Source organism: Oncorhynchus kisutch, linkage group LG17 (genome assembly GCF_002021735.2).
Source record: "Oncorhynchus kisutch isolate 150728-3 linkage group LG17, Okis_V2, whole genome shotgun sequence".
Classification (NCBI taxonomy): Eukaryota; Metazoa; Chordata; class Actinopteri; order Salmoniformes; family Salmonidae; genus Oncorhynchus; species Oncorhynchus kisutch.
In genome coordinates, this window is record NC_034190.2 from 16,400,247 (window position 1) to 16,544,425 (window position 144,179).

The 144,179-nt window shown below is 43.6% G+C and overlaps 5 protein-coding genes across 10 annotated transcripts in view; 3 read left to right on the forward strand and 2 right to left on the reverse strand.

Moving 5' to 3' along the window:
• Positions 1-6,535: 6,535 nt before the first annotated feature.
• LOC109907243 (TBC1 domain family member 5-like) lies at positions 6,536-34,131 on the forward strand. 3 transcript variants are annotated; one of them, XM_020505104.2, is made up of 23 exons: positions 6,536-6,646; positions 13,526-13,584; positions 15,648-15,769; positions 16,476-16,539; positions 16,716-16,824; positions 17,495-17,584; positions 17,656-17,730; positions 19,648-19,715; positions 19,897-19,999; positions 20,336-20,424; positions 20,543-20,593; positions 20,730-20,799; positions 20,964-21,136; positions 21,219-21,361; positions 21,929-22,035; positions 22,565-22,650; positions 22,772-23,055; positions 23,245-23,301; positions 25,171-25,382; positions 25,495-25,594; positions 30,746-30,825; positions 32,283-32,534; positions 32,776-34,131. In XM_020505104.2, the coding sequence occupies exons 3-23, from the start codon at positions 15,667-15,669 to the stop codon at positions 33,055-33,057; spliced, it is 2,598 nt and encodes an 865-aa protein (XP_020360693.1). In that variant the 5' UTR covers positions 6,536-6,646; positions 13,526-13,584; positions 15,648-15,666; the 3' UTR covers positions 33,058-34,131. The 3 variants fall into 3 exon arrangements, with proteins under 3 accessions (XP_020360693.1, XP_020360694.1, XP_031651072.1); XM_020505105.2 differs by having other exon boundaries at positions 6,576-6,646; positions 13,530-13,584; XM_031795212.1 differs by having other exon boundaries at positions 6,617-6,885.
• A 330-nt stretch (positions 34,132-34,461) lies between these two features.
• On the reverse strand, positions 34,462-79,718 carry LOC109907244 (inactive phospholipase C-like protein 2). The gene is made up of 12 exons (XM_031795211.1): positions 78,996-79,718; positions 63,054-63,155; positions 62,676-62,825; positions 62,174-62,334; positions 61,232-61,871; positions 56,822-58,036; positions 56,313-56,562; positions 55,730-56,016; positions 52,817-53,020; positions 48,994-49,069; positions 39,439-39,548; positions 34,462-39,288 (listed from the first exon to the last, which is right to left on the reverse strand). The coding sequence occupies exons 1-12, from the start codon at positions 79,191-79,193 to the stop codon at positions 39,106-39,108; spliced, it is 3,576 nt and encodes a 1,191-aa protein (XP_031651071.1). The 5' UTR covers positions 79,194-79,718; the 3' UTR covers positions 34,462-39,105.
• Positions 79,719-94,247: 14,529 nt separating this feature from the next.
• On the reverse strand, positions 94,248-116,563 carry LOC109907245 (butyrophilin subfamily 3 member A2). Of its 2 annotated transcripts, XM_020505109.2 has the most exons (13): positions 116,278-116,563; positions 103,616-103,981; positions 103,105-103,386; positions 102,581-102,700; positions 100,439-100,480; positions 100,280-100,300; positions 100,160-100,192; positions 99,915-99,947; positions 99,800-99,820; positions 99,574-99,608; positions 99,183-99,200; positions 98,782-98,805; positions 94,248-98,620 (listed from the first exon to the last, which is right to left on the reverse strand). In XM_020505109.2, exons 1-13 carry the CDS (start codon positions 116,336-116,338, stop codon positions 98,516-98,518), a joined length of 1,161 nt encoding a protein of 386 aa, XP_020360698.1. In that variant the 5' UTR covers positions 116,339-116,563; the 3' UTR covers positions 94,248-98,515. The 2 variants fall into 2 exon arrangements, with proteins under 2 accessions (XP_020360698.1, XP_020360697.1); XM_020505108.2 differs by having other exon boundaries at positions 98,320-98,805.
• A 7,174-nt stretch (positions 116,564-123,737) lies between these two features.
• Positions 123,738-131,522, forward strand: LOC109907145 (low affinity immunoglobulin gamma Fc region receptor II-like). Its single transcript, XM_031794969.1, has 5 exons — positions 123,738-123,741; positions 123,934-124,194; positions 130,658-130,915; positions 131,018-131,176; positions 131,349-131,522. Exons 1-5 carry the CDS (start codon positions 123,738-123,740, stop codon positions 131,390-131,392), a joined length of 726 nt encoding a protein of 241 aa, XP_031650829.1. The 3' UTR covers positions 131,393-131,522.
• Positions 131,523-140,712: 9,190 nt separating this feature from the next.
• Positions 140,713-144,179, forward strand: part of dazl (deleted in azoospermia-like) — a 16,022-nt gene continuing 12,555 nt past the window's right edge. For 2 of the 3 annotated variants that reach the window (XR_002257508.2, XM_020505110.2), the window contains exons 1-6: positions 140,713-140,840; positions 141,715-141,837; positions 142,305-142,396; positions 142,488-142,539; positions 142,654-142,720; positions 142,998-143,131. Coding sequence is in view for 2 of the 3 variants with exons in the window: in XM_020505110.2 (XP_020360699.1) it covers positions 140,838-140,840; positions 141,715-141,837; positions 142,305-142,396; positions 142,488-142,539; positions 142,654-142,720; positions 142,998-143,131 (471 nt within the window). In the remaining variant the exon portion in view is untranslated. Of the gene's footprint in view, positions 141,072-141,714; positions 141,838-142,304; positions 142,397-142,487; positions 142,540-142,653; positions 142,721-142,997; positions 143,132-144,179 lie in introns of all 3 variants that reach the window. The other variant, XM_031795213.1, reaches the window with a different exon arrangement.

Here is a 144,179-nt window from a genome sequence, read left to right on the forward strand (position 1 = left end):
ATTTCACAGTATTATTTCAACCTCATAGTTTGGAAATGAATATACAACGGTTGGAAAATCATGTTTTGACTGCACTGGGCCTTTAATGCAGGACAGGTTGATGACCCCTTATTCCCCCACTCTCTCCCCCCTCCCCTCTTTCCACCCTCTCTCCCATCAGACATTACTGAGGTTCTAAAAGGGGCTGTAGACTTGTTGCCTTTTACTGTGATGACCTTCCTGGCTGTGACCAAGAAGTCAACTCTGAGAAGTATGAGGCACTATGAGCATTGAAGTATCATCAACACTGGTCAAAAGCAATCTTAAAAAGCGACCCCAGTACAGATGGTTTCTCTCTTGCACACTCACACACACACACACCTTTTCTCATATAAACTTCCGTCGTACTTTGTACTTTATATACAGTGGGGAGAACAAGAATTTGATACACTGCCGATTTTGCAGGTTTTCCTACTTACAAAGCATGTGGAGGTCTGTAATTTTTATCATAGGTACACTTCAACTGTGAGAGACGGAATCTAAAACAAAATCCAGAAAATCACATTGTATGATTTTTAAGTCATTAATTTGCATTTTATTGCATGACATAAGTATTTGATACATCAGAAAAAACTTTATATTTGGTACAGAAATCTTTGTTTGCAATTACAGAGATCATACGTTTCCTGTAGTTCTTGACCAGGTTTGCACACACTGCAGCAGGGATTTTGGCCCACTCCTCCACACAGACCTTCTCCAGAACCTTCAGGTTTCGGGGCTGTCGCTGGGCAATACGGACTTTCAGCTCCCTCCAAATATTTTCTATTGGGTTCAGGTCTGGAGACTGGTTAGGCCACTCCAGGACCTTGAGATGCTTCTTATGGAGCTACTCCTTAGTTGCCCTGGCTGTGTGTTTCGGGTCGTTGTCATGCTGGAAGACCCAGCCATGACCCATCTTCAATGCTCTTACTAAGGGAAGGAGGTTGTTGGCCAAGATCTCGCGATACATGGCCCCATCCATCCTGCCCTCAATACGGTGCAGTCGTCCTGTCCCCTTTGCAGAAAAGCATCCCCAAAGAATGATGTTTCCACCTCCATGCTTCACGGTTGGGATGGTGTTCTTGGGGTTGTACTCATCCTTCTTCTTCCTCCAAACACAGCGAGTGGAGTTTAGACCAAAAAGCTCTATTTTTGTCTCGTCAGACCACATGACTGTAACGACGTTCGTCTGTTGAAAGAGAAGCGGACCAAAATGCAGCGTGGTGGTTACTCATGTTCCTTAATGAAAATGAACAAACATGATATAACTTAAGTATACAAAACAACAAACGGAACGTGAAAACCTATACAGCCTATCTTGTGACAACAAACACAGAGACAGGAACAATCACCCACGAAACACTCAAAGAATATGGCTGCCTAAATATGGTTCCCAATCAGAGACAACGAGAATCACCTGCCTCTGATTGAGAACCGCCTCAGGCAACCATAGACTTTGCTAGAACACTCCACTAAGCCACAATCCCAAAACCTACGAAAAAAACCATACATAAACACAACACAAAATAAACCCATGTCACACCCTGGCCTGACCAAATAAATATAGAAAACACAAAATACTAAGACCAGGGCGTGACAGAACCCCCCCCCAAGGTCCGGACTCCCGGCCGCACACCTAAACCCATAGGGGAGGGTCCGGGTGGGCGTCTGTCCACGGTGGCGGCTCCGGCTCGGGACGTGGACCCCACTCCAACCAAGTCTTAGTCCCCCTGTAACGCGGATCCTGGCTGACTGGTGGATCTGGCTGCTCCATGCAGACTGGCAGCTCTGGCTGCTCCATGCAGGCTGGCAGCTCTGGCTGCTCCATGCAGGCTGGCAGCTCAGGCTGCTCCATGCAGGCTGGCAGCTCTGGCTGCGCTGAACAGGCAGGAGACTCCAGCAGCGCTGTAGAGGAGGAAGGCTCTGGCAGCGCTAAACAGGCGGGAGACTCCGGACGCGCAGGAGAGGAGGAAGGCTCCGGCAGTGCTGAACAGGCGGGAGACTCCGGCAGCGCAGGAGAGGAGGAAGGCTCTGACAGCGCTAAACAGGCGAGGCGCACTGAAGGCCTGGTGCGTGGTGCTGGCACTGGTGGTACTGGACCGAGGACACGCACAGGAAGCCTGGTGCGGGGAGCTGCCACCGGAGGACTGGTGTGTGGAGGTGGCACTGGATAGACCGGACCGTGCAGGCGCACTGGAGCTCTTGAGCACCGAGCCTGCCCAACCTTACCTGGCTCGATGCCCATTCTAGCCCGGCCAATATGAAGAGCTGGTATGTACCGCACCGGGCTATGCACCCGCACTGGAGACACCGTGCGCTCCACAGCATAACATGGTGCCTGCCCGGTCTCTTTAGCCCCCCGGTAAGCACAGGAAGTTTGCGCAGGTCTCCTACCTGGCGTAGCCATACTCCCTGTGAGCCCCCCCAATACATTTTTGGGGCTGACTCTCGGGCTTCCATCATCGTCGCAGTGCTGCCTCTTCATACCAGCGCCTCCTCCGCTTTCTCCGCCTCCAGTTCTTCTTTGGGGCGTCGATATTCACCAGGCTGTGCCCAGGGTCCTTTTCCGTCCAATATCTCCTCCCAAGTCCAGAAGTCCTGTGATCGCTGCTCCTCACGATAAACAGGGGGAGTTGGCTCAGGTCTGAACCCTGTCTCTGCCACACTCTCCGTGACAATGACCTTCTCCCATTCCTCCTCTGGATCATCCAGATAGTCATTGGCAAACTTCAGACGGGCCTGGACATGCGCTGGCTTGAGCAGGGGGACCTTGCGTGCGCTGCAGGATTTTAATCCATGATGGCGTAGTGTGTTACTAATGGCTTTATTTGAGACTGTGGTCCCAGCTCTCTTCAGGTCATTGACCAGGTCCTGCTGTGTAGTTCTGGGCTGATCCCTCACCTTTCTCAGGATCTTTGATGCCCCACGAGGTGAGATCTTGCATGGAGCCCCAGACCGAGGGTGACTGACCGTCATCTTGAACTTCTTCCATTTTCGAATAATTGCGCCAACAGTTGTTGCCTTCTCACCAAGCTGCTTGCCTATTGTCCTGTAGCCCATCCCAGCCTTGTGCAGGTCTACAATTTTATCCCTGATGTCCTTACACAGCTCTCTGGTCTTGGCCATTGTGGAGAGGTTGGAGTCTGTTTTATTGAGTGTGTGGACAGGTGTCTTTTATTCAGGTAACGAGTTCAAACAGGTGCAGTTATACAGGTAATGAGTGGAGAACAGGAGGGATTCTTATAGAAAAACGAAAAGGTCTGTGAGAGCCGGAATTCTTACTGGTTGGTAGATGATCAAATACTTATGTCATGCAATAAAATGCAAATTAAGGACTTAAAAATGATACGTGATTTTCTGGATTTTTGTTTTAGATTCCGTCTCTCACAGTTGAAGTGTACCTATGATAAAAAATGACAGACCTCTACATGCTTTGTAAGTAGGAAAACCTGCAAAATCGGCAGTGTATCAAATACTTGTTCTCCCCACTGTATATTCTCTTAGTGACTTCTCCAACAATTATCATCAATTGTCTCTAATTATCTCGTTAACTTTATCTTAATCAGCACTAATGAGTTTGATTGTTCTGAGAACCGCCTCGCTGCTCTTAATAATCAGTGTCTCTTCTCTATCAGTGTTTCAGGTGCTCACCAGAACCCTACAAGGCTCTTAGCGACGTAGATTTATGTATACTTTACCTACCAACAATATATATAGGTCATAACTCAGTTATTACCCAATAATACTATAAATTGTGCCTTCCTGTATTATACTTATGCTAAAATCTTTATTGTATTCTATTGCCATTTACTTTATGTTCGTATTCTTATTTTAGTGCTATTTCTTATTGTTGTTGCATTGTTGAGAAGGAACCTGCAAGTAGGCATTTCGTTTGATGATATACAGTATAAGGGAACTAACAAGACTGCCGCGGTAGAGCTCCTAATCGACAGGTGTACTTGTCGCATTGAGTTGGGTGGAAGCTCTCCAGCACTCTAATAATAAACAATGATTCATTTAAGATTGACTCTGAGTGTCCCGTGGTAAGATTTTAGATAACAGTGGCAGCATCATGCTGTGGGGATGTTTTTCAGCGGCAGGGACTGGGAGACTAGTCAGGATTGAGGGAAAAATGAATGGAGCAAAGTACAGAGAGGTCCTTGATTAAAACCTGCTCCAGAGCACTCGGGACCTGGGGCAAAGGTTCATCTTCCAACAGGGCAGTGACGCTAAGCACACAGCCAAGACAACGCAGGAGTGGCTTCAGGAAAAGTCTCTGAATGTGCTTGAGTGGCCCAGCCAGAGCCCGGACGTGAACCCGATCGAACCCGATCTCTGGAGAGACCTGAAAATAGCTGTGCATCGACGCTCCCTATCTAAACTGACCGAGCTTGAGAGGATCTGCAGAGAAGAATGGGAGAAACTCCCCAAATACAGGTGTTCCAAGCTTGTAGCGTCATACCCAAGAAGACTCGAGGCTGTAATCTCTGCCAAAGGTGCTTCAACAAAGTGCTGAGTAAATGGTCTGAATGCCTTTTTTAAATTAATTTTTTACATTTGCAAACATTTCTAAAAACCTTGCTTTGTCATTATGGGGTATTGTGTGTAGATTGATGAGGAAATTAAACAATTTTGGAATAAAGCTAACATAGCAAAATGTGAAAAACGTCAAGGGGTCTGAATACTTCCTGAATGAGCTGTATATCATGCATATCCTGTGCATACAACTAATACACAAATAGTTTTTCTCAATCCACTTGTCTGTCTGTTCTCTGTATCTCTCTATCTCAATCAACCTTAGCCTCCCTCAGTCTCTTGTCTCCTCTCTTTATCTCTTACCTCTTTCTCTACTTCAATAAACCTATGTCTAATGCTCTAATCCGTCTACTTCTTCTCTCTCTTTGCCATTACTTCCCTTCTCCTCCCTCATTATGAGAGGAAGTCCTGTGTAAGCTCAGTTGGTATAGCATGGCGCTTGCAATGCCAAGGTTGTGGGCTTGATTCCCCTGGGGGACCAGTATGAAAGAAAATATATACTTTTTTTTTTTTTTTTTTTCACCTTTATTTAACCAGGTAGGCTAGTTGAGAACAAGTTCTCATTTACAACTGTGACCTGGCCAAGATAAAGCATAGCAGTGTGAGCAGACAACAACAGAGTTACACATGGAGTAAACAATAAACAAGTCAATAACAAAATATGATCATATTACTCCAGCGCTAGCCTCTTTACACTGTTTTCCTGTTAAGGCTAGGGCTGATTTCAAGGTTTTACTGCTAACATACAAAGCATGACATGGGTTTGCTCCTACCTACAGTATCTCTCCGATTTGCACAAGACGCAGGCCTCTTTATTGTCCCTAGAATTTCTAAGCAAACATCTGGAGGCAGGGCTTTCTCCTATAGAGCTCCATTTTTATGGAGTGGTCTGCTAATCCATGTGAGAGACGCAGACACGGTCTCTACCTACAAGACTTTACTGAAGAATCATCTCTTCAGTAGGTCCTATGATTGAGTGTTGTCTGGCCCAGGGGTGTAAATTGGTGGTCTGTTGATATCCCTCTAGTGGTGTGGGGTCTGTGCTTTGGCAAAGTGGGTCGAGTTTTATCCTGCCTAGTTGGCCCTGTCCGACCCCCTCCTTTCTCAGCCTCCAGTATTTATGCTGCAATAGTTTATGTGTCTGGGGGCTAGGGTTAGTCTTTTATATCTGGTGTAATTCTCCTGTCTTATTTGTTGTCCTGTTTGAATTTAAGTATGCTCCCTCTGATTCTCTCTCTCCCCCTCCCCTCCCGGAGGATATGAGCCCTAGGACCATGCCTCAGGACTACCTGGCCTGATGACTCCTGGCTGTCTCCAATCCAACTGGTCGTGCTGCTGCTCCAGTTTCAACTGCATGCTAACTTGACCCAGACCTGCTGTTTCCAACTCTCTCTCTCTACCACACCTGCTGTCTTGACCTCTGAATGCTCGGCTATGAAAAGCCAACTGACATTTACTCTGCTGGTCTTCTATGAACGTTTGAACATCTTGAAGAACAATCTGACATTAATGGCTATATACTCTCATAATCTCCACCCGGGACAGCCAGAGAGAACTGGCCACCCCTCCGAGCCTGGTTCCTCGCTAGGTTTCTTCCTATGTTCCTGCCTTTCTAAGGAGTTTTTCCTAGCCACTGTGCTTCTAGTCTGCATTGCTTGCTGTTTGGGGTTTTAGGCTGGCTTTCTGTATAGCACTTTGTGACATCTGCTGATGTAAAAAGGGCTTTATAAATACATTGGATTGATTCATTCATTAGTTCACCACCACACACTCATCATCATCTTCATCATCATGGGCCTATTCATTACATGACAGGAAATACAGTGAAATCCATTTCATGCATGCTATGTTTTGATGTAGGATACGTTAGACTATATAAATAAAACATATCACAAGGTTACTATTTTGCAAGCCCGTTCTGTCTTTTTTATGATGTATTATTTCAGGGATTATTATGCATCTCGCGCACGCGCTGAAATCACGTAATCTCCCAAGTCACATGTTCTATCAGCTGTGCCTCAACACACTTGACTCGCGACTGTTTACTATCAGAAGACAGCACAGAATGGGGAGCCCCGCATGAGCAGAACAGGTCAAATGCACACTCACATTAAACGACGGAATATGCAATGGCATTTTTAATAACTGGAAATAACCCGTGTGCCTGTATGAAGTTGCTATATTGATTTGTCTTTAGCCACAGAGCTGTATGTCGGAAGTGTAGCGCTAGGCCTGTGTGCAAGCTCGTGCAGCTAGCCTGAACGCTAACCCGAAAAAGACTTGCAAGACAGTTTGACGAATAGATTATATAGCTAACTAAACGTCAGCTACGTAAGTATTTTCTAGCGATTGTAAATATGCATGGCGTTGCTACCTAGTTAAAGACATGTTTGTTTTTCTACCACCATGCTGGACATCTAACTAGTAGAGCTAGTTGCTAGCTATATCATGCCAGTATATTGCACATCGACAGTCATTGCGGTGGAAATTGGTCTGATCACCCTTTCTATAAAGAAAACCGTGCAGGTTGATTCAGGCGTTTATTTTATAGCGATGATCAAATTTCACTTTACGCCTGGTAAATCTGGTTCATAGAGATTGTAAATATGCCTTTGTTGACAGATCGTTTTTTTTTGTGTGTAGCCGGCTATTTTTTTGGTTGGGGATATTTTCCTTCTCCAACCACCAGAACGATTCACAAATCAGGGAGTCCAAACAATAGACTCCCGATGTTGTCCCAAAGCTGTTTGCTAGCTGTGTTTCTTCTTATTTTAAACAATGGCAAGCACTAGGTAGCCTATGTCTACCTGTTTTTATTATGTCCAAGTTACAGGTGCCAACAACACTATCGTGACCCAGCATAGTCCAGTGACAGTACCAAAGATAGGTTGTATAAGAGTTGTTTTGGCCAGAGGCCGCCCAGACAGGAGAGGTCTTTACCATAAGGGAAACGTTCTGTCAGTATCGAACCTTTGCTCTCTGAGCGAGGTGCACTGACTGCAGAGACTGAAATGAGCAGCCAGCCAGCCAGCACATAGCCTACTCAAACGAAACGATCTGTGTATTGTGAGGTAAACTACTAATGAGAAACTGCAATAATATAAGGCCAACCGCCTTGATTCGGTCTTATGTAGCAACATTTGAAATAGTTTTTTTTTTTTACATTGGATAAAAGCAGAGACTCAGAGCTACAAAATGGTATATCATACACTGCATTTGAGGAACAATGAAAAAGTCATTCTGCTTTGAAAGTTGATAAACTTAGAACCTCACTTTTGAGAAAATGGCCTTGGAATGTTTTGGTACCTACTGTAGAGCTCCTCTTTGTCTACACCCATTCAGCATCATTCACACCCTCTTAAGCTTTAGCCCCCACCAAAACTCTGACCATTTTACTTGGCCTAGCAGATTTGGTTAGGCTGTTTTCATGTTATCCAGAGCGTTAGTGACTAAGTATGCTGCTGGCAAAATTTTAGTTAAGCTTTTTTGCTGATGTTTACTGACAGTGGTCATATTCAATGGGTGTTGAGTGTTCGTAAATTCATTAGTTATTCTGCGCTCTGGCACACTCAGACGAGAGTGCTCTGAAATCAGAGTAGCTGGTCAGACTGAATTTACGAACACACCAGAAATGATTATTTGAATAGTGGAGTCTTTTGTTAAGACATTTGGCTAGCTAGCTAAACAATGAGCCATAATCCCAACTCATGACGTTACTATCCTGCAGGTAGCTATCCAACCAGGTTAAATGTTAGCTAGCTAACATTAGGCTTTAACTAGCCAAGCAAATGGCTCTGAGATTCAAATAATAAGATCATATATGTAACGTTAGCTAGCTAACAGTACGCTTTACCTTGAAATGAAACGACTTTCTGTCCAAATTCGAAACGTGTAATATCTGAAAATGTAGACTAGCTAACTATCTTACCCGTATACATCATAGATGGACGTGTTACCATAAATTTGAAGATGTAATCCAGAGACCAGTGTTTTCTCCATCTCCTTAGCTATTTATACTCGAATTCCACCGATTTCAAAACTTGATTCTCCAGAAAGTGGAGAACAACTCTTATGCAGTTTTACTGTGAGATACACGCATTTTGATTTAAAAAAAAGTTTACGTTCAAACGGCTCTTCTGTGATGTAGTGACCCGTGACATACGCCTATTTTCCTGAAACGGGTGACGTGTGTCATGTTGTTTTGTGGTTCAATGTTAGTTAGCTAACATTAGGCTTTAACTAGTAATGCAAAGTGATTTCTGATTTTAATAATATTATTACACAGATCATACACGTAACCTTAGCTAGCATGCCAACATTCGCTAACTAGCTAACAGTACGCTTTAACTTGGAAAGAAAGTTTAAAATTTAGTTTAAAAAGTGATATCTTTGAAAATGTAGCTAGACTCTTACCAGCATACATGGATGAACGCTTCATGGCAGACTGGAACCATTTAACTATTTTTGTTTGTAGGTACATCTTGTTTGGCCAGCGTTAAGTCACTCCGGTTCACACTGACTGTGGAGAAAGTGTGCAGAAAGTGTTGTTGTTGAGAAAAGTAGCAAAACTTTTGTTATTCTCGATAGCTAACATTATATCTTTCAAAAACGGTGCAGTAAAAAGGGCTGCCAATACATGCTGAACAGCTCATGTTATAGACAGAAGCATGGCAGACCAATCCAAACTCATCTCCCAGCATGTCCAGCCCATCCATAATCTCAGCCAATAATGGCTAGCTGGAATGTTCCTGTCTTTTCCCCTTGCTAAACCAACTAGGCTTGTAATTTGACAATTTTATTTGTATTTACGTATGGAATACAAGTTTGTGCACAGGAATGCACAGGAAATGCACAGGAAAGTTCAATTTCTGGAGTCCTCTTGATAGCAATCTGTATAGTGTACTACATCCACTAAAATGGACCCTCAGTCACATGAAAGACGTCAGGCTCGTCCTCTCTACTGGCACTGAATTACCCTTCTCTGTTTCTGGTTTTCCCTCCGTATATTCTGCTGTACTGCTGTTGTCTCCAGTGTTGTCAGAACTCAGAATGCCCAGGGCCTCTCAGCTGATCTGCTGTTCTAAAACACCATAATCAAAGCCTCACAGAAAGCAGAAGAGCTTTATGGCTCTGGGCAGAGGCTACGCAGCCTCTATGTCTAGCTCAGTTTATACCCAATTGGTTTTCAACCGTTTTGGGCCTTCCGAGTCCTACGTCTCGCTCTCTCTCTCACACACACACACACACAAAAACTAACTTCACCTCTTCACAGCAAGTGATGTTCTCAATCTGTTTATAGTAAAGAGGAAGTGAATGATAATGGTGCTCTATTAATATCCCTGATGGTATGAAGGTGTAGCTATATGTATTTCACTTGCATTTCTCATATTTTCTAAGGTGTTTGTCTAATTTAGCCTTCTGTTTCTTTAATGTGTTCTCATCGTACCTTCTTCAATCAACTAGGATAATGTTTCTAGGCTACTGGCTGAGGTCATGTACAGGTCAGGGCAGGAGGACTCAAATGTGTCATGATGATTTCTATTAATGGCTTACAGACTATCTTCATTCTTCAAATGCCAGGGTTGTGTTCATTATTGCACACGTAGCAAAATGTTTTGCAAATGAATATGAAAACAAGCTTTTCTTATTGGACAAGTTAAGGTAGGTCCCTCCCTGTTTTGTTCCGTTTGGTCCCAGTGGACCCTCTTTTTTTTTTCACGCAGAGGTGGGATTCAGTGGACCTTGTTACAGTAGGCTAAATCACAGGCAAGTACACTACATGACCAAAAGTATGTGGAGATTAGTTTGTTGGACTGCCAGATGGTGAAGCGTTATGCCAAAGAACGCTTTTCCGCTGCTCCAGAGTCAAATGGCAGTGAGCTTTACACCACTCCAGCTGGCGCTTGGCATTGCGCATGGTGATCTTAGGCTTGTGTGCAGCTGCTCGTCCCCGGGACAAACAGTTATTGTGCAACTCGGTAGTGAGTGTTGCAACCGAGGAAAGACGATTTTTACCCGCTCCTGCTTCAGCACTCTGCGGTCGTGTTCTGTGACCTTGTGTGGCATACCACTTCGCGGCTGAGCCTTTGTTGCTCCTAGAAAAATGGAATTGTTGGAAAGGGGGCAATCTGTGACAGTGCCACTTTAAAAGTCACTGAGCACTTTCGTAAGGCCATTCTAGTGCCAATCTTTGTCTATGGAGATTGTATGGCTGTGTGCTCAATTTTTATACACCTGTCAGCAACGGGTGTGGCTGAAATGGCCAAATCCACTTATTTGGAGGGATGTCCACATACTATATATATACACAAAGTATCTTCTCATCCCAATGTAAGTTTCTAGATAGCAGTGCAAGCAATTTACCTATTGGTTTATTAATGCCTTCCATTATGTATTTATTTGATTACATCATAAAAAATGAATTCAGTGAATTATTGACGTATGTCCTGGTGATATGTAGTACATTATGCAGTACCTAATGTGTTATTTGCGCTGAGAAGTTTGCCGTTGTTGCAGAGCAGAAGATTACTCTCTGGAGGATAACTTTTAGAATGGAAGTGAAACCTTCCACCAGACATGGCCGTGAACATGCAACACACAACACGTCTCAGTAGTACAGTCCGTCTGTTACATTCCCTTACATAGCCTGACTAGTGAGTGATTTTATATGAGGATCTCAACATCCTGTTCAGAATTACAAGATTGAGTGATTTAATCAGTTATTCCTTAAGTTTCCTCTTACTGGAATTCAGAATGTTGGAAGAGCCTCTGGATTCTGGGAGTAATTAAACTATTAAACTACGGCAAAGAAGAGCTCCTCTAAGGATCCTCAACTATAGTTCTGAGTTTGAAGCCCTTCGGACACTTCTGAAACATGCCTAACTCTGAGAAGAGTTCTTCTATAAGGATCCTCAACTATAGTTCTGAGTTTGGAGCCCTTCGGACACTTCTGAAACATGCCTAACTCTGAGAAGAATCTGTTCAACTTCATCATGATGAAATGTAGTGCATTATTATTGACCTATTCACAGCATGTCTCTAGCTATTGTTGGAGATTAGTTTTAATTATTTAATGGGATATTGTCTTTTAAAAGGGGGAAAAACTCATAACTTGAAGGCATTAGTCTTTGTGAGGAACAGATGTTGCAGAGCCAAACAGGAACATAGAGTACGCATATAAAATGATTTATATTTTGATAGTGTGCGCGGTTGATTTATCAAAGCCGGGTTCCATGCGCCTTGTTAATGGGTTTAAGGAGATGCTTTTGTTGGGTGATTTCCATAATTAATAAAGGAACATGCATAATGCTCTCGTTGCTGCAGTGGAAGGAATTGTGTGTTATGTAGGCTAAGCCTATGTGTACGCACTAGGGTTGTCACGATACCAGCATTGCAATACTCCGAGGAATCATGGCAAGGAATTGTCTTTGCTTTCCTTTTTGCCATGGAAAATCAGGTATTGTAGTATTATGATAACCCAAGTACGTACACACACACACACACACACACACGCATACATAACCATGGAAGATGCCCATCCAGGATAAATAATGGAGAGGTGGCGGGGTTTAACATACATATATTTTTTTGTTAGTTTTATTTTGAGAGGTACTTTTTACCCCTCTTTTTTGCTGCCCAATTTGTCATACCCAATTTGTCATACCCAATTTGGTATTTACAGTGTTGTCCCATCCCTGCTACTCCCGTACGGACTCTGGAGAGGTGAAGGTCGGGAGCCATGTGTCCCCCGCCCAGCCGCACTGTTTCATGACACACTGCTCGCTTAACCCGGAAGACAACCGCACCAATGTGTCGGAGGAAACACTGTACAGCTGGCTACCGAAGTCGCTAGAGTGTGACGGGACAAGGACGTCTGGCCAAACCCTCCCCTAACCCGGCGACGCTGGGACAATTGTGCACGGCCTCATGCCTCTCCTGGTCGCGGCCGGCTACAACACAGCCTGGGATCGAACCCGGGTCTCTAGTGACTCCTCTAGCACTGCGATGCAGTTGTTTAGACCGCTATGTCCCTCGGGTGGCCCATGGGTTTAACCTTAATTAAATCAACATGGTTTGAGGACAATTTTAAGACATTGGCGTCTTTTGATGAACGTCACGTCGTCGACTAGTTCAGTTCCTGTTCAATGTCCCTGTCATTGTACTGTTATGTGAAACGTCTTGATTGGTCATTTCTTTTCTTTTGGTAGGAGCACGTAGTGTCAATGTTTTGTCTTTATTTTGTCACAGATCTCCCACAGAGCTGTCAGTCTGAAATGCCATAGTGAATTCCCTGGGCTATCCCTGCTCTGTGCTCATCCTCCATGGAAGTGGTTGTTTTGATGCACAAGCCACTTGACTGTCTCTGTATGTGATTAGAATGTTTTCCTTTGTAAATTGAGACGTGTTATTTTTCAAATCAAATCTTGTCCATTCTGTCTTATTAAATCAGTGTATCCTATGTCAGTGATGTTCCAAAGCCACTCAACAGACATTTTGAGTAGCCTACATTAGGGTTGGCCGGTACCCACACTTTCATACCGTTCCTGTACCAGAAGGAGGTATTCGGTATTACTGGCAATGCACACAAGGGGCACTATTACTTTCCAAACATACATTTGATGCACAAAACCCATTTAGGCAGCAGGGATCTTGATCCAGGAAGGAATTAATCGTATCTGCCGTAACCAAGAAGCTTGATCTGGCAAGCTAGCCATTTGGTTAGCAAACCATGTGGATAGTTGGAGACCTGAGATGGAGCAGTTTATTTGGCATATCTTTGATAGTTAACTTGTATGAGTAGTTGTGTACGGTATACCGCACAAGCCTAGCCTATACTGCATAGCCTTATGTTGTCTTGTGTTGAATTCCCCCAAGTGATCCTATTTATATCCAGGGACAGAGCAAAAATGCCAAGCCTTTGCCTTTTTCGTTTCTCTTTTTGTCCTGAATGTCTCTTTTGTGTTTCTCTCAGATAGCCTAAACCCTCATCTTTCCTGAGTCTCGGCTGAGGAGGAACACAACGTTGTGACTGTAAGTACTGACATGGAACAAAGACAGACAAAAAGCATAGGCCTGGAGCTGAACTGGATAATATTAGTAAATCTTACTTTATTTATACAGCACATTTCAGACAGGGAATGGAACTTTATTTATACAGCACATTTCAGACAGGGAATGGAACTTTATTTATACAGCACATTTCAGACAGGGAATGGAACTTTATTTATACAGCACATTTCAGACAGGGAATGGAACTTTATTTATACAGCACATTTCAGACAGGGAATGGAACTTTATTTATACAGCACATTTCAGACAGGGAATGGAACTTTATTTATACAGCACATTTCAGACAGGGAATGGAACTTTATTTATACAGCACATTTCAGACAGGGAATGGAACTTTATTTATACAGCACATTTCAGACAGGGAATGGAACTTTATTTATACAGCACATTTCAGACAGGGAATGGAACTTTATTTATACAGCACATTTCAGACAGGGAATGGAACTTTATTTATACAGCACATTTCAGACAGGGAATGGAACTTTATTTATACAGCACATTTCAGACAGGGAATGGAACTTTATTTATACAGCACATTTCAGACAGGGAATGGAACTCAATGTGCTTCACAGAAAAAAAACGAATGAAAATAAAAACTGCACAAAACGCTTAAGAGGATAAAAAAACAAAAAATAACAATAAAAACTAACGACTAAAAAGCACACTAAGGAAAAGCAAAGCTAAAAAAATGTCCACAGTTTAGGCCCCTTCAGGTTCTCTGGCAGGCTATTCCAGAGGCTGGGGCAAAATAACTAGAGGCTGTCTCTCCATGCCTCTTGGTCCTAGGCTTTGGGATAGTTAAAAGGCTGCCTCTCCATGCCTCTTGGTCCAAGGCTTTGGGATACTTAAAAGGTTGTCTCTCCATGCCTCTTGGTCCTAGGCTTTGGGATAGTTAAAAGGCTGCCTCTCCATGCCTCTTGGTCCTAGGCTTTGGGATAGTTAAAAGGCTGCCTCTCCATGCCTCTTGGTCCAAGGCTTTGGGATAGTTAAAAGGTTGTCTCTCCATGCCTCTTGGTCCTAGGCTTTGGGATAGTTAAAAGGCTGCCTCTCCATGCCTCTTGGTCCTAGGCTTTGGGATAGTTAAAAGGCTGCCTCCATGTCTCTTGGTTCTAGGCTTTGGGATAGTTAAAAGGTTGTCTCTCCATGCCTCTTGTTTCTAGGCTTTGGGATAGTTAAAAGGCTGCCTCTCCATGCCTCTTGTTTCTAGGCTTTGGGATAGTTAAAAGGCTGCCTCTCCATGCATCTTGGTCCAAGGCTTTGGGATAGTTAAAAGGCCAGTGCCAGAGGACCTGAGCGACCTACTGGGTACATAACGTGTATATTTGTTCTGTTTTTAATTGCTCTACTAAACTTAGTCCCAGTGGTGTAAAATACTTAAAGTACTTTAAAATACTGCTTAAGTAGTTTTTTGGGGGGTATCTGTACTTTACAATTCATGTTTGACCATTTTTACTTCACTACATTAAGAAAAAAGTATTTGGACTTTTTACTCCAAACGTTTTCCTTGACACCCAAAAGTACTCGTTACATTTGGAATGTTTAGCAGGACAGGAAAATGGTCCACTTCACACATCCACAGAACATCCCTGGTCATCTCTACGGCCTCTGATCTGGCGGACTCAATGAACATGCATGCTTCGTTTGTAAATGATGTCAGAATGTTGGAGTGTGCCTCTGAGTATCTGTACATTTTAAAAACAAGAATGTTGCTGTCTGGTTTGCTTAATATAATTTATTTGAACTTTCTTTCGATACTTAAGTATATTTTAGTAGTTACATTTGATACTTGAGTAAAAGTTTTTGGTTTAAAATATACTTAAGTAGAATTTTACTGGGTGATTTTTACTTGAGTAATTTGATAAAAGAGATAAAGATAAAAGAGTCCTCTTGCTCTGTGGTGTTCTGTTTTGTTCTTACTCTATGGTGTCTACTGCTGCAGTCATCCTACTCTTGTTCTGTGTTGTGTTCATTCTTGTTCTGTGGTGGTACACAGGTAGTTTTAACCCCTCCTGTTCTCATCCCAGGTTCTGTTGTGTGGTGGTCATGCAGCACCCTAACTTCGAGACCCAACACCCTCTCCAGCCTGATGGAGAGCAGGAGCCTGGCTTCGACCCTCTCCACAACTTCAACAAGAACCACAGCCGTGGTGGGTCAACATGTTCATAAAAGCTATATTTACATGTTAACCCTTTATGGCAACCATTTGAGGCTTAATTAAGCAGTTATTAACACTTCATATTCATAACCAAACACCATTTGATGACGAGCGAAGGAGAGTCGGGGGGGGGGGGGGGGGGGTGCGAGGTAGTTGAATGTGGGGATAACGAAAGACTGTGACAAAGGAAATATTGATGGAGAAATGTATGGAGTATGTAGTGGATTGTATAACGATGAGTTATGAACACAGCTGATGACGCCTGCGGACGAAAGATGGGTTAGCGTGTTTAGCTAATGAATTTTCATAGTGAGTGTCCCCAGAGCAACGTCACATGATACACTTCTGTAACTAATGTTGATTGACAGCTCCCAGGAGTGTGTGTGTGTGTGTTAACCTGCAGGGCAAATGAGTTATTATTTATGATGATGATTTTAGGTTTGTGACATCCCTGCGTCTTACTCACGCTTGAGAAATACCCTGAGACATACCGCTGTCCTTTTCCCCGTGACATGATTTCATTGGTAAATGTAATGTGGTAGAAACCATGCTACTGAACATGCCTATTGAAATCTGTCAGAGAAAAGGATGCCTTTAAACATCCATTACTTTGAAGATGAGCCTCGCTGATCATGTAATTGGTGTCAATGCCGCCTTCTAGTGGCTGCATGTGTGAACTGCTTTGTTTGTTTTACAGGAGGATCTCTGGATAGTAGCAGGTTGTCTTACTCAGAGTCTGATTCCACCTTCCTTTCCTACAGGTAAGAACTCATGTTGCTGTGCTGTGTGTGTTCATGCTTAATGTGTCCGTGTGATTTACATTTTGGTCCATGTCACATGCAGATCTAATTCTCTGTGTATTGCACATTAGATTAAATCAAATTGCACAAACTCACCAAAACTTCTCATCTCTCCCGTTACCCACCTCCCTCCGAAGGAAAGAATGGGATGACTTGTTCCTGAACAGTAATTATCTGGCCAGGATTCGGCAGGCAGGCATCAGCGGCCGATTGCGGAGCAGCCGATTCCGCAGTGTGTGCTGGAAGGTAAACCACTCACAAAGATGTCTCTCAGGTTTCTCTCTTCAGAATACTCTGTGTATGGATGTCTTATTTAATTATCTAGGTAATGGGATTGAACGGTTTCAATAAAAAACATGTAGAACCCCTTTTTCTCCCTGATTTGTCATATCCAATTGGTAGTTAATCTATTATCATCGTTGCAACTCCCGTACGGACAAAGGAGAGGTGACGATCGAGAGCTGTGCGTCCTCCGAAACAAAACCCTGCCAAGCCGCACTGCTTCTTGACACAATGCACGCTTAACATGGAAGCCAGCCGCACCAATGTGTCGGAGAAAACACTGTACAGCTGGTGACAAGGTCAGCATGAATGTGCCGTGCCTGCCACAGTAGTCACTAGTGTTACGGGACAAGGACATCCTGGCCGGCCAAAACCTCCCCTAACCCGGATGACGCTTGGCCAATTGTGCGTCGCCTCATCGGTCTCCCGGTCGCGGCAGGCTGCGACATAGCCCGGTATCGAACCAGGATCTTTAGTAACACGCTGCGCCACTCAGGAGGAACAATGGATTAAAAGTTAACACTGATATGACTGTTGTGTGAAAGGTGTTTTATCTATAGTGTTTAATGTTTTATTTGCTACTGTGCGGTCGACGGTATCTGAAGGAAGTTCTAGCATGTCTGTTGTCTTCTAGTTGTACCTGGAGGTCCTTCCTGAAGATAAGAGCCAATGGCTCAACAAGACCAAGGAGCTGCGAGCCCAGTATGAGAAGATCAAAGAGACTGTGAGTTATTGTGTGTGTGTCTCTGTGTTTGTGTGTGTGCCAGTCACTGACTCTCTCCCCTCTCGTCTCAGCACATCACCAACCCCCGTAAAGCTGCAGGCCAGCAGGACCTGGTGGTCAACAATCCACTCTCACAAGACGAGGGGGTAAGTGTAGTGAAGCCTGAGTGTCTCTGAATACACCTCCTTATCCATAATGGGGTATATGGATGTCCTAAATATCCCTCTGTCACAGGACTAAGGGGGTAAGTGTAGTGAAGCCTGAGTGTCTCTGAATACACCTCCTTATCCATAATGGGGTATATGGATGTCCTAAATATCCCTCTGTCACAGGACTAAGGGGGTAAGTGTAGTGAAGCCTGAGTGTCTCTGAATACACCTCCTTATCCATAATGGGGTATATGGATGTCCTAAATACCCCTCTGTCACAGGACTAAGGGGGTAAGTGTAGTGAAGCCTGAGTGTCTCTGAATACACCTCCTTATCCATAATGGGGTATATGGATGTCCTAAATACCCCTCTGTCACAGGACTAAGGGGGTAAGTGTAGTGAAGCCTGAGTGTCTCTGAATACACCTCCTTATCCATAATGGGGTATATGGATGTCCTAAATATCCCTCTGTCACAGGACTAAGGGGGTAAGTGTAGTGAAGCCTGAGTGTCTCTGAATACACCTCCTTATCCATAATGGGGTATATGGATGTCCTAAATACCCCTCTGTCACAGGACTAAGGGGGTAAGTGTAGTGAAGCCTGAGTGTCTCTGAATACACCTCCTTATCCATAATGGGGTATATGGATGTCCTAAATATCCCTCTGTCACAGGACTAAGGGGGTAAGTGTAGTGAAGCCTGAGTGTCTCTGAATACACCTCCTTATCCATAATGGGGTATATGGATGTCCTAAATATCCCTCTGTCACAGGACTAAGGGGGTAAGTGTAGTGAAGCCTGAGTGTCTCTGAATACACCTCCTTATCCATAATGGGGTATATGGATGTCCTAAATACCCCTCTGTCACAGGACTAAGGGGGTAAGTGTAGTGAAGCCTGAGTGTCTCTGAATACACCTCCTTATCCATAATGGGGTATATGGATGTCCTAAATATCCCTCTGTCACAGGACTAAGGGGGTAAGTGTAGTGAAGCCTGAGTGTCTCTGAATACACCTCCTTATCCATAATGGGGTATATGGATGTCCTAAATACCCCTCTGTCACAGGACTAAGGGGGTAAGTGTAGTGAAGCCTGAGTGTCTCTGAATACACCTCCTTATCCATAATGGGGTATATGGATGTCCTAAATATCCCTCTGTCACAGGACTAAGGGGGTAAGTGTAGTGAAGCCTGAGTGTCTCTGAATACACCTCCTTATCCATAATGGGGTATATGGATGTCCTAAATATCCCTCTGTCACAGGACTAAGGGGGTATCCCTGTTGTAAATGTATATCATACCTTTATTATGATGTACAGCTAACTGCCAAAATAAAGGAAACACCAACATAGGGCCTTAATAGGGCGTTGGGCCACCACGAGCCAGAACAGCTTCAACGCACCTTGACATAGATTCGACACCTTCTTCCACAAGAAATTCCATAATTTAGTGTTTTGTTGGTGGTTGAAAACGCTGTCTTAGGCACCGTCTCCAGAATCTCCCATAGGTGTTTAATTGAGTTGAGATCTGGTGAATGAGTGGGCCATAGCATGTGGTTTACATCATTTTCATGCTCATCAAACCATTCAGTAAACACTCGTGCCCTGTGGATTGGGCATTGTCATCCTATGAGGGCATAGCTATGGTAGCCAAAATAGTGGCCTACCCAACATTTTTATTCATGATCCTAATCATGATGTGATGTTAACTGCTTAATTAACTCTGGATCCCAACCTGTGTGGAAGCACCTGCTTTCAATATACTTTGTTTCCCTGTAGTGTTTCCATTATTTTGGCAGTTACCTGTATGTCCCTATATTGTGTTATAATGTATTGTAACATAGAAGTATGGTGAATGGGTTTATGGTGTATTTCCTGGTTCATATGTCCCTGTGCTCTCCTCTCCCTCCTGTCCAGAGCCTGTGGAACAAGTTCTTCCAGGACAAAGAGCTGAGAGGGATGATCAAACAGGACGTGATGAGAACGTGAGTCTGCTACACTTTTAAATACAGCTCTGGTTATCAAATAATGTCACTAAAGTCCTTCTCCGGTCTACTGTATGCCTCTCATATAAACACCATCTTACCTTTCCCATCACTTCTCTCTCCTCTCCCCTCTTTTTAAATGTTTTCTCTTCTCTCCCTCTATCGTCTCTTCTGTCTGTAGCTTTCCTGAGATGCGTTACTTCCAAGACGAGGCTGTCAGGACCAAGCTGACAGACATCTTGTTCTGTTACGCCCGAGAGAACGAACTGCTACTGTACAAACAGGTACCACTACACCATTAGTTACAAGTTGAAAAGTCACACAATGTTACATTTGCACACCATGACAGGGCCACCAGGCATGCTGTTGTAACTCCTAGACTAGACCGTATACTGTCCACATTGTGCTACACAGGGAGAGCATGGATGCCCAGTCAATGTCCTAACAGGAAGTGACATACGGCTGGCCACTGGTTAATTAAGTTTAATGATGCTCTGTCAAAACTGATAACACAACTCGTGCATCACGCTGAGAGAAACACAGGCCATGCTGAATCATGTTCTCTTTCTGTCTCTCTCGGTATCTGTGACCTCGCTGACTCTGACTCTCTCTGTCTGCAGGGAATGCATGAGTTGTTGGCTCCTATCGTGTTTGTCCTGCACTGTGACCATCAGGCCTTTCAGCACGCCAGCGAGACCGCGTACCCCAGGTCAGTCACACCGGCACCCCTACTTCACATCTATCTCCTACCCTTCAGTTACACCCTATGCTGTCCATTCCTCCAAATTGGTTTGTGTTGATCTAATGCTGTTGTCTTTGGTCCACAGTGAGGAGATGCTGTCTCTACTGAATCCTATGTTCCATGAGCATGATGCCTAGTGAGTGAAATATGCATTTGACATTCTTCTACATTCTAAACGTGGAAATCATATGGACAGGTCAGACTTCTAACATGTTCTTGTTGAGACCCAGTCCATATTACTCCGTTCTCCTCTGTGTGTCTGTGTTCTGCAGTGCCATGTTCTCCCAGCTGATGGAGACAGCAGAACCCTGGTTCTCCAGCTTGGAGAGAGAAGTCAGAAGGGTCAGTGCTCTTGTTAAAGTTGTAGCACTCACCGGCTACTGAAGCTCCATTGTAGCTGCTGCTTCTGCTATTCTAACGTATATCAGCGTTGTATTTTATTTTCATGTTATTCCACTGTTGACATCATCTGAACACTGTTGATGTTGTCTGAACGTTCTCCTCAGGGGAAGGACGAGATGCTGACCAGCATGCCGTTCGCCCGTCCGCAGGACTCGGGGCCGTCTGTTGCCATAGTGACCAAAGTGAACCGCATCCAGGACCAGCTGGTGAAGAAGCACGACGTGGAGCTGCACATGCACGTCAACCGCCTGGAGATCGCCCCGCAGATATACGGCATGTGAGTACTGCCACCTGTCTGTGTATTGTCTCTCTAGTGTGTGTCTGCCTGCGTCTCTTTAAACGTGTGTTTGCGTCTCTAGTCGCTGGGTGCGTCTGCTGTTTGGCCGTGAGTTCCCCCTGCAGGACCTGTTGGTGGTGTGGGATGCCCTGTTCGCTGACAGCATCACTCTAGACCTGGTGGACTATGTCTTCGTAGCCATGCTGCTCTACATCAGAGATGCCTGTAAGGACCTCCCTTACTGACCATCAATACATGTCAGTCACATAGATGGTTGGTTGCCAGTCATAGTCAGCTATTCAGCCAGTCGTATTCAGCCGCCCTTAGTCAGCTATTCAGCCAGCCATTATCTGCCGGCCGGCCATTCATTTGGCCATTCAGCCATTGTCAGCAAGACATTCACCCATTGCCAGCCAGCCAGCCAGCCGTTGCCAGCCAGCCAGCCGTTGTCTGTCTGCATGTCAGCCAGCCAGCCGTTGTCTGTCTGTCAGTGAGCCAGCCAGCCGTTGTCTGTCTGTCTTTCAGCCAGCCAGCCAGCCGTTGTCTGTCTGCATGTCAGCCAGCCAGCCGTTGTCTGTCTGTCTGTCTGTCAGCCAGCCAGCCGCAGGTGGTGGCGGTGGTCGTCCAGCCAGCCGTTGTCTGACATAGTCAGCCGTAGACTGTCAGCCATTCAGACAGTCAGCCATAGTCAACCAGCTATTCAGCCAGCCTGCCTGATAGCCTAGCCGTCTGTCTGCTAGCTAGTGTCTGTCACGGAGCCTTGCTAACTCTTTGTTTTTTCCTGTGTCTCAGTGATAGCGAGTAACTTCCAGACCTGTCTTGGCCTTCTAATGCACTACCCACCTATAGGAGACATCCACACCCTACTACACAAGGCTCTGTTCCTCAGAGATCCCAAGGTAAGAACACACACAAGCTGTCCTGGCTCCAGCACACATTCTGTCCTGTCCACTCATCCTTTTGACCACTGACCCGTGTAAACTGTGACTGCTTGGTCCCATCACGGTGTGGTGTTCCTGACAGACGTGCAGGTCTGATCCGGTGTGACACAACCGCCCCGGGTCGGACTGCATTGTCCAGACGCGTCCCCATCTCCCCCTGGGGTGGTACAGCGGGAGATGGGATGGATTGATGCAGATGGGTGACATTTGAGGCGGAAGAGATGAGGGTTAGGGAAAAGAGGGGTGGAGAGGAGAAGGGAAGGATGGAAAAGTGGCTGAATCACGTGTTTTTATGATATCTATCAATTTAAGGCGGTTGGGACATGACCATGATAGTCAGAGTAGTTGGCTAAAGCACAGATCTGGGACTAGGCTATGTGGTGGAGCCCCCACCCAACAGTATTTTTCACACCGTCTCTATTTCATCACTTTGTATTGATTTGATCACTATTTAATGAGCTGTATTCACTGATGCCTTTTCCTTTAGAACAATCCTCGGCCAGCCAACTACCAGTTTCAACAGAATCTGGACTATTACAAGACCAGAGGAGCGGACCTGGTCAACAACACCCGGTAAGCAGACACACACAGTACAGCATGAGGAACAGTCATGGTAACAAACACACACACACACACACTGTTGTTTCACAATATTCTGCTAAACTAAGCCTTTCTCTCTTTTCTCCTCTCTCAGTGCCAGTGGCAAGATGGCTCCTCTCAACATCAACAAGGTCTCCAGCAGTCTGCTCAGCTTCGGTAGGAAGCTCATCGCCCCTGCTCTGTCAGGGGGTGGCTCCAGCGGCATCTCTCCAATTAATAGCGAGGTCCTGTCTGCCCCCTCCCCCGTCACTGTGGGTCCTCACCCCCAGGCCGAGCCCTTGTTGTCTGGCCATGCACCCCTGCAGACGCAGACACCCCCCCATTCCCAGCACCACCGCTTACTCAAGTCTGAGAGTATGCCTGTCCACCTGAGCAAAGGTGAGGGTTGGAAACACACACACTTTTACGCTGAACAGGTACACTGAAGTTCGCATGTCCATACATACAAGTGCTTAGTTACGTCATGAGAAGGTTTACTCAATAAGCACATGATAGCAGTACTGGACTCTGGACTGTGTGTGTCCACGAGTGACACGATAGCCTTACTCTCCTGTCTGTTCAATGTAGTTTCAGGAGGAGTCTCTCAGGTTCCTGTCCCAGCCCACATTTTCTCTGACACAAAAGGTAACTGCTACCACAGCACCTACTTGCTTGTGTGTGTGTGTGTGTGATGTGCTGGCATGTTTTTGCATTCCCTTTGACCAGTTCGTTTCAACCCTGACCTCTGACCTCTGACTGTCACAGTACTGCTGGCTTTCTGTACTCTTTTCCTCCTGGTTACTTCATCAACCAATAAATAGCATTATTGATCAGCCGTATTGTTCAAACACCATTTCACCCTTGTCTTAATCAATCACTGAACGCTACAAGGCAGCAGTACTATGGCAGTCCAGAGTTTTGGATTTATGGATCCCCATTAGTTCCTGCCAAGGCAGCAGTACTGTGGCAGTCCAGAGTTTTGGATTTATGGATCCCCATTAGTTCCTGCCAAGGCAGCAGTACAATGGCAGTCCAGAGTTTTGGATTTATGGATCCCCATTAGTTCCTGCCAAGGCAGCAGTACTATGGCAGTCCAGAGTTTTGGATTTAGGGATCCCCATTAGTTCCTGCCAAGGCAGCAGTACTGTGGCAGTCCAGAGTTTTGGATTTATGGATCCCCATTAGTTCCTGCCAAGGCAGCAGTACTGTGGCAGTCCAGAGTTTTGGATTTATCGATCCCCATTAGTTCCTGCCAAGGCAGCAGTACTATGGCAGTCCAGAGTTTTGGATTTATGGATCCCCATTAGTTCCTGCCAAGGCAGCAGTACTGTGGCAGTCCAGAGTTTTGGATTTATGGATCCCCATTAGTTCCTGCCAAGGCAGCAGTACTATGGCAGTCCAGAGTTTTGGATTTATGGATCCCCATTAGTTCCTGCCAAGGCAGCAGTACTGTGGCAGTCCAGAGTTTTGGATTTATGGATCCCCATTAGTTCCTGCCAAGGCAGCAGCTACTCTTCCTGGGGTCCAGCAAAATTAAGGAAATGTATCAAATGTAAAAAAACATGACAATAATTCCCAGATTTCACAACATATGGTGTTCTCAGGCCCCTACTCCACCACTACAACACATCTACAGTACTACATCCATGTGTGTGTATAGTGCATATGTTATCGTGTGTGTTTGTTGCTTCACAGTCCTCGCTGTTCCATAAGGTGTATTTTCATCTTTAAAAAAATGTATTTTACTGCATCAGTTACTTGATGAGTTCCATGTACTGGCTCTGTGTAGTACTGTGTACCTCCCATAGTCTGTTCTGGACTTGGGGATTGTGAAGAGACCTCTGGTGGCATGTCTTGTGGGGTAGGCATCGGTGTCTGAGCTGTGTGCTAGTCGTTTAAACAGACAGCTCGGTGCTGTCAACATGCCAATACCTTTCATAAATACAAGTAGTGATGAAGTCAATCTCTCTTCCACTTTGAGCCAGGAGAGATTGACATGCATATTATTAATATTAGCCCTCTGTGTACTTCCAAGGGCCAGCCGTGCTGCCCTGTTCTGACCCAATTGCAATTTTACTAAGTCCCTTTTTGTGGCACACCACTGAACAGTTTTCCAGATGTGACAAACCTTGTTGATGGTGTTAAGAAGGTAGACCAGCGCTTTATTATGGACAGACTTCTACCCATCTTAACTACTGTTGTATCAACATGTTTTGACCATGACAGTTTTACAATCCAGGGTTACTCCAAGCAGTTTAGTCACCTCTACTTGGTTAATTTCCACATGATTTAGTTGAGGTTTAGGATTTAGTGAATAATTTGTCCCAAACACAAGGTTTTTAGTTTAAATATTTACCTTATTCATTGCCACGCACTCTGCATGTTGTATCTACCTGGAAGTTCTCCCTGGTACAGGCTCTCCAGGACCAAGGTTGTCAACAACTGGACTGGTCCATCTGTTCTTCTCCTCTCTCTCTCTGCTACTCACAGCCCACATGTCTTTCTCTCTTTCAGGCCAAATCTCCAGGACAGCTAGCTCCTCCCCCAGCATAGAGAGCCTCTCTGGAGGGCGGGGTCACACCACTGCATCCCCACCCCTTCCTGTCACCAGGGAAAGTGACACCAGCACGTCGTCTTCGCCCCTCTCGGCCACCAGGAAGGATTCCTTCTTCAACATCACTCGCTCCCGCTCCCACAGCAAGACCATGATGGGCAAGAAAGAGGCTGTGAGTTCACTAGCTCTGTCTCTCTGTCTCTCACCTATCTCTTATTTCTCTCCTCGATCTCCCTCTAAGGATCCACACTCTCTCTAACGCTGTCCCCTCTGTGTTGTGTCAGGAGGAGGAGTTGGAGGCCCAGGTGTCCTTCCTGCAGGGTCAGATCAATGACCTGGAGGCCATGAGCAAGTACTGTGCCAAGATGATGAACACACATATTGGTAAGTCTACCTACTACCAATACAATAGTGGAGAAATCTGCAGTTCTGCCCTTTAGCAGTTAACCCCCAACAAACAGGGGCGGCAGGTAGCCTAGTGGTTAGACCGTTGGGCCAGTAACTGAAAGGTTGTTGGATCAAATCCCTGAGCTGACAAGGTAAAAATCTATTGTTCGGCTCTGAACAGGGCAGTTAACCCACTGGCTTGCCGAGTTAAATAATAACGGTTAACTAATAAAACCCAGCAACTGCTCCCCGGGCGCCGATGACATGGACGGTGATTTAAGGCAGATACCCACACCTCTGATTCAGAGGGTTATTTGAAATTCTTCAAAGTAGCCACCCTTTGCCTTGACAGCATTGCACACAATCAACCAAATCTGCCAAATAGTGCTTCTAATAACTCTATTGTAAATACTGTGAAAATAAATAGTTCAGAGGTTAAGTTGTTTAAAAATATTAGGTCCATTATCATTTCTACACACATACACCTCAACACTTGGGCCGACAAATAAGATTGTTGACCAATCAGGACCTGAATATGACTGCACGTCACATAATTTAATACGTTCATACCTTCTTTTTTTTTAACATAGTTATTAAACATTGATTGCACTCACTCGTATTTTATAGCCATTCACCGATACTTATGCTATGATGCTGGTCAAGTTTGGTGTCGCACACCTGACGCTGCCGCATGAGGCAGACACACCTCCCCAAGCTCTGGGACAGTGCTGGTCAGAAACAAAGAAAGCTTGCAGATGGATGCAAACAATGTTCTCCACAAAAAACACAGCAAAACGACAATCTGTTTCAGTAGCTATAGTTAGCTATCTACCTAGGTTTCATAATTTAAAATACCCATCATTTGGCCTCCTAAGTGGTGCTTGAGGTGTCACTACAGACCCGGGTTCGATCCCAGGCTGTGTCACAACCAGCCGTGACCGGGGGTCCCATAGGGCGGCGCACAATTGGCCCAGCGTCGTCTGGATTAGGGGAGGGTTTGGCTAGGTTTGCTTTACTTGGCTCATCACGCTCTAGTGACTCCTTGTGGCGGGCTGGTAGCCTGCAGGCTGACTTTGGTCGTCAGGTAGACCGTGTTTCCTCCGACACATTGGTGTGGCTGACTTCCGGATTAAGTGGGCGGGTGTTAAGAAGAGTGGTTTGGCGGGTCATGTTTCGGACACGTGACTCAACCTTTACCTCTCCCGAAGCCCTTTAGGGAGTTGCAGCAATGAGACAAGATTGCAGTTGGATATCACAAAATTGGGGACAAGGGGGTAACATCCTTTTATTTACTTATACCCATAATTTGCAAGACCGTTTTAGTATTTGGTTGATGATGGTCGGACCCACCTATGTGAAGCTTGCGGTTTGCCTTCAAAATAAAAGTCCCTCATTGAAAGTGATGCAAATAGAGAATCATGCCATAGTTGGTGCTTAACAAGGTTGGAGTGTTATATAAATGCAACAAAAGCCAATTAGTTAATTTGACAAATCAGTTCAAATCACTCTGGATATATTAGACTTTAGAATTGCATTGGGGGCATACTGTAATCTTAGGTAAGGCTGTACAGTTCAATAGGAATGTCAATACCCACAATAGGCAGACTGGGGAGGTGATTTCCCATAGTCAGTCCTGCAAGAGCTACGTTGCAAAAATGTGTGGACTCTACAGTTGTGTTCTGTGGGTGTCACTGAGTAGACTGATACCCAATTTCATTGATCCACAATCCATAGGTAGGCTTTACAGTGAAATACAAGTAAGCCCCAATGCATACTGAAGTCTAATATATCAACGGTGCGATTTCAACACATTTGTTTTGTCAAATTAACTAATTGTCGTTTGTTGAATTTACATAACATTTCAACCTTGTTCAGTATTATCTAGTCCAAATATTGCGTAATTCCACGATTTGCATCCATTTGCATTACTTTCAAAGAGGGACATTTTTTATTTAGAAAGCGAATTGCAAATTCCACTTGACTAATCCTTATTGTGGCTAGCTTCACATAAGTGTCGGGTCCAGTCTTATTACATTAGTTTGGGGGTAACAGGGCTAGGTAGCTGGCTAGCTTGTTTATTTACTTATCTATCTAGCTAGTTATTTTAATGAACAGAAGTTCGATTTAGAATAGGAGAACAAGTGGCTGCCTGGGTAATACTTAGTCACATGGATTCCTAAAACATTGTTAAGAATATTGAAAATGGTTGCAGTTTCTGGTCAATATTTTCAGGGTGGTTGCATTGGTGCTAGCGAGATACCAAGCTAAAGCTAGCTAGCAATCCCAGAAGTTGCTAATCAAATCTGTATCAAAGATATGAGTGACTTTATCATACTGCAAACCAAAGTCAACATAGTAGGGTGACAGCCTGGCTCCAATTTCCAAACTGTTATCAATGTTGACAAAATGCGTCATTATTATTCTGTATTTAATTTTGACTAGCTAGGTTGAATCAAGTGCAATTGTTTGGGATGTGGCTGGCAGGCAGAAGTGGTAGGGACTCGAAGCAGCAGGATCCTCATCCGTTCCCCCCCAGCCTCTGGGATTGTTGCACGTCTGGGAGAATGTTGGACTACCTTGCTTACATTGTTTTATCCTGCTTGTTGATCCTGCATGTTATTTCAGATGTTTACAGACGTTTTCCCATTCGGTCGAACAAATAAATGTCTTATTACCAAAGTGCTATTGAAAACACATCGTGGCCGGTGTGTGCTTGTTTGTAGAGGTCTTCATTTCTTCAGCTTTAACAGTGCTGCTGATCGTAGTGGTGGTGCTTGTTTGTAGAGGTCTTCATTTCTTCAGCTTTAACAGTGCTGCTGATCGTGGTGGTGGTGCTTGTTTGTAGAGGTCTTCATTTCTTCAGCTTTAACAGTGCTGCTGATCGTAGTGGTGGTGCTTGTTTGTAGAGGTCTTCATTTCTTCAGCTTTAACAGTGCTGCTGATCGTGGTGGTGCTTTGTTTGTAGAGGTCTTCATTTCTTCAGCTTTAACAGTGCTGCTGATCGTGGTGGTGCTTGTTTGTAGAGGTCTTCATTTCTTCAGCTTTAACAGTGCTGCTGATCGTGGTGGTGCTTGTTTGTAGAGGTCTTCATTTCTTCAGCTTTAACAGTGCTGCTGATCGTGGTGGTGCTTGTTTGTAGAGGTCTTCATTTCTTCAGCTTTAACAGTGCTGCTGATCGTAGTGGTGGTGCTTGTTTGTAGAGGTCTTCATTTCTTCAGCTTTAACAGTGCTGCTGATCGTAGTGGTGGTGCTTGTTTGTAGAGGTCTTCATTTCTTCAGCTTTAACAGTGCTGCTGATCGTAGTGGTGGTGCTTGTTTGTAGAGGTCTTAATTTCTTCAGCTTTAACAGTGCTGCTGATCGTAGTGGTGGTGCTTGTTTGTAGAGGTCTTCATTTCTTCAGCTTTAACAGTGCTGCTGATCGTAGTGGTGGTGCTTGTTTGTAGAGGTCTTCATTTCTTCAGCTTTAACAGTGCTGCTGATCGTGGTGGTGGTGCTTGTTTGTAGAGGTCTTCATTTCTTCAGCTTTAACAGTGCTGCTGATCGTAGTGGTGGTGCTTGTTTGTAGAGGTCTTCATTTCTTCAGCTTTAACAGTGCTGCTGATCGTGGTGGTGCTTTGTTTGTAGAGGTCTTCATTTCTTCAGCTTTAACAGTGCTGCTGATCGTGGTGGTGCTTGTTTGTAGAGGTCTTCATTTCTTCAGCTTTAACAGTGCTGCTGATCGTGGTGGTGCTTGTTTGTAGAGGTCTTCATTTCTTCAGCTTTAACAGTGCTGCTGATCGTAGTGGTGGTGCTTGTTTGTAGAGGTCTTCATTTCTTCAGCTTTAACAGTGCTGCTGATCGTAGTGGTGGTGCTTGTTTGTAGAGGTCTTCATTTCTTCAGCTTTAACAGTGCTGCTGATCGTGGTGGTGCTTGTTTGTAGAGGTCTTCATTTCTTCAGCTTTAACAGTGCTGCTGATCGTAGTGGTGGTGCTTGTTTGTAGAGGTCTTCATTTCTTCAGCTTTAACAGTGCTGCTGATCGTAGTGGTGGTGCTTGTTTGTAGAGGTCTTCATTTCTTCAGCTTTAACAGTGCTGCTGATCGTAGTGGTGGTGCTTGTTTGTAGAGGTCTTCATTTCTTCAGCTTTAACAGTGCTGCTGATCGTAGTGGTGGTGCTTGTTTGTAGAGGTCTTCATTTCTTCAGCTTTAACAGTGCTGCTGATCGTAGTGGTGGTGCTTGGTTTGTAGAGGTCTTCATTTCTTCAGCTTTAACAGTGCTGCTGATCGTAGTGGTGGTGCTTGGTTTGTAGAGGTCTTCATTTCTTCAGCTTTAACAGTGCTGCTGATCGTAGTGGTGGTGCTTGGTTTGTAGAGGTCTTCATTTCTTCAGCTTTAACAGTGCTGCTGATCGTAGTGGTGGTGCTTGGTTTGTAGAGGTCTTCATTTCTTCAGCTTTAACAGTGCTGCTGATCGTAGTGGTGGTGCTTGTTTGTAGAGGTCTTCATTTCTTCAGCTTTAACAGTGCTGCTGATCGTAGTGGTGGTGCTTGGTTTGTAGAGGTCTTCATTTCTTCAGCTTTAACAGTGCTGCTGATCGTAGTGGTGGTGCTTGGTTTGTAGAGGTCTTCATTTCTTCAGCTTTAACAGTGCTGCTGATCGTAGTGGTGGTGCTTGGTTTGTAGAGGTCTTCATTTCTTCAGCTTTAACAGTGCTGCTGATCGTAGTGGTGGTGCTTGGTTTGTAGAGGTCTTCATTTCTTCAGCTTTAACAGTGCTGCTGATCGTAGTGGTGGTGCTTGGTTTGCACATGCAAATTCAGCGAGCGCAACGTTCTATAATATAGTTGTTATTTGACGGATCAAATTAAAAGCTTATTTCACATTTTGACACGCAAAGACCCAAACGGCATTCCATATCTACATAGTTTTAGTTGATTTATGTTAAGACTGGAGTTTTTTTCTTTTCAGAGAAACATTGCGTAAAAACAGACGGTCGTGACCCACCAGTTGAGAATCGCTGAGTTAAGCTTTAACCACAGTGATGTTTTGAGCAATCTAGTGATTTTAAATCCGTATACACATGTACTCAGTTGTGTAGTTAAAACAGGCTTTATTTGGTTAACTGGTTGGCTGTGTGTTACTGCTATATCTGTGATCTGATGTCTGTCTCAGGTAAGATCCAGGAGGTGATCCTACAGGAGCACCTGGAGAAAGAAGACGAGGTGTTGGTGTCACTGGCTGGACTCAAACAGGTGTGTGTATATGCATTTGTGCATGACAAATCACATTTTACAGTGAAATGCTTACTTACAAGCCCTTAACCAACAATGCAGTTAAGAAAAACGAGTGAGTAAAAAATACAAATAAATAATTAACGCGCAGCAGTAAAATAACAGTAGCGGGGCTATATACAGGGGGTACCGGTACAGAGTCACTGCGGGGGCACAGGTTAGTCTAGGTAATGTGTAGTAATACGCAGGGAGTAGCAGCAGCGTAAAATAGGAGGGGGGGGGGGACACACGACACGACACAGTCTGGGTAGCTATTTGACTAGATGTTCAGGACTCTTATGGCTTGGTGTTAGAAGCTGTTTAGAAGCCTCTTGGACCTAGACTTGGCACTCTGGTACAGCTTGCCCTGCAGTAGCAGAGAGAACAGTCTATGACCAGGGTGGCTGGAGTCTGACATATTTTTTAGTGCCTTCCTCTGACACCGCCTGGTATAGAGGTCCTGGATGGCAGGAAGCTTGGCCCTGGTGATGTACTGGGCCGTACGCACTACCCTCTTTAGTGCTTTGTGGTCAGAGGCTGAGCAGTTGCCATAACAGGCAGTGATGCAACCAGTCAGGATGCTCTCGATTGTGCAGCTGTAGAACCTTTTGAACATCTGAGGACCCATGCCAAATCTTTTCAGTCTCCCGAGGGGGAATAGGTTTTGTCGTGCCCTCTTCACGACTATCTTGGTGTGTTTGACCATGTTAGTCAACCATGTTAGGGGACTGAGCACGCACCCGAGGAGCCCCCGTGTTGAGGATCAGCGTGGCAGATGTGTTGCTACCTGGGGGTGGCCTGTGGAAGTCCAGGATCCAGTTGCAGAGGGAGGTGTTTAGTCCCAGCGTCTTTAGCTTAATGATGAGTTTTGAGGGCACTATGGTGTTGAACGCTGAGCTGTAGTCAATGAACAGCATTCTCACATACGTGTTCCTTTTGTCCAGGTGGGAAAGGGCAGTAGAGAGTGCATCATCTGTGGATCTGTTGGGGCGGAATGCAAATTGGAGTGTGTCTAGGGTTTCTGGGATAATGGTGTTGTGAGCCATGACCAGCCTTTCAAAGCACTTCATGGCTACAGACATGAGTGCTACGGGTCGGAATCATTTAGGCATGTTACCTTGGTGTTATTGGGCACAGGGACTACGGTGGTCTGCTTATTCTTCCAGAACGAGGTGAGTAATCGCTGTCCTGATATCTACAAGCTCTTTTTGGTCATAAGAGACAGTGGCAGAAACATTATGTACAAAATAAGTTACAATTAACGCAAAAAACACAGTAGCATAATTGGTTAGGAGACCGTAAAACGGCAGCCATTTCCTCCGGCGCATGTAAATATTGGCATTTAACCATATGTGTTGTCAGTTCGTGTGTTCTTTGTACTCTCTGTGTGTGTGTGTGTTCATCATGACTTGCTCTGTGTATTTGAATGAATCCTTCAGATCAAGGACATCCTGAAGGGAGCGCTGCGTTTCAACCAGAGCCTGCTGGAGGCTGAGGAGAACGAGGAGATCACCATCGCTGACGACCACTATGACATCACCTCCAATGCCGCTGCAGCCATCGTAGAACAGCTCGCCAACTGTCACCATGACAAACACCCCTTCCAGGCCACACCGCAGCGTGGCGACGGTGATGGAGAACAGAAGGACCGAGAGGAGGAAGAGCATGAGCACACAGAGTCAGAGCAACAGGTGAACACACACATGGTTATATTCATACATACTCTTTGCAGTGTACCCTTGCATACTTTGGTACTTGCAAATAGAGACCATTCACACCCGTTCCGATATCACACCACTTCGTATACATCCCCTATACATCAAATGTTTTGATGCATTGTGGGTAAATGGTGACTTTATTTGTGATACAAGGTGTTTTGTAGATCAGCCTGTCAGCAGCATTGTTGAACAAGCCCATTGTCTCCCCATGCAGGTGTCTCCCCCAGAGTCATCTCTGTCTGTGGGTTCGGAGGGGAAGAACTGGGGCGACTACATCCTGGTCTCGCAGGACGGAGAGCTGCAGCCCACCGAGGGAGGGGCCGAGAGGACCCCTCCAATCAGACTGCTCCGTGGCTCGCTCAGGGTGGAGCCGGAGGGCGTGGGGGTGTTCCAGGACCCCCTAATGGGTGCAGCGTCTGGCTCCTCCAGCCCAGACGAGGGCAGCACTCACAGTAAAGACTATGACTTCACCATCGTCAACCCCCAGGACCTGTGAGGGACTATACTGTACTGATTTGGGTGGGAGTTACCCCTAACCAGAGATGTAGGATCAGTTTATATATCCCCACCTTAACCATTAGGGGGAGAAATGCAAACTGACCGTAGATCAGTCTTTAGGGGGTTACTTCATCCCAAACTGGAGGATATGCTGTTTCACAGGGGCAAACCAATGTGCCACTGCTGGATGAAACTTGCACATGGGACTGGGCTATGACAGCCAACCTACTGTCAGGCAGTCGCCAATACTTTATCATTTCCTCTGTCTGTCCTCATGTCTGACACATTACCCTCTCTAACCTGATCTGTGTCCTTGAATACTATAGATCTCTCCTATGCCTATTGCCTGCCCTCCTGTATGCTTGGGTCTTAGCAGTTATCCAACCCCACCTCTGACTTCAAGACAAGTGACTTTAATAGTAATACCCATTTTGCCACAAGATGGCACCACGAGACAGTTCACTACAGGCTACCCTCAGGAGCTGGAATTCATACTGCATTTATCAGTGTGGGGAATCCTTTCCCTTCTCTCTGTATGTAGCAGTAATTGAAGGGTAGGGTAGTACCCTGTTTCTCCAGGTAGGGGAGCTGTCTGTCCATCCTAATGCCTTTGTCTAAAGATGACTTGTCTTACCGCCATTCATCTCTTCTTTGATTGGTCTTTAACTGTTCAAGAGAAGTTGCTCCTAACAGATCTAGGATCAGACTCCCAATTGCTAGTCCTTCACCTACCATTAGGGGGATTTTAAAATATCTGATTCTGTATCGGTTGTTCGGGACAACTTCTAACCAGTGCCTGTAAATCATTGGCAGATTACCTGACTCCCTCTTTCTCCTTGACGTTGTTAGAAGCTATTTTAACCTGCACTGCATTACAAGGTGAAAGTTTTTGTTTTTTTAAGAAATTAATTCAAATGTATCTATGGAATAATAACATAGGTTTCATTATTTCCGGTGTCCCTGTATTTAGTTCTCTTGCTTCCTGTGGTAGCCAAGTAAAGCATTGCACATAAGGGATGTCCCTATAACCCAGATTAACTCGACCAATAAAAGCATTGCTCTTGCTAAAGTATGCCTGTGTCGGTGTGGCTTTGTACTGCTTTTCAACAGGACATTGTAGTCTGTAGCAACATGCTGAATTGTGAGTACAACTTAACTCTTCAGCCGTACAAATTGAATAGAGCCTGACCCCTTAGTGTGTTTGGTGAGTATTGTCGGTCAGTGATCACCAGACTGATGTGTGTGTGACATTTGAAAATGCCAGTTCAATACTTTGTGGCTTCTCTTTGATGTCAGGCCCTAGTTGTGTCTCTCTGATTGCATGTGTGGCTATCAAGAGTCCAGGGGCAAAGCTGTGTGCTTTTTGAAAGCTCTGTTTTATGGTAATAAAGACACAGCCAGATTATAAATTAGCTGGTTTATTTGCATATAGTTTTTTTTATCCAGGTAGGCCAGTTGAGAACAAGTTCTCATTTACAACTGCGACCTAGTTTGGGTGTAGTAACACATCTAATGGATATGGTTTGGAGGAGATATTGATGTCAATTTATTAAGAGACAACTTGTCTTATAACATCAGGTGAATAACAAAGGTTTTCAAGACGCCAACCATTGTCTTCCGACAGGTGGCATCTAGGCAACGCTCATCCCTCAGTGCAGGCAGATTTGTCACACTGACTTAAGACAAAAGGCCAATGATTGAAAATGACCATTTTGTAAAAATGCAGTAATATTTTACTCAATGAGGATAAAACCAGATATTAAAATAGCGTAATGTGACAACACCATAACAAAACAGTGGTCTAAGTGACATGGAAGGAGAACTTGAAATACTGTTACACTGTTTCTGATGGTTGAATCATTAACACTGTCTGGTTGAGTTAAATGAACCCTATGCCACCAATAGACATCCATAGAATTAGGATGAGTAGAACATTTGTGGACCTTCTGACCATAGCTTAATCTCATGCCGTTTCTAACCAGCATCCCATTGACAGCCCAACTAGTCCAAATCTGAAACTGACCCTAACCAATTCAGAAATGAAATATGGGTTTAACACATCTCAGTTGGTAGACTGCTGGCGTTTGCAACTTCAGTATCGTGAGTTTGATTCCAGCCGGGGCCACCAATATGAAAGTGTATGTACTACGCACTGCTGTAAGTTGCTTTGGATAAAAGTGTCTGCTAAATGGCATTTTATTATTAGATATCAGTAGCATTCACACATTCTGTATCAGCCTCCTGAAGCACACACACTTCTGTCAATCAGTTTCACTTTGTGCTACAGGCCTTCAAAACATATTCACACCCCTTTTTCCGGTAACATTTAGTTTGAAGGGGTCCTTGTTACATTGTAATTACACCGTAATAAGTACTGTGGTTAACTAGCAAGTGTGTAAATACAAGGGTGTTACAAATGGGCAGGTTTCCACTAAATTCACCAGCTTAGTGTTTCGCCTCTTCTCAGCTGCATACAGTAACAACTGTCTCACAGGTTGTGATCAGTCGCGGATGTGCTGGGTATCTGAGAGATTATAGCTTATGCTCAATAGGCTGTAATTACTTAGCCTTGAATGTGCACTGTTCAAACTATATCTCCGCTCAGTGTTGTTGCTGGCACTTGACCCCAAAATAAAGTGCAGCATCTGGGTTAACTTGGTTGATCAGGTAAAAACAGATCAGTAGGTCAAACTCAATGACTTGGGTGGCATCCCAGATGTGGAAAAACACAGTACATGTAATGTTTGCCTAAGTACAATGTAAGTACTAGTTGTTACACAGCATTTAGCTAGTTAAAATGAAGTGTATCTTGAAGGGTGCTTAGTTGTAATTAATGTGTACTCATACAGTACACTACCCATCCTGACAATCTGGCCCTCATTTTAAAGCTTCTGGAAGCTACACATTTCACAATAAGGTACAGAAATTAAACTTCCAAAAGCTTCAGGGCCAAGTTATCAGGATGGGTAGTGTCCTAAATTGAATCAATTTTAAGTAGAGGCTGTAACGCAACAAAATGTTGAAAACATCAAGGGGTGTGAATACTTTCTGAAGGGACTGTATAGTTTCATGACCCTGAAAACCCTCTTCACTCCCCCCAAAATAAACACAAACCAAGAGTAACAAAAATTGCACATAGGGCCCGATTCAGACTTAGGAAATGCACGCACCCCTTTCCTACTCGTCAGTATTTGGTATTCAGACTTACCTTATGTAGGTGCGTAATTGGCTTTGCAGGTGTGGTTCCCTTATGCGAGCGAATAAATGTAATTACACAGCTGAAAATCTTCCCACTGGCTGACCAACAGATTTTCTTGTGGAGTTTTCAGTACATTTATCTAAAGCCACCCCTTAAAATTTTGCGTACCTTTTAATTAGAATTTTCTCGGCAGACAATATATGGAAAGAACTGTACAGAATATTAGGGATTAATGAAAGAAAGCCATGTGAATACACGTCTCCTTTTCAGCACCAATTGGTAGACTTAAAAATACTCAGATCATTGTATATTTTTTAGGGTTAGGAAAGTATTTCTGAAAAATCAAAAAAAGTATGTTTGGATGGCTTTTATGCACAAAATATATTGGTGAATCAAAAATAGTGGTTATAAATGTATGTGGGTAAAACGGACGGTGGCTACCGATAGTGGCTGATATTTATCAGAATACAAATTGTAAAAAAATACGATGAGAAGTCGGGGCATATAATTAAAACATTCTATAAATCAACTCGGTAGGTTTGGCGCTATACTATTATCAACCTACAGCTTGAGTCTCCGCATTTCATCCCTGCAAGTTTTAAGGCCAGCATTTCATCAAATTCACTGTGGAAAAGTTGACATGTTGATATGCTTCAGTTTACTGACATATGACTGGTTTCACATTCATCTGGAGTGATCATCAAGGTAAAATAGTTCTAAACAATTGTAATTTATATTTACTATCCCCTTATCCAAATGGTTTACTCATTTACCTAGACCAAATCAATATTTATCCATTTGTAAATTACAGTGTGTGGAGAATGGTGTTATTTGTATCAGGAAAGAATGAAGTAGATGATGTTCCACCTGGAACCGACAGGTTGCTCGACCTTACCCATCCTTTCCTCGCACGTAAAGTTGGTGGAATTAAGGTAAGAATACAGCACACAGTGCCTTCGAAAAGTATTCAGACCCCTTGACTTCTTCCACATTTAGTTACATTACAGCCTTATACTAAAATGGATTCAATAAAAAAGATCTTCAGCAAACTACACACAATACCTCACAATGACATAATGACATTTGCAAATGTCTAAAAAAATCAACCTTATTTACATAAGTATTCAGACCCTTTGCTATTAGACTCAAAATTGAGCTCAGGTGGAGTCTGTTTCCATTGATCATCCATTATATGTTTCTACAACTTGATTGAAGTCCACTTGTGGTAAATTCAATTGATTGGACATGATTTGGAAAGGCACACACCTGTCTATATAAGGTCCCACAGTTGACAGCACATGTCAGAGCAAAAACCAAGCCATGAGATCAAAGGAATTGTCCGTAGAGTTCCAAGAATGGATCGTGTCGAGGCACAGATCTGGGGAAAGGTACCAAAAAATGTCTGCAGCATTGAAGGTCCCCAAGAACACAGTGGCCTCCATCATTCTTAAATGGAAGAAGTTTAGAACCACAGAGGCTCTTCCTAGAGCTGGCTGCCCGGCCAAACTGAGCAATCGGGGGAGATGGGCCTTGGTCAGGGAGGTGACCAAGAACCTGATGGTCAATCTGATAGAGCTCTAGAGTTCTTCTGAGGAGATGGGAGAACCTTCCAGAAGGACAACCATCTCTGCAGCACTCCACCAATCAGGCCTTTATGGTAGAGTGCCCACTCCTCAGTGCAAGACATATGACAGCCCACTTGGAGTTTGCCAAAAGGCACCTAAAGGCTCTCAGACCATGAGAAACAAGATTCTCTGGTCTGATGAAACCAAGATTGAACTCTTTGGCCTGAATGCCAAGCTCCAAGTCTGGAGGAAACCTGGCACCATCCCTACGGTGATGCACGTGGTGGCAGCATCATGCTGTGGGTATGTTTATCAGCAGCAGGGACTGGGAGACGAGTCAGGATTGAGGGAAAGATGAATGGAGCAAAGTATAGAGAGATCCTTGATGAAACCCCGCTCCAGAGCACTCAGGACCTCAGACTAGGGTGAAGGTTCCCCTTCCAACAAGACACGGACTTGAATTGAACATCTCTGGAGAGACCTAAAAATAGCTGTGCAATGACGCTCCCCATCTAACCTGACAGTGCTTGAGAGGATCTGCAGAGAAGAATGGGAGAAACTCCCCAAATACAGGTGTGCCAAGCTTGTAGCGTCATACCCAAGAAGACTTGCAGCTGGAATCACTGCCAAAGATGCTTCAAAAAGTACTGAGTAAAGGGTCTGAATACTTATGTAAATGTGATATTTCAGTTTTTTAAATGTATTCATTTCTCTGATCTCCACCCTGAAAGAATAGCTGGCTAAAACATTTTTCAAATTCAAGGTCAGAATACGTTTTAAAGAAAAGCGCATAAAAAGGGAATTAAATTCCATTTACAAGTGCATAACTCGGGTCTGAATCGGCCCCATAGAGAGCAGGATTAAACATTTCTTATTTATAGCTGCATACAAAGTAGGGGACAGGGCAGTCTGATTGTCTCTCTCTTTCCCTCAGACCTCATTCCTTCATTCCTCTCTACATTCCTGTCTCCAGTGTCTTCGACATTACTCCTCCCTCTTGGCAGTGCTATAACAGGAGTTTTTCTCTTCAACTGAGTCCATCCTCCTTCTTTCTCATCGTTGTCTGGAGAAGATGGCAGACTAATCTCCAGCAGCCCCCGGGTGAGATGCAGAAGGAGCCTATCACTATAGAACGTATGTAGCAACTTCTTATCACCCTGATAATCCTCAGAATAGTATGATTGTGCCCTTAGAAACGGACCTACGGTCAGTTTTTACATTTCCCCCTTATGGTTCAATATATAATTTTAGACAGGTAAACTGTTCCTAGACCTGTCTGTGACTAAGGGAAACTTCTTGCCGGAGCTGTACCCGACATTGAAGGAAGGGCGTCCAGGCTGCGCCGGGTGTGGGTTGTCCCTCCTGTCCCGCCCTTACTGAGGTTAGAGGTCAGGGCAGCGTAGTGGACCTGCTTTATGTTCTCCTGTACCTCCGTCTTAGCCCGTTTCAGCAGGTCTGCCTGCCCCTGAGAGAGAGAAGGGGAAGGATAGGAAGAGAGAGAGGAGTTGGTCTGAGTTGGCCAATGTGGAAACAGACTGGAAATATTCTGTGGTGTGTGTGTGTGTGTGTGTGTGTGTGTGTGTGTGTGTGTGTGTGTGTGTGTGTGTGTATTCACCTTCAGTATTGTGATGTTCCAGCTGAAACTCTCCACAGCTCTGGTGACCTTACGACCTTTAAGCCCCTCCTTCACTGCCATGGGCTTTAACTTCTCATGGAACTCCATGGCTAGGTGACCACAGACACACATACACACACAATATTACAATCTTGAACCTTTCCCTCTTTGTCAACCTCTCCAGATCTTAACCAAGCCCCAAGACTGGCTCAACCTCTCTGTGTATTAACCAAGGCCCAAGACTGGCTCAACATCTCTGTGCATTAACCAAGGCCCAAGACTTGCTCAACCTCTCTGTGCATTAACCAATGCCCAAGACTGGCTCAACATCTCTGTGCATTAACCAAGGCCCAAGACTGGCTCAACCTCTCTGTGCATTAACCAATGCCCAAGACTGGCTCAACATCTCTGTGCATTAACCAAGGCCCAAGACTTGCTCAACCTCTCTGTGCATTAACCAATGCCCAAGACTGGCTCAACATCTCTGTGCATTAACCAAGGCCCAAGACTGGCTCAACCTCTCTGTGCATTAACCAATGCCCAAGACTGGCTCAACCTCTCTGTGCATTAACCAATGCCCAAGACTGGCTCAACATCTCTGTGCATTAACCAAGGCCCAAGACTGGCTCAACCTCTCTGTGCATTAACCAAGGCCCAAGACTGGCTCAACCTCTCTGTGCATTAACCAAGGACCAAGACTGGCTCAACCTCTCTGTGCATTAACCAAGGCCCAAGACTGGCTCAACCTCTCTGTGCATTAACCAAGGCCCGAGACTGGCTCAACCTCTGTCTATAAAAAAGAAAAAAAAATGTTATTTCACCTTTATTTAACCAGGTAGGCCAGTTGAGAACAAGTTCTCATTTACAACTGCGACCTGGCCAAGATAAAACAAAGCAATGCGACAAAAACAACACAGAGTTAAACATAAACAAATGTACGGTCAGTAACACAATAGAAAAAGATATGTACAGTGTGTGTAAATAAGGCAATAAATAGGCCATAGAGGCGAAATAATTACAATTACAATTTAGCATTAACACTGGAGTGATCGATGTGCAGATGATGATGTGCAAGTAGAGATACTGGGGTGCAAAAGTAATATGGGTAAAATAATATGTGTATGAGGTAGTTGGGTGTGCCATTTACAGATTGGCTGTGTACAGGTATAGTGATCGGTAAGCTTCTCTGACAGCTGGTGCTTAAAGTTAGAGAGGGAGATATAAGACTCCAGCTTCAGTGATTTTTGCAATTCGTTCCAGTCATTGGCAGCAGAGAACTGGAAGGAAAGGCGGCCAAAGGAAGTGTTGGCTTTGGGGATGACCAGTGAAATATACCTGCTGAAGCGTGTGCTACGGGTGGGTGTTGCTATGGTGACCAGTGAGCTGAGATAAGGCGGGGCTTAACCAAGGCCCAAGACTGGCTCAACCTCTCCACGTCTTAACCAAGGCCCAAGGCTAGCTCAACCTCTCCACGTATTAACCAAGTCCCAAGGCTGCCTCAACCTCTCCACATATTAACCAAGGCCCAAGGCTGCCTCAACCTCTCCACGTATTAACCAAGGCCCAAGACTGGCTCAACCTCTCCATGTCTTAACCAAGGCCCAAGGCTGGCTCAACCTCTCCACGTATTAACCAAGGCCCAAGACTGGCTCAACCTCTCCGTGTCTTAACCAAGGCCCAAGGCTGGCTCAACCTCTCTGTGTCTTAACCAAGGCCCAAGGCTGGCTCAACCTCTCCACGTATTAACCAAGGCCCAAGACTGGCTCAACCTCTCCGTGTCTTAACCAAGGCCCAAGGCTGGCTCAACCTCTCTGTGTCTTAACCAAGGCCCAAGGCTGGCTCAACCTCTCTGTGTCTTAACCAAGGCCCAAGACAGGCACAGGTCCGTGGTTTGGTGGTGTCTGGTATTTGGGATTCAATCAAAAGTCTTCACCAGTTTATTACACCACAGAGAGAAAGAGTGGTGTGTATTCATGGATGCCAAGGGAAGCCAGAATATCTTTTGCCTCTATGTTTAATAAATTTGAATGCATCTAAGCGAGCGAAACAGCGCCCCCTCTGTCTCTGTACGTGTAGTGAATCGATTGGATGCGGTCTGGTCAAAAAAAGTATGACCTTGTTGCTGCTTGCATTGAATGCAAGGGAAGCCAGCGAGCATGTGGCCTACCTTGACAAAAAAATATTAAATAATAGACCATCGGCGTTGAGCTAAACTGAGGGAGCTCAGCTGTGAATGGTTCTGGCGCACCAAAAAAAAGTGCTAAGGGAAACCAGATTGTATTTGGCTTCAGACCAATCACATCAGAAGCCAAACGTCACTGACAAAACAAAACATACATTTTTGCATCTCGCTGGGTCATTGTCTTCCGGTGGCTAGCTAGCCAGCTAAAATTAGCCATGGCGGGAGATAGGGATTTGGACTTGTGGTTTTACTTCATTCTCCGTACGGGCCAATGATGATAACAGTGATTCTGATGCAACCATAAATTCATACATTGTGTCCCTTTGCCTGAAAGGATGGAAGTTCAAGTAGCTGGCCTGGCGCATCGTTGCCCATGAAAGGAAGTTAGGCTAGCGGTTGCCTAACACAACAAAATAATCAACAAAATAATCTAAATCATAGACCATTAAGGCAACATGAAAGAGGAGGATTGCATTGGGTGAGTCAACACGTACACACAGAAATTAGTACCATGGACAGCCACATCATAGAGTATTTAGCTTGCGTGTATTGGACAAAATTGTTTTTGGTATCTTTTAGTTGTCACTGTGTTAATAACTATTATTTAAGGCTACTCTGACATTGCTCATCCTAATATTTATATATTATATATTTTTTATGAGAATAAGCATAGGTGATTAGATGATGTTGAAGTTGAAATGGTGCTGGACTAGTGGAGGCAGCTCCTGTTTTCTTTGCGACTTGCGGTAACTCTCCGGTGTTTATAGTTGTTTAGTCCGGAAGAGTTGGAAACCTTACCTTGCTTGGCCATGCTGTTGGTCATGTAACTGTTTGTTACATGCAGTACGGTACATTCAGACCACTTGACTTTTTCTACATTTTGTTACGTTACAGCCTTGTCCTACAAAAATGTCAATTGTTTTTTCCCCTCATCAATCTACACCCAGTACTCTATAATGACAAAGCAAAAACAGTTTTTGACATCTTTGCAAAAATACATTTACATAAGTATTCAGACCCTTTACTCAGTACATTGTTGAAGCACCATTGGCAGCGATTACAACCTCGAGTCTTCTTGGGTATGACGCTATAAGCTTGGCACACCTGTATTTTATGAATGATGGCGCCAGAGGGGATGGCTGCCGTTTTACGGGCTCCTAACCAATTGTGCTATTTTGGTAGTTTTTTCAATTATTTTGTACATAAAGTTGCTGCTACCATCTCGTATGACCGAAAAGAGTTTCTGGACATCACAACATTGATTACTCACTTCGAACTGGAGAAAGATTTTTCTTTAATGAGTCTGACGCGAAGGATATACTGCTTTCCGGAGAACAGGCCCAAATCCCCTTCATTAGCGTGAAGAAAAGGAAGAGATACCGAGGGAGAAGGTCTGGGTGCATTATTAGGATTCATAGGCGAGTGAGTAAATCGCCATTACCATCGGTGCAATCACTGGAAAACAAACTCAATGATATACGGTCGAGACTATCCTACCAAAGGGAAATTATACTGTAATATAGGCAACATCCGCACCGAGCTAGCTGACGCTTTCAATGAGCGGGAAACTTAATCAGGATGCTTATAAGAAATCCTTCTTCGCCCTAAAATGAACCATCAAACAGGGAAAGCGTCAATACAGGATGAAGATTGAATCCTACTGCACCGGCTCTGACGCTCATGGCAGGGCATGCAAACTAACAAGATTCAACAGACATAAACTGAACAAGTTCCACAGACAAATGACTAACAGAAGTCGAATAATGTGTCCCTGAACAAAGGGGGGGGGGGGGGGGTCGGTCCCTGTCCCTGTCCCTGTCATTTCTGGGGAGAATGGCCCTAGCCCTCACCCTCCGATCCAACATGTCCCAGACGTGCTCAATGGGATTGAGATCCGGGCTCTTTGCTGGCCATGGCAGAACACTGATATTCCTGTATTGCAGGAAATCAAGCACAGAATGATCAGTATGGCTGGTGGCATTGTCATGCTGGAAGGTTATGTCAGGATGAGCCTGCAGGAAGGGTACCACAGGAGGGAGGAGGATATCTTCCCTGTAACACACAGCATTGAGATTGCCTGCAATGACAACAAGCTCAGTCCGATGATGCTGTGACACACCGCCCCAGACCATGACGGACCCTCCACCTCCAAATCGACCTCACTACAGAGTGCAGGCCTCGGTGTAACGCTCATTCCTTTGACGATAAACGCGAATCCGACCATCACCTTGGTGAGACAACAGCGACTCGTCAGTGAAGAGCACTTTTTGCCAGTCCTGCCTGGTCCAGCGACGGTGGGTTTGTGCCCATAGGCGATGTTGTTGCCGGTGATGTCTGGTGAGGACCTGCCTTACAACAGGCCTACAAGACCTCAGTCCAGCCTCCCTCAGCCTATTGCGGACAGTCTGAGCACTGATGGAGGGATTGTGCGTTCCTGGTGTAACTCTGGCAGTTGTTGTTGCCATCCTGTACCTGTCCCGCAGGTGTGATGTCCGGATGTACCGATCCTGTGCAGGTGTTGTTACACGGCCACTGCCACTGCGAGGACGATCAGCTGTCCGTCCTGTCTCCCTGTAGCGCTGTCTTTGGAGTCTCACAGTACAGACATTGCAATTTATTGCCCTGGCCACATCTGCAGTCCTCAAGCCTCCTTGCAACATGCCTAAGGCACATTCATGCAGATGAGCAGGAACCCTGGGCATCTTTTGGTGTTTTTCAGAGTCAGTAGAAAGGCCTCTTTAGTGTCCTATGTTTTCATAACTGTGACCTTAATTGCCTACTGTCTGTAAGCTGTTAGTGTCTTGACGACCGTTCCACAGGTGCATGTTCATTATTTGTATGGTTCATTGAACAAGCATGGGAAACAGTGTTTAAATCCTTTACAATGAAGATCTGTGAAATTATTTGGATTTTTACGAATTATCTTTGAAAGACAGGGTCCTGAAAAAGAGACGTTTCTTTTTTTTGCTGAGTTTATATACCAGGCGGTGTCAGAGGAAGGCCCAAAAAATGGTCAGACTCCAGTTACCCAAGTCATAAACTGTTCTCTCTGCTACCGCATGGCAAGCGGTACCGGAGTGCCAAGTCTAGGTCCAAAAGGCTCTTTAACGGCTTCTACACCCAAGCTATAAGACTGCTGAACAATTAATGAAATGGCCACCCGGAGTATTTACATTGACCCCCCTTTGTTTTTACACAGCTGCTACTCGCTGTTTATTATCTATGCATAGTCACTTTACCCCTACCTAAATGTACAAATGACCTTGACTATCCTGTACCCCTGCACACTGACTCGGTACCAGTACCCTCTGTTCATAGCCTCGTTATTGTTATGTCATTTTATTGTGTTACTTAAAAAATAAAATAAAATCACTTTATGTTATTTAGTAAATATTTTCTTAACTGTATTTCTTGAAATGCATTGTTGGTTAAGGGTTTGTAAGTAAGCATTTCACTGTAACTGTTGAATTCGGCGCATGTGACAAATAACATTTATTTGGGGAGTTTCTCCCATTCTTTTCAGCAGACCCTCTCAGGCTCTGTCAGGGTGGATGGGGAGCGTCGCTGCACAGCTATTTTCAGGTCTCTCCAGAGATGTTCAATCGGATTCAAGTCCGGGCTCAAAAACACTCAGAGACTTGTCCCGAAGCCACTCCTGCATTGTCTTGGCTGTGTGCTTAGGGTCATTGTCCTATTGGAAGGTGAACCTTCGCCCTAGTCTGAGGTTCTGAGTGCTCTGGAGCAGGTTTTCATCAAGGATCTCTCTGTACTTTGCTCCGTTCATCTTTGTCTCAATCCTGACTGGTCTCCCAGTCCCTGCCTCTGAAAAACATTCCCACAGCATGATGCTGCCTCCACCATGCTTCACTGTAGGGATGGTGCCAGGTTTCCTCCAGACGTGAAGCTTGGCATTCAGGCCAAAGAGTTCAATCTTGGTTTCATCAGACCAGAACATTTTGTTTCTCATGGTCTGAGAGTCCTTTAAGTGCCTTTTGGCAAACTCCATGCGGGCTGTCATGCCTTGCACTGAGGAGTGGCTTCCGTCTGGCCACGCTACCATAAAGGCCTGATTGGTGGAGTGCTACAGAGATGGTTGTCCTTCTGGAAGGTTCTCCCATCTCCACAGAGGAACTCTGGAGCTCTGTCAAAGTGACCATCAGGTTCTTGGTCAGCTCCCTGACCAAGGCCATTCTCTCCCGATCGCTCAATTTGGCCAGGCAGCCAGCTCTAGGAAGTCTTGGTGGTTCTAAAATTCTTCCATTTTAAGAATGATGGAGGCCACAGTGTTCTTAAGGACCTTCAATGCTGCAGACATTTTTTGGTACCCTTCCCCAGATCTGTGCCTCGACACAATCCTGTCTCGGAGCTTTACAGACAATTCCTTCAACCTCATGGCTTGGTTTTTGCTCTGACGTGCACTGTGGGACCTTATATAGGCAGGTGTGTGCCTTTCCAAATCATGTCCAAATCAATTGAATTTACCACAGGTGGACTCCATTCAAGATGTATAAACATCTCAATGGTGATCAATGGAAACAGGATGCACCTGAGCTCAATTTCAAGTCTCATAGCAAAAAGTCTCACTACTTATGTAAATAAGGTCTTTCAGTCTTTTACTTTTAATAAATTAGCAAAAATGTCTAAAAACCTGTTTTCGCTTTCTCATTATGTAGATTGATGAGGGGGAAAAAATGATATCCATTTTAGAATAAGGCTGTAATGTAACAAAATGTGGAAAAGGGGAAGGGGTCTGAAGACTTTCCCAATGCACTGTATGTTTGTGGACTTCACTGGACAGATGTTGCTCTCCGGTTTTGTGATGAAACAAAGGTGTAGCTGAATTTATTCTGCCACTGTGTCTTCTTATTGTCTTGGCCTTAACCCTGTATATCACAGTGTCAAGGCATATGAACTAACAGGTTATAGAGCAAACAACACAATTATCACAACACATAGGTTGTAACATGTTTGTTTGGGGGGGGGGGTCTTGGCTTTCCCAGTGATTTTACCCACACACCTGGAGAGAAAGATAGAGAGATATCTGAATACAAGAATAAAGAGGTTGAGACCGGGAGTGGGGACTGCGCATTGCTTTCGACTTTTAAATGTAATTTATGGTTGAGCCAACATCCTCAATGTTTGCAGTGAATCTCCGCAAACGTTGGAAATATTTTCTTTATAATGTGCATTGTCCACAGTGGAATGAGCTTGTTGACAATGTGCCTTTGGTTTAATCCTGGCCTGAATTAAAGAGAGAGAGAGAGAGGGCAAACTCCTCATCCTCACGTCCCTCTGGTCAGATTGAGCGTGTGGTGCCGTGTGTAAATTCTGCCTGGCTTTCTCTGTCCGCCCCAGGACACTGTCACACTTTATCACCATCTCCATGGAGACAAGGAAGTGGGTTAACACCGGTCACACACTGCTAGGAGCGATAATGTGAGGGAACTTTTAAACACAGCATCCTGAGCAACACCACACAACCAACACAACGCAACGCAGACCTGAATGCAACTCAGTAGATATTACTGTTTAATGCTCTCCCTCAGCCTTTCCCTCAACCTTTCCCTCCCTCCCTAAGCCTTTCCCTCCCTCCCTCCCTCCCTCCCTCCCTCCCTCCCTCCCTCCCTCCCTCCCTCCCTCCCTCCCTCCCTCCCTCCCTCCCTCCCTCCCTCCCTCCCTCCCTCCCTCAGCCTTTCCCTCCCTCCCTCCCTCCCTCCCTCAGCCTTTCCCTCCCTCCCTCCCTCCCTCCCTCCCTCCCTCAGCCTTTCCCTCCCTCCCTCCCTCCCTCAGCCTTTCCCTCCCTCCCTCCCTCCCCCTCTCTCCCTTTTTTTTCTCTCTCTCTCTCTGTCTAACATACACCTGAAAACAACCCACTAACTGCAACACTCACATATACACAATTACACATCATCTCGTATACACTGACTAAATCCATCCTCCCCTTCACACACAAACAAACACGCACACTTACACGCATCACGTTGCCTGCCTGCCTGCCAGTGCAGTTGCTAGGCGACGCTTGGCTTGAGTGCCAGGGCATTCCGTTGTGTGTGCATGTGAGAAACGTTCTATTTCCCTGTGTAGCCGAGCGGAACCTACAGAACAGAGAGAGATCAGCACGGGCCAGAACTCTTCTTCCCCTCCGACTCCTGGGGCCTCACAAAAACCCTGCACCACAATATATATGCTGACCTCTCATCCCCTCTCCTCAGCTCTCCTCTGACTCCTAGGGCCTCACAAAAACCCTGCAGCACAATTATCATAACTGTCTTTATGAAGGTTTATTAAAAAGTCTGTGTTACAAATGGTAGCCTGTTTCCTATATAATATACTATCTTTAACCAGAGCTCTATGAGGTCTGCTCATTAGGGCTATACAGCCAACAATGAGCCTTTTAAAGTTATTTTCCCCAACATTTGCGGAGATCACATTCATGGTAAATCCTGCACATGTTGGTTCAAGCGTAAATTACCTTTAAAAAGTATGTTATAGTGCACTTCGTTTTAACGTGTCTTGCATTGAGTCCCGGCCAAAGTCTGCTTATCCCGGCCAAATAACTATATATAGTTATTGAGCCTTTCTATCCAGACTTCCCACGCATCTCAAACCAACATCCTCTCCTCACAGACTACTTTTTCATCTGCGAATCAATCACCTTCTCCTGGCAACCACGGAATGCTCACTGTTTATCACCATGGCGAGAACTGTCTTGCCAAGTTCTGTCAGCCTACCCATGATGCCCAGCAACCAGAGTCGCTGCGGGGTAAACAAACCTTGCTCCGCCTAGTTACCCCTAGAGACTGATCTAAGGTATGTTTTGCATTTCCACCTCTATTGGTTAAGGATAGGATTTGGGGAGGATACAGTGATTCTAGATTTGTGCCTAAGGCCATCTTGACCTGTACCCAGAGCTTATGCCAACACAAACTACAGATCGCCCACACAAATCAAGAGCTCAGTCAATAAACAAACTCATCTAATAGTAACATATTGACAGATCTGCCTCAGAGCCAGGATGAAAATAGCTCCTGTGATTGGTGAGGTGAGATGATGTGGGTCCCAAATGGCCCATAGGGTTCTGGTCCAAAGTAGTGCACTATATAGGGAATAGGGTGCCATTTGGGACGGTCACAATTTGGGACATAACCATGGAAGTCTCAGGAGACTACAGGCTTCAGGGTGTTGTTGACGATGTCTCAGCGGGAGAGTCTGTTGGCAGGGCCTGTAGGCAAGGCTTTCTCACAGCTACTGGGCTGTTGACTGAAGAAGAACATCCTGCCTGCTCTCTAACCACCTAACTAGCCAACACAATGTTCCTTCTTTCTCTCTATGTACAGTATATTCTCTCTCCCCTCTCTTTCCTTCTCTCTCACCTGTTGTCTGTATCTGTAGGATCCTGTCGTAGACTCCGTCTGACAGCTCGATCACCGCTCTACTCGCCTGGATCATCTGTAGACAGAGTACACAAGATCAGTTCATTACTTAGAGACACACAAAACATATGTATCAGTTAATCGTTACATTTCATGAATAACCCCAGAGAGATTAAGACCAAAAGCCTGATTAACTAAACACTTAGTGCAATTCCTTCTGGGACATGACCCCACTTTGTGAGTCTGGTGTTCGACAAATGAAGATAAACACTGCTGCTCCTAAGGGTCTGTCGACCACACAGACACACACTGCTGCTCCTAAGGGTCTGTCCACCACACAGACACACACTGCTGCTCCTAAGGGTCTGTCCACCACACAGACACACACTGCTGCTCCTAAGGGTCTGTCCACCACACAGACACACACTGCTGCTCCTAAGGGTCTGTCGACCACACAGACACACACTGCTGCTCCTAAGGGTCTGTCCACCACACAGACACGCACTGCTGCTCCTAAGGGTCTGTCCACCACACAGACACACACTGCTGCTCCTAAGGGTCTGTCCACCACACAGACACACACTGCTGCTCCTAAGGGTCTGTCCACCACACAGACACACACTGCTGCTCCTAAGGGTCTGTCCACCACACAGATACACACTGCTGCTCCTAAGGGTCTGTCCACCACACAGACACACACTGCTGCTCCTAAGGGTCTGTCCACCACACAGACACACACTGCTGCTCCTAAGGGTCTGTCCACCACACAGACACACACTGCTTCCTCCCATTTATTTCTCCCCCAGGCAGGCATCTATTTCTCCCCCAGGCAGGCATCTATTTCTCCCCCAGGCAGGCATCTATTTCTCCCCCAGGCAGGCATCTATTTTTCCCCCAGGCAGGCATTTATTTCTCCCCCAGGCAGGCATTTATTTCTCCCCCAGGCAGGCATCTATTTCTCCCCCAGGCAGGCATTTATTTCTCCCCCAGGCAGGCATCTATTTCTCCCCCAGGCAGGCATCTATTTCTCTCCCAGGTAGGCATTTATTTCTCCCCCAGGCAGGCATTTATTTCTCCCCCAGGCAGGCATTTATTTCTCCCCCAGGCAGGCATTTATTTCTCCCCCAGGCAGGCATTTATTTCTCCCCCAGGCAGGCATCTATTTCTCCCCCAGGCAGGCATCTATTTCTCCCCCAGGCAGGCATTTATTTCTCCCCCAGGCAGGCATCCAAGTCAATGTGTGAGAGCCACTTAGCGGAATGAGATTCACATTTATGCTAATAATATTCAGGGCCAGGGTGAGCGTTTCTCACTCTGATCCATCAAGGATGAGGATGCATTCTCAAAGCACGCAGACACACACTGCTGCTCCTAAGGGTCTGTCCACCACACAGACACACACTGCTGCTCCTAAGGGTCTGTCCACCACACAGACACACACTGCTTCCTCCCATTTATTTCTCCCCCAGGCAGGCATCTATTTCTCCCCCAGGCAGGCATCTATTTCTCCCCCAGGCTATTTCTGCCTGCCTGGGGGAGAAATAGATGTGTGTGTCTGTGTGGTGGACAGACCCTTAGGAGCAGCAGTGTGTGTCTGTGTGGTGGACAGACCCTTAGGAGCAGCAGTGTGTGTCTGTGTGGTGGACAGACCCTTAGGAGCAGCAGTGTGTGTCTGTGTGGTGGACAGACCCTTAGGAGCAGCGGTGTGTGTCTGTGTGGTGGACAGACCCTTAGGAGCAGCAGTGTGTGTCTGTGTGGTGGACAGACCCTTAGGAGCAGCGGTGTGTGTCTGTGTGGTGGACAGACCCTTAGGAGCAGCGGTGTGTGTCTGTGTGGTGGACAGACCCTTAGGAGCAGCAGTGTGTATCTGTGTGGTGGACAGACCCTTAGGAGTAGCAGTGTGTGTCTGTGTGGTGGACAGACCCTTAGGAGCAGCAGTGTGTGTCTGTGTGGTGGACAGACCCTTAGGAGCAGCAGTGTGTGTCTGTGTGGTGGACAGACCCTTAGGAGCAGCAGTGTGTGTCTGTGTGGTGGACAGACCCTTAGGAGCAGCAGTGTGTGTCTGTGTGGTCGACAGACCCTTAGGAGCAGCAGTGTTTATCTTCATTTGTCGAACACCAGACGCACACACGCACACACACACACACACACACACACACACACACACACACACACACACACACACACACACACACACACACACACACACACACACACACACGACAGTCTACTTCAACTCGTTCGGGGGAGTTTGCGAAAGTAAGCACTTTTTAGTCAATCATTAATCAATTTAAAATCTCTCTGGCTGTACTCTGGGACACAGCTAAAGGTGAAAGCTATAAAGATACCTCTATAAACCAGAGGGAACAGAACAGAGACATATTGTCATCAGATATCAAACATCTTACATAACAAAACTACTTACATAATGACCTACAGGTGTCGGATCTTAATTTCACCCTGTTGCAGGAGAACATTCCCGCTATACAGGAAATGTAAAACTTGTAGTGTATTTGAGGTTTTAAATGCTTCTGAAGTGTGTAATTTTCCCTTTGAAATTTCTGACATGATTTTCCCTTTATGAAAAATGGCTACAAAAAAAATGAAGGGAGAGTGAGAGCGAGAGAGGGAGGGGGAAGGGAGATAGAGAGAGGGAGGGGGGAGGGGGAAGGGAGAGTGAGAGGGGGAAGGGAGATAGAGAGAGGGAGGGGGGAGGGGGAAGGGAGAGTGAGAGGGGGAAGGGAGATAGAGAGAGGGAGGGGGGAGGGGGAAGGGAGAGTGAGAGTGAGAGATGGAGGGGGAAGGGAGATAGAGAGAGAGAGGGAGGGGGGAGGGGGAAGGGAGAGTGAGAGGGGGAAGGGAGAGTGAGAGCGAGAGAGGGAGGGGGAAGGGAGATAGAGAGAGGGAGGGGGGAGGGGGAAGGGAGAGTGAGAGGGGGAAGGGAGATAGAGAGAGGGAGGGGGGAGGGGGAAGGGAGAGTGAGAGTGAGAGATGGAGGGGGAAGGGAGATAGAGAGAGAGAGGGAGGGGGGAGGGGGAAGGGAGAGTGAGAGGGGGAAGGGAGAGTGAGAGCGAGAGAGGGAGGGGGGAGGGGGAAGGGAGAGTGAGAGGGGGAAGGGAGGGTGAGAGCGAGAGAGGGAGGGGGAAGGGAGAGTGAGAGCGAGAGAGGGAGGGGGAAGGGAGATAGAGAGAGGGAGGGGGGAGGGGGAAGGGAGAGTGAGAGCGAGAGAGGGAGGGGGAAGGGAGAGTGAGAGTGAGAGAGGGAGGGGGAAGGGAGATAGAGAGAGGGAGGGGGGAGGGGGAAGGGAGAGTGAGAGTGAGAGATGGAGGGGGAAGGGAGATAGAGAGAGGGAGGGGGGAGGGGGAAGGGAGAGTGAGAGTGAGAGAGGGAGGGGGAAGGGAGATAGAGAGAGGGAGGGGGGAGGGGGAAGGGAGAGTGAGAGTGAGAGAGGGAGGGGGAAGGGAGAGTGAGCGAGAGAGTGGGGGAAGGGGGAGCGAGGGAAGGGAGAGCGAGGGAGAGGGGGAAGGGAAAGAGAGAGGGGAAGAGAGAGAGCGATGGAGAAAGAAAGAGAGAGTGAGGGAGAGCGAGAGAGCGGGGGAAGGGAGAGCGAGAAAGCGGGGGAAGGGAGAGCAAGAGAAGGGAGAGCGAGAGCGAGAGAGAGAGGGGGAAGGGAGATAGAGGAGAGGGCCATAGAGAAAGAGTAGTTAAAAACATCAAAGAATCAGAAAGAAACAATCAACATCATTTAATTTGTATTCATCACCCAAAGCCCTAGAAAAAAATCTAGTGTGAAGGATTGATTGATTAATAAATTATTTCTCACCATTTCATAAGTGGACACCACCCTGCGTAGGACGTCCGGCAGGGGCCCCTGAGACTCCATGGAGGGGTACTGCTCCTTCAGCTCAAACAGCAGCAGGGGGGCCCCATCAGCGCCCGAAACACGGGCCCCCAGGGCCAACACACACTGCATGAGGTTAGCCCCCGCTGACACCCCACACAGATCCCTGAAAACTGCCACCGAGTTCTACAGGGACAGAGAGAGAAAGCGAGGCGGAGTTGGGGGGGGGGTTGTTAAGGCAACACGCATATGTACAGTGCCTACGAAAAGTATTAAGACCCCTTGACATTTTCCACATTTTGTTACGTTACAACCTTATTCTAAAATTGATTAAAATAGTTTTCCCCCCCGCATCAATCTACACACAATATCCCATAATGAAAAAAACAAAAACTGTTAATAATTTAAATTTGCCAATTTACATAAAAAAAAAAAAGGAAATATCACACTTAAGTAAGTATTCATACCCTTTACTCAGTACTTTGTTGAAGCACCTTTGGCAACGATTTCAGCCTCGAGTCTTATTGGGTATGATGCTACAAGCTTCGCACACCTATATTTGGGGAGTTTCTCCCATTCTTCTCTGCAGATCCTCTCAAGCTCTGTCAGGTTGGATGGGGAGTGTTGCTGCACAGCTATATTCAGGTCTTTCCAGAGATGTTCAATTGGATTCAAGTCCGGGCTCTGGCTGGGCCACTAAAATACATTGAGACTTGTCCCGAAGCTACTCCTGTGTTGTCTTGGGTGTGTGCTTAGGGTCATTGTCCTGTTGGAAGGTGAACCTTTGCCCCAGTCTGAGGTCCTGAGCGCTCTGGAGCAGGTTTTCATCAAGGATCTCTCTGTACTTTGCTCCGTTCATCTTTGTCTCAATCCTGACTAGTCTCCCAGTCCCTGCCTCTGAAAAACATTCCCACAGCATGATGCTGCCTCCACCATGCTTCACTGTAGGGAAGGTGCCAGGTTTCCTCCAGACGTGACGCTTGGCATTCAAGCCAAAGAGTTCAATCTTGGTTTCATCAGACCAGAAAATCTTGTTTCTCATGGTCGGAGAGCCTTTAGGTGCCTTTTGGCAAACTCCAAGTGGGCTGTCATATGCCTTGCACTGAGGAGTGGCTTCTGTCTGGGCACTCTACCATAAAGGCCTGATTGGTGGAGTGCTGCAGAGATGGTTGTCCTTCTGGAAGGTTCTCCCATCTCCTCAGAAGAAGTCTAGAGCTCTATCAGATTGAACATAAGGTTCTTGGTCACCTCCCTGACCAAGGCCCATCTCAGTTTGGCTGGGTGGCCAGCTCTAGGAAGAGTCTTGGTGGTTCCAAACTTCTTCCATTTAAGAATGATGGAGGCCACAGTGTTCTTGGGGACCTTCAATGCTGCAGAAATTTTTTGGTACCCTTCCCCAGATCTGTGCCCTGACACAATCCTTTCTCGAACCTCTACGAACAATTCCTTCGACCTCATGGTTTGGTTTTTGCTCTGACATGTGCTGTCAACTGTGGGACCTTATATAGATAGGTATGTGCATTTCCAAATTATGTCCAATCAATTGAATTTACCACAAGTGGACTCCAATCAAGTTGTAGAAACATCTCAAGGATGATCAATGGAAACAGGATGCACCTGAGCTCAATTTCGAGTCTCATAGCAAAGGGTCTGAATACTTATGTAAATAAGTTATTTCTGTTTTTTATTTTTCATACATTTGCTAAACTTTCTGTTTTTGCATTGTCATAATGGTGTATCATGTGTAGATTGCTGATAAAATAAGAATACTTAATCCATTTTAGAATAAGGCTGTAATGTAACAAAATGTGTAAAAAGTGAAGGGGTCTGAATCATTTCTGAAGGCACCATATACACACACACACACACACACACACACATTCCCTGTATTGGTGATGCAGTGGGATTACATATTGTAATCCCCTACTGAGTGATTAGAGTTGCTGAGGGTTTATTCATGGAACAAACTGTCACATGGTTTCCTGGGATACCATCACTGAGAGAACATCTGATTGAATTATAGAAGCTTTATGAGTACATAATTAAAGAGACAACCACAAATCGAATGTGTCACTACCACACTAATTAAATGAATTATTATTATGGTCATTCAACCTCTAAAATCTAAATCAAAAAGTTTTATTTAACAACTGACATTGACAGAGAGGCTGTTCTAATCTCTTCACGATGTCATGATGCTTGCCTTCAGAGTTTACTTCTGTTTAGGTGTGTGTGTGTGTGTGTGTGTGTGTGTGTGTGTGTGTGTGTGTGTGTGTGTGTGTGTGTGTGTGTGTGTGTGTGTGCGTGTGCTTGCATGCTTATGTCCACACTTATGTCCATACGTAGCTATGTGCGTACATGCAATTGTGTGTGTGTGTGTGTCTTCACTATCTGTTTGCATTAGTGCATTAGTCTACGACATCATAGTCTGGCATGAATCCCAGTCATCTTCAGCCTAAACAGATTAGAGCAACTCCATATCACTTAGACAGCCAGACTAATGGTAACAGTTACAGGTACCATAACCTTACCATAACCTTTCCATAACCTTACCATAATCTGTCAGTCTAAAGCAGAGCTTCATAGATCAGGCTAAATTGCCAGTTTAGACACAGTAAATATTATCTCACTGGTTCTGTGTTGTTTTCCTCCATTCAGTCTGCAGATGTTGATGTCTCTGGAGGAATGACCATGTCAGCCATCTTTAGCTGAGTCATAATTTAGTGATCACTGAGATTGGACCCTCAAGGGGTTGGGATATATACCTGAAGTTGATTTGGGTATTCTGAGCTGGACATCATCCGTTGTAAATACAGGTATACAGGTATTTCTGTCCTTCAATCTGAAAATGGTGACTGTCTATATGATAAATGACTATCCTCCTCTCCTCCTCACCTGCATGTTCTCCCGCATGTCTGTGGCTTCCTTCATTGATGGGGCCGCCATTTTGAAAACATCATCCAAGGCTTTGACCCCCAGGTCCCTGAGTGCAGCGTACTCCCTCCCTCGCCTCGCCTTTCGCACAGACAGCCCCCGCTTGTGGGACTTGCCCCCTCCTCTCCGGTTGGTGAGAGCCACATGGACGAACAGCCGGGCGTATGGGAGGTCCTCCCCCATCAGAGACTGTAAAGGTACGTGCCGGTAGCCTGGCTGTAAGCACTCCAGGGGAATGGTATACTGACCTGTGGTAAAACAGGGGAGATTAAAATTGATGTACAGTGGTGTTAGACAATGAAATGACCATGAGAATATAGTGAATGTTCACTCACTCTTTAACTGCTACCAAGTGTTCTTTATCTTAGCTAGTGATACTTCCCCAGTGAACTAGCGATGACCTTCATATGGCTGAAAAGTTGTTATAGTATCACTAGTTCAACCCAAAGCAGACTGGACACCGGACTAGCAGTCCGTGCAGAGCTGACCTTCGCCCTCCCGCCACTACTGACCTGCTGACCTTTGCCCTCGTTCCAGTACTAACCTATGAACTCGTCCCCTATGAATTCATCATCAAGCACCACAAAGCGCACCATGGCCAGCTCGGGCAGGTTGATCTGGAACTCAAAGCTTTCGTCGAAGATGGGGTTGTCTCCGTTCTCCACCACTGTGCGGGTGCGGCGCTCGGCACAGTCGGCAGGGATACCATGGATCTCCACGTAGACGTACGGGTCCACCACATCTCCTTTAGCTCCAGAACCACACGGACGGGGCAAGTTCTGACCACTGATCACCTGCATGGATGGATTGGTTTGTTGATTGTTTGAGTGTCAATTTGTGTGTTAGTTTGTTTGTCTGTTTGATTGTTCATTTGTTTGTTTGATTGAAATGTTCCCACATCTTATTTTAATTCAGGTGCAAGAGAAGTGTACTAAATTACAAACAATACCATTCAACCATGAAGGAGTATACCAGCCAGGCAGTGTGTAGGAGCCTCTATTAAACTGATAGAAATAGACAGACAACAGTGGTGTTAATCTGCTAGCCACTCACCTTAACATGGAGCAGCTGAGGGGACACACCCGGCACAGATTCTCTTGTATTGGCGCTGAAATATGAAACCTCCTGTCGCATGATGGTGGGTCGCAGCACATACCCACAATTCCCGTTCTGGCGGAACCAGGCGATGTTTAGGTCCATCATCAACCCGGGCGTCTGGTAGTTCATAGCCACAATCTGGCAACCGCACTTCCACAGGTCCTGTGGGTTCATGTTGCTGGAGTCGATGCGCATGGTGCTGGGGTAGACCCGCGACAGGAAGCGCTTGTTGTAGTTGACAAAGTCTCCCGGGCGCTCGCTGGCGCAGCGCACCGCTAGGGTCTCGTTGAACGAGCAGAACTCCCAGGGTTTCTGGGTTGAGAAAGACTTCTGGAAGTCTGTGAAACGTACTGACTTGCACAGAGTCACCAAGTCCGAGAGCTCCTTCAGAAGCTGGAACCGTTTAGAGGGAGGAGCAGGGGTCAGGGTTTTCACGCTACTAGTAACACCCCCCCCGCCACCTTTCTGTCCCCCCTCCCCTCCTCCTCCTTCACTGTTACCAGCCTTCATCCTCTGGCACATCTCCGCCCCCTCGTCTTCATCAGTCACATCCCCCTCCGTCTCACCACACCCCTCCTTCAACTTCTGCCCCTTCAGCAGGATCTTGCCCCTCAGGGCATGGGGCGAGGGCAGGTACCCCTCCCCTTCCCCGAGGGGTCCCGTGTACAACCTCTCCCCTAGTATCCTCCTCAGGTGCTGGAGCATGACTCTCTGCTGGCAAGGGGAGCAGTGGTTCTCCAAGCACAGGATTAGAGGACACTCTGACGCTGCGAATGAAAAGCACCCAATCACGTCCAGGACACAGCGGAACAGGACAGGCGAGGTGAGGGTGTAACCAGTATAAACCACGGGTTCGTCATCAGGGCCGTCCCACACGTCCACCTCCACACACCTGCAGCCCATCTTTAAAGCCCGGATGTAGCCGGTGATGTCAGAGGGCCCCCTGAACTGGTCCTCGATGAGGTAGGTGTTGTGGGAGGAGTTGATGTAGTAGTGGGATAAGGGCTGGCTCATGTCCTGGCACATCTGGCTGTGCTCCGGGTCAAACAAGTGGCACTCCAGGGACGTAAGATAGCTGGTGAAACCGTCCAATGAGAGGCAGCCCTGGCGACGGCCCTCCTCCGACGGCTCGTGGGATTGGATGAGCTCCAGACTGGTGTCTTCAGTCACCTAGACAGGGAGGTGAGAGCAGAACAGAGAGATTCTCTTGAAGTGACATACAGTACCAGTCAAAAGTTTGGACACACCTACTAAGTACAGGTTCTTTCGTTATTTTTTTACTATTTTCTACATTGTAGAATAATAGTGAAGACATCAAAACTATGAAATAACACATGGAATCATGTAGTAACCAAAAATTTGTTAAAAAAATCCAAATGTATTTTATATTTGAGATTCTTCAAAGTAGCCACCCTTTGACTTGATGACAGCTTTCCACACTCTTGGCATTCTCTCAACCAGATTCATTAGGTAGTCACCTGGAATGCATTTCAATTAACAGTTGTGCCTTGTTAATTTGTGGAATTTCTTTGGTTAATGCATTTGAGCCAATCAGTTGTGTTGTGACATGGTAGGGGTGATTTCCCCCTCTAAGGGAGGGGGGAATCTGTGCCGTATACAGAAGATAGCTCTATTTGGTAAAAGACCAAGTCCATATTATGGCAAGAACAGCTCAAATAAGCAAAGAGAAATGGCAGTCCATCATTACTTTAAGACATGAAGGTCAATCAATACAGAACATTTCAAGAACTTGCAATCCAAATTTGAGATTTTTGGTTCCAACCACCGTGTCTTTGTGAGACGCAGAGTAGGTGAACAGATGATCTCTGCATGTGTGGTTCCCACCGTGAAGCATGGGGGAGGAGGTGTGATGGTGCTTTGCTGGTGACATTCATTTATAATTCAAGGCACACTTAACCAGCATGGCTACCACAGCATTCTGCAGCGATTCGCCATCCCATCTGGTTTGCGCTTAGTGGGACTATCATTTGTTTTTCAACAGAACAATGACCCAACACACCACCAGGCTGTGTAAGGGCTATTTGACCAAGAAGGAGAGTGATGGAGTGCTGCATCAGATGACCTGGTCTCCACAATCCCCCAACTTCAATCCAATTGAGATAGTTTGGGATGAGTTGGACCGCAGAGTGAAGGAAAAGCAGTCAACAAGTGCTCAGCATATGTGGGAACTCCTTCAAGACTATTGGAAAAGCATTCCAGGTGAAGCTGCGAGAGAGAATTCCAAGAGTCTGCAAAGTTGTCATCAAGGGAAATGGTGGCTACTTTGAAGAATCTCAAATATACTTTGATTTGTTTAACACTTTTTTGGGTTCTTACATGATTCCATATGTGTTATTTCATAGTTTTCATAGTTTTATTCTACAATGTAGAAAATAGTACAAATAAAGAAAAACCCTTGAATGAGTAGGTTTCGTCCAAACTTTTGACTAGTACTGTAGTTCTATTCGGTAAAACCTGACACAACAAATGTCCATTGGAGTTATGGCTGTTATGGTGACCATTTTACCGCCATACCGGTGGTCACGAGTCATGACTGCAGTCAAATTCTACATGACCGTTTAGTCACGGTAACTAGGCATCTCCAAAACTGTGCTCTGATGCTGCTGATGCTGCTGATGGTTATTAGAAGCATACCAAACTTGCTAATTGCCAGTCTCTAATGGCCTGGTATTCAGAGCTCTATTGTTCCTCTAATTACTAATTACTAATTGCGCAACATTTCTATGGGCTATGCAATTGTAGAGTTTTGATGGCCTCTATTAAAAAGAGGAGGATCCCATCAGATTTCTATAATCTAGGACTACTATATTTATTTCTCAACTTTACTAATATTAAGAACATTGCTTCGCTTTACAACATGAGTATAGCCTACCTGGCTGGCATGAAAATGAACAACGGGAAAAGCGTCCTCCATTATCTATTTAAGTGCAAAAATGATATGTATTTTTTCTAAATCAAAACTAATTTCATACATATATTATGTAATATATGTAAAGACAAGATTAAATTAAGAATAGTCTGATGGCTGACAATATTATAATTTGTGAATGATGTATTATCACTGAATGATGCCCAGCATAAGGCAAGAAGCAGCGCATTCTTTTTTCCCAGACTTTTTCAAATCGTAGTCACACACGGTGTGACCGTGTAGACAGTCACCAGCCCATAGGTCTATATGTTTTGATAAGGTTTGTATCACAACTAAAGTGGCCAAATAACTCCAAATGTAGCCTAGGCCTAGCACCATGGAACACGCTTAGAGAGCACGTAGCCTACAGAGCCTAGTAAAAGATTTGTTCTTATAAACTCAGTCATTACACAATCATGTGTGAAAACAGTTTTGACTGGCCAGGATCCTAGCTTTCTCATGCTGCTAGTAGGCCCAGGCTATAACAGATACGTTTCGTCTTTATTTGCATAGGAAAAATGTGGCCTTTTGTAAACATATTTCAGGCAACTATACTGCACTTTATATGACTGGAGACATTAGCAGAATCGTTTGTAATATGTCAAATTTAAGGCTAGTCAACTCTGCTGACACTGACAAACAATCAATAAAAACGCCGTTGTCCATAAAATAGGCCGGAGAGAAGGGAAGACACAAATATAGTATGACGTCCATCTAAACTGGAGGACGAAATGATTGTCCAAAAACATACAGACCCAACAATGGTAAATATTGAATAGGCACAGTGCGCATAAATAACTCTAAATTAAGCATATGGGATATGTCTTTGTTAACTGCTGAACACAGAATAGTGCAAACTCCCTCAGAAAATATCCTTTCTATTTTATTCAGCTACTGTATGTTCAATTGTATTATTCATACTATAAAATAATGCCACAGAATTCTAAGCAAATCTTGTCTGCTAAATGAACTAGTGTATCCCACAGCCATATGGCATAGCCTCAGAATATGCTATTCTGTTATTCTGAAATAGGCTTCATTTTCTTCATATCATGTTTCTTTAGACCTGTCTAAAATAAATAATTCATTCATTGTGAAAGTGTAGGCTATATTACATGGATTTATTTGACTTTTTAAAATGTAGATGTTCCAAAGGTCTGCATCAGTGGCTTGCTTGTAGGCTGTGCGTTGAAGCCAGGAGATGCTAAACGTGTTCATGTTAATTGTTGGTCAATTACCGTGAGATCGGCAGTTATTTGCATGACACTCACCAGCTGACAAAATTGACCGCCACAGGCCTAATTGCAGGGACACTTTATTTCTTATCAGCTAGACAGAGCTAAGAAGGACAAAAGAGAAGGAAAAGAGAGGAGAAACAGGGAGGGAAAACACAAGAATAGTTCTTCTGGTATAATATTCCTCTTCCCAATCCTTACCTGAGCCACGCCCTGCTCAGCCTCCAGGAACTTCATCAGATCCTTGGTATCCAGGAACTCCTTGTTGCTAGAGAACTGCACAAGGAGGAAGTAGATCTCCGGTCGGGTGCAAAGTTCGTGAAATACCTCAATGAACTCCTCCTTGGTGACCTTGTCCTCTATTTCTCCTCTTCTGTTGTCTGTGTTACCTTTAGCCACCACCTCAGTTCTAGTCCCAGTCACATCTCCTATACCCACCACCTCAGTTCTAGTCCCAGTCCCATCTCCTATACCGACCACCTCAATTCCATCCCCAGAACCAGTCCCAGCTCCAGCTACAACTGAAGTCCCAACCATTGCTTCAGGTAGAGCCACAGCCCCAACATCAGTTCCAACTCCAGTTGTCCGAGCCCCCCTCGTCCTCTCTTTGATTCGATGGAGCTCCTTAAACCTGCGTTCTACTTTCTCACTCCTCACTCCAGGGTTAACACTCTTGATCAGTCCTACCGCCGACCGCAAACTGATCCCCTCCTCCTCTTTTCCACCGAGTCCATTTGAAACAACCTTAGAGGAGAACATCTCTGCTAGCCAGACGAGACGAAGGCTGTCCTCACTGCTGGCTATCATATCCATGGCATGCTTCCCATACAGAATCAGATACCTAGGATGAGACAGAGAAGGATTACAAGGAGATGTCGTCATAATTTAAAGATACTAGGGTAGGAAATAATATGGGAGATGAGCCAACTCTTCCAATTGTTTTCATTCACTTCATTGTCTCACTCGGACTTCCATTTCGGGTGCCAGTGGATCTTCAGATTGTTACAGTATGACATCACTGGGCCATGGAGAGTTGGCTAAACTACAGCACAACCAGATCTGGCAACCCGGAAATACTTTGTTGACATGTATTCTACATCAAGATCTGGCAACCCAGCAAGACATTGATGACATGTATCCTACCTCAGGCCAGTTACCCAAACGTTGGCCACCTCTGCAGAGTTAGCTACCAGGTCCAGAGCTTCATAGGTCTCTCCGTAGATGATAGAGAAGGCACAGTCCTCAGAGATCTGGTCATAGATGCCGTTGGTCCTAAATGTCTCTGTGTTGCGGCCGGTGCGGACCTGGAATGACACAAAGAAGGATCCAATCAAAAGTCAGTGAAGGAACTCGGTGAAACAATAGGAACAGTATACAAGGAGTCAACTGTTCCTATTGTTTCACCGAGTTCCTTCACTGACTGATTGTTCTATTTAGCTCCAAGACAGTGCTGAAGAATAGTCAACTCCCGATGAGCGCAAACTCCATTTAAATGTATTGCAGATCATCCAATTAAAATAGTTCTGGTTCAGTGCATAAACTCACTCATGGCATTCCCCAGCCATTGCATTTATCAGGAGTTAACTCTATTATGATTCATAGCATCCCTGTCTCCACTTTGTTCTCCTCCTGGGTGTGTACCTACCTCTCTGATGGAGGAGATGGCGATGCGGGCCTTATCTGACTCCTTCTTGGAGGGCTCCCATCGCAGGGCCTGCAGACTTGACTCCAGTAGGTAGTAGCGTTGGTAGACGCGTGAGTTGGAGCGCACTTTCCGCAGCTCAGTACCCCTCACCTGAGACAAACAGCACGTCAATTATGCACAGACATTGATCCTATTCACTGGGAAGCAAACAGGACGAAATAAACTACCTGGCCAATGAAAAACGCCTGTTTTCGTTTTCCGTTGTGAAATGTTTTTCAACAGTGTGCACTAATGAATAACTGAAACCAACAGACACTGCCACTGCAGAACTGTATAACTAGTTTATAACTAGTGTGTGTAATAGGTGATGTTCCCCACCATAGCACTGATGCAGTCTGCAGCGCTGCTGATCTTCCTCTCAGAGAGACTGCTGCTGAAGGAGACCGTCTTCTTCCTCTCACGACCAGCACGAGAACCATCCTACAGAGAGACAGAGGGAGGTTCAAAGGGAGGGATGGAGGGAGGGAGACAGAGGGGAAGAGGATGAGAGGGGAAGCGATAGGAGGAAATTGGGAAAGTGGAGAGAGAGTGGAGCAGAGGGAAAGGGAGAAAGATATTAATACAGATTAATCTACACTCCAACCAGCACAGGTTCATTACACTCTGTAGTTGTTTCTTCTGATATCATGTGTCAGAGTGCCTTTGCCCTTCACCCTTAACCCATTAATCAAACACTGATGGGCTTTGAGAATTCTAAATCCGATTGTCCTTCATGACTTTGGCCTCCAAATCGTCTGAGTTCTAAATCACTCTTCCGCACAATCAACCACTCAAAAGGGCAGAGAGAGAGAGAGAGAGAGAGAGAGAGCGAGAGCGAGAGAGAGAGAGAGAGAGAGAGAGAGAGCCATTAAAGGGAAGGATGACAACATTGTTTGGGTGTGGTGGGGTGGGTTTATTTAATTACAGATATATCTAGCTCTAGAAAAAAACTATCAAAGAGAATCAGTAGCAGCATCAATGATGGAGTCTGACAGAATGATGGAGCATCAGGAAAGACAGAGGGAATACTGTTGCGTCCTGTAATCCAATCACGTTAACACACATTGAAAGGTGCCCTGACGCGGCCAATGACGACTGGCGACCTTATCATTCAGCCTAGTCAATACACAAGAACAGATTTAAACCTAAAAAAATGTGGGCCTCCCGAGTGGCGCAGCGGTCTCAGGCACTACAGTGCTTGAAGCATCACTACAGACCCGGGTTCGATCCCAGGCTGTGTTACAGCCAGCTGTGACCCGGCGACCCATGAGGAGGTGCACAATTGACCTTTGTTCATGTTTCAGAGGACGCATGACTCCACCTTCGCCTCCCAAGCCCGTTAGGGGGCGAGTAAAGACAAGGTTGAAATTGGGGAGAAAAATGGGGTAAAATACCCCCCAAAAAATTTATAGTTGTCTATCCCTGTACCAAAACTAGATTTCCCATGTGGACACTATGCATGAACAACCAGAAAGAGAGAGAACGGTGGTGGTGTTTAAGTCCCTGCTCCTTCATGTGACTCCACCTCAAACAGATGTTCTCCCAACAGGGATCAATTATGTCTGATCATCTTATCTCCTTTATCAACTCATGGTTCCCTCTTCTCTATTCCCTCTCTTTTCTTGTTCCTGGAAGAGAAAGAATGAGTATCCCTTGCCTTTCTGCTGTTTCTATTTGAATATCATGGCAGAAACACTGGTTGCGCACACAGACAGACAACTGTACTAGATACAGAGCTGCACTGATGTCAAAGAAAATCAATGTGGCACTAAATCTACAGTACCAGTAGGGTTTCTCCACAGCCATTCACACCCAAGTGAAATCACTGGACATACAGGAAATACCATCCAAATGCATTTAAAGACTTGTTTCTCTCGAAGTTCAAAGACCTGTGTCTATTCTATTAAAAGTCAGATTAATTAAAAGTCATTAAAAGTTAAAAGTTAAAAAAATTAAAAGTTATTAAAAGTCAGATTAATGTTATTGGTACCAAATGGCACCCTACTCCCTATATAGTGCCGTACCCTATGGGCCCTGGTCGAAAGTAGTGCCCTATAGGGAATTAGGGTGCTATTTGGGAAGCAGACAGACAGTAACAGACTCTAGAACTAGGATATGTAGTTCTATGAGGTTCATGTGGTAGCCTCACACCAGCAGAGGTTTGCGTGTCTGTTAGGCTGGAGGAGCAAATGCCATGTGACCTATTCAATAGACTGATTAAATTGAAGTCTGTATAGGGCCACTTCATACTGTATGTAATAAACTCACAAAAAAAGAAATGTCCTCTCACTGTCAACTGCTTTTATTTTCAGCAAACTTAACATGTGTAAATATTTGTATGAACAAGATTTGTATGAATGTGTAAATATGTGTAATGTGTAAACGTGTAAATATGTGTAATGTGTAAACGTGTAAATATGTGTAATGTGTAAACGTGTAAATATGTGTAATGTGTAAACGTGTAAATATGTGTAATGTGTAAACGTGTAAATATGTGTAATGTGTAAACGTGTAAATATGTGTAATGTGTAAACGTGTAAATATGTGTAATGTGTAAACGTGTAAATATGTGTAATGTGTAAACGTGTAAATATTTGTATGAACAATATTTGTATGAACAAGATTCAACAGACATAAACTGAACAAGATTCAACAGACATAAACTGAACAAGATTCAACAGACATAAACTGAACAAGTTCCACAGACATGTGACTAACCTGAACTGGGATAATGTGTCCCTGAACAAAGGGGGGGTCAAAATCAAAAGTAACAGTCGGTATCTGGTGTGGCCACTGCATTAAGTACTGCAGTGCATCTCCTCCTCATGGACTGCACCATATTTGCCAGTTCTTGATGTGAGATGTTACCTCACTCTTCCACCAAGGCACCTGCAAGTTCCCAGACATTTCTGGGGGTGAATGGCCCTCACCCTCTGACCCAACAGGTCCCAGACGTGCTCAATGGGATTGAGATCCGGGCTCTTCGCTGGCCATGGCCGAACACTGACATTCCTGTCTTGCAGGAAATCATGCACAGAACGAGCAGTATGGCTGGTGGCATTGTCATGCTGGAGGGTCATGTCAGGATGAGCCTGCAGGAAGGGTACCACATGAGGGAGGAGGATGTCTTCTCTGTAACGCACAGCACTGAGATTGCCTGCAATGACAGCAAGCTCAGTCCGATGATGCTGTGACACACAGCCCCAGACCATGACGGACCTTCCACCTCCAAATCGATCCCGTTCCAGAGTGCTTGGTGTAACTCTCATTCCTTCGATGATAAACGCAAATCCGACCATCACCCCTGGTGAGACAAAACCGCCACTCGTCAGTGAAGAGCACTTTTTGCCAGTCCTGTCTGGTCCAGCAACGGTGGGTTTGTGCCTATAGGCGATGTTGTTGCCGGTGATGTCTGGTGAGGACCTGCCTTAAAACAGGCTTACAAGCCCTCAGTCAAGCCTCTCTCAGGCTAATGTGGACAGTCTGAGCAGTGATGGAGGCCATGTGCGTTCCTGGTGTAACTCGGGCAGTTGAGATGTTTATACCTGTCCCGCAGGTGTGATTTTCGGATGTACCGATCCTGTGCAGGTGTTGTTACATGTGGTCTGCCACTGTGAGGACGATCCGCTGTCCATCCTGTCTTTGGCGTCTTACAGTACAGACATTGCAATTTATTGCCCTGGCCACATCTGCAGTCCTCATGCCTCCTTGCAGCATGCCTAAGGCACGTTCACGCAGATGAGCAGGGACCCTGGGCATCTTTCATTTGGTGTTTTTCAGAGTCAGTAGAAAGGCCTCTAGTGTCCTAAGTTTTCATAACTGTGGCCTTAATTGCCTACCGTCTGTAAGCTGTTAGTGTCTTAACGACTGTTCCACAGGTGCATGTTCATTAATTGTTTATGGTTCATTGAACAAGCATGGGAAACAGTGTTTAAACACTTTACAATGAAGATCTGTGAAGTTATTTGGATTTTTACAAATTATCTTTGAAAGACAGGGTCCTGAAAAAGGAATGTTTCTTTTTTTGCTGAGTATATGTCTACACACACACACACACACACACACACACACACACACACACACACACACACACACACACAACCTCATTACACGTATCAATACAAAACACACACACACACAACCTCATTACACGTATCAATACAAAACACACACACACTAATCTCTGACGTCAATATAGACCCTGAACACATTACCTTGAAAAGAGATGAGCTGGTCACACACAAACACACTCATTCAGTTGTAAACAAGTGGCCAATGTGCACATGTAAACGAGCACAGTGAGAAAACACACTTACATACACCCTGTGTTCACTGTCTTCTAACATTTTCGTCAAAGAGCCATGTAACCTTTTAAGGTCTGTAACCTCTGCTTGAATTATATAATTAGCCACGCTACCTTAGACTGAGGCGTGTGTGTGTGTGTGTGTGTGTGTGTGTGTGTGTGTGTGTGTGTGTGTGTGTGTGTGTGTATGTGTGTGTGTGTGTGTGTGTGTGTGTGTGTGTGTGTGTGTGTGTGTGTGTGTGTGTGTGTGTGTGTGTGTGTGTGTGTGTGTGTGTGTGTGTGTGTGTGTGGAAGACAGAGCAAGAGAGGAAAAAAAGAAAAAGAAACAAAGCTTTGGTCCTGAACTGTTGTCCTTTGAGGCTTTAAAACCATGATGTTGAACATTCAGAGCAACTGGGAAACGTCCATGACAGGCATTGTAGTCCCCTTAGCTTGCTATGTAACTTCTGAGTGATAGGGAGCACAAGCACCACCACAAATCATCCTACACCACTGCACACACACTCGTCGTAACTATGACAACTAGCATAGCCTTGTCAGCAAATGACTGCTGTCTGAACACACACAAGTCCGGTCACTTGTAACTTGCTGTTTGGCCAGTCAGTATTACAAAACAGAATTGAAAAACAAAAGTGATTCGAGCATTAAGGCCTGCAGTGTGAACAAGGCTTTAGAGACTCATGATTGATGACATACTTTGCTCTGAAACACACATGCAGGTACCAGCAGGCTCAAACACCTGGCTGTGATCATCTGGGATTTCTGTGTTAAAACACAAACATATACACACCACCAAAAACCATCATGCTAAAAACATTATACATCTTCTGGACGGTGGCTTAGCATTAAAAAGGTTAGTACAAACTATGATCATATTTGTCTCACTTCTGCACCTGTATGTGTGTGTCTGTGTGTGTGTATCTGTGTGTCTGTGTGTCAGGGTTGAGGTCAATTCCATTTAAATTCCAGTCAATTCAGAATGTAAACCAAACTCCAATTCCACATTGTCCTCATTGAAAAGCATTGAATAGAATAGACATTTCAGTGTACTTCCTGAATTGACTGGAATTGAAATAGAATTGACCCCAACTCTGTTGTGCATGTGAGTGTGTGTTAATGCATCGATGTGTATTTGATACAGTATGGGACAGGAAGTCAATGTTACAACGCAGAGGATAAACAGGAAGTATGAAGTGGTCGTGTCATTCACTCAGCAACAACATGATTCAACACCATTTACTACGCAACACCCACACCAATTCAGAACCAGCAGATAGTCGAGTCAAAACCACCAACTAAGAGCTTACCAGACGTGTCTCCTTCTTTACAAGTCTTTGATGTTCCAGATGAGATGCAGGTTTGAGGATGATTCAAAAGGCAGACATGAAAAGGTCATTGTGACAGCAATCTAACCACAGTTTCTGCTGAAAAGGTCACAGCCGGAGCTCTCTTGTAGGCCTTCAGCTAAGCCCCAAACCCACTGAAACACTAGAGGCTGCAGGGTACAGGAGTATGAGCAATCAATATGTGAATTTTTGTTTGGTTGTTTGGGCATGAACAGAGTATTTGTTTCAAATGTAGAATGCATCAGTGGTGCCTTGGTGAGTTAGGGGCTGATGATGAATCTAGTGATCATTCTCTCTCTCGCACACCAACATATTGTTTGTGAAGAGCCCTCACTTAACCTCAGCACTCCTCCATAGCAACAGCTGGATTACCATCCAGACTTCTGTACTCTCCTGATGTGTGTGTGTGTGTGTGTGTGTGTGTGTGTGTGTGTGTGTGTGTGTGTGTGTGTGTGTGTGTGTGTGTGTGTGTGTGTGTGTGTGTGTGTGTGTGTGTGTGTGTGTGTGTGTGTGTGTTGCAGAGAACAGGTATTATGTGTATTGCTTGGCTGTGGTTACTTTCTCTAAAACAGCCTGAAGCAATGTGAATTGGTGTAAAGGTGGTCCAAAGCAGGCTAAAGTGGGCTAAAGATTCCAGTCAGTGTTAAGTAGCAGGTAAGAGGAGCTACAACTCAAACCATATCCCTCTCCAGCTGTCTGCCAACCCCCCAAGCTAACACTGTTCTCTCAGTCAGAAAACACATAAAAATAACTCTCTCTCAAACACACACACACACACGATCTCCCACATTACCATATATGGTGGTTAGGTTGTCTAAGACACGCACCCACACATAATGAGGAAATCATTACTACTCATACAATACTACAAAGACTCGATTTGTTAGGTCATCAAACAGTTGAAAATAAAATAAATAAAACAAGTTCCAAAGAAACTCACCACACCTCTGTGTGTTTTGGTGTCTGTAACTGTGACGAAACAGGAAGCAAAGACAACATTTTGTCTCTGTGATTCTTACAGGTAGATGACAGAGTCCTGTTGTCTTATCGTTATCTCCACTAACATGAACTTCAGTCTCAGAGACTGGGTACTACCCAGAGACCGGTTACTACCCAGAGACAGGTTACTACCCAGAGACAGGTTACTACCCAGAGACAGGTTACTACCCAGAGACAGGTTACTACCCAGAGACAGGTTACTACCCAGAGACAGGTTACTACCCAGAGACAGGGCACTACCCAGAGACAGGGCACTACCCAGAGACAGGGCACTACCCAGAGACAGGGCACTACCCAGAGACAGGTTACTACCCAGAGACAGGGCACTACCCAGAGACAGGGCACTACCCAGAGACAGGTTACTACCCAGAGACAGGGCACTACCCAGAGACAGGGCACTACCCAGAGATAGGGCACTACCCAGAGACAGGTTACTACCCAGAGACAGGGCACTACCCAGAGACAGGGCACTACCCAGAGACAGGGCACTACCCAGAGACAGGGCACTACCCAGAGACAGGGCACTACCCAGAGATAGGGCACTACCCAGAGACAGGTTACTACCCAGAGACAGGGCACTACCCAGAGACAGGGCACTACCCAGAGATAGGGCACTACCCAGAGACAGGTTACTACCCAGAGACAAAGTACTACTTAGAAGGCACAAGAGCACCCTTACCTACCTACCCACCCTGAGACAGGGTACTAACCAGAGCACCCTTAAATACCTTCCCACCCTGAGACAGGGTATTAACCAGAGCACCCTTACCAACCTACCCACCCCGAGACAGGGTATTAACCAGAGCACCCTTACCTACCTACCCACCCTGAGACAGGGTACCTGACAGGGTATTAACCAGAGCACCCTTCCCTACCTACGCACCCTGAGACAGGGTACTAACCAGAGCACCCTTAAATACCTTCCCACCCTGAAACAGGGTACTAACCAGAGCACCCTTAAATACCTTCCCACCCTGAAACAGGGTATTAACCAGAGCACCCTTACCTACCTACCCACCCTGAGACAGGGTATTAACAAGAGCACCCTTACCTACCTACCCACCCTGAGACAGGGTACTAACCAGAGCACCCTTAAATACCTTCCCACCCTGAGACAGGGTATTAACCAGAGCACCCTTACCAACCTACCCACCCCGAGACAGGGTATTAACCAGAGCACCCTTACCTACCTACCCACCCTGAGACAGGGTATTAACCAGAGCACCCTTCCCTACCTACCCACCCTGAGACAGGGTACTAACTAGAGCACCCTTAAATACCTTCCCACCCTGAAACAGGGTATTAACCAGAGCACCCTTACCTACCTACCCACCCTGAGACAGGGTATTAACCAGAGCACCCTTCCCTACCTACCCACCCTGAGACAGGGTACTAACCGGAGCACCCTTAAATACCTTCCCACCCTGAAACAGGGTACTAACCAGAGCACCCTTAAATACCTTCCCGCCCTGAGACAGGGTACTAACCAGAGCACCCTGACCGACCTACCCACACTGAGACAGGGTACTAACCAGAGCACCCTTACCTACCTACCCACCCCGAGACAGCGTACTAACCAGAGCACCCTTACCTGCCTACCCACCCTGAGACAGGGTACTAACCAGAGCACCCTTACCTACCCACCCTGAGACAGGGTACTAACCAGAGCACCCTTAAATACCTTTCCACCCTGAGACAGGGTACTAACCAGAGCACCCTTACCTGCCTACCCACCCTGAGACAGGGTACTAACCAGAGCACCCTTACCTACCTACCCACCCTGAGACAGGGTACTAACCAGAGCACCCTTACCTACCTACCCACCTAGCATGAGCATTAGAGAAAAAGAGAGGAGAAAACAGGCCTGTGTTCCAAAGTAGTGCACTATATAGGGAATAGGCTACCATTTGGGACAGCTCAGGGGTGAAATTAGGACAGGAGGGAAGGTCTCTAACCAACTAAAAGGAGAGGAAGAGAGGGGTAAGATAGGAGGGAAGGTCTCTAACCAACTAAAAGGACAGGAAGAGAGGGGTAAGACAGGAGGGAAAGTCTCTAACCAACTAAAAGGAGAGAGGAGGAGAGGGGTAAGACAGGAGGGAAGGTCTCTAATCAACTAACAGGAGAGAGGAGGAGAGGGGTAAGACAGGAGGGAAGGTCTCTAACCAACTAAAAGGAGAGGAAGAGAGGGGTAAGAGGAGGGAAGGTCTCTAACCAACTAAAAGGAGAGAGGAGGAGAGGGGTAAGACAGGAGGGAAGGTCTCTAACCAACTAAAAGGAGAGAGGAAGAGAGGGGTAAGACAGGAGGGAAGGTCTCTAGCCAACTAAAAGGATAGAGGAGGAGAGGGGTAAGACAGGAGGGAAGGTCTCTAGCCAACTAAAAGGTGAGGAAGAGAGGGGTAAGACAGGAGGGACGGTCTCTAACCAACTAAAAGGAGAGAGGAGGAGAGGGGTAGACAGGAGGGACGGTCTCTAACCAACTAAAAGGAGAGAGGAGGAGAGGGGTAAGACAGGAGGGAAGGTCTCTAACCAACTAAAAGGAGAGGAAGAGAGAGGTAAGACAGGAGGGAAGGTCTCTAACCCACTAAAAGGAGAGAGGAGGAGAGGGGCAAGACAGGAGGGAAGGTATCTAACCAACTAAAAGGAGAGAGGGAGGGGTAAGACAGGAGGGACGGTCTCTAACCAACTAAAAGGAGAGGAAGAGAGGGGTAAGAGAGGAGGGAAGGTCTCTAACCAACTAAAAGGAGAGAGGAAGAGAGGGGTAAGACAGGAGGGAAGGTCTCTAACCAACTAAAAGGAGAGAGGAAGAGAGGGGTAAGACAGGAGGGAAGGTCTCTAACCAACTAAAAGGAGAGAGGAAGAGAGGGGTAAGACAGGAGGGAAGGTCTCTAACCAACTAAAAGGAGAGAGGAAGAGAGGGGTAAGACAGGAGGGAAGGTCTCTAACCAACTAAAAGGAGCGGAAGAGAGGGGTAAGACAGGAGGGAAGGTCTCTAACCAACTAAAAGGAGAGAGGAAGAGAGGGGTAAGACAGGAGGGAAGGTCTCTAACCAACTAAAAGGAGAGAGGATGAGAGGGGTAAGACAGGAGGGAAGGTCTCTAACCAACTAAAAGGAGAGGAAGAGAGGGGTAAGAGGAGGGAAGATCTCTAACCAACTAAAAGGAGAGAGGAGGAGAGGGGTAAGACAGGAGAGAATGTCTCTAACCAACTAAAAGGAGAGAGGAGGAGAGGGGTAAGACAGGAGGGAAGGTCTCTAACCAACTAAAAGGAGAGAGGAAGAGAGGGTTAAGACAGGAGGGAAGGTCTCTAACCAACTAAAAGGAGAGAGGAAGAGAGGGTTAAGACAGGAGGGAAGGTCTCTAACCAACTAAAAGGAGAGAGTAGGAGAGGGTTAAGACAGGAGGGAAGGTCTCTAACCAACTAAAAGGAGAGAGGAGGAGAGGGGTAGACAGGAGGGAAGGTCTCTAACCAACTAAAATGAGAGAGGAGGAGAAGGTTAAGACAGGAGGGAAGGTCTCTAACCAACTAAAAGGAGAGAGGAAGAGAGGGGTAAGACAGGAGGGAAGGTCTCTAACCAACTAAAAGGAGAGAGGAGGAGAGGGGTAAGACAGGAGAGAAGGTCTCTAACCAACTAAAAGGAGAGAGGAGGAGAGGGGTAAGACAGGAGGGAAGGTCTCTAACCAACTAAAAGGAGAGAGGAAGAGAGGGTTAAGACAGGAGGGAAGGTCTCTAACCAACTAAAGGAGAGAGGAGGAGAGGGTTAAGACAGGAGGGAAGGTCTCTAACCAACTAAAAGGAGAGAGGATGAGAGGGGTAAGACAGGAGGGAAGGTCTCTAACCAACTAAAAGGAGAGAGGAGGAGAGGGGTAAGACAGGAGGGAAGGTCTCTAACCAACTAAAAGGAGAGAGGAGGAGAGGGGTAGACAGGAGGGAAGGTCTCTAACCAACTAAAAGGAGAGAGGAAGAGAGGGGTAAGACAGGAGGGAAGAGAAGTAGACAGAAGAGAGAAAGAGCAATAGGGGGAGAGAAAAAAGAGGAGAGGTGAGTTTGGGGGTGTGTGAGGCATAACAGCATGTGGAGCTTCTCCCCTACTGATATGCCCCTATCCAAAAACACACACAGAAGCCAAATCCTCTGACTTACATTCAAAAGGCCAGGAATGTCATATGCCCAGTTTTCCTACATACTGTACCAGACAGGGATTGATCCCATCCCGAGGAATTGTTGAGATGAACCAGACAGGTTGTTTTCATGGGGGCAGCAGAGGTGTGCAAGGAGGAATGGGCAGGGGAATGAGACTGAGCAACTAGGGTGCTAGCTAGTGCATGGTAGTCAACTACTTGTGGAAAGCCTAAATGTGTTAGTCTTCAGTGTGTAGGCTATGTGGCTCACTGAGCATGGTGCTTGCAACGCCAGTATGGTGGGTTTGATTCCCGCTGGAGACGCTCATATGAAAATGTATATTAGTATTTTGCTCTGCGTTGTTGTTCCTGTGTCGTACTCTGCTGCCCTTTAAAGATGCACTTTGTGTGTTGCAAGTAAAGACATGTGATGTAGCTAACCACCACATCAAACAAACTGGTGGAAGATAGTCGAGCATGTCGAGCAGCAGCGAAGAGAAGTCATTTAACGCCACTTACAGCCCAGCGTGGGACGGAGCTGGTTATTGTAGACGCAACACAACTTTCCTGAAGCGTGAGAGAAAGCTAAACACATTTCTGTTTCTGACAATCCTATCCTGGCAACGCAGAAACAAATGAAGTCAATGGGTAGGAGGAGAAAATGGAGATGGAGAGTTTTACGACCCAGCTAGCACATAATGTTCTGAGAACCATCTGTTTCTTCGAGCTTGGTGAGAGGTTGGTTGTCCCATGGTTATTCTGGGAATGGTGCAGGACAGTTGCTTGGCTTTGGAACATTCTCTGCACGTTTAAGGAACCTTCTTTGCTATTTCATTACTTTAACATAACGTTTCCTAAAAGTTCAAACATGTTTACATTTAATAACGTTTTTGGTAATGTTCTAAGAACATTCTACAACTGGTTTGACATTGGAAATCGTTCAGAGAACATTAAGAAATAACCTTCTCCTGTGGGAATTTCAATACTTCCTCATAACACTTCCACCAGGTTTCCTCGGGATTCTATTTAAAGTCATGTTCTCAAATTGTTCCGAGAACGTTAAGAAACAGTGTTATTCGTGTACTTTAGCATATCGTTTTCTGTAGGTTTCCTCGTGTTTCTATTTAAAGGCAGAACATTAAGAAACATTTCCATAAAAACATAAGAAACATTGGTTCTCAGCATCAACAAAACTATCTCTATCCTCTCTCTTGTTAAGTGTGTTCAGGGGTTGGCCGCGTCCACTAATTGGCCACATCTGAGAGAGAAAGAGTGAGAGACAGACAGAGATACAGAGAGTGAGGAGGAAATAGATAGAGGTTGAAGAGAAAGAAAGCGAGTGAGAGAGAGAGAGAGAGAGAGAGAGGGGAGGAAATAGATGGGAGGTTTAAGACAAAGAGAGTGAGAGAATGAAAGAGCGATACAGAGAGGAAAGAGATAGAGGTTGAAGAGAAAGAGCAATTAGACCCAACCAAATCATACTTGACACATTGGAAAGAATTGGCTCTCAAGAGAAGACAGGCTATGTGCACACTGCCCACAAAATGAGGTGGAAACTTCCTAACCTCCTGGCAAATGTATGACCATATTAGAGACACATATTTCCCTCAGATTACACAGATCCACAAAGAATTTGAAAACCAACCCAATTTTGATAAACTACTGGGTGAAATACCACAGTGTACCATCACAGCAGCAAGATTTGTGACCTGTTGCCACAAGAAAAGGTCAACCAGTGAAGAACAAATACATTGTAAATTGTAAATACAACCCATATTTATGTTTATTTATTTTCCCTTTTGTACTTTAACTATTTGCACATCGTTACAACACTGTATATAGACATAATATGATATTTGAAATGTGTAATGTTTACTGTTAATGTATTGTTTATTTCACTTTTGTTTATTATCTACTTCACTTGCTTTGGCAATGTTACCATATGTTTCCCATGCCAATAAAGCCCTTGAATTGAATTGAGAGAGAGACCGAGAGAGACAGAGAGAGAGAGGCAGAGAGAGAGAGGCAGAGACAGAGCGACAGAGAGAGAGACAGAGAGAGGGGCAGAGAGAGAGAGGCAGAGCGACAGAGAGAGACAGAGCGACAGAGAGAGAGACAGAGCGACAGAGAGAGAGACAGACAGAGAGAGCGAGGCAGAGAGAGAGAGACAGAGAGAGACACAGAGAGAGACATAGAGAGACAGAGAGAGAGACAGAGAGAGAAACAGAGAGAGAGACATACAGAGAGAGAGAGACAGAGAGACAGAGAGAGAGAGACATAGAGAGACAGAGAGACAGAAAGAGAGAGACATAGAGAGACAGAAAGAGAGAGACATAGAGAGACAGAGAGAGAGAGACATAGAGAGACAGAGAGAGACACAGAGAGAGAGACATAGAGAGAGACACAGAGAGAGAGACATAGAGAGACAGAGAGAGACAGAGAGAGAGAGAGAGACATAGAGAGAGACAGAGAGAGAGACATAGAGAGAGACATAGAGAGAGACACAGAGAGAGACACAGAGAGAGAGACATAGAGAGACAGAGAGAGACACAGAGAGAGAGACAGAGAGACAGAGAGAGAGAGAGACAGAGAGGCAGAGAGAGAGAGACAGAGAGACAGAAAGAGAGAGACATAGAGAGACAGAGAGAGAGAGACATAGAGAGACAGAGAGAGACAGAGAGAGAGAGAGAGAGACATAGAGAGAGACAGAGAGAGAGACATAGAGAGAGACACAGAGAGAGAGACATAGAGAGACAGAGAGAGAGAGAGACAGAGAGAGACAGAGAGAGAGACATAGAGAGAGACAGAGAGAGACAGAGAGAGACAGAGAGAGAGACATAGAGAGACAGAGAGACATAGAGAGACACAGAGAGAGACAGAGAGAGAGACATAGAGAGACAGAGAGAGAGACATAGAGAGACAGAGAGAGACACAGAGAGAGACAGAGAGAGAGACATAGAGAGACAGAGAGAGACACAGAGAGAGAGAGACATAGAGAGAGACAGAGAGAGAGACATAGAGAGAGAGACATAGAGAGACAGAGAGAGACACAGATAGAGAGAGACAGAGAGAGAGACATAGAGAGAGACATAGAGAGACAGAGAGAGACACAGAGAGAGAGACATAGAGAGACAGAGAGAGACACAGATAGAGAGAGACAGAGAGAGAGACATAGAGAGAGAGACATAGAGAGAGAGACATAGAGAGACAGAGAGAGACACAGAGAGAGAGAGACATAGAGAGAGACAGAGAGAGAGACATAGAGAGACAGAGAGAGACACAGAGAGAGAGAGACATAGAGAGAGACAGAGAGAGAGACATAGAGAGAGAGAGAGAGAGAGACACAGAGAGAGACAGAGAGAGAGACATAGAGAGATAGAGAGAGACACAGAGAGAGAGAGAGACATAGAGAGAGACAGAGAGAGAGAGACATAGAGAGAGAGAGAGACATAGAGAGAGACATAGAGAGAGACATAGAGAGAGACAGAGAGAGAGACAGAGAGAGAGACATAGAGAGAGAGACACAGAGAGACACAGAGAGAGAGACATAGAGAGACAGAGAGAGACACAGAGAGAGAGAGACATAGAGAGAGACAGAGAGAGAGACAGAGAGAGAGACAGAGAGAGAGACAGAGAGAGAGACAGAGAGAGACACAGAGAGAGAGACAGAGAGAGAGACAGAGAGAGAGACATAGAGAGAGACAGAGAGAGAGACATAGAGAGACAGAGAGAGACAGAGAGAGAGACATAGAGAGAGACAGAGAGAGAGACATAGAGAGAGACAGAGAGAGAGACATAGAGAGAGACAGAGAGAGAGACATAGAGAGAGACAGAGAGAGACATAGAGAGAGACATAGAGAGAGACAGAGAGAGAGACATAGAGAGAGAGACATAGAGAGAGACAGAGAGAGAGAGAGACATAGAGAGAGACAGAGAGAGAGACATAGAGAGAGACAGAGAGAGAGAGAATAGAGAGAGACAAGAGAGAGAGACATAGAGAGAGACATAGAGAGAGAGACATAGAGAGAGACAGAGAGAGAGACAGAGAGAGAGACATAGAGAGAGACATAGAGAGAGACATGGAGAGACATAGAGAGAGACAGAGAGAGACATAGAGAGACATAGAGAGAGACAGAGAGAGAGACATAGAGAGAGACATAGAGAGAGACAGAGAGAGAGACATAGAGAGAGACATAGAGAGAGAGACATAGAGAGAGACAGAGAGAGAGACATAGAGAGAGAGACATAGAGAGAGACATAGAGAGAGACATAGAGAGAGAGACATAGAGAGAGAGACAGAGAGAGAGACATAGAGAGAGACAGAGTGTAAGTAAGGGACCATCTCTATCTCTAACTGCTCATGACTCAAAGCAACATTGCAACATGAACTGTGAGGAAATTGGCCAACTGGTCAACTTCCTGCCCTGCCAAGTGCTGGGAGCGAATCAGACGGGCCCAGAGCCGACGTTGAAGACAAGGCCAACCAATTCATTCCTCTGTATGGATCAGCATCATACAAAACTGGCAAAGACAAGAGATCAATAAAAAGTATAATAAAACATTCAACAATCCTATGACACAAGATAAAGTGTTTGGACGAGCCCAGAGGTCACGAATGACAATATCGGCCCATTAAGAAACGGGGAACCTTCTTATTGAGGAATGTAATCGTTTTTCTTTCATGTTTGTGTTTTGCTATATTCTGTTATAGATTTTAGATTTTGCCTATGAAATTGTATATGCAGGGCTGTGAAAGGGACCCTGGTCTCAATGATGACTCCCTGCTTAAATAATGGTACCAGCTTGGATCGGTGCAAGTAATGTGTCCAGCACAGTAACTGGGTCAAGGGTCAGGTGCGTCATTCCATCCATCCAGCCAAGTCCAAAGATCTAGGAATCAATCTCGGTCTTTCTGTCTTGACAACGAACACAACAAGGCTAATTTAGTAGTAGGCCTAGAGATGGGCATGGTGCTCAAGGATCTGGGATGCATCTCAATAGTATAAAGGGGATTCCTCTCCTTGTATCCTTCCCTTTATAAGCATTGATCTGAGAAGACAAGAAAGCTGAAAGCTACTGTATGGTCCAAGGAGAAAATATAGGGAGAAGGAGAGGAGACAGGGAGAGGGGGAGAGACAGGGAGAAGGGGAGGAGACAGGGAGAAGGGGAGGAGACAGGGAGAAGGGGAGGAGACAGGGAGAGGGGGAGAGACAGGGAGAAGGGGAGGAGACAGGGAGAGGGGGAGAGACAGGGAGAAGGGGAGGAGACAGGGAGAAGGGGAGGAGAAAGGGAGAAGCAGTCACTTCAGACTCTAGACCCACAGATCAACTATAGACCCACAGATCAACTATTTCGCAATTAGCAGAGTGACAGTACCAAAACACCTCTCAATGACTAGATCGGAGTGTGATCTAACGCTACTGTATGTGTGAATGTGTGTGTGTCTGTTCATGAACAGTTAAGGATCCATTTAATATTGTCAGTTTGGTGTATTTAATATCCCCCCAACTTTTACCTTGATAATACTGCTCCGCCGCGGGATTCCTTTGGCGTCTGTATCTGCTCCTGCTCCCGGCTTGTCAGTCATGGGGGATCCGGGACCAGTGTCGGTTTGGACAGCTGTCACGGTGTCTGACATTCCGCAGCCTCCGTTGGACACCAATTCTTCTCGATGAGTCTGGAGGTTCACCCCGTTGCCTGGAGAGGGTTTCATCACAGCAACCGGTGGGCGCGCACCCTACCCGTCTTTCTGAAGTTCGCTACAAATTTGGAATTTTGTAGCTGTGGGTTTTGTTTGGTGTTCGCTTCGCTACGAGAAATAACTGACAATCATCTTATCCACGATGCTTTAGCGCGCCAAAGCGACTCCGTGCTTGACAGACAGCCACACACTCTTGCTCTCGCAAAGTAGACTATCCTAACTAAATATATCCTCTGCAAATCATGGTTCTCTGTCAGTAGCCTAGGCATCGCTTTACCCGACGAGAATGGGAATATTTTACATAGCTATAACCATCACATACCGCTGAGGTGCGTTCCGTTGTGATGTCGTCGTCGACTCGTCATAATAGAAAGTCAAAAAGAGATTCAGTGACCCGAATGGCGCACAACTCAAATGCGCAGTAATAAGCACTGCTGTCGGCGCTATTGTCTTTCATAATATGGAAATGAAAGCAAACGGCTTGACTTGACAGTTCTCAGTGCGTTCTGCAACTTAGCCTTCCCACTGGGTACAGATGTCAATTCATCATATATTCCACGTTGGTTCAACGTTGAAATTACGTGGAAACAATAACGTTGATTCAACCAGTGTTTGCCCAGTGGGTTGTCCCTAAATATATCTTCCTTGAGAGCTGGGGTAGCAGGTGAGCATCATGTTTCCAGTCGTGTCGAATTCTGTCGCTGTCTATGCTGACAGAGGCGCGAATATAACATTTAATTGTACCAACATTCAAATGTACATAAATTATGGAGGACCAAACGTGCCGTAATTTGAAATAAATATGTAAATGCGCACATAAATAGACAAATGAATGAATAAATAAATAAATACATCCACAAACAATTAAATAAATGTGCAAGGAAATACAAAAATACTGACCAAAATTCATTCATTTTCTCAACATATCTGTATGTACTGAATGATTTATATATGTATTATATAATTATTCAAACTTTAATTAATTGTAATAATTTAAATATTTATTAATGTATTTCTTTCTGTATTTCTTTCTCCAAAATGATAATGAGGGGGTGTCAGTCAAACGTCTGTGGGTGGTATCTAACATACCATTGGTTGATGAATGTCACGGGACATTGCTTGATCGCTTTGCCTGCTTTTGCACCACCTATGTGAAGCTAGCCACAATAACGATTAGCCACAAGTGGAATTTGCAGTTTGACTTCAAAATTTAAGTCCCATATTTAAACTGATGCAAACAGAAACAAATAGTGCAATCATGCCATATCAGGACTAGAAAATGCTTAACAAGTTTCGAATGTTGTTATATAAATTCAACAAAAGACAATAATTCATAGGCATAATGGTTAGGTGATTTCCCACAGTTAAAGTCCTGTAATAAGAGCTACAACGCTAACAGTTGTGTAAACTCTTCACCGCTGTGAACATTTCATGGGCTCCCGATCCATAGGTAAGGCTGTGCATTGCAATATGAATGTTCAATATAGTCTTGGCCAAAAGTTTTGAGAACGACACAAATATTAACTTTCACAAAGTCTGCTGTCTCAGTTTGTATGATGGCAATTTGAATATACTCCAGAATGTTATGAAGTGTGATCAGATGAATTGCAATTAATTGCAAAGTCCCTCTCTGCCATGCAAATGAACTGAATCGCCCAAAAACATTTCCACTGCATTTCAGCCCTGCCACAAAAGGACCAGCTAACATCATGTCAGTGATTCTCTCGTTAACACAGGTGTGAGTGTTGACAAGGACAAGGCTGGAGGTCACTCTGTCATGCTGATTGTGTTTGAATAACAGACTGGAAGCTTCAAAAGGAGGGTGGTGCTTGGAGTCATTGTTCTTCCTCTGTCGATCATGGTTACCTGCAAGGAAACACGTGCCGTCATCATTGCTTTGCATAAAAAGGGCTTCACAGGCAAGTATATTGCTGCCAGTAAGATTGCACCTAAATCAACCATTTATCAGATCATCAAGAACTTCAAGGAGAGAGGTTCAATTGTTGTGAAGAATACTTCAGTGCGCCCAAGAAAGTCCAGCAAGCGCCAGGACCGTCTCCTAAAGTTGATTCGGCTGCAGGATCGGGGCACCACCAGTACAGAGCTTGCTCAGGAATGGCAGCAGGCAGGTGTGAGTGCATCTGCACGCACAGTGAGGCGAAGACTTTTGGAGGATGGCCTGGTGTCAAGAAGGGCAGAAGCCACTTCTCTCCAGGAAAAACATCAGGGACAGACTACAAAAGGTACAGGATTGGACTGCTGAGGACTGGGGTAAAGTAATTTTCTCTGATGAATCCCCTTTCCGATTGTTTGGGGCATCTGGAAAAAAGCTTGTCCGGAGAAGACAAGGTGAGCGCTACCATCAGTCCTGTGTCATGCCAACAGTAAAGCATCTTGAGACCATTCATGTGTGGGGCTGCTTCTCAGCCAAGGGAGTGGGCTCACTCACAATTTTGCCTAAGAACACAGCCATGAATGAAGAATGGTACGAACACATCCTCCGAGAGCAACTTCTCCCAACCATCCAGGAACAGTTTGGTGACGAACAATGCCTTTTCCAGCATGATGGAGCACATTGCCATAAGGCAAAGTGATAACTAAGTGGCTCGGGGAACAAAACATTGATATTTTGGGTCCATGGCCAGGAAACTCCCCAGACCTTAATCCCATTGAGAACTTGCGGTCAATCCTCAAGAGGTGGGTGGACAAACAAAAACCCACAAATTCTGACAAACTCCAAGCATTGATTATGCAAGAATGGGCTGCCATCAGTCAGGATGTGACCCAGAAGTTAATTGACAGCATGCCAGGGTGGATTGCAGAGGTTTTGAAAAAGAAGGGTCAACACTGCAAATATTGACTCTTTGCATCAACTTCATGTAATTGTCAATAAAAGCCTCATGAAATGCTTGTAATTATACTTCAGTATTCCATAGTAACATCTGACAAAAAATATCTAACAACACTGAGGCAGCAGACTTTGTGAAAATTAATATTTGTGTCATTCAAAACTTTTGGCCACGACTGTACACATAGTAGGTTGACTGGTGAGCTAATGTGGCTCATTTCACAGTGGTGTCAAAGTCCTGCAATAAGAGCTACACTGTGCCTGTGAGTTTGCCAGTGAGAATCTGGAGAGGGTGCAAACTAAAATGAAAAAATGAACACATACTGACTAACGAGGTGACACCAACCTCAAAACATAAATGGAAAAAACAAAGCCTGTAACTTCTTCCCCTTATTTTTAATTGAATTTATTTCACCTTTATTTAACCAGGTAGGCTAGTTGAGAACACCTTTATTTAACCAGGTAGGCTAGTTGAGAACACCTTTATTTAACCAGGTAGGCTAGTTGAGAACACCTTTATTTAACCAGGTAGGCTAGTTGAGAACACCTTTATTTAACCAGGTAGGCTAGTTGAGAACACCTTTATTTAACCAGGTAGGCTAGTTGAGAACAAGTTCTCATTTACAACTGCGACCTGGCCAAGATAAAGCGTAGCAATTCGACACATACAACAACACAGAGTTACACATGGAGTAAACAAACATACAGTCAATAATACAATAGAACAAAAGAAAACAAAAAGTCTATATACAGTGAGTGCAAATAAATAGGCCATGGTGGCGAAGTAATTACAATATAGCAATTAAACACTGGAATGGTAGATCGGCAGAAAATGAATGTGGTAGAGATACTGGGGTGCAAAGGAGCAAAATAAATAAATACCAGTATGGGGATGAGGTAGGTAGATAGATGGGCTGTTTACAGATGTGCTATGTACAGGTGCAGTGATCTGTAAGCTGCTCTGACAGCTGGTGCTTAAAGCTAGTGAGGGAGATGTGAGTCTCCAGCTCAGAGATTTTTGCAATTCGTTCCAGTCAAGGGCAGCAGAGAACCGGAAGGAAAGACGACCAAAGGAGGAATTGGCTTTGGGGGTGACCAGTGAGATATACCTGCTGGAGCGCGTGCTACAAGTGGGTGTTGCTAAGGCGGGGCTTTACCTAGACTTGTAGATAACCTGTAGCCAGTGGGTTTGGTGACAAGTATGAAGCGAGGGCCAACCAACGAGAGCGTACAGGTCGCAAGGGTGGGTAGTGTATGGGGCTTTAGTGACAAAACAGATGGCACTGTGATAGACTGCATCCAGTTTGTTGAGTAGAGTGTTGGGGGCTATTTTATAGATGACATCACCGAAGTCTAGGATCGGTAGGATGGTCAGTTTTACAAGGGTATGTTTGGCAGCATGAGTGAAGGATGCTTTGTTGCAATATAGGAAGCCGATTCTAGATTTAATTTTGGATTGGAGATGCTTAATGTGAGTCTGGACGGAGAGTTTACAGTCTAACCAGACACCCAGGTATTTGTAGTTGTCCACGTATTCTAAGTCAGAGCCGCCCAGAGTAGTGATGCTGGACGGGCAAGCAGGTGCGGCCAGTGATCGATTGAATAGCATGCATTTAGTTTTACTTGCATTTAAGAGCAGTTGGAGGCCACGGAAGGAGAGTTGTATGGCATTGAAGCTCCAAGGAGGGGCCAGAAGTATACAGAATGGTGTCGTCTGCGTAGAGGTGGATGAGAGAATCACCAGCAGCAAGAGCAACATCATTGATGTATACAGAAAAGAGAGTCGGCCCGAGTATTGAACCCTGTGGCACACCTATAGAGACTGTCAGAGGCCCGGACAACAGGCTCTCCGATTTGACACACTGAACTCTATCAGAGAAGTAGTTGGTGAACCAGGCGAGGCAATCATTTGAGAAACCAAGGCTGTCGAGTCTGCCAATAAGAATGTTGTGATTGACAGAGTCGAAAGCCTTGGTCAGGTCGATGAATACGGCTGCACAGTAATGTCTCTTATCGATGGCGGTTATGATGTCGTTTAGAACCTTGAGCGTGGCTGAGGTGCACCCATGACCAGCTGTGAAACCCGATTGCATAGCTGAGAAGGTATGTTGGGATTCGAAATGGTCAGTAATCTGTTTCTTAACTTGGCTTTCGAAGACCTTAGAAAGACAGGGTAGGATAGATATAGGTCTGTAGCATTTTGGGTCTAGAGTGTCTCCCCCTTTGAAGAGGGGGATGACCGCGGCAGCTTTACAATCTTTGGGAATCTCAGACGATATGAAAAGAGGTTGAACAGGCTAGTAATAGGGGTTGCAACAATTTCGGCAGATCATTTTAGAAAGAGAGGGTCCAGATTGTCTAGCCCGGCTGATTTGTAGGGGTCCAGATTTTGCAGCTCTTTTAGAACATCAGCGATCTGGATTTTGGGTAAAGGAGAAATGGTGGGGGCTTTGGCGGGTTGCTGTGGAGGGTGCCGGGCAGTTAAAACAACAAATGTATCCTATATTTTTGTTGTACAAGATTCTCACCACCAACAGAAAATAACTTTCATTTCACAACATAATCAGCTTAAATGCGTCGCTACTCAAATGTGTCACCTCCTCCAATGTAAACAGGCTGTCAACCATTAAATATAAGACAAAAACAGACACTTTTTTTGTAAATATGACTTTTATTTATTTTATATTTTTTATATAGCTGGTACAGAGACCAAAAGGGTATTTCTCTTCTCAAAACCCTCCTAACAGTTGGGGCTTCAACAGAAAGTGACTTTCAGACTGGGCAAATCTGTTGGTGGCGCAACAACCTGGACAAAGTTCTTGCAAAAATCCAGTTCGTAACTGGCCATTCCCAAGAATTGGCGCAATTCCTGGCGAAAAGTTGGCACTTGACGACTATTGATGGACTCCATTTTTGTCAGAACTGGTCAGTCTTCCCCTTGCCTCACCACCTTCCAGAGATACTGTATTTGACTGTTGCTCAGCCAATTTCGCTCTTAGCCAGGTTAACTGTCAGGTTGGCAGCTGCGAAAGGCCTGAACAGACTGCCAATATCCTGAAGGTGTTGGGGCCAATATCCTGAAGTGTGCTAAATACGACCACATAATCTAAATTTTCTTCAGCATTTTCTAGGCCGCGTGTCACGATGTGCATAAGCCTTTGAAACATAAGCCTTTGAAACTTGGCTCCGGCATTTTGTAACCCGAACGGGAAACGTAGGTAGAAAAAAAAAACATCAGGAGTGACAAAAGCAGACAACTCTTTAGCTCAGTTAGAGGGACCTTTTTTAATTTTTAATTTATTTTACCTTTATTTTACTAGGCAAGTCAGTTAAGAACAAATTCTTACCTGATAATATCCCTTCAGAAGATCGAACTTGCTAACGTACTTAGCAGCACCAACATGGTCCACACAATTGTCGACCCTGGGCAAAGGAAAGGAGTCTGACTTAGATACGACATTAAGTTTCCGAAAATCAAAACAAAACCGCAAAGACTCATCTGCTTTAGGTACTAATATACAGGGCGAACTCCACGGACTGTTGCCATGTTGTGCGATGTCGTGCACAAGCATGAACTCCAACTCCATGTGGATCTTCTCTCTCTTTTCAGAGTTCACTCGATAGGCATGTTGTTTGATCGGGCCGAGTCCCCAATGTCAATGTCATGCTCTAGTACATTTGTCTGGGTTGGCACATCTGAGAATAAACCCTGATATTCTAAAAACAGTGCAACATTATTGCCTTTTTCCTCCGGAGACAAGTGTGCCAAAAAGACCTCATGTTTGTCTAGAATTGGGCTTTCTTCGTACTCTTGAAGAAGACTATAGTCAACGGTGACAGCAGTGGTCACAGGCAGAACATCATCTGGTTTTCCTAATATTCAGTTGCACCCCTTTTGCCCTAAGAATAGCCTCAATTCGTCGGGACATGGATTCTACAAGGTTCGAAAGCTTTCCACAAGGATGCTGGCCCATGTTGACTCCAATGCTTCCCGAAGTTGTGTCAAGTTTGCTGGATGTCCTTTGGGTGGTGGACCATTCTTGATACACACAATAAACTGTTTAGTGTGAAGAACCCAGCAGTGTTGCAGTTCTGCACACAAACCGGTGCTCCTGGCACCTACTACCATATCCCATTCAAAGCCACTTAAATATTTTGTCTTGTACATTCACCCACTGAATGGCACACATATACAATCCATGTCTCAATTGTTTCAGGGCTTAAAAATCTTTCTTTAACCCGTCTCCTCCCCTTCATCCAGACGGAAGTGGATTTAACAAGTGACATAAATAAGGGCATCATAGCTTTCACCTGGATTCACCTGGTCAGTCTATGTCATGGACTGTGTTCATAATGTTTTGTACACTGTTTATTTGCTAGCTATTCATCTGATTGATAAAGTTGATACAAATGCCATTAAAGGTGCAATATGCATCTGTCATTCTCATTGAAAGCAAGTGTGTCTTGAAACTGCTGGGGGAAAGCTAGCTAATGTTAGCTGAATTCCACCATCAGCTCACATTAGCTATCCATCTAGTTAACTAAGTGGACTCTAGCTAGTTTTCTAGAAAATAACAACCAGCTATAATTGGTAGCTAAATTTTAAAGACTTGTTAGTTACTTATTGAACAGTTTGTGTCAAATTACTTTGTTCCCCTGTCCATTTATTGATGTATTGGTGACTGAAATTTGGCAAGAAAAATGACCCTCCTAATTTCAATGCAAATGGGCTGTGTTGTTTTCTTATCATTTGGCTGATTAGGCTTGTGCACATTTACACAAATGTTTCATTAGGTAGTCAGCTAAGTTACTGACTGACTATGCTAATTCTTATTCATATTTTTTGTTGTTGTTACATTTCAGGTTGAGTGGCATTGCTGACAGGCCAGCATGCTGACAGGCCAGGGCCCATATTAAGAGCTGTGGCGGTCACAACATTTCATCAGCTTGTGATTTTTTTCTCGAGGTAATTGACCGGTAATTAACATAAACACATTTAGCATATTCTGGCTTCCACACATAGCCTACAAGCCACTATGGAACATCTACATTTTATAAAGTCTAATAAATCCATGTAATATAGCCAACACCTTTACAATGAATCCATGTTTTATTTTAGACAGAGAATAGCAAATAGCATATTTCTAAAGAAATATGATATGAAGAAAATGTAGTCTATTTCAGAAGAACAGAATAGCATACTCTGAGTTGTTCTTATGTTAGGCCCTGATCTGGCTATGCCAAATGGCTGTGGGATACACTAGTTCATTTAGCAGACAAGATTTGCTTAGAATTCCGTGGCATTATTTTATAGTATTTTATGGCATGAAGAATACAATTGAATAAAATAGAAAGGATATTTCCTCCAAACGATTTGAGGGAATGCACACATGTGGCTATTCACTGTTTAGAGGTTAACAAAGAAACATACTCCTAAATGCTTAATTTAGAGTTACTTATGTTACTTTAGTTGTGATACAAATGTTGGGCTATATGTTTAGATTTTTTGTACATTCTAAGGCTGCATGACGTGACTAATGATGGTTTGAAAAAAGTCTCATGAAAGGCATGAGCTCTGCTTGTTTTTATGTGCAGACTGTACACACTTCAGTCTCTCATTCACAATATGACTAGCACTTGATAATGCCTCGAATTTGCGGTGGCATCCCCTTTGTGTGGCAGTAATGACCCATAAAAAAATCCATGACTTTTGTGGCCAGTGGCTGTTGTGCCCTTGGGCTGAATATAATAATAATTCCCTTCTCCCTGCCTTGCTCGAAGCACCTCTCACTCAAATGGCTCTGTCACGTGATCGGGTCTTTCTCACAGGCTACAAGTGAAAACAGACACAAACTGAGAAATTGTGGAAGAAGGGCCTTGGTCAGGGAGGTGACCAAGAACCAAATTGTCCCTCTGACAGAGCTCCAGAGTTCATATTTGGAGAAGGGAGAACCTTCCAGAAGGACTACCATCTCTGAAGCACTAATCATGCCTTTATGGTAGAGTGGCCAGGTGGAAGCCACTCCACAGTAAAAACCACATGACAGCCCGCTTGGAGTTTGCCAAAAGGCACCTAAAGGACTCAGAACATGAGAAACAAGACTCTTAGGCCTGAATGCAAAGCATCACATCTGGAGGAAACCTGACACCATCCCGATGATGAAGCATGGTGGTGGCAGCAATATGCTGTGGGAATGTTTTTCCCGCGGCAGGGACTGGGAGAGTCAGGATCGAGGGAAAGATTAACTGAGCAAAGTACAGAGAGACCCTTGATGAAAACCTGCTCCAGAGTGCTCAGGACCTCAGGCAGGGACGAAGGTTCACCTTCCAACAGGACAATGACCCCAAGCTCACAGCCAATACAAAGCAGGAGTGGCTTCGGGACAAGTCTCTGAATGTCCTTGAGTGGCCCAGCCAGAGCCCGGACTTGAACCAAATCGAACATCTCTGGAGAGATCTGAAAATAGCAGTGCAGCAATGCTCCCCATCCAACCTGACAGCTTGAGAGGATTTTAAATATATATATATATTTAACCTTTATTTAACTAGGCAAGTCAATTAAGAACAAATTCTTATTTACAATGACAGCCTGCTCCATCCAAACCCGGACAACACTTGGCCAATTGTGCGCCGCTTTATGGGACTCCCAATCACGGCCGGATGTGATGCAGCCTGGATCTGCAGAAAAAAATGGGGGAAACCCCCCCCAAATACAGGTGTGCCAAGCTAGTAGTGCCATACCCAAGAAGAATCTAGGCTGTCATCGCTGCCAAAGGTGCTTCAAGTACTGAGTAAAGGGTCTGAATACTTATGTACATTTTATATTTCAGTTTTTATTTTTATACATTTGCAAACATTTAAAAAAACCTGTTCTTGTTTTGTCATTATGGGGTATTGTGTGTAGATTGATGAGGGGAAAAAACAATGTAATACATTTTAGAATAAGGCTGTAATGTAACAAAATGTGGAAAAAGTCAAGGGGACTGAAAACTTTCAGAATACACTGTATGGGTGTAGTCCGTTGTCTTGTTGTCAAAACAAACCCACTCCTAACGCAGCCACTTGGTGTAGTCAATGGCTCACTGTTCCAAAACTGTTGACCTGTTTCCAGTGCTGGAAAAAGTACCCAATTGTCATACTTGAGTAAAAGTAAAGATACCTTAGTAGAAAATGACTAAAATAAAAGTAAGTCACTCAGTAAAATTCTATTTGAGTAAAAGTCTTAAAAGTATTTGGTTTAAAATATAAGAGTCAAAAGTAAAAGTATAAATAATTTCAAACTACTTATATTAAGCATGCCAGACGGGACCATTTTCGTGTTTTTTAAAATTTACAGATAGCCAGAAGCACGCTCCAACATTCAGACATCTTTTACAAATGAAGCACGTGTGTTTAGTGAGTCCGCCAGATCAGAGGCAGTATGGATGACCAGGGATGTTTTCTTGATAAATGAGTGAATTGGACCATTTTCTTGTCCTGCTAAGCATTCAAAATGTAATGAGTACTTTTGGGTGTCAAGGAAAGTGGACGGAGTAAAAAGTACAAATATTGTCTTTAGGAAGTATTTTACACCACTGCCTGTTTCTACGCTAAGCAGGACAATGTTCTTTTGGTGTGTTTTCATGGTGTGTTTTCATGGTGTGCGTACGGCACAGCAGCATGTAATCGATTTTATCTCCAATTTCCAATGTAAAAAAGGTGAAATATCATATTGATACATAGTTATTTATTGGTTGGTGGGGTGCTAATGTGAAACATGGTCTTTAAATGTTGAACACATGTACCAGGCAAATGCAATGCTTGACACCCCCTCATTATCATATTGGAGGAAGAAATCCATAAAGAAAGAAAGAAAGAATATAAATTAAGAAAATTAAGAATTTAAATCATTATTAATCTATTTGTGTGCATGTATATATTTATCTATTTATATGTGCATTTATTTATTTATGTATTAATGTATTTATCTATGAGTGCATTTCTTTCTTTCTAGTTACGGCAGTATTGGTCCTCCATAATATTTAGACTACAGACTATAAACACTATTCTATTCTGTAAGACAACCTGTGTTATGCAGAATATGCAAGTGGCCCTTTTCTTATCTGCACTGACCTGCTCCAAATGTCATTGTTGTTTGTTGTAGGCAAACATTATTAGATGCCCCTCTCAAAAGAATTGAATGTCATGGGATGAATATAACAATAAATTACATTTGTTGGGCTTCAGAGGGGGATTATTATTGAGCCTTTCTTTTTCAAGGGTAAATGCCAGCCAGATGGAATGAATGAATCTCTGTGCTTTATTTTGTTCTTCCTTCCTAACAAAAGAACACTAGTCTGTTCCTGTGAGGACAAGTTGCAGCAAGGGCATCCAGTATCTATAAGTACAGGAGAGACAGTCCCTGTCCTGCCCCTTGCAGTGACTCATTTGTACACCTGCATAACTGAATAGCTACAGAAAGATTGGCCATAAAGCATTTTGGGCAAGTGCCAGAGGGGCTTGTCCATCTTTAGCCCAGTGGGCTTCTCTAAATTTATTTTTTTAAATTTTTAAATTTTACCTTTATTTAACCAGGTAGGCAAGTTGAGAACAAGTTCTCATTTACAATTGCGACCTGGCCAAGATAAAGCAAAGCAGTTCGACAGATAAAACGACACAGAGTTACACATGGAGTAAAAACAAACATACAGTCAATAATGCAGTATAAACAAGTCTATATACAATGTGAGCAAATGAGGTGAGAAGGGAGGTAAAGGCAAAAAAGGCCATGATGGCAAAGTAAATACAATATAGCAAGTAAAATACTGGAATGGTAGTTTTGCAATGGAAGAATGTGCAAAGTAGAAATAAAAAATAATGGGGTGCAAAGGAGCAAAATAAATAAATAAATTAAAATTAAATACAGTTGGGAAAGAGGTAGTTGTTTGGGCTAAATTATAGGTGGGCTATGTACAGGTGCAGTAATCTGTGAGCTGCTCTGACAGTTGGTGCTTAAAGCTAGTGAGGGAGATAAGTGTTTCCAGTTTCAGAGATTTTTGTAGTTCGTTCCAGTCATTGGCAGCAGAGAACTGGAAGGAGAGGCGGCCAAAGAAAGAATTGGTTTTGGGGGTGACTAGAGAGATATACCTGCTGGAGCGTGTGCTACAGGTGGGAGATGCTATGGTTACCAGCGAGCTGAGATAAGGGGGGACTTTACCTAGCAGGGTCTTGTAGATGACATGGAGCCAGTGGGTTTGGCGACGAGTATGAAGCGAGGGCCAGCCAACGAGAGCGTACAGGTCGCAATGGTGGGTAGTATATGGGGCTTTGGTGATAAAACGGATTGCACTGTGATAGACTGCATCCAATTTGTTGAGTAGGGTATTGGAGGCTATTTTGTAAATGACATCGCCAAAGTCGAGGATTGGTAGGATGGTCAGTTTTACAAGGGTATGTTTGGCAGCATGAGTGAAGGATGCTTTGTTGCGAAATAGGAAGCCAATTCTAGATTTAACTTTGGATTGGAGATGTTTGATATGGGTCTGGAAGGAGAGTTTACAGTCTAACCAGACACCTAAGTATTTGTAGTTGTCCACGTATTCTAAGTCAGAGCCGTCCAGAGTAGTGATGTTGGACAGGCGGGTAGGTGCAGGTAGCGATCGGTTGAAGAGCATGCATTTAGTTTTACTTGTATTTAAGAGCAATTGGAGGCCACGGAAGGAGAGTTGTATGGCATTGAAGCTTGCCTGGAGGGTTGTTAACACAGTGTCCAAAGAAGGGCCGGAAGTATACAGAATGGTGTCGTCTGCGTAGAGGTGGATCAGGGACTCACCAGCAGCAAGAGCGACCTCATTGATGTATACAGAGAAGAGAGTAAATGAGGGGTTTTGTGCAGAATGATCACTATTTGGCTAATAATGGGGGCCTCAAGGGGAAAAAAAAGGTGTGTGTGTGTGTGTTCATTTCTCCAGAGAAGTTGAATGATGGTGATTAGGTCTATCCTTTATAATTTGTGCCTATTATTCTGAGAGCAGGGGTCAGACACTGAGGGCAGGGGTCAGACACTGAGGGCAGGGGTCAGACACTGAGAGCAGGGGTCAGACACTGAGAGCAGGGGTCAGACACTGAGAGCAGGGGTCAGACACTGAGGGCAGGGGTCAGACACTGAGAGCAGGGGTCAGACACTGAGAGCAGGGGTCAGACACTGAGAGCAGGGGTCAGACACTGAGAGCAGGGGTCAGACACTGGGGGCAGGGGTCAGACACTGAGAGCAGGGGTCAGACACTGAGAGCAGGGGTCAGACACTGAGAGCAGGGGTCAGACACTGAGAGCAGGGGTCAGACACTGAGAGCAGGGGTCAGACACTGAGGGCAGGGGTCAGACACTGAGGGCAGGGGTCAGACAATGAGGGCAGGGGTCAAACACTGAGAGCAGTGGTCAGACACTGAGGGCAGGGGTCAGACACTGAGGGCAGGGGTCAGATTCTGAGGGCAGGGGTCAGATTCTGAAGGCAGGGGTCAGACACTGAGGGCAGGGGTCAGATTCTGAGGGCAGGGGTCAGACAGGGGTCAGAAACTGAGGGCAGGGGTCAGACAATGAGGGCAGGGGTCAGACTCTGAGGGCAGGGGTCAGATTCTGAGGGCAGGGGTCAGACACTGAGGGCAGGGGTCAGACACAGTGTACATGTAGTGGTTCTCTATGAATTGATGTTGATATAATAATCAGTGGTGTAAAGTACTTATGTAAAAAATACTTCAAAGTACTACTGAAGTAGTTTTGGGGGTATCTGTACTTTACTTTACTATTTAAATCTTTGACAACATTTACTTCACTACATTCCTAAAGAAAATTATGTACTTTTTTCTCCATACATTTTCCCTGGCACCCAAAAGTACTCATTACATTTTGAATGCTTAGCAAGACACAAAAATAGTCTAATTCACACACTTATCAAGAGAATATCCCTGGTCAATCCTACTGCCTCTGATCTGGCGGACTCAATAAGTGTGCCCCTGGCTATCCGTAAATTAATCAAACAAGAAAACGGTGTCATCTGGTTTGCTTAATATAAGGAATTATTCATACTTTTACTTTTAATACTTAAGTTTATTTTAGCAATTACATTTACTTTTGGAACTTAAGTATATTTAAAACCCAATATTTTAGGATTTTACTGGGTGACTTTCACTTTAATCATTTTCTATTAAGGTATCTTTACTTTGACTCAAATATGACAATTTGGTACTTTTTCCACCCCTGATAATAATAACTTGGTGGGTGCATCTATTTGTCCTATTTCACACATGCCCAAGTGTGTATTATACAGATGTGTGAATTTGAAATGTGTTTTTTGCATATCCCAACTCCCCCTGAGACACCCTCAGAGAGTGGGGTCACAGCCAGGGTCAGCCATTATCAACAGCAACCATGGAGCAATTAGGGTTAAGTGCCTTGCTCAAGGGAACATCAACAGATTGGCTCAGGGATTTGAACTAGCAACCTACTGGCCCAATGCTCTAACCGCTAGGCTTCCTGCCACGGTGCAGTAGGTCGCAGGACAAGAGGTTAGCTGGTTATTCTTCTTAGCTGCTGTTAAGCTATGTGATGTCAGTTCTAAATCAAAAATGTTCCTTTCCATATGAGAATGTGTCTGACTGAGAACGCCATTCTCTCTCCATCTCCCCACTCTCACGCACGCACGCACGCACGCACACACACACACAGAGCAGACAGCACATTCAACAATGACTCTACAGTGAACTCTAGTGGCCATTGGGAGGACTGAAACTCAACAGTATGGAATACAGCCATAAGGGGGCACCCTAGCCTTGTCTAGGCTAGAGCCACATCTGTCCTGCATGCCACTCTCCCTCCCTGTTCATCTCTGAGCAATATCAATATGTGGCAGCTTGATTGATCATCACCTGACTCAGATTATATTCAATCAAAGGAATAGACTTGATTGTCGTTCCTGACACATTGTGGTTATTTGTTATATTTGGTCTCCTGAGTGGCGCAGTGGTCTAAGGTACTGCATTTCAGTGCTTGAAGTGTCACTACATACAGCCTGGAATTAAACCAGGGTGTATCACAACTGGCTGTGATTGGGAGTCCCATAGGGCGGCACACAATTGGCCCAGCGTTGTCTGGGTTTGGACGGTGTAGGCCGTCATTGTACTACATACTTATAGTCTACTGTACTACTATTTTCTATATCTATAGTAAAGACATGAACAGAGTGATTTTCAAATTATTGTACATTTTTATTGTGGACACATCACTTCCACAGACCCAGCAGGAGGTTCTGAGGTATGAGAGCTCAGTCTCCAGAGAGCGGGTGAGAGAGTGACAAGAATTAACATATCACAGCACAACACTTGCTAAAACAGACTATACAAAACAAAATGAGACTGGACAGACACAGTACTAAAAAGTCATAAACTTAAATTAATGAGCACCTTTTATACAAACAGCCCAAGATGTATGCGCTACTCTTTACGTACAGTCTTTCTGCAGGTGCTTGATCTGATGAGTGTTGTTTAGTGAGAATTCCCACTCTTTAGTATTTGTATTGAACAAAGCACAGGGTAGTGAGTAGAGTTCTAGAACACTCTAGAACAAAATATAAAATAAAGGGAACCCTTTTTGTGGCCTTGGATAACCTTATTTAGAACAGTAGGTAGCATCAAGGTTCTAAGTAGAGACCCTTATCATGCCGTCCTTTTTTGCACACATTGAACATGCATAATGACAGGATCTTCGTAAACCACAGGAGGTTGGTGGCACCTTCATTGGGGAGGACAGGCTTGTGGTAATGGCTGGAGTGGAATAGGTGGAAATGTATCAAAGACAAACCCATGGTTTCAATAGGTTTGGTGACGTTCCCTTCACTCCGTTTCGGCCATTATCACGAACTGTCCTCCTCAGCAGCCTCTGGTGTTGTAAACATAGCTACTTTAGTAACTGGCATGTTCATATTCATGTCTCTGGCCCTGATGAACTGCAATAACCTATGACCTGGGTGGTCTAAACTATGTAAGCAATGATTATTCAGTATGTTAAAGGCCCAGTGCAGTCAAAAATATGTTTTCCTGTGTTCTATATTTATTTTCACACTATGAGGTTGGAATAATACTGTGAAATTGTGAAAATTATGATTATGCCCTTTTAGTGTTGGAGCTGTTTGAAAAGACTCTCTGGCATTTCAGCCTGTTTTGGCTGGATAGAGTTTTGGCCTGCTTGGCACTTAACCCTAATTTGTTCCACTACTATGGATGACCCTGTAAAACACCACATTTCACTGCACCTATCCGGTGTATGTGACAATAAAACATTATTATCATCATCATCATCATCATCATCATCACCAAGCAGTAAATTAGTTAATAGACAAATAATAAAGAGTTCCAAACCTCTCTGCCAATAACAGCTAGTTTCCCCTCCCCACAACACTCCCAGACAGTCCTAGCTACATTTTTGCTTGCTAAAAAGCAATTTTTGTTTGTTTTTGACCATTTTAATTGAAAATAATCACAGTAAGGTACTTAATTGTTACCCAGAAATTATTTGATAGAGATAAAAACATCTGCATTGGATCTTTAGCAAATATGAATAAAGGTTATTCAAAGGTTAAAGGTTCTACTTAGAAAACATTTTTGGAGAAACAATAGGGTTCTTTGATTTGTCCCTGTAGGGGAACCCTTTGTGGTGCCTTGTAGAACCCTCTCATTAAATATTATTTATATTTCCAGGTAGAACCAATACAAGGTGCTATCTAGAGGCGTACTAGTACTGCAACAATACTAATACTAATAATAAATTAAGAGAATAAAGCCGGGATTCAATCCAAGGAAATTGCCTTTATAAAGGCTGTCTAGTAGCTGCTCTAAAAAGCACCTTGGATTAAATCAGCCTAAGACTCCAAACATTTTTCCCACTGGAAGTATCAAAGACATACCACCAATACATGTGCTTCAGCATTAGAAATAGCATTATATCACAGAAAAGTAACTCAGTATTATATGACAGAAAAGTGATTCAACCTTAGAATCTTCATATAATGGTGTCTGGTTGTGTCATATGCTGTGCAATTTTATAACAAATAAAAATATTACATTTACATAAGTATTATGTAAATGGGAATATTACATTTACATAAGTATTATGTAAATGGGAATATAACATTTACATAAGTATTCAGACCCTTTACTCAGCACTTTGTTGAAGCACCTTTGGCAGCGATTACAGCATCGAGTCTTCTTGATCGGCTATGAAAAGCCAACTGACATTTACTCCTGAGGTGCTGACCTGTTGCACCCTCTACAACTACTGTGATTATTATTATCTGACCCTGCTGGTCATCTATGAACATTTGAACATCTTGGCCATGTTCTTTTATAATCGCCACCAAATGAAGATTCTAAGGCTGAATCACAGCCAGAATAGGACTGGCCACCCCTCATAGCCTGGTTCCTCTCTAGGTTTCTTCCTAGGTTCTGGCCTTTCTAGGGAGTTTTTCCTAGCCACCGTGCTTCTACACCTGCATTGCTTGCTGTTTGGGGTTTTAGGCTGGGTTTCTGTACAGGACTTTGAGATATCAGCTGATGTAAGTAGGGCTTTATACATACATTTGATTTGATTCTTGGGTATGATGCTACAAGCTTATTAACAAACCTATATTTGGGGAGTTTCTCCCATTCTTCTCTGCAGATCCTTTCAAGCTCTGTCAGGTAGGATGGGGAGCGTTGCTGCACAGCTATTTTCAGGTCTCTCCAGAGATGTCTGATCAGGTTCCAGTCTGGGCTCTGGCTGGGCCACTCAAGGACATTCAGAGACTTGTCCCGAAGCCACTACTGCGTTGTCTTGGCTGTGTGCTTAGGGTCGTTGTCCTGTTGGAAGGTGAACCTTCACCCCAGTCTGAGGTCCTGAGCAAGGACCTCTCTGTATTTTGCTCCGTTCATCTTTCCCTTGATCTGGACGAGTCTCCCAGTCCCTGTTACTGAAAAACATCCCCACAGCATGATGCTGCCACCACCATGCTTCTCCGTAGGGATGGTGCCAGGTTTCCTCCAGACGTGACGCTTGGCATTCAGGCTAAAGAGTTCAATCTTGGTTTCATCAGACCAGAGAATCTTGTTTCTCATGGTCTGAGAGTCCTTTAGGTGCCTTTTGGTAGACTAAGAGGGCTGTCATTTGCCTTTTACTGAGGAGTGGCTTCCATCAGGCTACTCTACCATAAATCCCTGATTGATGGAGTGCTGCAGAGATGGTTGTTCTTCTGGAAGGTTCTCCCATCTCCACAGAGGAACTCTGGAGCTCTGTCAGAGTAACCATCAGGTTCTTGGTCACCTCCCTGACCAAGGCCCTTCTCCCCCGATTGCTCAGTCTGGTCGGGCAGCCTACTCTAGGAAGAGTCTGTGGTTCCAAACTTCTTCCATTTAAGAATGAAGGAGGCCACTGTGTCCTTGGGGACCTTCAATGCTGCAGAAATGTTTTGGTACCCTTCCTCAGATCTGTGCCTTGACAAAGTCCTGTCTTGGAACTCTATGGACAATTCCTTCAACCTCATGGCTTGGTTTTTGCTCTGACATGCACTGTCAACTGTGGGACCTTATAGACAGGCGTGTGACTTTCCAAATCATGTCCAATCAATTGAATTTACCACAGGTGGACTCCAATCAAGTTGTAGAAACATCTCAAGGATGATCAATGGAAACAGGATGCACTGGCTCAATTTCGAGGCTCATAGCAAAGGGTCTGAATACTTCTGTAAATAAGATATTTCTGTTTTAGGTATTTTATATTGGCAAAAATGTCTAAAAAACTATTTTCACTTTGTCATTCTGGGCTATTGTGTGTAGATTGATGAGGACTTGTTTTATTAATTTAATCCACTTTAGAATAAGGCTGTAACGTAACAAAATGTGGAAAGGTTCCGAATGTACTGTACATGCTGACATCCCTTAAGGTTCCTGACCAACAGAACCCAAAAGAACCCATGAACATAAAGAGGCAATACAGGTAGAAAACACAGGCCAAGCGATGTGAAATAGTGCAACATAAAAACAGGAATTTACCCACAACCTTCTAGCAAGACAATTCTTTTGGAACCATTCAGAAAGCAAAGAACCTAATGAAGAACCTTCTCCAAAGAAAGGCTTCCTCGAGGCTACATAGTGTGACATAAAATTAGTGTGACATAGAAAGTGTGAAATAGTACCATTGCTCCAAGAAAAAAAAGAAAAAAAGGGTATTTGTTTCATTAGTCCAATGTTGATACAGCCCCAAAAATGTTTGCAAGTCAGTAGTCAGGTTTTCACAGATATAGCACTTCCAAGAAGCAAAGTGCAGCATATGATCATGGAGACATCATCATCTTGAAAGTCCTATGTATTGAAAACATGATTGCTGACATGGAAAACATTCAGCAACAGTGGATTAAATTTAAAAAAGTTTGAAAAAAGATACGTTTGAGTGGACTATTCCTTTAACCCAACTAGCGACCTCGTCAAGCGGTTCTGATCGTTTGGTGTAACGGGTTCGTCTCCTCATCCTCTTTGACATCTGCCTTTTCAGTCATTGAATGTGCCATTGTATTTCTTCTAAGTGGTTTCTGAAAGAGTCACACATACCGGTGCTGACAAATATAAACATTTTCCTGTGACAGACTTTGACAATCTTTTTGAGATTGTCTAATACTAATTTCCACCCACACATGCATACCCGCACACACACACAGGCTTTTAAAAGCCCAGTCATACACATGATACTTACGTTTGACAGTGACATTGATAGCGTCTGTAGAAGTAAGAAAATCAATGCATGTCATACATGTTGAGATATTCATTCATTTGACCTGGTGTTTGTTACAGTCAAATTATTAGTACAATGTCTTGACTTTAAGTCAAGTAAGTGCCATTAAAAAATATATTAAACATTTTCCCATAGTTATTGCTTCTGTGAGTTGCCTGCCTGTTGGCAGTGGTGAACTGTGATATTCTCCCATGGAACAGTGAACACAACTATGAAAGATGTTAGGCTACAATGAAGAAAGTGAAGTCTGTTAAGAGTCCAAAATCAACAGGGTTCTCTAAGAACAAATCAATCTCTCCATGTAATTCAATCACAATAAAGCCAGACTTTGACAGTGTTTTAAGACCAAGCCAACAACTTACCCTTGAGAATGAAAATCTCTGGAAAAGTAAGAGAATAAAGGAATTATGGATTGTAGTATTTTGTTAATGTAGTTACGGTCAGACAGCCGTTACGGCTGATATTCAAGATATACCACGGCCTTGAGTCCCTTATAGTATTTTAAAATTATTACTAAAAAACTGTTTTCACCACGTTTTTATAATAAGGACAATTCACTAGAATTCACCCGTCATCAGAGACGATGTACTTTCATAAGATATTTGTAATTTAAGATTATATCCTGAATTCTACTGAATTTATTTTGTACATTTATACTGTAATAATCTATATAGATTTTTTAAAATCTGAATGTGGATGTCTACACACACACACACACACACACACACACACACACACACACACACTACTTACATGGCATCCGTTATCAACTGAAGAGACAAGTGCAGCTGAAGATGGGAAAACACAATTTAAAGAAACAATAATAATAAATTATATATTAATATAAGTAAGAATTTAAATCATTAGCTTTTGTTCTCTATGGTATTGACAAACCCTTATTGAACTAGTTAACATTTTCACCCTACCTGGAGAGTATAACTCACGCATAGCACACATACGGCACATACACACGACTTACCCCTCTCTTGTTTGAGTTTAGCTGTAGGTAAGTGACACAGAACAATTAAAGTGAGAAGGCCGAGATAATCACTAGAGACGAATACACCACACACACACATACACACACCACTTACCTAGCTGTTCAGTGAGCTCTTGTTCGCGTGTACCTACAGAGAATGATAAAACCCAAACAAATCATGAGCTCTGTAACCCAAACGATGCACACACACCCCTTTTGGAACTGTCCGTAGATTAACAGTAAAACTAAGTATTAAAGTGAGAACACATGGATAAATCATCACAGACACACAGAAAGACAGGCATATAGACAGACAAACACACAGAGACAGACAAACTAGTTATTTTCCACAGCACTTACCCAGCTCGTCAGTGAGCTCTTTTATACGTTGATCTGCATAGTATAAGAAAACACAAATTAAAATAATTATTCAAATCACGAGTTCACACACATGCATGCACGAGCACACACACAACTTACCAGATTTTATTCTGGAACTGTCTGTAGATGAACAGTAAAACAAAGTATTAAAGTGAGAACACATAGATAAATCACACTCACACACACACACACACACACACACACACACACACACACACACACACACGACAGAGAGACGTTATTTTCCATACCACTTACCCAACTCATCAGTGAGTTCTTGTATCTGTTGATCTGCAAAGTCTAAGAAAACAAATTAATATAATTAATATATTATATAATTATGAGCTCTCGCACACACACTTTTCCCTCTCGTCTGGTGTTATCTGCTGATTTACAATAGACTAAGGCCAGGATCCAAACCAGCATAGATGAATGATCTGCACACAGCTATACACTGGAGAGATCATGTACGCTGTTCACTTATGTCAGTACAAACAGAAATCACCTTTAAAAGTCAATCACACAGGCTGTTACACAGGTTAAAGGCTAAAGTGTGAAGACACATAGAGAGAAGGTGAGAGACACGAGAGAGCGAGAGACAGATCTGTAAGATTCTCCTACATGTCCAGAGGAAAACCACAAACATTGCATGCAGGGCAGAGTTAGGCCAATATCCACTAATAATAAAAACTCAAAAAATAGCAATTACATTTAGGAAACATCTAAAATACAGTGACATTACCAAGCCCTGTCATGTCATTACCAAGCCCTGTCATGTCATTACCAAGCCCTGTCATGTCATTACCAAGCCCTGCAATACCAAAAGCTGAGCAAAGAAAAAAGTCCCCTCATCCAGCTGGTCCTGGGGCTGAGTTCACAAACCTGTTCTACTAACACACTGAAGCCTCAGGACCAGAATATCCTAAATAAATTACAACACAAAACAAAACTACATGACTTATTGGGAGACACAAGCACAAAGCAAAATGCATTGCTATCTGGCCCTAAATCGACAGTACACAGTGGCAAACTATTTGACCATGGTTACTGATCAAAACCTTAGAAAAACCTTGAAAAGTACAGGCTCAGTGAGCACAGCCTTGCCATTGAGAAGGGTAGACACAGGAAAACCTGGCTCCCTGTAGAGGAAAGGCTGTGCAACCACTGCACAACAGCAGAACCCGAGACGGAGCTGCATTTCCTGACAAAATGTAAAAAATATAAAACACTTAAGAGTTTAATTTCCCCAAATCTGATGAGAGTAGGCTACCCATCCTGTTGGGGGAGGACGCAGAGAGCTGTGGGTTGGCAGGTGTCTGACACATGTCATTGTTATTGTTCAATGTATGGTTATTTTGACCCTTGATTATTGTTGTTACTGTTGTCCCGTTGACATTATTGATTATGTTAATATTGTAAATCTCAAAAGTAAGCTTTGGCAATATGTACATTGTTACATCATGCCAATAAACAATTTGAATTGAGAGAAAGTGAGAGAGACAGACAGAAGGAGAGCGAGAGAGGGGGAGAGAGTGGGGAGAGAGAGAGAGAGAGAGAGGGGGGAGAGAGAGAGAGAGAGAGAGGGGGGGGGGGGGGGGAGAGAGAGAGAGAGAGAGAGAGAGAGGGGGGGGGAGAGAGAGAGTGGGGAGAGAGAGAGAGGGGGGGGAGAGAGAGAAACAGACAGAAGGAGAGCGAGAGAGGGGGGGAGAGAGAGAAACAGACAGAAGGAGAGCGAGAGAGGGGGGGAGAGAGAGAGAGAGAGAGAGAGAGAGAGAGAGAGAGAGAGAGAGAGAGAAACAGACAGAAGGAGAGCGAGAGAGGGGGGGAGAGAGAGAAACAGACAGAAGGAGAGCGAGAGAGAGTGGGGAGAGAGAGAAACAGACAGAAGGAGAGCGAGAGAGAGTGGGGAGAGAGAGAGAGAGAGAGAGAGAGGGGAGAGAGAGAGAGAGAGAGAGAGAGAAGACAGGGAAAGAGGGAGATACAGACAGAGAGACAGAGACAGGTCTGTTGCCATAAGAAAAGAGCAACCAGTGGAGCACAAACATTGTAAATACTACCAATATTTATGTTTATTTATCTTCCCTCACTATTTGTACTACAACTATTTGCACATTGCTAAAACAATATACATAGCTGATAATATAACACTTGAAATGTCAATTTTTTTCAGTGCAATGTTTCCTGTGAATTTCTAATCGTTTTTTGCTGATGGTAAATTGGTTTCTTCTCACTTTTGTGTATTGTTTATTTTACTTGCTTTGGCAATGTAAATATATGTTTCCCATGCCAATAAAGACAACTGAATTGAATTGAGTGAGTGAAAATGTCCTATATTTCTCTCTGTGGTGATTGATGTTAAAAATGCCCCCTGAAGGTTAGGTTATACCAACCATAACTTACCTATCTTTTTTCTCAGTTTCTGGTATTTTATCCACATGAAACCAACCACAAGTCCACAAACACATACTATCAAAACAGGAACAGCAATCCACACCCAGGGAACTGTGGGAAACATCTCATCTGAAACACAGATGTCAAATTAAACCATCATATCACATTACAGAGTGCAGCTCCAAAGAGAAGTGTGTTATTTCCCGACATGTGTGGGATTTGATTAAATTCAAGTTTCCAGCTTGATGGTAAATGTTCACAAATAAAAAAAGGCACAATTTAAATAGTAGTGCTTTCACAGTGGTAACCACCATACAAATATCAGAGGCTTGTAGTTTTGTTCTCAAATCCTTCATGCCTATGAAACAGAGTGGATTATATTCTGCCCTAAGCAGGGCGCTAACACAATCAACTATCTTAGCCAATAGAGTAGTCTGTCACTCTGTGAGCGACAGCTGCCTTTAGACACCTTAGGGAAGGTGTGATGTCACTAATGTACTGTGTTTTTATTTTTCTCAATAGAAGAAGCTCACCTGGAACATTGTACTCTGTCTCCCTAGTAAAATTCAACTTTTGAAGCTGAACTCTACAGGTGAACGTGTTGGTGACATTCTTGTTCACGGTGACATGGCGTCTCACAATGTAGAGGCCCTCTGTGTCCCTGTGTGTCTCAGCGGAACCAGCAAGGAGGACCTGTCTCTCACTGTCCAGCCAGTTCATCTCGGGTTTGGGGTACCAGCTTTTAGCCTCACACTTCAGGACCACCCCACTGCCTTTGGTTCCATTGATGGAGATCACTGGGTTGGACACAGCAACTAAACAGACAAGGTAAAACAATGATCAGAGATATGTACGCAATACATGTGCTTATGATACTGTAATAAAAGTACACATGTAACAGAGTTGAATTGGTAAATCTCACTCCTCCGCTTGAAATACCACCACCCACGCATTGAACTGTTAGCTTTTCGGTGACGCAGCTGACTAAGAAGAAGTCAAGAGGGAGGTCTTGTGTGTTTAAGAGACAGAAGATCCATGACTCACCAACAATGAGTTGAATGATGGTTTCCTGAACTAGACTGTTCGGTTCCGGAACTAGAATGTAACACATGTAGTTGCCTTCATCAGAGAGTTTCACTCGGGACAGTTTTAAGGAAACGTTGCCATTCTTCAGTTCTTTAAACAGTGACGTCCTTCCCCTGTAGGATTCATCCTGATCCACATTGGAGTCACGGGCGTCACGGTAAAAATGGACAACCTTGTCTTTCCTAGTTGGGTCTTTCAGGTTGGATATCGACCATTTCACTATCAAGCCAGCACTCTTGGTGAAATTCAACAGGGAACATGGTAGAATGACATCATCATCAGCAACAGCAACAACGGGATCAGGCGAAACAACATGAGATGTCTCTGAAAAGATTAAGAACAAATCACATCATAGGATACTTTAAAATTCACACATTTACAGTCACCCTGTCAAGTAGGCCTGCCTTTAACTGTGATTGTTATCTATAAGTAAATAATTGGGTAAAAACTCAATTAAATAATGATTAAACTTAAAATAAACAGCAAACAGCACAGCGTGCAAAAACAATATGTGAAGTAAAATATATTCTAAGATATAAACCATGCTTCTAAAACCTGTAGCATACATCAGGCCCTACACGCATGACATTATATTGATTTAGCTCTGCTTGTCGCCGTTTCATCCCTGTGCTACTGGCAGAATACTAGCCATAAACTTAGCCTCTACAGTGCACTCGGAAAGTATTCAGACACCTTCACTTTTTCCAAATTTTGTTACATTACAGCCTTATTCTAAAATTAATTAAATACATTTTTTTCTCATCAATACCCAATAATGAGTTTCTCCAATTCTTCCTTGCAGATCCTCTCTCAAGCTCTGTCAGGTTGGATGAGGAGTGTTGCTGCACAGCTATTTTCAAGTCTCTCCAGAGATGTTCGATCGGGTTCAAGTCCGGGCTCTGGCCGGGCCACTCAAGGACATTCAGAGACTTGTCCCGAAGCCACTACTGCGTTGTCTTGGCTGTGTGTTTAGGGTCATTGTCCTGTTGAAAGGCAAATCTTCACCCCAGTCTGAGGTCCTGAGAGCTCGAGCAGGTTTTCATCAAGGATCTCTGTATACTTTGCTCCGTTCATCTTTCTTTCGATCCTGACTAGTCTCCCAGTCCACGTTGCTGAAAAACATCCCCACAGCATGATCCTGCCACCACCATGCTTCTCCGTAGGGATGGCACCAGGTTTCCTCCAAACCTGACACTTGGCATTCAGGCCAAAGAGTTCAATCTTGGACCAGAGAATCTTGCCTGAGTCCTGTAGGTGCCTTTTGGCAAATTTCAAGTGGGCTGTCATTGTCACGGTTCCCTCCGGTACTGTTGCTCATTCTGTGCACCAGTTTGGGAGGTCTACGTCACCGGCCTCTAGGAACTGAACTGTCATTACGCACACCTGGACCCCATATTCTCCCCTGATTAGTAATTGTATAACTGTGCGCTTTATTCACCATTGTCTTGTTGATTATTCTTCCAATGTCCTTTGGTCGTGTGAGTACCTGTGCTGTGTTGTTTTGGCTTTCGTGCCGCTTGTATTGCACAGATGATTACGGGTCTCTTTCCGTGTGGTATCATTGTGTGCGTGTATGTTACGGGTCTCACCCCGGTGTATTTTTTCGAGGTACTCCTCACACTTTTGTTTGGGTTTCAACCCTGTGTTTTGTATACGTGTTTGTTTGGTCTTCGTCCCCGTGCCTTTACATGGCACGCTGTAATTTGGGTAAATAAAAACCTCTTTACGCATTCCTGCTCCTGTCTCCCAATCCCTTTATACCAGCGTGACAGTCATGAGCCATTTACTGAGGGGTGGCTACCTTCTGGCCACTCTACCATAAAGGCCTGATTGTTGGAGTGCTGCAGAGATGGTGGTCCTTCTGGAAGGTTCTCCCATCTCCACAGAGTAACTCTGGAGCTTTGTCAGAGTGACCATCGGTTCACCTCCCTGACCAAGGCCCTTCTCCCCCGATTGCTTAGTTGGGATGGGCGGCCAGCTCTAGGAAGAGTCTTGGTTGTTCCAAACCTCTTTCATTTAAGAATGATGGAGGCCACTGTATTCTTGGGGACCTTCAATGCTGCCGAAAGTTTTTGGTACCCTTCCCCAGATCTGTGCCTCAACATAATCCTGCCTCGGAGCTCTAAGGACAATTCCTTCGACCTCATGGCTTGGTTTTTGCTGACATGCACTGTCAACTGTTAGACCTTATCTAGACAGATGTGTGCCTTTCCAAATCATGTCCAATCAATTGGATTTACCACAGGTGGACTCCAATCATGTTGTAGAAAAATCAAGGATGATCAATGGAAACAGGATGCACCGGAGCTCAATTTGGAGTCTCATAGCAAAGGGTCTGAATATTTATGTAAATGGTCTATTTGTTTTATTTTAATACATTTGCAAAAATGTCTAAAAACCTGTTTTCGCTCCATCATTATGGAGTATTGTGTGTAGATTGATGAGAATAAATTATAATTGAATCAATTCTAGAATAAGGTTTGTGGCAGATGGCAGGGAGGGGTGAGGGGAGTGGTTATTGAGAGGAGATATCTTGCAGCCCGCTGGCTCCACTGCCGAGCCTTATATGAACTTCCTGCACCATCGAGGCGAGGCTCTGGGAGTGCCTGGATGTGCTTGGGTATAAAGGAGGAAGCAGCTTGCACAAAGGGGCAGAGAATGGAGAGAGAAGTGTACGTGATGAAGAGTGGGAGAAAAGAGAGTAATATCTGTGTGATTACTTATTGTGATCTGAACTGTCTGAACTGAACTGTTACCCCCCTTGTGTACCGAACCGGATTGGCTGAAGACCCGAGTTTTAGGATTACCCCTGGAGAAGGGAACGGACAATGAGACCGGTTTGTGGACTGTGAAATAGTTGGTGACTTTCCCCCTTTTCCCCAGTGTAGAAAATACCTAATAAACTCCCCATTTGCATTCTAGTTGTGCTAATGGTGCATGTTGTGTTATTGAACTTGGTGATGTGGAAACCCAACACCCTTGAGCATGCTACAGGCTGTAACGAACTGTGGAAAAAGTCAAGGGGTCTGAATACACTATATCACATCATTGTCCCATTATGGCACCTGTAAGAGCACGGGCAGGGCCATTGAGGCCATCTTCATGAGTTGGCAAACATTCTGAAAGGGTACTTACTGCCACCTGTGTGTCATTTGAACAGGTATACAGGCAAGGTTGGCGATTTACTGCCACCTGCAGTAATGGAATATTTGCTCACAAGTATAATTCATTGGCTGATCCCTCCTGGTGACCTGGATGGAATTATGTGATCCTTCCTTAACCCATAGGAAGTCCCACCCAGTTGACTAGCCTAAATCCTCAATGGAAATACACAGGCTAAAACTGGCGTTTCTATCTCTATGATACTAGCTACTGTCGTGACCACGGGTTTGTTGGTAAATTCCAGAGGTGGGACCAAGTCATTGTTTTACAAGTCACAAGTAAGTCTCAAGTCTTAGCACTCAAGTCTCAAGTCAAGTCCGTCAAGTATCAAGTCAAGTCTCAAGTCTTAAACTTTGAGTTTCGAGTCCTAAACAAGTCATAATGTGCTCTTCACCAAATGTAATACCATTTCATATTTAACAAGAGTAATAGTATATTAAATTTACGCAAATCATGAATGCTTTAAAAAATATATATATATTTATTACTTTCCAAATAAACTTTATATTTCCATAGAAATACATGGGTAACCATGAGACAGACACATCAATATGACAACAAAAACTACATATTGTAGTACTCTCTCTCTCTCACCTAAAACAATCCTGCCATAAAGTTACAATCATTTATTTAAAGGTAGATCTAAACAACTGAACTGAGGTCTATAATTTGAACACTGAATGTCTGAGAAAAAATACAGATTCCAAAGATGGGAGATAAAACCTGAACATGGAGACTATGTGTAATGCATAAACAGTTACATTTTTTCTCATATCTCAGGGCCCTATGATGTATTGCATTTGCAAAGACCAAATTCTATAAAAGTCTGTCAGTCATTTGTACACGAATGCAAATTAATTACTTAAAAATCATACAATGTGATTTTCTCGATTTTTGTTTTAGATTCCGCCTCTCACAGTTGAAGTGTACCTATGATAAAAAATTACAGACCTCTACATGCTTTGTAAGTAGGAAAACCTGCAAAATCGGCAGTGTATCAAATACTTGTTCGCCCCACTGTATCTGTTGCTCCAAATGGCTTCAGGATGTCACCAACTGCTGTGGTTCACTTGTGACACTTTTGTTCATCTGGTATTGTTCAAATCTGTAAGCATCTAAAAAAAATATTGAGCGGGGCAGTAGCACAATGTTGCCTGGTCTCAATCTTGGGTGCAATGATCACATTCCCGCACTGGCTGACTGTGTGGAGGCTCATTGATTTAATGTTATGTTAGCCTACATGCTATACTAGCAAAGTTATATATAGCTGTTGGCTATATTAGCCACGACTTACCGTTCTTTGTGCAGCTTCAAATGTCGAAGTTGAAAGTTGTTGCGCCTCCATCTGTAATTTTCTTCCCACACGTTTTGCAAGTTGCAATATGTTTTTTGTTGACTACAGCGTAGTCAGTATATCCAAATGTTGTATTTTTGTGTATAAATCTTTCCAATTGCTCAATCTGAATTCACATATTTGTGACTCGAGTCTGATTCGTGTGTGACTCGAGTCTGACTCGAGTCCAAGTCATGTGACTCGAGTCCACACCTATGGTAAATTCACTCTGGCTATCTGCTCCGATTTCAAAGCACTCTCATCTGCGTGTGCCAGAGCGCAGAAAAACTGATTCATTTATAAACGTGCAACACCTGTTGAATATGACCAGTGTCAGTGAATGTTGGCAAAAAAAACGTGATTCAATTGTTGCCAGCAGCACAGTTAGTCACCAACGCTCTTAATAACATAAACAGCCTAACCAGCTCTGCTGGGGCGAGTAAAAGGGTCAGAGTGAGGTGTTCTCTCATTTGTGTCTTTAGCCAGTTAGCTTGGGTGCTTGACTGCCGTTGTGAGGTCAGAACGCTAGAATCAACCCTACTCCTCAGCCAGTGTCCAGTGTGCACTCTGAATTTATGAACGGACAAAGTCTGACAACGCTCAGTATTAATGAACGCCCAGAGCGCACTCTGGCACTCCAGAGTGAATTTATGAACGGACAAAGTCTGACAACGCTCAGTATTAATGAACGCCCAGAGCGCACTCTGGCACTCCAGAGTGAATTTATGAACGGACAAAGTCTGACAACGCTCAGTATTAATGAACGCCCAGAGCGCACTCTGGCACTCCAGAGTGAATTTATGAACGGACAAAGTCTGACAACGCTCAGTATTAATGAACGCCCAGAGCGCACTCTGGCACTCCAGAGTGAATTTATGAACGGACAAAGTCTGACAACGCTCAGTATTAATGAACGCCCAGAGCGCACTCTGGCACTCCAGAGTGAATTTATGAACGGACAAAGTCTGACAACGCTCAGTATTAATGAACGGACAAAGTCTGACAACGCTCAGTATTAATGAACGCCCAGAGCGCACTCTGGCACTCCAGAGCGAATTTATGAACGGACAAAGTCTGACAAAAAACAAACACAATTTTCCCACCACCATTTTCATATAATTTAGAATGTTGCACACACTTGTAGTCCAGCGGATATGTGAAATAATTGTTATATTTTATGATACAAGTATCAAAATTGGTACACCAATACTAGATACCTTAAGGAACATTAAGATTGGAGGCAGTCTGGGAAGCAGGGATGCCAGGTCTAACAAATATTTCCTGTCCAATGACTGCAGAAATACCACCTCAGAAAATCCGCCCACCACGCCTGAATATTAGCCCCCCCAAAAAATATTGCAGCAAGAGAGGCGTTCCCACATTTATCCAATAAACCCTTTCTTCCATAACGTTATTGAGCAATTTTTTAACGACATAAGGTAAAAAGCAAAATTCTATTTTCCATCAAAATAATAAGAGAAAAGATAAATCGCCCTTATTAAAAACTCTCTAGATCATTTTCCATCAATTGATGTTGATTTAACAGGTTTTGACTGCTATGATTAAGCAATAAGGCCCGAGGTGGTGTGGTATATGGCCAATATATCACGGCTAAGGGCTGTTCTTAGGACATAGTCCTTAGCTGTGGTATATTGGCCATATACCACAAACCTGAGGTGCCTTATTGCGATTATAAACCGGTTACCAACGTAATTAGAACAGTAAAAAGTATGTTTTAGTAATTCCCGTGGTACATGTCCGATATAACATGTCTTTCAACCAATCAGTATTCAGGGCTCAAACCATAGATTAACCCGACAGGAGAATTTGTGTGATGAAAGTTGGACAGAGGATCTCGAAATCTCTGTGCAAGAAACACTTGGACGAACTTTTAAAAAACAAATGCTATTTTCTGGCAATTGTGACGTTATTATGTGCTAATGTTAAGACTACAAACTGTTATAAATGGCCCATTTGCAAGATCGAATTGTTATTTCAATAGGCATAGGCTAGTGACTAAAATCTGGGTTTATAATTGCAATTAAAATTTGCTATGATTTGCTGAGCTAGCTGCAGGTAGCCTATAGCCCCTGATAGGCCAACGTCTCATTTCTGGGAAAAGTCCACAATGAAACTGACATTAAATGTGAATAATGATACATTTGTGATAGAGCTGTGACCATGATCACAATTGATAACTTCCAATTGAATTAACTAAACATAGCCATTTATAATTACATAATAACACAGGGCTACAACCCCAGTGATGGAGCTAAACGCCAGTGATGTACTGGGCCGTACACACTACCCTCTGTAGTGCCTTGCGGTTGGATGACAAGAAGTTGCCATACCAAGCGGTGATGCAGACAGTCAAGATGTACTCAGTGGTGCAGCTGTAGGACTTTGAGGATCTGAGGGACATTGCCAAATCTTTTCAGCCTCCTGAGACGAGTATGCGGCCTGGTAATCTAATCAAATGTTCTTTGTCACGTGTGCCAAATACAACAGGTGTAGACCTTACATTGAAATGCTTACTTACAAGCCCTTAACCAACAATGCAGTTTAAATCCGTATGGCCCTGTGGCCTTGTGAATCTTAACCTGTTTAAAAGGTCTTACTCACATCGGTTAAGGAGCATGTGATCACACAGTCTCCCAGAACAGCTGGTGCTCTCATGCATGGTTCAGTTTTGCCTGCCTCAAAGTGAGCATAGAAGGCATTTAGCTCATCTGGTAGGCTCGAGTCACTGGGCAGCTCACGACTTATGGAGGATTTAGCTGCTGAAACTCAATTGGAAATGCAAATGGACAAATAATATCATGTTTGCAACACTTATTTTAACTTAATATAATACATCAATAAAATCAATTTAGCCTCAAATAAATAATGTAACATGTTCAATTTGGTTTACATACTGCAAAAACAAAGTGTTGGAGAAGAAAGTAAAAGTGCAATATGTGCCATGTAGGAAAGCTAATGTTTAAGTTCCTTGCTCAGAACATATGAAAGCTGGTGGTTCCTTTTAACATGAGTCTTCAATATTCCCAGGTAAGAAGTTTTAGGTTGTAGTTTTTATAGGAATTATAGGAATATTTCTCTCTATACCATTTGTATTTCATTAACCTTTGACTATTGGATGTTCTTATAGGCACTTTAGTATTGCCAGTGTAACAGTATAGCTTCCGTCCCTCTCCTCGCTCCTCCCTGGGCTCAAACCAGGAACACAACGACAACAGCCACCCTCGAAGCAGCGTTACCCATGCAGAGCAAGGGGAACAGCCACTCCAAGTCTCAGAGCGAGTGAAGTTTGAAACGCTATTGGCGCGCACCCCGCTAACCATTTCACATCGGTTACATGAGCCTAATCTCGGGAGTTGTAAAGTCATAAACAGCGCAATGCTTGACGCACAATGAAGAGCTGCTGGCAAAACGCACGAAAGTGCTGGTTGAATGAATGCTTACGAGCCTGCTGGTGCCTACCACCGCTCAGTCAGACTGCTCTATCAAATCATAGACTTAGTTATAACATAATAACACACAGAAATACGAGCCTTAGGTCATTAATATGGTCGAATCCGGAAACTATCATCTCGAAAACAAGACGTTTATTCTTTCAGTGAAATACGGAACCGTTACATATTTAATCTAAGGGGTGGCATCCATTAGTCTAAATATTCCTGTTACATTGCACAACCTTCAATGTTATGTCATAATTACATACAATTCTGGCAAATTAGGTGGCCCAACCTGTTGTATATACACTGACTCTGCGTGCAATGAATGCAAGAGAAGTGACACAATTTCATCTGGTTAATATTGCCTGCTAACCTGGATTTCTTTTAGCTAAATATGCAGGTTTAAAAATATATACTTCTGTGTATTGATTTTAAGAAAGGCATTGATGTTCATGGTTAGGTACACATTGGAGCAACGATACGCACCGCATCAATTATATGCAACGCAGGACACGCTAGATAAACTAGTAATATCATCAACCATGTGTAGTTAACTAGTGATTATGATTGATAGTTTTTTATAAGATACGTTTAATGCTAGCTAGCAACTTAACTTGGCTTACTGCATTCGCGTAACAGGCAGTCTCCTCGTGGAGTGCAATGAGAGGCAGGTGGTTAGAGCGTTGGACTAGTTAACTGTAAGGTTGCAAGATTGAATCCCCCAAGCTGACAAGGTGAAAATCTGTCGTTCTGCCCCTGAACGAGGCAGTTAACCCACTGTTCCTAGGCCGTCGTTGAAAATAAGAATGTGTTCTTAACTGACTTGCCTAGTTAAATAAAGATTTTAAAAAATATATATATATATTTTTTTTATCGGCAATATCGGTGTCCAAAAATCCAATTTCCGATTGTTATGAAAACTTGAAATCGGCCCTAATTAATCGCTCATTCCGATTTATCAGTTGACCTCTATGGTATGACTCGGCCAGGGATCGAACTGTCCGACATTAAAATCTCAGGGAGGAAATTAACAACAAAGCCATAGGTATTTATTTTATTTAACCAGGCAAGTCAGTTAAGAACAAATTCTTATTTATAATGACAGCCTACCCCAGGCCAAACCCTAACCTGGACGACGCTGGGCCAATTGTGCGCCGCCCTATGGGATGCCCAATCACGGACGGTTGTGATACAGCCTGGAATCGAACCAGGATGTGTAATGACGCCTCTAGCCCCAAAACTATATTGCATATCAAATGTAAAATAAGAAGCATGCACAATTAACCATCACTACTTATTTTATTAAGGATATACAGTACCTTACTGTACCCTCGGTGAGCTGTGATAGAGACATTGTCCTACAGGTAACAGTTATTCTTGTTTTTAGAATTACTGGTGTTCAACAAACAGGTTACTATCTACACAAATTGTTCAACTACTGTATGTTTCCTTGATAATGGTTTCCAACATATGACTGGCAAAGCCTCATTGAGGCGCAATAACATTTCTGTACAGTTTCTGCAGAACATATTATTGAATATGTGACTAGTGGTAACAAAGTGGCACTGTAATTTTGACTGAACACTTCAAGCATTTCAGGGACAACGGATAAGCCTGCCCTCTTCTTCCTCATCAGTAAACTTAGAAATATCATTGGTGATGATCAGACAACAGAAAGTCAAAAGAATCAGACTGATTCCAATCCATATCATAGATCATATTCCCCCTTACAAAGGCTCTGGTACTGTTCCCTGCAGAATATAATCATTAAATACTTTAAGGTTGACAATATTCACTGGCATGCAAACAAACGCTTGACTTGCAATAAACAAACAAAATGTCACATACAAGAACTCAGCGGGGGAGGATCATCGGACTACAATATGAATACAACTCCATTTTTCTTCTACTGTGGACACTACCACTCCGTAGTGTAGCCCTTATATTGAGGTAGTTTAATTAAGCTGGACCGGGGTGCACCGGGCTTGGCCCGTGATATGAATGGATGAAAGCGGTGAGGGAGAAGCACCCTGCTCAAATCTAACACTAATCTGTACCGCCAGGCCATATTGTCAACAAGACAGTATGGTTCATCGGTCGGAAAACATACAAGTATTTTCCATATAGTACATGTTAGAATTGTACTAGTTTTACTTGGGAAGGCAGATACGGTATATATTAGTTTTTATACCAAGAGCAAACACTTTGCATGCGTCTTCACGATATTGACAAACATCACTTTGTTTTGAGCCGACTTCGCTGTGGGCTTTGAACATGGCACCCCGCTCACACCCGGTTGGCAACCTGGTTTTCAAAATGATCACTTTTCACCCGGTGCATGCCCACCCTGGCCAGCTTAATCGAATACCCTCATTGTAATATCACTGTAACCCTCAGCTACAGGAACAGGCGTAAATAGGTGGTTGAGAGAGCACAGGAGGGCTACATTCCAATTATTCACCCTTCTCTTACGGTGTGCACTTGCAAACTCCTCATCATGGAAGTATGCAAGTGCACAATTTGGGAGAAAGGAGGAGAATCGGTCATAACTCAGCAACATGACAGTAACTTTGCAACAAGTCCAACGCATTTGAGTACTGCCTATGAGGAGAAGGGGTGCTTCAGACACTGTCTGTGTATGACACAATCACTGCTAGGTAATGACAGGTAATGACTTTCAAAATACAGTAGTTTCCTCTATACTCGCAATCTCTGCCTCCTATCTATCCGTGTAGTAGTACCCAATATGGCTGTTTACTTGTACATGTCCTACATGTGCTCATTGCTCAGTGAAGATGCCCTCCAGTGTTGTTCGCCTCTACTCTCCTGCAGTCACATATGGAACTCCTAAGCAGACAGATGGCCACAGACATGCTGAGACAGACTGACTGAGAGACACACACACACACACACACACAGTGTGAGAGCTGGGCCTAAAAAAATAAACAAAAGCTAAAGCAACATTACACTAACAACGTTACACTATATAGTCTGATAGTTTCAGATGCTTTCAGATAGGTCCTCTGTTTTTGAAGAGTCACATACCATTATCCCTTCTAGAGTAACTTTAGTGCATCATAGCTTGATAGCCATCTGTGGTAGAAAACAAATAACCATGCTAGCTATTCATCTAATTGTTTCAATGCAAACAAAAAAATCTACTTATTGTACATAAAGGTGTTCTACGATGTCTTGTTGTTACACTAGCCAGTAGTGCCTCTTCATAGTCATCTAGCTATCTAACATACCGATAGATTGCTACTTATAATTGCCAATTAGCCATATTAGCTACCTACTAGTAGCTCCCTGTGTCCCCTCTAATTTGACACTAACTATTTCTGATATTGCTACTATGCAAGTAACAATTTGGCTGTACTGTTTACACCTTCTGTAGAGACCCATCCACTTAGCAAAATATTGATATATAAAATGAATATTTATGTGTGGTCGTAACATGATTTTGTGACTTACTACCTATGTCGTTTTGGGGGGTATCTGTACATTACTTTACTATTTATATTTTTGGCCAATTTTACTTTTACTTCACTACATTCCCGAAAGAAAATAATGTACTTTCTACTCCATACATTTTCCCTGACACCCAAAAGTACTCATTACATTTTGACAGGAAAATTGTCCAATTCACACACTTATCAAGAGAACATCCCTACTGCATCTGATCTGTCAGACTCACTAAACACAAACACTTTGTTTTTAAATTATATCCGAGTGTTGGAGTGTGCCCCTGGCTATCCGTCAATTAAATTTAAAAAAGAGACAAATTGTGCCACCTGGTTAAATATAAGGAATTTGAAAAGATTTATACTTTTACTCAAGTATGACACCACTGGATGTGGCTGGGGGTTATAGCATTTATTTCACATGACCCATTAATTTAGACAATTATTTCTGGGTAAGCGTCATCTAATATTTTTATCTGGACACTTTCTGTTTACCTGGAACTTCACCTTATTGTAGGCTACTACCAATTTTTGTCTTCATCTTTACTACACCACTCACTGTTTAGCACATGACCTCATGTGAATCTTTAAAGAGATGAGTGGGTCTGGCTTAAGAGGGTGTGAATGATGCTGAACAGGTGTAGACAAAGGAGAACTCTCCAGTAGGTACCAAAATATTCAAAGGCCCTTTTCTCAAAAGTGAGTTAACAAGTGTATCAACTTTCAAAGCAGAATTACTTGCAATTGTTCCTCAAAAATGTTATGTATGATATACCATTTTGTAGCTCTGAGTCAATACGTTTATCCAATGTAATTTTTATTTATTTATTCAAATGTTGCTACATAAGACCAAATCATAAGACCACATTTTCTCCGCTATTAAAGGTAGTTAGGGAGGAGAATTATGCATTTGCAGCCTGAATGGAAAATGCTGTATAAACCGGTCCATGTAGTACACAAGTGTATTACCCGGAATGCAAATCAATCCTAGATGATAGTCCCGATCTCGCAACCACTATCGCCTGCCTAGATTAGCCTCGGCCTTCCGACGACATTCATTTTCTGCCGGTTAAATATACTGCCCTTAAAAAAACTAAACAATATTGCAAGTTCAATTTTTCCATCGTTTCCTTGTTGTTGTATTTAGCCAGATAAACACCATACAGTACTCAGGACTCCCAATTATGGTTCGATAAGACCTTAGCCTACCTGTTTCCAGTAGTAGAGAAATCAAAATAATTCCCAGTGAGCCTGACGAATAACTCTTCATATCACTGGAACAGGGAGATGCAAATATCAAGTAGAGGAAAAACTCCGCGTTAAATAAGTCTACAGAAGGTCTTTGGGGCTAGGCTTTTTTCATCGGCCCATTCGAAATAAAAAGTATATTTTGCACTTATATTGAAGTTAAATTAACCATAACATATCGAACATTTGAAGGAATACAGGCGAACATTCCAGAAAACCGTAGAAAAATTTGCCACATCAAGTTTCACTTTTGCCTTCTTCTGTGGATTATTCTATTGAGGTTGGCAACCAATTTTTAAATTGCATTACCGCCACCAACTGGACTGGAGTGTGGATCAGCGACAGTGAAGCACAAAATTCTACCCCAATATTCTCGTCCCCCTAAGGAAACTAAATATACAAGCCGCCTCCTAATGTTTTGGAGTGTGTTGTCAATCACAGATTACAGACTAAATTAATAAAGAAACAAACATTAAAATAAACTAAACCCTAGCCGGCTACTCAACCCTGCACCTTAGAGAGACTGCTGCCCTATGTACCTAGTCATTGAACACTGGTCAATTTAATAATGTTTACATACTGTTTTACCCACTTCAATCAAATAACCAAATGTATTTATAAAGCCCTTTTTACATCAGCCGATGTATGTCCGGACCAGACATATTTATATACTGTATTGTAGTCAATGCTCATCCTATGTAACTACTGCACATACCTTTTCTATTCATATACTGTCCATAATGTCTATACACATCATCATATACAAATATATTTATATTCTGGACTGTTGACATTGACAAATTCTTGTATTTATATATTTCTTAATTTCTTTCTTAATTTTGGGGGGGATTTGCGTCCATTGTTTTGTATTACTGCACTGTTGGATCTAGGAACATACGTGTTTCACTACACCCGCGATAACATCTGCAAAATATGTGATTTGATATGAAAGCTTCATAATTTTTGCAACTCTCTCTCTCTGTATCTATGAGTTTGGTCTGAGTGTCCAGCCTAGTCTTATGGATTAGACGTAACATTATCCGAACACTCAAATGAGTATGATATCTTGCATGTGTTTTTTAAAAATGCCTTCCTAACAATCCTAAATAAACATGCCCCATTCAAGAAATTTAGAACCAGGAACAGATATAGCCCTTGGTTCTCCCCAGACCTGACTGCCCTTAACCAACACAAAAACATCCTATGGCGTTCTGCATTAGCATCGAACAGCCCCCGTGATATGCAGCTGTTCAGGGAAGCTAGAAATCATTATACACAGGCAGTTAGAAAAGCCAAGGCTAGCTTTTTCAAGCAGAAATTTGCTTCCTGCAACACTAACTCAAAAAAGTTCTGGGACACTGTAAAGTCCATGGAGAATAAGAACACCTCCTCCCAGCTGCCCACTGCACTGAAGATAGGAAACACTGTCACCACTGATAAATCCACCATAATTGAGAATTTCAATAAGCATTTTTCTACGGCTGGCCATGCTTTCCACCTGGCTACTCCTACCCCGGACAACAGCACTGCACCCCCAACAGCAACTCGCCCAAGCCTTCCCCATTTCTCCTTCTCCCAAATCCATTCAGCTGATGTTCTGAAAGAGCTGCAAAATCTGGACCCCTACAAATCAGCCGGGCTAGACAATCTGGACCCTTTCTTTCTAAAATTATCTGCCGAAATTGTTGCCACCCCTATTACTAGCCTGTTCAACCTCTCTTTCGTGTCGTCTGAGATTCCCAAAGATTGGAAAGCAGCTGCGGTCATCCCCCTCTTCAAAGGGGGGGACACTCTTGACCCAAACTGCTACAGACCTATATCTATCCTACCGTGCCTTTCTAAGGTCTTCGAAAGCCAAGTCAACAAACAGATTACCGACCATTTCGAATCTCACCATACCTTCTCTGCTATGCAATCTGGTTTCAGAGCTGGTCATGGGTGCACCTCAGCCACGCTCAAGGTCCTAAACGATATCTTAACCGCCATCGATAAGAAACATTACTGTGCAGCCGTATTCATTGATCTGGCCAAGGCTTTCGACTCTGTCAATCACCATATCCTCATCGGCAGACTCGACAGCCTTGGTTTCTCAAATGATTGCCTCGCCTGGTTCACCAACTACTTCTCTGATAGAGTTCAGTGTGTCAAATCGGAGGGTCTGCTGTCCGGACCTCTGGCAGTCTCTATGGGGGTGCCACAGGGTTCAATTCTTGGACCGACTCTCTTCTCTGTATACATCAATGAGGTCGCTCTTGCTGCTGGTGAGTCCCTGATCCACCTCTACGCAGACGACACCATTCTGTATACTTCCGGCCCTTCTCTGGACACTGTGTTAACAACCCTCCAGGCAAGCTTCAATGCCATACAACTCTCCTTCCGTGGCCTCCAATTGCTCTTGAATGCAAGTAAAACTAAATGCATGCTCTTCAACCGATCGCTGCCTGCACCTACCCGCCTGTCCAACATCACTACTCTGGACGGCTCTGACTTAGAATACGTGGACAACTACAAATACTTAGGTGTCTGGTTAGATTGTAAACTCTCCTTCCAGACCCATATCAAACATCTCCAATCCAAAGTTAAATCTAGAATTGGCTTCCTATTTCGCAACAAAGCATCCTTCACTCATGCTGCCAAACATACCCTTGTAAAACTGACCATCCTACCAATCCTCGACTTTGGCGATGTCATTTACAAAATAGCCTCCAATACCCTACTCAACAAATTGGATGCAGTCTATCACAGTGCAATCCGTTTTATCACCAAAGCCCCATATACTACCCACCATTGCGACCTGTACGCTCTCGTTGGCTGGCCCTCGCTTCATTCTCGTCGCCAAACCCACTGGCTCCATGTCATCTACAAGACACTGCTAGGTAAAGTCCCCCCTTATCTCAGCTCGCTGGTCACCATAGCATCTCCCACCTGTAGCACACGCTCCAGCAGGTATATCTCTCTAGTCACCCCCAAAACCAATTCTTTCTTTGGCCGCCTCTCCTTCCAGTTCTCTGCTGCCAATGACTGGAACGAACTACAAAAATCTCTGAAACTGGAAACACTTATCTCCCTCACTAGCTTTAAGCACCAACTGTCAGAGCAGCTCACAGATTACTGCACCTGTACATAGCCCACCTATAATTTAGCCCAAACAACTACCTCTTTCCCAACTGTATTTAATTTTAATTTATTTATTTATTTTGCTCCTTTGCACCCCATTATTTTTTTATTTCTACTTTGCACATTCTTCCATTGCAAAACTACCATTCCAGTATTTTACTTGCTATATTGTATTTACTTTGCCATCTTGGCCTTTTTTGCCTTTACCTCCCTTCTCACCTCATTTGCTCACATTGTATATAGACTTGTTTATACTGCATTATTGACTGTATGTTTGTTTTTACTCCATGTGTAACTCTGTGTCGTTTTATCTGTCGAACTGCTTTGCTTTATCTTGGCCAGGTCGCAATTGTAAATGAGAACTTGTTCTCAACTTGCCTACCTGGTTAAATAAAGGTAAAATAAATAAATAAAAAATAAATAAATAAAATTTGCAATGGTTACATGTGACAAAAGGTGACGTAGCCCTTTCCTGTTGTCAAATTAGCTAGTAGCCTCATGGGTGGAATGTTATTCATATTTATCATAATCAATAAACATTATTTCAGAAACCCCGCCAAAAACCCAATGTTTCTATGTCAAACGGTTTAGTTATATTTCAGTCTTCTGTGATGTACAGTGGGGCAAAAAAGTATTTAGTCAGCCACCAATTATGCAAGTTCTCCCACTTAAAAAGATGAGAGAGGCCTGTAATTTTCATCATAGGTACACTTCAACTATGACAGATAAAATGAGAAAAATTATCCAGAAAATCACATTGTAGAATTTGTTATGAATTTATTTGCAAATTATGGTGGAAAATAAGTTAGCTCAGAGGTGAACCAGTTGCATACACAGCTTGAGCAAGACATTCATCAGCATTTCTCTGACTATGTTCCTCCATTGTGTCAAAAACACTTCTGATTCCAGGAGGTGAGCTTATCGTGAGCTGTTGCTATCGATAAGGTGTCTTATTCATCATTTTCACCTCAAATGGAAGTAGAGGGACTTTTGTCCCAACAAGGTTGCTTGTTGTGAGCGCTTAGGGAACTTCATGCACTTGGCCAGATGATTCTGCTGTTTTGTTGCATTCTTCACATATGATTTGGCACAGTATTTGCAAATGTACACAGCTTTTCCTTCTACATTAGCTGCAGTGAAATGTCTCCACACATCAGATAGTGCCCATGGCATTTTCCTGTTAAGATTAGAAAAAAATGAGTAAGAAAAAAAACAAATACAATTTCATGTACAGATAAATAGTTAAGCAGTTAGATTAAACAACTTCTTTGTAGTAGTGTGGGCTCAATAGCATCTCATTAGTGTGCAAGAGCTTGAAAATCAGCTGTACATGTGATGGAAGAGTGGACTGTGCATGCAGAGGGTTGCAATTTCATTGAATTGGGGATAGTTTAACCAAAATATGCCACAAGACGTAGAATTGCCTTATGTCTATTCCACAAAAAAGGTTCACTGTTATAAGTTCACTTTTTTGATGAATTTAAGAAAAATTCCCCAAATTCCCAGGCTTAACTTCCCATGGGGGATTTCCGGAAAAATGCTGGAAATTTACCGGAAAGTTTCCAGCCCTTTGCAACCCTAGTGAGGTGCGTACTTTTGTTTCAAAGTAGATTAGTTTAAGACTACCAAGAAACACTCTGTGTGACCTTGATTTAGCCCGCTGCAGTAAAGGCAAAAACAAAAGTAGGGTTGTTGTTCGGGGTGGGTGTATAATGCGAACATCTAGCAATCCAAAGGTTGCATGTTTGAATCTCATCACGGACAACTTTAGCATTTTAGCTAACTATGCAACTACTTACTACCTTTTAGCTACTTTGCAACTACTTAGCATGTTAGCTAACCCTTCCCCTAATCCTAACCTTAACCCCTAACCTACCTAACGTTAGCCACCTAGCTAACGTTAGCCACAACACATTGGAATTCATAACATATCATACGTTTAGCATATTTACATTTAGTAACATATTGAATGAATTGCAATTCATAACATATAACACCTAATGGATGATGGACATCCAAAAATTCATACCATACGAAACATAACATTTCATAATTATTAGTGTCCCATATTTTTTTCTATTTATTTAACATTTATTTAACTAGGCAAGTAAGAACAAATTCTTATTTACAATTACCCCGGCCAAACCCTAACCCGGACTACGCTGGGCCAATAGGACTTATGGGACTCCCATTCACAGCCGGTTGTGATACAGCCTGGAGTCTAACCAGGGTCTGTAGTGGTGACGCCTCTAGCAAAGATCCAGTGCCTTAGACCGCTGCGCAGACTCGGGAGCCATCTACAATGTTATGTCTACCCCTGAGTCCAGGTTGCAGCGTCAGTACAAGGTAATGCGGGGGTTTATATAATGCATTCTGCTGCTCAGTCTATCAGTCAGCAGCATCTCTACAGGATGGAGCAGCACACCTCTCTCTACATGCTACTCTGCAGTAAGTCGGGCGACTGTTTCAGTTGTGTCATCAGTCAACATTTCCAAGCTCCATGAGTGGAGGGAATGTAGATTCAATTTAGATCAAATGTAGCTTCAAGAAGAGAAATCTTGAACTTGAGCAATATTATAAATGTGCACTGCACTATGTTAAGTAGTAAAATGCTGTGCTCTGTCTGTCTCTCTCCCTCTATCTTTCTAGTGCTGAATACTGTGATATACTCTGGACATGCTCAAATGAATGGTTAGTAGGTTTCAATATTCACTTCTAATCATTTATTTCCAGTGAGGTAAAGTACTTACGTAAAAATAATTTAAGTAGTACTTTAAGTCGTTTTTTGGGGTATCTGTACTTTACGATTTATATTTTTGACAACTTTTACAACTTCACTACATTCCTAAAGAAAACAATGTACTTATTACTCCATACATTTCTCCTGACAACCAAAAGTACATTTTCAATGCTTAGCAGGAAAGGAAAATTGTCCAATTCACACACTTATCAAGATAACACATGGTCATCTCTTTTGCCTCCGATTTGACGAACTCACTTAACACAAATGCATCTTTTGTAAATTATGTCTGAGTGTTGGAGTGTGCCCCTGGCTATCCATACATTTTAAAAACAAGAAAATGCTTTGCTTAATAGAAGAAATTTGAAATGATTTAGACTCTTACTTTTGATACTTAAGTATATTTTATCAATTATATTTACTTTTGATACTTACGTATATTTAGAACCAAATACTATTCGATTTTTACTCAAGAAGTATTTTACTGGGTGACTTTTACTTTTACTTGAGTAACTTTCCATTAATGTATCTATACTGTTACTTAAGTATGACAATTGGGTACTTTTTCCACCACTGTTTATTTCTATAATCTAGTTATAGGCTGTCCAGAGTGGGAGAAAACGCTTGTTGGAGATATTTCACCTTTCCTTATGTTATAGAATATATTTTTTACAAATATGATTATTTATTGCCTGAACCGTTCAATGGGGTTCTTAACAGTATATCCAAAAAGTCGGATTTCGTAACCTAATACATCTGATAAGCACCGACCTTTGTTGACAGAGCAGTCTAGCTTTCTCGCAGAAACTTTTGAGGAATTAACATGTTGTGGTGGTCATCTTCAAAAGTTGTTTCCGCGGGTCGCGAAAGTAAACATGAACATAACGTGAGCTGAATTAAATGTAAAAGGCTTTGAAAAATAAAACGCAAATAGACGTGCTTTTGTGAGAAATCGTTGAAAAAGAACAGGGATTTCACATTAATATGAAAAGTGCATACTAAAATATGAAAATATTACGTAATGTCTCAAATTCGATATCTATCTTACCTTGTTGTTTTATGTTCTGAGGATTCGAGAAGAATCATGACGAGTTCAACGGGAAAGTGAGCCTGTCAGGTAGCCTTCATTCTTGCACAGCAGCCATCCAGCCTAGCTGAGGCGATGTTGTGCAATTTTCCTTCTTTTTTTTCTTCTTTTTTTACATTTTATTTCTCTGGCCTCCATTAACTTAGCCATCCTAATTTTGGCCATCCTACAAGGGTAAAAACTCCAATAAACATTGAACGGATTGTGATAGAGACATGAGGTTTGGACCATTAGTTTTACTAGAGGATTATCTACAGAATTATATATATTCTACCCATTGGTAACAATATTTATTTAATTTTATTGGACACCCTACTAGTTTATGTCTTTGTTTTCATTGCTCATTAAGTTAAGTCACAATGGTGGTCAATGCACATGTAACCGATGTGAAATGGCTAGCTAGTTAGCGGTGGTGCACGCTAATAGCGTTTCAATCATTACTTCACTCGCTCTGAGACCTGAAGTAGTTGTGGCCAGATGGGTAAGATGCTTCGTGGGTGTCAGTTGTCTGTGTGCAGAGGGTCCCTGGTACAAGCCCAGGGTGAGGGACGGACTAAAGCTATACTGTTACACACATTTGTTCTGATCTATTTGTTGTGATAGCAATGTTTATGTAGAGAGATAGGAGATATGAAGGGTGGTCAATATGTTGTCTCTCTTTCTCTCTCTCCAGCCTCTCTGAGCATCAGTCCTGACAGATCTCAGTTCTTTGAATATGAGTCTGTCTCTCTGAGCTGTGAGGTTCAGAGGGGCTCTACTGGATGGAGAGTGGTGAGGAACACACTGAAAGGAGGGACTGAAGAGTGTCCCACTGACTGGGGATTTTTTAAAGGGTCTTCATGCACCATATCAGCAGTACCATCAGACAGTGGAGTGTACTGGTGTGAGTCTGGGTCTGGAGAACACAGCAATGCTGTTAACATCACAGTACATGGTATGTCCAAAAGCTGTTGCATTCATATCTGATGACAGAGAATATTGTGTTGTTTCTGTAGTATAGTGTACAGAGATTGTTATTATATTTTTATTATTGGGTCTGAACCCAGCCCTGTGCAACTGGGTCCTGGACTTCCTGATGGGCCGCCCCCAGGTGGTGAAGATAGGCAACAGCACCTCTACCACGCTGATCCTCAACACAGGAGCCCCACAAGGGTGTGTGCTCAGCCCCCTCCTGTACTCCCTGTTTATCAATGACTGCGTGGTCATGCACACCTCCAACTCAATCATCAAGTTTTCAGACGACACAACAGAGGTATAGACCTGATTAACAAAAAAGACAAGACAGCCTACACGCCCTGGTGGAGTGGTGCCAGGAAAATGACCTCTCCCTCAACATCAATAAAATGAAGGAGCTGATCGTGGACTTCGGGAGACAGCAGAGGGAGCACGACCCCAACAACATCGACGGGGCCGCAGTGGAGAAGGTGAAAACCTTCATGTCCCTCGGCGTACACATCACTGAAAAACTGAAATGGTCCAGCCACACAGACAGTGTGGTGAAGAAGGCACCACAGCGCCTCTTCAACCTCAGGAGGCTGAACTAATTCAGCTTGGCCTCTAAGACCCTCACAAACTTTTACAGATGCACCATTGAAAGCATCCTGTCAGGCTGTATCACCGCCTCTCCAGAGCGTGGTGCGGTCAGCCCAACACATCACCTGGAGCACACTGCCTGCCCTTCAGGACATCTACAGCACCCGGTGCCAAAGGAAGACCAAGAAGATCATCAAGGACCTCAGCCACCCGAGCCACAGTTTGTTCACCCTGCTATCATCCAGAAGGCGAGGTCAGAACAGGTGCATCAAAGCTAGGACCGAGAGACTGAAAAACAGCATCTATCTAAGAGCATCAGACATTTAAATAGCCATCGCTAGCCGGCCTCCACCCAGTACCCTGCTCTGAATTTAGTCACTCTCACTAGCCGGCTACAACCCGGATACTAAACCCTGTACCTTAGAGCCTGTTGCCCTATGTACATAGACATGGAACACTGGTCACTTTAATAATGTTTACATACTGTTTTACCCATTTCATATGCAAGTACTGTATTCTAGTCGAGTCCATCCTATTAAACTATTGCTGTACATATACTATTCTATCCATGTATTATTCCGATATACTATATATTCTATCCACATACTGCCCATAATGTCTATTGTGATTGCATTTTCTGTTAAACCTTACTAATGCTTGTGTACTAAAATATCCTTATTTTAAGCTTAGGCATTTGGCTTGAGATTGTTAAAGAAACTAACTCATATAAGATAGAAAAGTATATTTGGCATGAATAGAGAGGCCTGTGTGTGTAGAATGACCACCATGATGTCTGGGCGCTCAGCCAAGAACTGACAGAAACTAACTGGTTCCTCTTAGCTTAACTGGAGACAGAGTACAGTTTATATCCTGCACACCAATGATAGAGCTGTTGTTCTGTTTGGAGCCTGTTTCTGGGCAAAATATTCATGTTTTGTGTGTGTGTGTGGCCCTTGCTTGCCCAACTTGGGGAAACCATTGAGCTACTGTTAGAGGAGGTATGTCTGGAGTGACATCCTGTCACCTTGGCACCTATTGTCCTCACTCAGTTGTGACAGACTGAGACAACCTCTCCATTATAGTCTGTACCCTGTAACCCAGTTTTGTCTCTCTCCACACACATACACATACACTACCTTTTGGGGTTACATAGAAATGTCCCTGTTTCCCATGAAAACATACATGAAATGAGTTTGACAAATGAATAGGAAATATAGTCAAGACATTGACAAGGTTATAAATAATGATTTTTAATTGAAATAATACTTGTGTCCTTCAAACTTTGCTTTCGTCAAAGAATCCTCAATTTGCAGCAATTACAGCCTTGCGGACCTTTGGCATTCTAGTTGTCAATTTGTTGAGGTAATCTGAAGAGATTTCACCCCATGCTCCCTGAAGCACCTCCCACAAGTTGGATTGGCTTGATGGGCACTTCTTACGTACCATACGGTCAAACTGATCCCACAGCTCCAATTAAGCGCCGTCCACAGGGTATGGCATGGCATTGCAAAATGGAGTGATAGCCTTCCTTCTTCAAGATCCCTTTTACCCTGTACAAATCTTCCACTTTACCACCACCAAAGCACTCCCAGACCACCACATTGCCTACGCCATACTTAATTAACAGATGGCGTCAAGCACTCCTCCAGCATATTTAAATTTTTTCGGCATCTCACGAATGTTCTTCTTTGTGATCCGAACACCTCAAACTTAGATTTGTCTGTCCATAACACTTTTTTCCAATCTTCCTCTGTCCAGTGTTGCACAGGCCAGGGTCGTCGAGCTTAAAGACAAGTTTGGAGGGTACTGTGGTGTTAAATGCTGAGCTGTAGTCAATGAACAGCATTCTTACATAGGTATTCCTCTTGTCCAGATAGGATAGGGCAGTGTGCAGTGTGATGGCGATTGCATCGTCAGTGGACCTATTGGGGCGGTAAGCAAAGTGGGTCTAGTGTATCAGGTAGGGTGGAGGTGATATGATCCTTGACTAGTCTGTCAAAGCACTTCATGATGACAGAAGTGAGTGCAAAGGGGCGATAGTCATTTTGTTCAGTTAACTTAGCTTCTTAGGAACAGGAACAATGGTGGCCATCTTGAAGCATGTGGGGACAGCACACTGGGATAGGGATTGATGGAATATGTCCGTAAACACACCAGCCAGCTGGTCTGCACATGCTCTGAGGACGCAGCTAGGGATGCCGTCTAGGACAGCAGCCTTGCGAGGTTTAACACGTTTAAATGTTTTTATTTTATTTTTTAATTTTACCCCATTTTTCTCCCCAATTTCATGGTATCCAATTGTTTTTCAGTAGCTTCTATCTTGTCTCATCGCTACAACTCCCGTACGGGCTCGGGAGAGACGAAGGTTGAAAGTCATGCGTCCTCCGATACACAACCCAACCAAGCCGCACTGCTTCTTAACACAGTGCGCATCCAACCCGGAAGCTAGCCGCACCAATGTGTCGGAGGAAACACCGTGCACCTGGCAACCTTGGTTAGCGCGCACTGCGCCCGGCCCGCCACAGGAGTCGCTGGTGCGCAATGAGACAAGGACATCCCTACCGGCCAACCCCTCCCTAACCCGGGCGACGCTAGGCCAATTGTGCGTCGCCCCACGGACCTCCCGGTCGCGGCCGGTTACGACAGAGCCTGGGCGCAAACCCAGAGTCTCTGATGGCACAGCTGGCGCTGCAGTACAGCGCCCTTAACCACTGCGCCACCCGGGAGGCCACGTTTAAATGTTTTACTCATGTTGGCCACGGAGAAGGACAGTCCACAGGCTTTGGTAGCGGACCGGGTCAGTGGCACTGAATTGTCCTCAAAGTGAGCAAAGAAGTTGTTTAATTTGTCTGGGAGCAAGATGCAGAGGGCCTGGCTTTCTTTTTGTAATCCGTGATTGACTGTAGACCCTGTCACATCCGTCTTGTGTTTGAGCCGTTGAATTGCGACTCTACTTTGTCTCTATACTGACGCTTTGCTTGTTTGATTGCCTTGCGGAGGGAATACCTGCACTGTTTGTATTCGGTCATGCTTCTAGTCACCTTGCCATGATTAAAAGTGATGGTTCACGCGTTCAGTTTTGCGAGAATGCTGCCATCAATCCACGGTTTCTGTTTAGGAAAGTTTTTAATAGTCACAGTGGGTACCACATCTCTGATGCACTTGCTAATAAACTCACTCACCGAGTCAGAGTATACATCAATGTTATTGTCTGAGGCTATCCGGAACATATCCCAGTCCATGTGATCAAAGCAGTCTTGAAGCGTGGAATCCAATTGGTCAGACCAGCGTTGGATAGACCTGAGCACGGGTGTTTCCTGTTTTAGTTTCTGTCTATAGGCTGGGAGAAACAAAATGGAGTCATGGTCAGATTTGCTGAAGGCAGGGCAGGGGAGGGCTTTGTATGCATCGCGGAAGTTAGAGTAGCAATGATCCAGAATGCTACCAGCTCGTGTCGCGCATTCAATGTGCGGATAAAAATTTAGGAAGTCTTGTTCTCCGCTTAGCTTTGTTAAAATCCCAAGCTACAATAAAGCAGCCTCAGGATGTATGGTTTCCAGTTTACATAGAGTCCAGTGAACTTCTTTCAGGGTCTACGAGGTATCTGCTTGGGGGGGATATACACGGCTGTGACTATAATCGAAGAGAATTCTCTCGGAAGATAATGAGGTCGACATTTGATTGTAAGGAATTATAGGTCAGGTGAACAAAAGGACTTGAGTTCCTGTATGTTGTTGTGATAATACCATGAGTCGTTAATCATAAGGCATACACCCCCGCCCTTCTTTTTACCAGAGAGATGTTTGTTTTTGTCGGCGCGATGCATGAAGAAACTGGGTGGCTGTACCGACTCAGATGACATATCCCGAGTGAGCCATGTTTCCGTGAAACAAAGAATGTTACAATCTCTGATGTCTCTCTGGAAGGCAATTTGTGCCCTAATTTCATAATTTCGTCCACCTTGTTATCTAGAGATACATTATCTAGAGATACATCCTTATTATTAATTGAGGGTAGATTTTCCACCACATTATACATCCCATCACACATATATATATACTGTATATATACAGTACCAGTCAAAAGTTTGGACACACATACTCATTCAAGGGTTTTTCTTTATTTTTTACTATTTTCTGCATTGTAGAATAATAGTGAAGACATCAAAACTATGAAATAACACACATGGAATCATGTAGTAACCCAAAAAGTGTTAAACAAATCAAAATATATGTTATATTTTAGATTCCTCAAAGTAGCCACCATTTGCCTTGATAACAGCTTTGCACACTCTTGGTATTCTCTCAACCAGCGTCACTTGGAATTATTTTCCAACAGTCTTGAAGGAGTTCCCACATATGCTGAGCACTTGTTGGCTGCTTTTCCTTCCCTCTGGGGTCCAACTCATCCCAAACCATCTCAATTGGGTTGAGGTCGGGTGATTGTGGAGGCCAGGTCATCTGATGCAGCACTCCATCACTCTCCTTCTTGGTCAAATAGCCCTTACACATGCTGGAGGTGTGTTGAGTCATTGTCCTGTTGAAAAACAAATGGTAATCCTACTACGCGCAAACCAGATAGGATGTATTGCTGCAGAATGCTGTGTTGCCATGCTGGTTATGTGTGCCTTGAATTCTAAATAAATCACTGACAGTGTCACCAGCAATGCAACCCCACACCATCACACCTCCTCCTCCATGCTTCATGGTGGGAACCACACATGTGGAAATCATCCGTCCACCTACTCTGCGTCTCACAAAGTAACGGTGGTTGGAACCAATAATCTCAAAATTGGTACAGATTTCCATCGGTCTAATGTCCATTGCTCTTGTTTCTTGGTCCAAGGAAGTCTCTTCTTATTATTGGTGTCTTTTAGTAGTGTTTTTTTTGCATTAATTCAACCATGAAGGCCTGATTCACTCAGTTTCCTCTGAACAGTTGATGTTGGGATGTGTCTGTTACTTGAACTCTGTGAAGCATTTATTTGGGCTGCAATTTCTGAGGCTGGTAACTCTAATGAACTTATCTTCTGTAGCAGAAGTAACTCTGGGTCTTCCTTTCCTGTGACGGTCCTCATGACAGCCAGTTTCATCATAGCACTTGATGGTTTTTGCGACTCCACTTGAAGAAACTTTCAAAGTTCTTGAAATTTTCCGCATTGACTGACCTTCATGTCTTAAAGTAATGATGGACTGTAATTTCTATTTGCTCATTTGAGCTGTTCTTGCCATAATATGGACTTGGTCTTTCACCAAATAGGGCTATCTTCTGTTTACCACCTCTACCTTGTCACAACACAACTGATTGGGGCAAATGCATTAAGAAGGAAAGAAATACCACAAATTGGACTTTTAATTGACTTTTAACAAGGCACACCTGTTAATTGAAATGCATTCTAGGTGACTACCTAATGAAGCTGGTTGAGAGAATGCCAAGAGTGCGCAAAGCTTTCATCAAGACAAAGAATGGCTACTTTGAAGAATCTCATTTGTTTAACACTTTTTGGGTTACTAAATGATTTCATGTGTTATTTAATAGTTTTGATGTCTTCACTATTATTCTACAATGTAGAAAATAGTGAAAATAAAGAAAAAACCTGGAATGAGCAGGTGTGTCCAAACTTTTGACTGGTACTGAATACTTTTACTCTAGACTCCGACATTGCTCGTACTCATTTTTCAATTTTCCTGAATTCCATTATTTTACTTTCAGCTTTGTATGTTTTGTTGTGTATTGTTAGATAATACTGCACTGTTAGAGCTAGGAACACAAGCATTTTGCTACACCCGCTATAACATCTGCTCAACATGTGTATGCGACCAATACAATTTGATTTGATATCTACCGTCTCCTGTGTTATATAGATGGGGCTGTGATCCTGGAGAGCCCTGTCATTCCTGTGACTGAGGGATATTTTGTGACTCTGCGCTGCGTACATCAAGATAAGAAAACGAAGGAAACATCCTCAAACTTCAGAGCTGATTTCCATAATGATGGATCCCTCATCATGACCAACACTACAGGGGAGATGACCATCCCTGCAGTATCCAAGTCAGATGAAGGGCTCTACAAGTGTAACAACCCTAAAGGAGAATCACCAGAGAGCTGGATGACTGTGACAGGTGAGCAATACTCTGCTCACACATTGGATCTTTATTTGAAGCGACGTATAGAAATGTGTCTTATTGTTGTGTGTGGTAATGGTCATGTAATTCGTTCCCCAGTTCCATCTTCAGCTCCAGGGCCAGCCCCATCTCCAGCAGTCCCAGTGTGGTCCATCTCTCTGCCCAGGCTGCTGTGTAGTCTACTAGTAGTGTCTCCTTACCTGCTGGTGACCATCATACTGGTAGTGATATGCAACAGCCGCAGAAGCATGACTCGAGGTGAGAACCCTACCACATCTTAACTGTATGTATTCACCTTTTATCCAATACTATGTGCTGTACAGGAATACTACTCAAATAGTTCGTCTTGATAGAATGTCCTAGAACCTCTTAGTTACAATGGTATGTGGTCAGTGCGTGATACGTTTTTGTTCCCATCTCTGTATTATAGCTCAATCTGATGAAGAGAAGAAAAGATGTACTGTCATCACATAATCAGGATGGAATGTTACGCAACAACACACTTTATGGGAACCATGTTAATATGGTAACATCGGTGAACATTGTTAAAGAGAAGAGTAACCATGTTATTGTTGTTGTGTTGTTGAGTACACACACTACTGTAGGCCCATGTTCTGAGTCTGTGTCATGCTCCATGTAGCATTGCAAGGTTGTGTTGTGTTACAGGTCGGAGGGAGGGAGGGGGGGAGGGAGAGAGAGAGAGAGAGAGAGAGAGAGAGAGAGAGAGAAAGAAAGAAAGAGAAGCCTGACTGAAGGATGGGGGAGAGAAGACCCCCCCCCCCCCCACACACACACACACAAACACACACATACACTGTTAACACACACTTGTTTATCAGAATAGAGGATGTGCTGCTGTGTGGCTGGTTGCATATGAGCATATGCTGTGGTTAACCACTTTCTCTGTCCTTCTGTCTTCTGCTGCCTCCCTGCTCTACATGCTTCACTGCCAAAGCTGTAGCGGGCTAAAAAGCTACCGGTAAGTTAAACCTGGACCACAAACATCAACAAGTTAAAAAATATATTTTTGTGTGAAGTTTCCAGAACTGTGGTTAGAACAGACTAACTTCCCTCAGTATTTACTGCACTCGTCAATGTGTCACTGGTACAGGGAGACTGGTCATATTATGCCCCTGTTGAATGTCTTACAGGTTTGCAGGTGTTTTTTAAATTTATATTTTAGAACTGATAACCAATAGCAGGCGTCAGGCTTATTGTGTCCATGCTTTCCACAGCCTGAGGAAATGTATCTGATCATTTTACTGTTCACAGATGTACAATGTAATATGTTTCTATTTTTGTTTAAAAAACAATGGGATTTATAAACAAATCATCTGGGCTCCCGAAAGGACTGATCTCTATAATATATAAATAACTTTTGGAAAGCGCATATTCTAAGCTAACCATTAAAAAAATATTGGTCCACAGATCTAAGTGAATCTGAACAATTCTTTAATGTGAACATAATATAGAATAATATGACCTTGGCATCCAAACCATCAATTTATACATTTTAAGTTTGTTCACAGGCTGTATTTACCAACATTTTTTTATTTTTATTAAACTGGCCCCAACTCCTGTTCATTGTGTCCCCTAAATCAGGTAGGCACATTCCTTATGATGTGTAAGTGCCCTGAGTTAATGCTTCTGGAACAAAGTTAAAACATTTATTTCGAAGTGCATGAATGTAAATATTCAATGCATTGCATCTACTTAATTACTTAACGGTGATAGCTACTTGAATCTCTCAATCAATCAGAGACAATTACTGCTGGCAGGCAGCACTGCCAAAAAATATATATACAGTGCCTTGCGAAAGTATTCGGCCCCCTTGAACTTTGCGACCTTTTGCCACATTTCAGGCTTCAAACATAAAGATATAAAACTGTATTTTTTGGGGAAGAATCAACAACAAGTGGGACACAATCATGAAGTGGAACGACATTTATTGGATATTTCAAACTTTTTTAACAAATCAAAAACTGAAAAATTGGGCGTGCAAAATTATTCAGCCCCCTTAAGTTAATACTTTGTAGTGCCACCTTTTGCTGCGATTACAGCTGTAAGTCGCTTGGGGTATGTCTCTATCAGTTTTGCACATCGAGAGACTGAATTTTTTTCCCATTCCTCCTTGCAAAACAGCACGAGCTCAGTGATTTTGGATGGAGAGCATTTGTGAACAGCAGTTTTCAGTTCTTTCCACAGATTCTCGATTGGATTCAGGTCTGGACTTTGACTTGGCCATTCTAACACCTGGATATGTTTATTTTTGAACCATTCCATTGTAGATTTTGCTTTATGTTTTGGATCATTGTCTTGTTGGAAGACAAATCTCCGTCCCAATCTCAGGTCTTTTGCAGACTCCATCAGGTTTTTTTCCAGAATGGTCCTGTATTTGGCTCAATCCATCTTCCCATCAATTTTAATCATCTTCCCTGTCCCTGCTGAAGAAAAGCAGGCCCAAACCATGATACTGCCACCACCATGTTTGACAGTGGGGATGATGTGTTCAGGGTGATGAGCTGTGTTGCTTTTACGCCAAACATAACGTTTTGCATTGTTGCCAAAAAGTTCAATTTGGGTTTCATCTGACCAGAGCACCTTCTTCCACATGTTTGGTGTGTCTCCCAGGTGGCTTGTGGCAAACTTTAAATGACACTTTTTATGGATATCTTTAAGAAATGGCTTTCTTCTTGCCACTCTTCCATAAAGGCCAGATTTGTGCAATATACGACTGATTGTTGTCCTATGGACAGAGTCTCCCACCTCAGCTGTAGATCTCTGCAGTTCATCCAGAGTGATCATGGGCCTCTTGGCTGCATCTCTGATCAGTCTTCTCCTTGTATGAGCTGAAGGTTTAGAGGGACGGCCAGGTCTTGGTAGATTTGCAGTGGTCTGATACTCCTTCCATTTCAATATTATCGCTTGCACAGTGCTCCTTGGGATGTTTAAAGCTTGGGAAATCTTTTTGTATCCAAATCCGGCTTTAAACTTCTTCACAACAGTATCTCGGACCTGCCTGGTGTGTTCCTTGTTCTTCATGATGCTCTCTGCGCTTTTAACGGACCTCTGAGACTATCACAGTGCAGGTGCATTTATACGGAGACTTGATTACACACAGGTGGATTGTATTTATCATCATTAGTCATTTAGGTCAACATTGGATCATTCAGAGATCCTCACTGAACTTCTGGAGAGAGTTTGCTGCACTGAAAGTAAAGGGGCTGAATAATTTTGCACGCCCAATTTTTCAGTTTTTGATTTGTTAAAAAAGTTTGAAATATCCAATAAATGTCGTTCCACTTCATGATTGTGTCCCACTTGTTGTTGATTCTTCACAAAAAAATACAGTTTTATATCTTTATGTTTGAAGCCTGAAATGTGGCAAAAGGTCGCAAAGTTCAAGGGGGCCGAATACTTTCGCAAGGCACTGTATATTGGCTCTTTGATGGCATCACCTCACTCTCTCCCATTTAACCAGTGGATACAGTTACAAATAGAAGTTATAACATTAGACTATTGACAGAGAGAATGAATGGTGCAAGTCAAGGAACATTTGAGGCCTGGACAAGTATACTTTGTAAAGAATAATCTCAGCTAAAGCCAACAAATACACATACAGTTGAAGTCGGAAGTTTACATACACTTAGGTTGGAGTCATTAAAACTTGTTTTTCAACCACTCCACAAATGTCTTGTTAACAAACTATAGTTTTGGCAAGTCGGTTAGGACATTTACTTTGTGCATGACACAAGTAATTTTTCCAACAATTGTTTACAGACAGATTATTTCACTTATAATTCACTGTATCACAATTCCAGTGGGTCAGAAGTTTACATACTCTAAGTTGACTGTGCATATAACCAGTTTGGAAAATTCCTGAAAATTATGTCATGGCTTTAGAAGCTTCTGATAGGCTAATTGGCATCATTTGAGTCAATCGGAGGTGTACCTGTGGATGTATTTCAAGGCCATCCTTAAAACTCAGTGCCTCTTTGCTTGACATCATGGGAAAACCAAAAGAAATCAGCCAAGACCTCAGATGGTAGACCTCCACAAGTCTGGTTAATTCTTGGGAGCAATTTCCATATGCCTGAAGTTACCACGTTCATCTGTACAAACAATAGTACGACCACTCAGCCGTCATACCGCTCAGGAAGGAGACGCGTTCTGTCTCCTAGAGATGAACGTAATTTGGTGCGAAAAAAGCAAATCAATCCAGAACAACAGCAAAGGACCTTTGTGAAGATGCTGGAGGAAACAGGTACAAAAGTGTGATACAGTGAATGATAAGTGAAAGTGAATGATAAGTGAAATAATCTGTCTGTAAACAATTGTTGGAAAAATTACTTGTGTCATGCATATAGTAGATGTCCTAACTGACTTGCCAAAACTATAGTTTGTTAACAATAAATTTGTGGAGTGGTTGAAAAACTAGTTTTAATGACTCCAACCTATGTGTATGTAAACTTCCAACTTCAACTGTATTTTCATAATTTATACTTTTTTAGCTTTCTTTGGATGGAGACATGTTGGATGGTTGGGGGAATGGGATGGGAGATTGTGGGTGGAGGCTCACTTCCTGTTGGTTATTTTCCCTTACGTACTAAATCTATTATAACTTTTTAGCTCTGTAATAATCAAAATGATCAGTACTTTGTACACTGAACAAAAATATAAATGCAACATGCAACAATTTCAAAGATTTACTGAGTTACAGTTCATATAAGGAAATCAGTGAATTTAAATAAATTCATTAGGCCCTAATCTATGGATTTCACATGACTGGGAATACAGATATGCATCTGTTGGTTAAAGATACCTTAAAAAAATGTAGGGGTGTGGATCAGAAAACCAGTCAGTATCTGGTGTGCACAGACTGTTTTCTCTGCTACTGCACGGCAATCGGTACAGGAGCGCCAAATCTATGTCCAAGAGGCTTCTAAACAGCTTCTACCCCCAAGCCATAAGAACATCTAATCAAATGGCTACCCAGACTATTTGCATTGCCCCCCCCCTTTTCTACGGTGCTGCTACTCTCTGTTATTATCTATGCATAATCACTTTAATAAGTCTACCTACATGTACATATTACCCCAATTACCTCGACTAACTGGTGCCCCCACACATTGACTCTGTACCGGTACCCCCTGTATATAGCCTCCACATTGACTCTGTACCGGTACCCCCTGTATATAGCCTCCACAGTGACTCTGTACTGGTACCCCCTGTATATATCCTCGCTATTGTGATTTTACTGCTGCTCATTAATTATTTGTTACTTTTATTTGTAACTTTTTTAAGGTATTTTCTTAAAACTGCATTGTTGGTTAAGGGCTTGTAAGTCAGCATTTCACTGTAAGGTCTACCTACACCTGTTGCATTCGGGCATGTGACAAATAACATTTGATTTGATAGAGTTCATCAGGCTGTTGATTGTGTCCTGTGGAAGGTTGTACCACTCGTTATTCAATAGCTGTGCAAAGTTGCTGGATATTGGCAGGAACTGGAACACGCTGTCATACACGTCGATCCAGAGCATCCCACACCTGCTCATTGGGTGACATGTCTGGTGAGTATGCAGGCCATGGAAGAACTGGCACATTTCAGCTTTGTTTCAGAACATTAAATCCTCTGGCAATTCAATTGCACACTCCCTCAAAACTTGAGACATCTGTGATATTGTGTTGTGTGACAAAACTGCACATTTTAGAGTGACCTTTTATTGTCCCAAGCACAAGGTGTAATGATAATGCTGTTTAATCAGCTTCTTGATATACCACACCTGTCAGGTGGATGGTTTATCTTGGCAAATGAGAAATGTTCACTAACAGGGATGTAAACTAATTCTGTGCACACAATTTGAGAGAAATAATTTTTTTTGTGCATATGGAACATTTCTAGGATCTTTTATTTAATCTCATGAAACATGGGACCAACACTTTGCATGTTGCGTTTTTATTTTTGATCAGTGTATTTATGTACGGTACCTTCAAAAAAAGTTTACAGGTACATATATGTGGAAAATAACAAATGGAAAATAATAAATGGAAACTGAATTAACTGAATATGAAATTATGTTAATTTGTATATTGTATCTGTAACCCCCCCCACCCCCCCCACACTGAAAATAATTACAAGAATTACAATCATTATAATCATTTATTTGTTGTAATAATGGTGTTATAATTCCATAACATTCCCACTGGGGTCATGCATATATTATACTTTAAATATAAGTTTAACCTAACAACAGCTCTAGGATCAGATTACTCTACCGACAATCCTGACCTGAATCCTGCATTGGAGGGATGATAAATATCTGACCCTGTTTTCAGGGTCAACTACCTGAAGCTGAGGGTAATTGGCAAAATATAATAGGTAAATAGCACCATCTGGTAGTGACCAGGAGTATGGCAGCGAGAAGGCAGAGAGATAGCTAACCACCGTTTTCAACCCCACCAAAGAAGAACTCAACAACAATGAGTACACTGCAGCAAAAATACTCCTAAATGCACAAACAACTCTTCTGGTAGCCACTATATACTGTCCACCCGCAACAACACCCTCCAAAAATTGATCGCTGCCCTTCTAGACAACAACAGCCATACCATAATGGGAGATTTTAATGCCAAACACATTGACTTCAACTGTGATACTACAAATCACGCGGGAAGAGTATCAAGTGATATCCTCGACAACACAAACCTGGCCATCCTCAACACCAACAAGCCCACACACATCCATTCTTCAACCTCCATGGCAGAAATCCTTGATCTTGTCCTCTGCTCCCCGGACTTGGCTGCTAAACTCCTTAGCTTCTCCGTCAGTCATGACGTGGGAAGTGACCACCTTCCTGTCCTTGCCTCCTCTCTCCAACTCCAACAAGCACCTGAAAAACAAAGATACAACTACAAGAAAGCAGACTGGGAAAAATACAGAAATTGCATTACCGACAAGATAACAAATATTGCAGTAACAACACAGAACCCCAAGGATTTGAACCAGCTGGCTGAGAGAATAGGGAGTATCCTCATCCAGGCCCGGGAAGAGACTCTCACTTACCACCATCAGACCACCACAACAACAACTCCCACCACATATCCTCAGTCTCATCAAGAAAAGAAAGATCCGGAGAGACTTTATTAGAACAAGAGCACCCAACCTGAAAACAGAAGTAAATCGGTTTCAGAATCACATCAGACATCAACTCACCCTCCACAAACAGAAACCGTGGACGGCCTTTTATCACCAACTAGATGCAGACACCAACCCCCGGACCTTCTGGCAAAAAATCTAAACAATTAACGGAGACAAAACCAATAATATCATACCTGTGCTAAAGTCTCAAAACCAACTCATCGAAGACAACGAAACAAAAGGAACATTATTCAGAAACCACCTACAAAATGTTCAATTCTTGTCCCGACGATCCTCTCTTTGACAAAGACTGGAAAAACATTGTCGACAGAGAAATACAGAAAACAGTGTACACTTCAAATCCGACACCAGTAGACCATCCCCTCACCCGCTCTGTTACTATTGAAGAAATCAAAACTCACTTGAAAAAAACCAAGCACCTGAGGAAGACAACATTGACAGCACACTCATCAAACAAGCACCTGATGAATACCTGCACCTCCTTTCTAACCTCTTCACAGCATGTCTCACGGAAGGCTACTTTCCCCTACCTTGGAAATCTGCAGTTGTCACAATGATCCACAAACCTGGCAAAGACCCATACAACGTCACAAGTTATAGACCAATCGGCCTCCTCAGTCATGTCGGGAAGCTGTTTGAGAGAGTACTCACCCAAAGACTGAGCAGCCACACTGAGGAAATAGGCTTCCTTGTAATCCACCAAGCTGGCTTCAGGAAAACAAAATCAACCACCGATAACATTCTAAGACTGTCAGAGGACATCCTTCGGGAACTTCAAGAAAAAATCACTTACCCTGGTGGTTTTCTTTGATATAGAAAAATCATTTGACAAGATGTGGCACAATGGGTTGTGTTACCGGCTTGCAGACTCCAATCTCAAACTACCACCTCCATCAGAAACATCATCACTAGCTTTCTCCACAATCGTACAATTAAAGTGAAGGCTTCCACAGCAATATCCTCACCTTTTACCCCTGAAGCAGGTGACCCACAGGGGGCAGTTCTAAGCCCACTACTTTTTCTACTCTACATATCAGATATTTATTACCCTCCACCCACCATAGGTCAAGTCTCGCAGTTTGCCGATGACCTCTGCTACTGGTCCAGCTCCAAATGTCCTCAACTTGCTGCAAAAAAACTCCAGAAGTCTATTGAAATGATCGAGACATGGTCTAACATGTGGCGAGTAAAATTGAACCCACAAAAGACCCAATGTGTCCTCTTCACAAGAAGCACCAGCAAAAAAAAAACAGGAAACCCATAGATCTCAAACTCTACGGTGAAACAATAAAAGTAGAAAAAGAAGCAAAATTCCTTGGAGTCACCTTCCAGAAGAACATGCACTGGACAAACCATATAGCGAACATAGAGAGAGAGGGACGAAAAAGACTAAACCACCTAAAAACGCTGTGCGAAAGAAAATATGGAGCCTCACCTCAGACAGTGCTGAAAGTCTACATCAGCTACATCCGATCCCTCTTTGAATACGCCCTACCAGCCTGGATAACAGCCTCACCACAGCAGATGAATCGGCTACAGATCATCCAAAACATGGCAATAAAAATGGCTTACAGACTACCAAGATACATCAGCAATCACTATGTCTGGACTGACATCAATCAACAATAGACAGTCAATCATCAACAGAGCCACTCACAACCCATCACTGAAGGAAGCTGTGGGACAGGCCAGGGACAGACCTAGAAGAGAGGAAAGGGGAGAAGCAACATTTAAAATAAATAAATAATACAATAAATAAATAAATAATAAAAATACAAAAACTTGTGTGTGTATGAAAGTGTGTAGATATATGTGAATGCACTCCTCAGTGCCCCCACCCCTCTCCTCCTGCACATTTGTGAGCTATAATTTAGTTTTTAAAACTTGTTTTATTTTTTAAACACAACAAACTCATGTCGGGGAAAGAAAAAGGTGAAACTAATCTAGGCCTGTTCTGATACAAACCTTAGGGCATTTAGCCTCCGGGATGCCTTGCTTGACCACACCCTCCTTCCTTGCCTTGCCTTGCCTTGCCCTGCCCTGCCCTGCCCTGCCCTGCCCTGCCCTGCCCTGCCCTGCCCTGCCCTGCCCTGCCCTGCCTTGCCCTGCCCTGCCCTGCCCTGCCCTGCCCTGCCCTGCCTCTTCTCTGCATGCCACTCTACCTGCTATGCATGAGCAATACCAATATGTGGCAGCTCGATTTATCCTCATCTGACTGATTTATATTTAATCAAATATGGAATTGATTGCCATTTCTGTCATATTGTGATTTTTTTTTAATAATGAAGCTGTAGCTGGATGGATACGTATACTTTTACTTCCTACACATTTTAAACAGCTACAATCTTGATCTTTGTGAAACTTACCTCATATCGCATCTCATAACAGAAACACTTCTAATTTTTGTATGACACCATTGATTCACATCTGGGAGGGCGTTGTAAACTAGGTTCTCGATATCAGACGTCGTTATTTATCAATAAAGGTGTATACAATTAAATATTGTAAATCTTTAAAATATAGCCTACTGTTTTTAGCAAAGTTGTAACTAAATGACCCGTATAAACCATTATAGATCATAAAAACATTCGGAAAAACACCCCTTGTCTACGTTTTGAAACATCCCAATTAGGTTCAGCAAGTGCGTTGGGCGTGACTTTTTGACAGTCATTAGTTTCAACTTTTTTTTTCGTGCACTTGAAGCGGGGAAGTTTGCGCGGCAGTGTGTTTAATTTATTCTGTTTTAACGGTTTTAGAAATGGTGAGTATCTAGCTAAATCTGTGTTTTGGCAATGATCCAACCACAATACATATATATGCAATATGTTAGTGAACTAATTGCCCGGCCTCTACTACGTCTATTGAACAGTTTTCTGATACGCGGATCAAGTTAGCGAACTGTGATATTTTTTCGCTGTCCAATTTCTCGCAAAAGCGAGCTAAAGTTCTCTGACTTTAGCGAACTTGTAAGCTACAAGTGAAACATTTCTAGGTCATTATCTAAAATACTAACTAGCATGCTTGATTAAACCAGTTGATATGCCAGTTTATTACAAGGTTAAGCATGTTTATAGCTAAGTAGGTAGTTGACATGGCTTAGCTACCAGCTCTGGTGATGGCGGGTGCCTCCTAGTCTAGCTAGCCAGGGCCCTGGCACTAAAATATACTCGTTCATAAGGCAGCTAGTTGATATGTCGAAGTTGTAGTTAGCACAGACTAATAAAAATGTCTTGGGACTAATCCGTTTTTCTATTAAGTGGTTGGGAACTAGCTACCTAGCCGGGAACTGTCGGACAATGACAATATCCTGATTGCTGAAATATAAGTGGATTGTGCTCATGATTGTCAACGATTTCCCGCTTGCCTTTTTGAAATTATATTAGAGTGATTGAGTTTACCCAGGATATTCGCTAGCTAGCGCCTTTCATCTGTGTCTGAGCTAGCTAGCTAGGTCAGTAGATTAATTTTATCTTGATGATTGACGCCTACTCCGGTACTGGCCACAATGGATCCCTACAGTAGTTGGCTAATATCTTTCTGCCAACTTCTTCAGCAGGCTGTTGTGGTTGCTTATAGAAAAGTGCCAGGCAAATGAACTAGTGACCAATTAAATATTTATTTTCTCTTTATTCCAGGATATTCAGAAACAGAGAGATGGATTTCAGACATCCCTAAATTTGAAGCTGTCAAATGGTTATATTTTACCTGAAGGTAGAATGACACCAAACACACTTTTTGTTGGAGGAATCGACATGAAGGTGAATAACTAACTGCTATAGTGTATATTCTTGTCTTCTTTCTGCTGGCATTTTCATAAAAATAAAAAAAGTATACTTGTATTGACTTTATAATGATAATTTTTTTATTTAAATTTTTTCTATTTTGATATTGACCCCTACACTGAGCTTGCAAGTAAGCATTTCACTGTACCATTGACCCCTACACTGAGCTTGCAAGTAAGCATTTCACTGTACCATTGACACCTGCTGTATCCTGTGCAAGTGAAAAATACACTTTGATTTGATTACTTATTATGCAGAGCCTCCACATGGGAAGTTGCGTTGTCTATGATTAAGTGTGCTTTGGAGGGGATGAGAATGTTTCACTGGGATAGTCTGTTCATTTGGCCTGCTCACTGGAATTAAACTGATCCTAAACCAAAAATAATTCCCTAATGGATACAATAAAGTCAACATCTAACTTGCTCATATTGCCCTTTTTTTAGGTGGATGAGAATGAAATCCGGGACTTCTTTGCGAGATTTGGTGCAGTGAAGGAAGTGAAAATCATCACTTACCGTGGCGGCATCTGTAAAGGGTGAGTCCCAAATTAGTAGGCTTTAGTCAAGGCAATTGGATCCATTCAAATTAACCTGGCCTTATATGGAACAATGTCATTCTTTGTGTAGATATGGATTTGTTTACTTCAATGAAGATGTCGACATCCAAACCATCGTTGACGTAAGAACCATTTATTTAACATAATGCATCTTAAATGGAGACAAGTCTTTAAAATTTTGCCTTCATTCTAATTACAAGCGAATGTGTTTCCTCTTCACCTTGTTTACTCTGCAGCAACAGATAAGTTTTAAAGGGCGGAAACTGAAGCTGGGTCCAGCAATCATGAAGGAAAGGAGCTCACGTGAGTTGCTTCACTTGTGTTCATTTTGTTAATCTGTGTGTTTGTAGTAGCTATTTGACTTTGTCTTTGGTACTCTATTGCCACTGCTGAAGTCTGGGTTGTGGCTAAACGTGTTCCAGGTCAACTACATTGCAGATGTTGCATAGCATCAACCAATTGTGGCGTGCCAGGTCATCGACTGCAGTCAGACATCAAAATTGCTACATCAAATGATGTGGTTAGCTGACCACATCTAGGCATTGTGCGATCTGGCATTCTGTTTGTTTGCCCCGCCCAGGTTCCATGCCGTCTCACCTGGTTGGTCAGGTCCCCTGGATGAGCCCCTCCCAGTACATCTACTGCACCTGCTGCTCTCCTGTGGGCGTGGCTCAGCCCTCACCTGTACTCAACGGGGGCAATCCCTACATCCAGGTAAGGCCCTGTCATCACCCCAAAGCCACTGGCTGGGTCCCAAATGACACCCTATTCCCTATATAGTACACTACTTTTGACCAGGTCCCAGGGTGCCTTTAAGAACACACACTGTTGCAAGATGGTGCCAAAGAACATGGCTAATGTTTTACATTCTTCTAACAAATTGTTTTTTTTGCGTTTTGTGTAACTTATTTTGTACATAATGTTGTTGCTACTGTCTCTTATGACCGAAAATAACTTCTGGACATCAGAACAGTGATTACTCACCTTGGACTGGAAGAAACTTTTTCCTTTAACGAGTCCGACGAAAAGTATAAACTGCTTTCACTGGAACAGGCCCAGATCCCCGTCATTTGCTTGAATAAAAGACGCAGGAAAAGGGGCCGCAGATAGGGATGCTTTCTGAGAATCAGTAGGTGAGCGAGTAAACTCCCACTGCACGTTTGCCATCCGTTGTTCTTGCTATCATTGGAAAATAAAATTGGTGACCTACGATTAAGATTATCCTACCAACGGGACATTAAAAACAGTAATATCATGTTTCACCGAGATGTTGCTGAACGACGATACGGATAATATATAGCTGGCGGGCTTTTCTATGCACCGACAGAACAGAGAAGCTACGTCTGGTAAGACGAGGGGTGGGGTGTGTGTCTTTGTCAATAACAGCTAGTCCGAGATGTCTAATATTAAGGAAGTCTCAAGGTATTGCTCGCCTGAGGTAAAGTACCTTATAATAAGCTGTAGACCACACTATTTACCAAGAGTTCTCATCTATATTATTTGTAGCCATCTACTTACCACCACAGAACGAAGCTGGCACTAACACCGCTCTCAACCAACTCTATAAGGCCATAAGCAAAGAAGAACATGCTCACCCAGAAATGGTGCTCCTAGTGGCTGGGGACTTTAATGCAGACAAACTTAAATCAGTTTGTCAACCAGAGGGAAAAAAAATCCAAAACCACCTTTACTCCACACAGAGATGCATACAAAGCTCTCCCCCGCCCTCCATTTGGCAAATCTGACCATAATTTGATCCTCC

Excerpts from the sequence above, each read along its gene's own strand:
- LOC109907243 (XM_020505104.2), top strand. The coding sequence starts at position 15,667 with ATGCAGCACCCTAACTTCGAGACCCAACACCCTCTCCAGCCTGATGGA. Across the intron at positions 20,800-20,963 it reads TGGAGAGAGAAGTCAGAAGG|GGGAAGGACGAGATGCTGAC; the intron begins GTCAGTGCTCTT and ends CGTTCTCCTCAG. Across the intron at positions 21,137-21,218 it reads GCCCCGCAGATATACGGCAT|TCGCTGGGTGCGTCTGCTGT; the intron begins GTGAGTACTGCC and ends TTGCGTCTCTAG.
- LOC109907244 (XM_031795211.1), bottom strand. The coding sequence starts at position 79,193 with ATGAAACCCTCTCCAGGCAACGGGGTGAACCTCCAGACTCATCGAGAA. Across the intron at positions 53,021-55,729 it reads ACATGCGGGAGAACATGCAG|AACTCGGTGGCAGTTTTCAG; the intron begins GTGAGGAGGAGA and ends CTGTCCCTGTAG. Across the intron at positions 49,070-52,816 it reads TGGTGTCCACTTATGAAATG|ATGATCCAGGCGAGTAGAGC; the intron begins GTGAGAAATAAT and ends CTCTGTCTACAG.
- LOC109907245 (XM_020505108.2), bottom strand. The coding sequence starts at position 116,338 with ATGAAGAGTTATTCGTCAGGCTCACTGGGAATTATTTTGATTTCTCTA. Across the intron at positions 100,301-100,438 it reads AGAACTCACTGATGAGTTGG|ACAGTTCCAGAATAAAATCT; the intron begins GTAAGTGGTATG and ends GTTCATCTACAG. Across the intron at positions 99,821-99,914 it reads AGAGCTCACTGAACAGCTAG|CTAAACTCAAACAAGAGAGG; the intron begins GTAAGTGGTGTG and ends ACTTACCTACAG.
- LOC109907145 (XM_031794969.1), top strand. Across the intron at positions 130,916-131,017 it reads GAGCTGGATGACTGTGACAG|TTCCATCTTCAGCTCCAGGG; the intron begins GTGAGCAATACT and ends TTCGTTCCCCAG. Across the intron at positions 131,177-131,348 it reads CCGCAGAAGCATGACTCGAG|CTCAATCTGATGAAGAGAAG; the intron begins GTGAGAACCCTA and ends TCTGTATTATAG.